The 144,179-nt window shown below is 41.1% G+C and overlaps 1 protein-coding gene across 2 annotated transcripts; it reads left to right on the forward strand.

The window, feature by feature from the left end:
- The first annotated feature begins 37,402 nt into the window (after positions 1-37,402).
- Positions 37,403-101,095, forward strand: socs5a (suppressor of cytokine signaling 5a). 2 transcript variants are annotated; one of them, XM_043695672.2, is made up of 3 exons: positions 37,403-37,734; positions 92,293-93,508; positions 95,426-101,095. In XM_043695672.2, exons 2-3 carry the CDS (start codon positions 92,308-92,310, stop codon positions 95,596-95,598), a joined length of 1,374 nt encoding a protein of 457 aa, XP_043551607.2. In that variant the 5' UTR covers positions 37,403-37,734; positions 92,293-92,307; the 3' UTR covers positions 95,599-101,095. The 2 variants fall into 2 exon arrangements, with proteins under 2 accessions (XP_043551607.2, XP_043551606.1); XM_043695671.2 differs by lacking the exon at positions 95,426-101,095 and having other exon boundaries at positions 92,293-94,224.
- Positions 101,096-144,179: the final 43,084 nt, after the last annotated feature.

A 144,179-nucleotide genomic window follows, 5' to 3' on the forward strand; every position in this document is an offset into this window, starting at 1 on the left:
GGCAAAAGCCCTTCATCAGGAATGAGGCTGGGAGCCTCAGGGGTGGAGAGATAAATGGGAGGGGGGGTCGGGCTGGGGGAAGGCAGCTGAGAGTGCAATAGGAGGATGGAGGTGGGGGTGAAGGTGATGGGTTGGAGGAGAGGGTGGAGTGGATAGGTGGGAAGGAAGATGGATAGATGGGGTGGGTCATGAGGACGGTGCTGAGCTGGAAAATTGGAACTGGGATAAGGTGTGGGGAGGAGAAATGAGGAAACAGGTGAAATCCACTTTGATGCCACGAGGTTGGAGGGTCCCGAGGTGTAAGATCAGCCACCCCAAGGCTCCCAGCCTCATTCCAGATGAAGTGCTTTTGCCCAAAACATTGATTTTCCTGGTCCTCGGATGCTGCCAGCACCACACTCGACTCTAATCTCCATCATCTACAGTACTCACTTTTGCCCAGCTCATGTCAGTGTCATGCTGGAATAGGTGAGGAAAGCCAAGTTACTCATGTATCATTCTCTCCTCACAACTGTAGTGAGATGTCTGAAATGAATGATAGTGTGGTGGACCTGCACCAATGGACATCACAACGTGCCAACAGAAAGGCTGCTTGTGATGACAGAACCGGAGGCTGTGAGGAGCAGGGCCGTGGGTGGGTCTTCTTTGAGTGAAGGGTAATGAAGAAACTTTTGCCCAACGTGCATTGTGGTTATAAAATAGCAGTGGAGTTGGTTATGCTGAGGTACTTGCTGAGAATCCCACTTTCTCAGCACCAACTCCTTGTCTCTCTGACAGTATCCACCTTGGAGTGACTGTGTATAGTTGTCACTGACCTGCTTAGCCGAGGCAAGTGGAAAGCAAGTTATTTGACACAGGGGTGTATGGAGAGTATATGCTCCTGCATCACAACTGTGGTCTCACCAGCATGGCAGATTGCCAAGAAAGGGACTGAGGCTACTGACGAGGCTAATAAGCCTTATTTCAACTTCATGTACCTTTAGACCTTTATTCCTCTCCCAAACATCGCTGTGAAGGTGATGCCAGTAGCCTCATGTCCCTCCTGGAGTGCAGCCGCTCACTATTTGCATGTACAAACTTATCAGCACCAGTGAGAGTGATTCTGTGCCACTGGTTCGGCAGCTAAATAACATTCTCTTTTCCTCAATATGTTAACCAGTGTGTCCATTGGCCCCTATGACCCAATGGCCCCCGGTATATTCATGACCCCAGCATTTCCCAGACATTATGTGTTCCTTGCAGTTCCTGACTGAAAATTTCATATGATCCTTTGAGGCCTGGAAATGAGCTCATCAATGAGCTCAACAACCAGTTAACCAAAAGCAAGTAGGTTCCTGGCATACCTTAACATGTACCCAGGTTGAATGAAGCAAAGGGTATACTGGTATAGGAGTGAACATAGCCAATAGTTTTCATGAATAGAATATCATACTTGAACCCAACTTGGACCAGTGTATAATGCAGCTGAGTTTCTAGAGAGAGGCAGTTACTTGCCTATGTCATTAGTTGCTGTGAAATCAACCTAACATCATGATATACACTGCACTGCCTTTGGCAGTGAAATTCACTGCAGCTCTAAACTTTCTAGTGACATTGGCTGTATAAATCAACTTGGATACAGCCACCTGGCAAGTTACCGATGTACTCAGTGTGAGATGTCAACAGTTCAGCATTTTGTTCCCCATGGAGGCTGACAAACAGGAAAAAAACACATGGGATTTCCCTGCATGCTTGGATTCAGTCAGGTGCAGGGAGCTATACAGTACACCCCTGGCCCAACACCCAGACAAGTACACATACACATAAGCACATATGTGCGCACACACACAAGCACACTTACTCAAAAGCTTCATTGCAACCGGAAAGACTTCAAATGACTCAACATGCAACTTGTTTGAGATTTCAGAAAGGGACTCATATAGGTTAACACCCTGTTTCTTGGCAGTAGTCATAATGATGCTAGTCCTCAAAACATGTTCTGTTCCCAAGCAGTGTGTGACTTCTGGCTGCTGGCTAGGGAACATGGACTACTTCTGAACAAAATTATGATTCCTGCCTACAACCAGAGCAGACACTTGAAGCACTGATATAATAAAAATTAGATTAGATTAGGTTACTTACAGTGTGGAAACAGGCCCTTCGGTCCAACAAGTCCACACCGCCCCGCCGAAGCGCAACCCACCCATGCCCCTACATTTACTCCTTACCTCACACTACGGGCAGTTTAGCATGGCCAATTCACCTGACCTGCACATCTTTGGACTGTGTGAGGAAACCGGAGCACCCGGAGGAAACCCACGCAGACACGGGGAGAACGTACAAACTCCACACAGTCAGTCGCCTGAGGCGGGAAATGAACCCGGGTCTCTGGCGCTGCGAGGCAGCAGTGCTAACCACTGTGCCACCGTGCCGCCCATAATTATGCAGAAATAAGGGTTCTAATGAAGAAAATAATTGGTTCCTTGAAATAATGATTCTGATGCTTTGAGAAGTCAAGAGAGCTCTTTACTTAAGGCCAGAGCAAGTTTCAGAATCATTATCATTGCTGCAAGTCCTCCATCTTGCCATAGAGCCATCCAACTGGGAAGTGGTGGAGCAAGGAAATGAAGAAAGAGTCAAATGATGCCAAATCAGAGCCAAGTCCAACCAGTGCAAGGAACTGCTAAAGTTGTAAAGGCAGCCCATTACTTGGAGATTGTCCAGAATAATCCCTCCTTTACCCCATACTGTACCAATGTGACATGCTTCAATTTAATTCAGTCCTAGCACCCAATATAGAAACATACAACATCATCAAACAAATATCCAAAGAACTGCAGATACTGGAAATCTGAAACAAAAACAGAAATTGCTGAAGAAACTCAGCAGGTCTGGTCCCATCTGTAGAGAGAAAGCAGAGTTAACATAAAGAAGGGTCTTCTGAAGGAGGGTCACTGCACTTGAAACGTTCACAATATTTTCTCTCCGCAGATGCTGCCAGACTTGCTGAGTTTCTCCAGCATTTTCTAGTTTTGTTACAAATTTGCAAATTAGGAGCATTAGAGGCCATTCAGCCTCTCAAGCCTGCTGTGACATTCAATAAGATGATGGCTGATCTGATTGTGGCCTTAACTCTACTTCCCTGATACTTGCTGATATTCTTTGACTCTTATGTTAATCAAAACTCTAACTACCTCTGCCTTAAAAATATTCTGCATCCATACCCATCACTGTCTGGAAAAGAGATTTCCAAAGACTCATAACTCTCTTAGAGTGGATAAATCTTCTTTTCTTCATCTTAATTGGGACATACTTTGTGCCCCCTAATTCCAGATTTTCCCACAAGGGGAAACTCCTTTGGTATGTATTCTGTCAGGTTAAATCAGAACTCTTTATGTTTCAGTGTAATGGCCTCTCGTTCTTTTAAACTCCAATATGTATAGATGCAGCTTATCCAATCTTTCTTGATAGAATAAACCTTTCATTCCAGAAATCAGTCAAGTGTACCTTCATTGAACCGTTTCCAACACAATTATGTTCTTTGTTAAATGAGGAAACCAAAGCTTTACACATATGCTGGATGTGACTTCACCAATACCCATCACAACTGTAACAAACAATTCCTACTTTTCAATGAATAACTACTTTCCATTTGCATTCCTAATAGTTGTTTTACCTACATACTAATTCACTGCATTAATGTCTTCAAACAAAACATCATAAGTGTTCCTTGTCACATTACTAAGATTATGAAAAGTAGAAGTTATCTCAAATAAAACTGTTTTACAACAGATTTCACATTTGATTACATATCTGTTGCATATCTACACATTGCCCCTATTGGAAGCCTTAGTGTTCTCATTGACCGAGCAGTTGATTTCATGGTTTAAGTGTTGCACCTCTACTGAAGGCACTTGAGTTGGCCATGCTGAGTACCTCAAGTGACTCTGGCCAGTGACACCTTGGTTGCAGGGAAGTGGAATTATTCAGATTGGCTGTCTGAGTACCATTGAGAGTATCGCCTGAGAGGCTGATGAGGAAGAAGATGCACTGCTTACCTGAGAGAATGTAGCAATTGCCTATATTGTGAGGGAATTGCCATCCCTAGCTCCGTGCCTCAGTATTCTCTGGAGCAGGACAAAGTGGTGTATGTGCTGGGAGGCCTATTCACAGTTTCCTTCAGGCTTTGTAATCCAAATGAGATAATGGAGCATGGATTACAACATTTTGAACGCTAATCAAAACTACTGGAGCAGTTTATCACTCCCTTTACAGTGTCTCTCTTATATATATGGTTTGTTTTATATTCCATATATCCAATTTACCTCAGTGCAATGATAAGATGACACAGTTTTAAATTAACAACATATTTATTTACACTCAGCAAATCTCAGCAATGACAGGATTTCCACACTTGTTTTGATAACTCAGGCATCTCAAGTCTTTGAAGTTTCTCTTTGCTTTTTCTATCAGATGCTCCATCCAGACTTAACCAGTTAAGTACGTCAAAATAGATCAGTGAACAAACCAACATAATCAACACAGATCAATTAAATCATTGAACATTGCAGTGCCCACACAGCATAAAACATACTCCATGTTTGACGGCCTAGTCTTGATTTAAGTAAGTATGTAGTGTATATAGGGAGAGAGAGAGAGAGTCATAGAGATGTACAGTATGGAAACAGACCCTTCGGTCCAACCTGTCCATGCCAACCAAATATCCCAACTCAATCTAGTCCCACCTGCCAGCACCCAGCACATATCCCTCCAAACCCTTCCTATTCATATACCCATCCAAATGCCTCTTAAATGTTGCAATTGTACTAGCATCCACCACTTCCTCTGGCAGCTCATTCCATACATGTATCACCCTCTGTGTGAAAACGTTGCCCCTTAGGTATCTTTTTATATCTTTCCCCTCTCATCCTAAACCTATGCCCTCTAGTTCTGGACACCCCCATCCCAGGGAAAAGACTTTGCCTATTTATCCTATCCATGCCCTTCATAATTTTGTAAATGTCTATAAGGTCACCCCTTAGCATCCGACGGTCCAGGGAAGACAGCCTCAGCCTGTTCAGCCTCTCCCCATAGCTCAAATCTTCCAACCCTGGCAACATCCTTGTAAATCTTTTCTGAACCCTTTCAGGTTTCACAACATCTTTCCAATAGGAAGGAGACCAGAATTGCATGCAATATTCCAACAGTGGCCTAACCAATGTCCTGTACAGCCGCAACATGACCTCCCAACTCCTGTACTCAATACTCTGCCCAATAAAAGAAAGCATACCAAACGCCTTCTTCACTATCCTATCTACCTGCAACTCCACTTTCAAGGAACTGTGAACCTGCACTCCAAGGTCTTTTTGTTCAGCAACACTCCCTAGGACCTTACCATTAAGTGGATAAGTCCTGCTAAGATTTGTTTTCCCAAAATGCAGCACCTCGCATTTATTTGAACATTCCATTTAGAAATATGTTTCATGAACAATTGCCAGTATGAACCATATCATCAAGAAATACAGGGTGTCTTTAAGTGGTATTAACAAGACACAAAACTGATATTCCCAAAGAGGCTAGCTACCAATAAACAGCAATCCTTGGCAATCTACCTATTTAGTTTAATTTAATGAGCACCAAGAAATTGTGGCCTTGTTTGTGCTGGGGATGAAATTGGAAATGTGGTAACAATTCTTTGATGGAAAATATGATTTCAGCAATTCATATCCAATATATTCCCATCTGAAATCTGTTAGCTCCACTGTAATGTGGAAAGGAAGCCTATTAGTAGTTAAACCTATTTTACTGATTGCTGTTCCATCATATTGATGGGTCTCATCTCAGCTTTGTTCAGAAGAAGGGTCACTGGACCTAAAACATTAACTCTGCTTCCTCTTCACAGATGCTGCCAGACCTGTTGAGCTTCTTCAGCAATTCCTCTTTTTGTTTCAGATTTCCAGCATCTGCACTTCTTTGTTATTTTTCTCACACCTCATCTCCAACTCCCCCCTGCAGTCTTTAAATAGATCTAAAAGAAAATAGTTTGTAAATTACTGTGAAGCATTTGAGTACAGAATGACAGAAAAAGGAATTTACGGTACTACTGCCACTAACATAGTCACAAATAGTATTCTCATGGGAATGTAGAATGGAAAATCCAGAGGGGTATTCAGCCCAAATAACTCTTCATTTTAGCAGATTATGATGGTAGATGACTTCCTTGCTATCTTCACTCAGAACACAAATGAAAGAACATTCACTACGGCCACTTCACTACTCTAGGAGTTCACAATGCACCATTTGGTATGAACAAATGTGGCTGTCAATCTTTCCTCAACAGGGTTCCAGAACATAACTAATGAGATAAATGATCAAAGTTTGTCTTCTTGTGGTGCTTGAGGGAAGAGACAAACTGGGATTACACCCTGGTCTTCTTCAAAAACTATCATTTTGTACATCTAAACAAATGGATTAGACCTTAGTTTATTGCAAAATCCCAAATCATGACACCACTAACAAGGTAATGCTCTCTCAGAACCAAACTGAAGTGTTTAGATTATGTGTTCACACCCCTTACGGAGTTCAAATATTTGAAATTCTGAAGCAAAGGTGAGATACTTCCAAATTTCTTCCAATGAGATGACAAGTTAGGCATTTTGGGGATCCCAAAGAATGGAAATACCTTAAAAAAATACTGCATACTAAATAAACCCAAATCTGTGATTGAAGAAGAAATTTGTTGCAACAAATCATGATGTGGTGTCAAGCAATCAGATCTCAGTGTTGGCAGCATGAGTGTAAATCTTATTCAGAAATTAAGCCAATGTTCTAAGCAGCTGATTCACCAGCTGTCAACTTTTAACACAATTTAACTTGTGCATTGAGGTCTCCTTGCTACTCTTTATAAAAAAAAACTCAATGTTCTTGTAAGTTGATAAATTTAAACTAGACAACAGTTGTCTATATATTTCTAGGAACTGTATAAAGTGTAATTTAAGATGACTCACTAGGGCATTCCTTGGCATTATGATAGTAGTTTGTGGTAGCTAAGAACAGCTTGATTTGTTACCTAGCCATAAACATGTAAAGCAGAGAAGAAAATATAATTCAACCCACCGAGTTTCCAGCAGATCATGAGTCTCTCTTGCTGAATAGACAGTCACAGATTAGCTTTCACATCCTTGTTCCTATAAGAGTGCATCTTTCCTGAGCAAAATAATCAGGAAAATATAAATAGAAGATACTCTTAATGAGTCCCACCCCCTTTTGAAGTAAACCCAGGATTTCAGGACTTGCCTGGGAGAACATACAGCTACCAATGCTTCTCGATTGCCCAGGAGCTTGTGATGGATGATCGATTTCCCAGTTGCCACTGTTGGTAACATGGGGAAAATGTAGGTCCACATTCCAATTTACATTTTCACTGCCCTTTTCTTTACATGCATTTTATGTAATTCACTCCACTCATGTGCCTCAGTCAATTGTTTACTTCGCCAATCAGAACAGAATTTCAGAGTAACCATAAGACATTGGGGCAGAAACAGGCCAACGGGCCCAATCTGTTTACTCTGCCATTTGATGAGATGATGGCTTTGTGATAATCTTCAATTCCACTTTCCTGTCTTATCTCCAAAACCCTTGCTTCCAAGCATCAAGGGTTATGGGACTAAGGCAGGAAGGTTTCGTTGAGGGTGATCAGATCAGACATGATCTCGTGAATGGTGGAGCAGGCTCAGTGGGTCAAATGCTGTGCTTCTACTCCGACATTTTATGGGCACTGTCAATTTCTATTCTGATTAGTTCGTAAAAAGACTGATTGAGACACATAATTGAGATAAAATACATAAGTGCATTGAAGGAGAAGGTTATGTTAATGTGATTAAATGAAGAGGAACCATATGGGCCATTTGGGCCAGATATCCTCTTTCAATGATGGATGTCCAATGTAATTCTATGAATAAATTCCTTTTTATTAGACTTCCCTAGCAACTGTTGACACCTACAGCAAAATATAGATATCAACTCATTAAGCAAATCTATTAATATTTGCAGACTGTTGACTTGTGATTGAAATTTGAGGAATAGATTTCACTAGAGATGGTAATCTAGGTCTACACTGAATCAGGCTAAGCAGTCTGATCCAAATGGGACAAAAGAGATGTCCTGTGTCAGCTGTTTTTGTACATTCAGCAATGGGATACCCTGGTAGAGGGGCAACCAGTTCATGGAATCATAGAATCCCCACAGTGTGCAAACAGGCCCTTCGGCCCAACAAGTCCACACTGACCCTTCGAAGAGTATCCCACCCAAACCTATTCCCCTACCTATTACTCTACATTTACATCTGACCAATGCACCTAACCAAAACATCCCTGAACACTATAGGCAATTTAGCATGGTCAATTCACCTGACCTGCACATTTTTTGATTGTGGGAGGAAACCAGAGCACTTGGAGGAAACCCACACAGATACCGGGAGAATATGCAAACTCTACACATACAGTCACCCCGAGGCTGGAAGTGAACTCGGTTCCCTGGCACTGTAAGGCAGCAATACTAACCGCTGAGCCACTGTATGGAGGTCAGTTGTAGGTTACAATGGGACATTGACAGGATCCAGATCTGGGCTGATAAGTGGCAGATAGAGTTCAGCCTGGAAAAGTGTGAAGTGATTCATTTTGGAAGGTCAAATTTGAATGCAGATTACAGGATAAAAGCCAGGACTCTTGGCAGTGTGGAGGAACAGAGGGACCCTGGGTTCATGCCCATAGATCCTTCAAAGTTAACAACCCTATCAACTTGGGTGGCAAGAAGGCATACGGTGTTCTGACCTTCACCAGCAGGAAAGATTGAGCTCAAGAGCCACGAGGCCATGCTGCAGCTCCACAGAGTCCCAGTTAGACTACACTTGGAACACTGCGTCCAGCCCTGGCCGCCCCACTACAGGTGGGATATGTAAGTCCCAGAGAGGGTGCACCAGGATGCTGCTCGGACTGGAAGGCATATCCCACGAAGAAAGGTTGAGGGAGCCAAGACCCTTCCCACTGGAGCGAAGAAGGGTGAGAGGCAACTCATTGGAGGTGTACAAGATGACGACAGGCATAGATAGAGAGAACAACCAGAGACCTCCTTTCAGGGCAGAAGTGGCTATCACGAGGGGGTATAATTTCAAGATAACTGGAGGAAGGTTTGGGGAGATGTCAGAGATAGGTTCCCCACCCGGAGTGGCGGATGCATGGAACGCTCTGACAGCAGTGGTAAATCTGGCTTTGGAGCTTGGCAGCAGGAGTCTCCCAAGATGGGAGGGTTTGAGGATGCACATGGACAAGTTGAAGACCAGGTCAAAGGTAGGTAGGATTTTAGAGTAAATATGCACATGAATCCTTGAATTTGGGGGGTCATTTTTCTGAGGGGCCATACATCCTGTAGCCAGTCATCCAAATTGATTGTGGCTTTAAAATACTCAGTATATTCCAAAGCACTATAACCAATTAATTATTTTTAAAATGTAGTCACTGTGGCAATGTAGAAATCCTAAAAGCAAATTTGTGCACAGAAAGGTTTCACAATCTGATAATGATTAGTGAAGGTTTTTTTTTGTGATATGAATTACAGGATAACTGTTAGCCAGGACATTGGGACTAAACTCTATACTTTTTTTCAAAATAGTGCAATGAATCTTTATGCACACCAGAGATATTACACTTCAATTTAACTTGCGCTCATTGATGATCCCTAATACTAATTTGTTTCCACCTACATTTGTACCATAGAGTGCCCCTTCGGGTGTGTCATTAATGCCTGCAGTTGGATGACTAGACAGTGGAAATGTTGCACAGTTATTAATTGGGGTTAAAGATTTAGTAGTGTGTCATGGGTAAACATCAAAGACATAGGAGTACAAATCTGGTTGCAAAAACAAATCAATCCAGCTGCTTTTAAGCTACTCGTGGACATTACAAATGATTTATTTAAGAAATATTTCCAGATCCAGGGCCCCATGTTGCGGTCGTCCAGATCTTGGACAAGATGCTGTGATGGACAGAGTATTGTTCAGTGTACAAAGGGAAATAGTGACAGGGAAGTCATCTGTTTATTTAACTTTTTTCTTTGAAGTGCTATAATTAAACAGAATTATTGTAACTAAAAGCAGTAAGAGAATTTTCAGTAAAGCTGGCTTTGCATCTGGACATGTGGAGAGCAGTGCCCTTCTGTCTCTATCTTGGCAACAAGGCATTTATAAACAGGAAAGGAATTGAGCAGGTTTACAGTTGGTGGCTCATAATAGCATATGGTTGTCATTTGTGTGCCTTATACAGGAACCTGAAACACAATAACTCTGGAGAACTCCATAAACATTGTTTTCCCAGGCTTTCAAAGAAAATCAATCAAGTACCTGACTTATGTAGTCAGATGGTCTCCTGTATGATATTGCAGGGAGCTCCTGGTGCAGCACTCTTGAAAAAAACTTACATCTTTCAAATTTAATGCATCCATCAACTTCATGGTAACAGGCAAATGATCTTGGCTCCAATCTGTATTTGGTTGTTGGCACATCTATTGATAAAGTACACGCAATGTATTCACTCAGGTCTTGGTAGTTTTTATGTGGCATGTTCCATCAAACTGGGCTGATATATTGCTGGACATTTTCTTTCAAATGGCTCATTCTTTTTTTTTCATTTTGGATTACTCTTCTTCCTTCTGTATTAAATCTACAGTCCAGCAAAGACTGCAGGACATCTTGTACCTGGTACTCCACATTTTTTCTTGTGGGTAAAGGCAAAAATAGACCTTAGAAGCTACAGCATGTCAGCTCCATCGAAATGCAATGCACAAAATCTATTAAAAGTTTTCTTTAGAACTCCTGCAACACCTTTTGGGAATACCTTTCTCTTCCAGTCCAAAAAATAAAGCATTGGTACCAGTAGTTCCAGAAGCATTTTTATTTTGGTTTCATTCTAATTCAGCCATGGCGAAATGGGAGTTCAAGTTATGAAGTTTAGGAAGTTCAACACAATTTCTTCTCAGTCCAATATGCATAGGATCACTAAGCACACACACAAGACCACAAACTATAGGGTGCATTTTATGTTCTAACATTGATTGTGACCATGCCACGCGTATAAAATCTGTCAGAATGACTTCAGGTCACTAATCTGTTTACAATGATATGTAAGAGGAGAAAGTGAGGTCTACAGATGCTGGAGATCAAAGTTGAAACTTTATTGCTGGAACAGCACAGCAGGTCAGGCAGCATCCAGGGAACAGGAGATTCGACGTTTCGGGCACAGGCCCTTCTTCAGGAATGAGCAGAGAGTGTTCAGCAGGAGAAGATAAAAGGTAGGGAGGAGGGACTTGGAGGAGGGGAGTTGGAAATGTGATAGGTGGAAAGAGGTCAAGGTGAGGGTGATAGGTCGGAGTAGGGTGGAGGCGGAGAGGTCAAGAAGAAGACTGCAGGTCAGGAAGGCGGTGCCGGGCTGGAAGGATCCGGCTGAGACAAGGTGGGGGGAGGGGGGATGAAGAAACTGGTGAAGTCCAAGTTCATCCCCTGCGGTTGGAGGGTTCCCAGTCGGAAGATAAGACGCTCCTCCTCCGACCGTCGGGTTGTTGTGGTTTGGCGGTGGATGAGTCCAATGACCTGCATATCCTCGGTGGAGTGGGAGGGGGAGTTGAAATGCTGTGCCACAGGTTGGTTGGGTTGGTTCGTCCGGGTGGCCCAGAGGTGCTCCCTGAATCGCTCCGCAAGTAGGCGGCCTGTCTCCCCTACAGGGAGACAGGCCGCCTACTTGCGGAGCGATTCAGGGAGCACCTCTGGGCCACCCGGACGAACCAACCCAACCAACCTGTGGCACAGCATTTCAACTCCCCCTCCCACTCCACCGAGGATATGCAGGTCATTGGACTCATCCACCGCCAAACCACAACAACCCGACGGTCGGAGGAGGAGCGTCTTATCTTCCGACTGGGAACCCTCCAACCGCAGGGGATGAACTTGGACTTCACCAGTTTCTTCATCCCCCCTCCCCCCACCTTGTCTCAGCCGGATCCTTCCAGCCCGGCACCGCCTTCCTGACCTGCAGTCTTCTTCTTGACCTCTCCGCCTCCACCCTACTCCGACCTATCACCCTCACCTTGACCTCTTTCCACCTATCACATTTCCAACTCCCCTCCTCCAAGTCCCTCCTCCCTACCTTTTATCTTCTCCTGCTGAACACTCTCTGCTCATTCCTGAAGAAGGGCCTGTGCCCGAAACGTCGAATCTCCTGTTCCCTGGATGCTGCCTGACCTGCTGTGCTGTTCCAGCAATAAAGTTTCAACAATGATATGTAAGTCAAGGGGGCACTGAAATGAATGGACTACCTGTTATTTTAAAAAAGTTGCTTCCAGTACATGGAATAACATTTCCCCACTCCATAATGCAGTGGAGTCATGGAAAATACATTCAGAGGAAGTCATATTTTTGATCCTGAAGTGTTGAATTGACTTCAAGTGGGACTTAGGTTGACTTTAAAGAATAGTCTGCTGGTGAAGCTGGGACACTCTGCTATTATTGGTAACTTTGTTTTTCTTTCCACTTCATCCTGCACGAGTGTCTTTCCATGTGAAAGTGGCAAAAAGAAATTTGGGCAATACATTGCAGTCCCTGAAGAAAATTGTCCATTATTTCATCTCCAGAGGCATCATCTCCAAAGAGCAGAAGAGAAGGGGAAATGCCGCTGGCCAGGGCTGGGGCACCACGAGGCATAGCAAGCGAGGTGGGAAACCTGTTATAAGCAAGGAGCTGTGAAGAGGAGACTGCAAAATGACATGGGTGAATATTAACCATGCTAATCTTCTAACCATGACTGCAGCATTCGGATTGCCAGTAATATTGGAACAGCATGCAGGAAGTGCCAATGGCTTATAGCAATAGCTGGATTTCCAAAGGTATCAAGGGGTAATTGATTGTACCCATGTTGTAATGAAGGCTCCACCTGGATAGATTGGGTATCTATAAACAGGAAAGATGATTCCACCAATGTCCAGATTGTGTCATTATAAAGAAAGAATAATGCAGATGTGGGTGTATGTTTTCTAAGTGTAGCATATATGGCAGACTACATTCTTGGACATTCCCAGGCGTTATTATATGATGTACTGCATGGGTGCAAATCTCTGGTAGTTTGTGGTTGGGCCATTGTGCTGCCACCAATCCTCCTTTCTATGCTAGTTTACTGGGCTGTTCAAGATTCTGTGGAGGAATGAACTAAGAATAAATCTCAACACAAGAAATATTTGTCATAGAAAACAAGATATGGTTTATTACATCTCATTAATTATGTACAAGCCACATATTACTATCAAGAAGCAGAGAAGACGTATGTGCCGCCATCCAGATATTGTACCCAAATGTCACTGCTCAATGCTTGAGAATACCCAATACTTCAAACAGTTAGTTATCAAACTGGGTGGAATTTCAGCTCATAGATTAACCCTTTCATTTCAATTATCATCCTCCCCCAAACATTTTACATTGTGAAAATTCCAATAGCAAAATGATTCCAGCTCGGCAACACCTACTTGGCTCTTGTCACCTTTCTCCATTGTTTCCCTGCCATGAACACCAGGGCCATATCTATCGGGCAATGTAGATTCAGCAAATAGTGTCACACAGAGAAGTCTACATGAACACAAAGCCCAGTTAAGACCATATCCAATTCAAATCCATCACATTACACACAGATAAGGCGTTATTGCAACCAGAATTTCATGTGAGAAGGTCAATTGTTGAATTGCCCAACATTATTAAACATTCTTCCTAAATTACAAATATGAGCACCTCCCAATGCAATTGTTGTGTATTTTTAATTCTCTTACAGGTGCTATGGCATGATGTCTCCCCCTTCACTACCAGCTGGAAACAGTCTGCTGATCCTTATGCCCCCTTACTTAGGATGATTTTGGTATGTGTCCTATGGACTCCTGATACAGTAAGGGCCCTGACATAATGGAATCACCTGCATTGTGGTGGAGGTTCATCTATTGCTGCAGTTCTTGGAGGTATCTGTGACATTGGCAGGGGGCTGTCTCCATCAGAGATGCCCTGTGAAATGTCTCCCAATGTTGTCAACAGATGCACACCCTCGACCATGAGGCTCAGTTGGCTCCTGTCTGATGCCCTGAGGGGATTCATATGCTGATGTGACTCTAAGATACTTGTCACACTCTCGGGCTGGCTCTAGGCACTGGACTGAATACATATCCCTTTGTTTTTCATGACAGCCATCAACTTGCAATGGAAGTGTGAAGACACTGGGTAAAACCCCCTGCTAATTTAAACCAGCAACACAGAAAAGACTTACCCCGGGCTGTAATCTGTGAACATTCAAGAGACAAAGAACCATCCCAAAAGTCACTATTTAAAATTAAAAATTAACAACTTTACTTTTTAAAGTCTAACAGAGAATAATAAACTAACAACTATTTACAACTCATTTATCTAACCTATCTTTTGCTTTCCCTTCTACAATACTGGTCCAATAAAAACCCTGATTAAGATTTACAAAAAGTTCAAGTTTCAAAACCAGCCAGCTGTCGAGCCTTCTCTTTCTATCTTCCTCTGTAGATTTTCTCTCCAGATCGCTGTCAATGTTTTTATCTTCACAAACTCCTTCTCCAGACAGGTACATCTCAGAGAATTCTTACTAGCAGACTCCATCTGTTGGTCTTTTGGCAGTTCGGTTTGCTGTTCTGGGTAACTGTTAAACTATTAGATTTTGTACCTCAAAACATCGGATCGTTTCATTGGTTTTAATATTGTTAAAATACTAAATTCAAACCTGATTGGAGTTTAGTATCTTGGGGCATAATTTAAACCAACTAGCTGAATTGGAATTTGGTTTTGTATCCAGGCAACACAGCTCTTAGATAGTTGTTTGACCAAATGTTACAATGTTAAGATGTTCAGAACACTTGGTGCTGTGTCGGGTAGTTCTGCTAGCTTTTCAACTCTCTTAAAGGTACAGTACATCTCTACACCTTCATAACAAAAGCAACTGTGTGTTCTGAAGAGTGAGTGATCAGCGCTCATGTGGTCTGGACAGACTCTTTCACTCTCTCTTCCAGTGCCTTCAACGCCTCTGGAATCTCTTCCTCATCTCCATGTACCTTGCATTGTACGTCAGCATCTCCTACCTGACTCAAGAGGCTCATCATCAGTGTGGGGCTCAAAACCTCAGTCATCTCCAATACTCTTCAAATTACCAGACAGCTGCTCCATCTTAGTCTCCTAGAGTTGTTTCTGACTGTCATCTGTTCTCACCATAGCATGAATCTCACAGAATTCTCTCACGCGTGCTCACTGCAGTTTGCAGATCTGTATTAGCGCATGGTGTGAAGTAAGGATGTGATGTTGCTCCCTCTGACACTCCATCCTTCTTGTTAGCTGTTATCAATGTTCCCTTGGGTCTGGTGGCTACAGCTGCTGATAGACCTGATGTTTATGGAGGAGATGAAAACAAGAAGATTGCTTTCGAAAAGATGCACTTCCACACACACACACACACACACACACAAAGACACACTCTGGCACCAATGCGAGAGATGGTAAGCAGGGTTTAAACCTCAGGCCCTTCAACATTGAGTAAACATTGCTTCCTGAATTCTTCAAGTCCCCAAAGTCCAAACCCATCATGGTTGCATTTCCATTACCTTGCCATTTTCCCAAGCTTCCAACATAATCCCCATCCCTATCCTCTTCAGCACTGTGTGTAGGAAAATAACTATGTGCTCTTAGAGTCTGACCTTCCTGGGACCTTTCTCAAACGTCTTGTCACCTAATGACTCAACTCTATTAATTGATTGCTATCTCCAAACTTCCTCCACAATAAGAGTGAGATTAACCAGGTTTGCAGATCTATTTGCAGTCTTGAGTGTGTTTTAGACACTATGTGCTCCCTTCTCCTTCAAATAAAAATGAACATTTGCTGTGCACCAATCATTCCCTCAGAGGTGCGACCAATGTGTATTTTGTTGATGGTCAACATTTCTCAGTGCTCCTTGCCAGCTAATAGGAGTTACTATTCAAAGGTTATATTCTAGACTATGCCCTGGTTGCCATGCAGATTAGCATGTCTGCATCATGCAGCCTTCTACACTTGGGCAAGGCTCTAGTAAGTTCCACATCACATCTACACACCCTTCCATACAGATCCATTTCTGTCTATGCACTTTCTATGGGCAGATAACGAGATGTCAGTGAGTTTTTATCGGCACAACAATCGGATCTTTGGACAATCCCATGGCTGCTGATCTCCTCTGCAACTTTCATCCAGGCTTCTTTGGTCTGGCTGGAGGTTTCCTTGTCCACCTCCTATCAATCACTTATAGCCTGGAGAACAATCCTTAGGGAGTCCTCATCAAAACACGGATATGTCTTTGGCCTGGGTTCCTCTGGAGCGGGCTGCTCTATTCTCTTCCTTGTTTGTGTGGAGTGAAAGAGGGATAAAGGGTTGAATTTGAGCCTTTTTCAAAACATTTATTATCCACAAGGGGAAGGGACCAGCTGCATTCAAATGTTCTTTCCTCTTCGCAAATGTCTGGAATGATTTACTCCTAGCACAATTATCATCAACATTTAAAACAATAATCTTTGTCATTGATGCTGCAATAGTGATTTTAACAGAGATGAAAAAAAAAGCAAATTCTCTGTGGTAACTGCCACAGTATATGTGTGTTTAGGAATAACTTCTGCTTCATAATTTGGTCACTTACTGCCTGGATGTTCCATCTTTTTTGCCCAATTGGATGCATTTCCCACCATTCTTCCCATTCAATGTTTAGCTTTCAGATAGTTAGCTACTAATTGAATATATTATCAGTGCTTTAAAAGGTGAGGTTGAAAAGCAGTGATCCATACACTTGAGGATAGGAGCCCCCCGCCCCTCCCCAAACCAAGCAGTGTAAATGTCAGCCAGATGTTACAAGCTACATCAGTGTCATCAGATGTCTGGCTGGGATAGCTCTGTCCCAGAATGCAACTGCTGAGTTCTTGGCGTATGGAATTGATGACACTGCTGGAAAATGGGATGATTGTCGATAGGTCAATGCAGACTTAATGGACCAAAAGCCCTCTTCTGTGCTGCACTACCTCATAGCTATAAGAGAAACTCACAAAAACAGCTAGCAAATTTGGGCACAGTTCTTTAAATTTATTCTTTCCTGTAGTTAACCATTGAGTAATCTGGAAAGCTTGTTTTATTCTAGTGTTCATCTAGTGAGGCAAAAGATAGGAACAGAGAAATAATCTGTAGAACACAAAATGATATTTTTAAAACATTTGTATATGGTGGACCCTAATCCAGCTGCTTCTACCAGACACTAATATCGTGCCAAGAGGAATATTTCTAAGCATGTGATTGCGAACAAGAATTTAATGTTAGGCCTTCCTAGCCCAGATACTTTTTGCAACTTGAATATCCTTCTCCACTGAGTGCTAGTGAAATGAGAATGGCAGACTGTTGTGAACGCAGCTTAGAGATTGATGGGAAACTCTACTACTCTAGAGATTTGAAATGTTGTTTACTCCCATCAGTTGTGCTGTCTTGAGAAAACAACAGGCATTTTGGCAAGGTTGCTAACAGGGATTACACAGAGACAACAAAAATAGCCAAAAGCAGTGACAAAAATATAGACATGCGAGAATGTTCTGTAAGCGACTATTTCTAAGTCCTCTGGATTTCAATTAAAGTCAGCTCTTTCACCAAGTCTGATCGTCTTTGTTCTCAATGCAATTATCTGCATAGTGACTCATTTCAAAAGGTTTAACTCATTTGCTGTTACTTTAACAGGAAAATATAACCTTCTGCAGATATTCTGCTTCTGTATTTCCTCATTCCGATTTCTCATTGTGCTACAGTACTGAAACAGGAATTATAAAAGTCAAATATGACAAACGTGACTGTTACAAAGGTAAACTCCTGCTTCTCAAACTGTCTGCATCTTTTGACACAGTTGACTGCTCCAGGCTCCTCCAATGTCACCCATTGGGATGGAGCAGCACTTTCTGGTTTTATTCTTAGTTATTTAATCATCACCAGAGAATCACTTGTAACCATGCTCCTGCATAATTTCCAGAATATATCCTGGGTCACCATTTATTTCTCCTTAACAAGCGCAACTAAGAACCCAACATTAGTTTTCAGATGAACATTTATGACACCCAACTCTACCTCACCACCATTTCTTCAACATTTAAATGCACCAGCCTTTGTATCAATCTTTCATGAGAAATAGGCAAAGCCAGTATTTGTTGTCCATCCCTAATTGCCTTTGAACTGTGACTTGATAGGTTATTTCATATATAACCACATTGCTGTGGAGTCTGGATTTATGTATAGGCCAATAGATGACAAATTTCTCTGTCAGATTTTCTTCTGTCAAGGGGAATTTAGTAAGTCACAGTTTTAAAACAATTAGTAGATAGTTTCATGACTAGCTTTATATTTGCTTGAACTTAATACCTCTGCAATAAAACTCAAACAGTTTGCATCATGGAATTTGAAACCTGGGCCTATGGATTACTAATCCAGTAACAGTACCAAGATGTCACTGCCTCCCCTAAGCACGAGATGTGTATGAAATTACTCCTTTCTACAAACTCCAACCCTAGCCACCAATATAATTGTTAACTGACTGAGGTTGAACTAGATTGCACACAACCCTAGTGTTTTACTTGGACCCAACATGAGCTTCTGACCACATATTAAGGCCATCATTAAGATTTCCTATTTCCACACTCTTAACTCATTGTCATGTTGAAATCCTTATCCATGCCTTTATTGCCCCTAAACTTGAATATTCTAAAGCATTTCTGGCCAAACTCTCACATTTTTTCCTCTTTAAACTAGGGAAAATCTGAGACCATGCTCTATGTTCTAAGTGCTCACCAACCATCATCGTTGTTCTCACTGCCTGACACTGGTTCACAAATAGGAAATGGTCATTTTCATTTTTGTTTCCAAATTACTGTGTAGACCCCCCTATCTTTCTGATTTCTTCCAGGCCTTCAGGGTGTTTGCATTCCTCTATTTCTAGTTTCATGAATATTGCCAATTCTAATTAGTCCATCATTGTTGGCTGTACCTTCAGCTACTCAGATCCTTAGCCCTGAACTCCCCTCAGAAAACTCACTGCTGCTCCAACCACTCTCTTACTTTAAAATATTCATTAAAACCTGTCTCTTTGACCAAGAACTTTTTGACATCTACATTGGTACCGCCTTAAATGGCTCAATGTCAAATTTTGTTTTATAATGCTCCTGTGGATTACATTTAAGTTATGAAGAGAGATTGGATAGACTGGAGTTGTTTTCCTTGAAAAGAAGAGACTAAGGGAGGACAGGATATGTATAAAATTATGTGGGACATAAACAGGGTCAATGGGAATAAGCCTTTCCTCTTGGTGGAGGGGTCAATGACCAGGACCCATAGATTTAAGGTAAGGTGCAGCAGGTTTAAGGGGCTGTGAGAAAATTTTATTTTACGCAGAGGGTGGTAGGAATCTGGGACCTACTGCCTTTAGGGGTAGTAGAGACAGAAAGCCTCCTAACATTTAAAAAGCACTTATGAAGCCAAAGCACACAAGTCCATGGACCAAATGTTGGAAAATGGAACTAGGATTGCTCCATTTGTCGAGAGGTGAGAGTGAGGATGAAAGGATTGCTGGATAGGTGAGTGAAACCATTTTAAAAAACTTACCAGAGGCCTCGGGGCCTCCATTTGTCAAGAAGTGAAAATGAGGAACAGAGAGCTGCTGGGAAAATGAGTGCAACTGTTTAAAAAACTTACCTCGGGTGTCGGAGCTTCCATTTGTCGAGAAGTGAGAACGGGGACCACAGGGCTGCTGAGACAGTGAGTGAAACCATTTGAAAAAACTTACCTCGAGTGTCGGGGCTTCCATTGTCAAGAGGTGAGAGTGAGAGTGAGAACCAGAGAGCTACTGGGAAGGTGAATTGAGTAGCGGCTGAATCCGAGACACTACACGCCCTCCTCCTCCTCTAACCAAAAGAAAAGGGACTCTGTGGTGAGATGATGAGGTAAGGTTTTCTATTTCCTTTTTTTATTGTTTTATCGAGTGATTTGGTAAAAACTTTCCTTTTTCGTTTACCTAAGCTAAGACTAAAGTTAAATTTAAGGTTAAAAATGGCAGGAGATCTCAGACCCGTGTTATGGTCATTTTGCTCAATGTGGGACTCAGGGACACAGCTGATATCCCTGGCTCCTTCACATGCAGGAAGCGTGTCCAGTTGCAGCTCTTGTTAGACTGCATGACGGCTCTGGAGCTGCGGATGAACTCACTTTGGAGCATAAGTGATGCTGAGAGGGTCGGGGATAGCACATTTATTGAAATGGTCACACCGCAGATTAGGATTGCTGAGGGAGAAAGGGAATGGGTGACCAAAAGGCAGAGAAAGAGCAGTAAGGCAGTGCAGGTGTCCCCTGCGGTCATCTCCCTCCAAAACAGGTATACAGTTTTGGATACTTTTGGGGGAGATGGCCTGTTAGGGGAAGGCACCAGTAGCCAAAGTCAGACCTGAGAGATAGTAATCTCAGAATTGCTACCAGTGCCACACGCTAGTCAGAGTAGGAATGATAGAATAAGCAGGATGAATTCATGGCTTGAGAGATGGTGCAGGAGGAAAGGGAACAGATGTTTGGGACATTGGGACTGGTTCTGGGGAATGTGAGACTATTACAAATTGGGCAGTCTCCACCTGGGCCAGACTGGAACCAATGTCCTTGGGGGTGCTTTGCTAATGCTGTTGGGGAGGGTTTAAACTAATGTGGCAGGGGGTTTGGAACCAAATGAGGTTAGAGGACAGTAAGGAAACAGTAACTAAAGCCTGTAACAAACTAGATAATGAAGTCAGTGTTACTAAGGGAAAGAGGAGGCAGAGAACAGATGATGAATGCAAAGGGACTGGTGGTCTGAGGTGCATTTGTTTTAATGCAAGAAGTATAGTAGGTAAGGCGGATGAACTTAGGGCTTGGATTAGTATCTGGGAGCCTGATGTTATTGCTGTTACTGAGACTTGGTTGAGGGAAGGGCATATCCCGAGATATCGATGCTTCAGATGGGATAGAGAAGGAGGTAAAGGGGGTGGAGGAGTTGCATTACTGGTCAAAGAAAAAAATCACAGCTGTGCTGAAGAAGGGTACTATGGAAGATTTGAGCAGTGAGGCAAGATGGGCAGAGCTCAGAAATAGGAAGGGTGCAGTAACAATGTTGGGACTGCACTACAGGTCTCCCAACAGCGAATGTGAGATAGAGGGCAAATATGTAAAAAGATCATGGAAAGATGTAGGAGCAACAGGATGATGATGATGGGAGATTTTAATTTTCCCAACATTGAATGGGATTCACTTCATGTTAGGTGGAGCAGAATTTGTAAGGAGCATCCAGGAGGGTTTTCTAGAGCAGTTTGTAAATAATCCAACTCGGTAAGGGGTCATACTGGACCTGGTGTTGGGAAATTAGCCCAACCAGGTGGTTGATGTTTCAGATAGAGATTATTTTGGGAATAGTGGTCACAATTCCATAAGTTTTAGAATACTCATGGACAAAGACAAGGGTGGTCCTAAAGGAAGAGTGCTAAATTGGGGAAGGCCAATTGGCACAGTGGTTAGCACTGCTGCCTCACAGCGCTAGAGACCCGGGTTCAATTCCCGCCTCAGGCGACTGACTGTGAGGAGTTTGCACGTTCTCCCCGTGTCTGCATGGGATTCCTTCGGGTGCTCCGGTTTCCTCCCACAGTCCACTGATGTGCAGGTCAGGTGAATTGGCCATGCTAAATTGCCCGTAGTGTTAGGTAAGGGGTAAATGTATGGGTATGGGTGGGTTGCGCTTCGGCGGGGCGGTGTGGACTTGTTGGGCCGAAGGGCCTGTTTCCACACTGTAGGTAATCTGTAAGTAATCTAATCTAATCTAAGTATATCAAAATTCAGCAGAGCTGGGGAATGTAGAGCAGCTTTTTGAAGGTGAATCCACATTTGATATATGGGATGCTTTTAAAGAGAGGTTGATTAGAGTCAGGAGAGGTATATTCTTGTGAAAATGAGGGATCGAAATGGCAAGGTTAGGGAACTATGGATGACAAGTGAAATAGTGAGACTAAGAGGAAAAAAATGCGTATTTAAGGTCTAGGCAACTGAAAACAGACAAAGCTTTGGAAGAATATCTGGAATGTTGAACAAATCTGAAACGAGGAATTACAAGAGCTAAAAGAGGCGATGAGATATCTTTAGCAATGGGGTTAAGGAAAATCCCAAAGCCTTTTTGTTCATATATAAGTAGCAAGAAGGTAACTAGAGAAAGGGTTGGCTCACTCAAGGACAAAAAAGGAAAGTTATGCGTGGAGTCAGAGCAAATGGATGAGATTCTAACGAGTGCTTTCACTGAGGAGAGGGACATAATGGATATTATGTTGAAATTAGGGATAGATCTTTGAGTACTCTAAGTCAAGTCAGCATGAGGAGGGAGGAGGTTTTGGGTATTCTAAAAAGCATTAAGGTAGACAAGTCCCCAGGTCCGGATGGGATTAACCCCAGGATACTGAGGGAAACAAGAGAGGAACTAGCTGGGGCTTTAACAAATATCTTTGCAGTATCCTTGAACATAGGTAAGGTCCCAAAGGATTAAAGAATTGCTAATATTGTCCCCTTGTTTAAGAAGGGTAGCAGGAATACTCCAGGTTATTATAGACTGGTGAGTCTGACATCAGTGGTAGGGAAGCTGCTAGAGAAGATACTGAGGGATAGGATCTATTCCCATTTGGAAGAAAATGGGCTTATCAGTAGTGGAGAGCATGATTTTGTAGAGGGAAGATCATGTCTTACAAACCCAATAGAGTTGGTGGGTGGCACGGTGGCACAGTGGTTAGCACTGCTGCCTCACAACGCCAGAGACCCGGGTTCAATTCCCGCCTCAGGCGACTGACTGTGTGGAGTTTGCACATTCTCCCCGTGTCTGCGTGGGTTTCCTCCGGGTGCTCCGGTTTCCTCCCACAGTCCAAAGATGTGCAGGTTAGGTGAATTGGCCATGCTAAATTGCCCGTAGTATTAGGTAAAGGGTAAATGTAGGGGTATGGGTGGGTTGCGCTTCGGTGGGGCGGTGTGGACTTGTTGGGCCGAAGGGCCTGTTTCCACACTGTAAGTAATCTAATCTAATCTAATCTAATTCTTTGAGGAGGTGGCAAAGTTAATCAATGGGGGAAGGGCTGTAAATGTCATTTACATGGATTTTAGTAAAGCATTTGATAAGGTTCCCCATGGTAGGTTGATGGAGAAGATGAACTTGCATGGGGTCTAGGTTGTTCTACCTATATGGATAAAGAACTGGCTAGACAACAGGAGACAGAGAATAGTAATAGAAGGGAGTTTCTCAAAATGGAGACCTGTGACCAGTGGTGTTCCACAGGGATCCGTGCGGGGACCACTGTTGTTTGTGATATATATAAATGATTTGGAGGAAGATATCGGTTGCCTCATTAGCAAGTTTGCAGATGACACTAAGATTGATGGAGTAGCAGATAGTGAAGGGGACTGTCAGAGAATACAGCAGAATGTAGATAGATTGGAGAGATGGGCAGAGAAATGGCAGATGGAGTTCAATCTGGGCAAATGGGAGGTGATACATTTTGGAAGTTCCAAATCAAGACCAAACTATACAGTAAATGGAAAAGTCCTGGGGAAAATTGACGTACAGAGAGATTTGGGTGTTCAGGTCCTTTGTTCCCTGAAGGTGGCAACGCAGGTCAGTAAAGTGGTCAAGAAGGCATAGGGCATGCTTTCCTTCATTGGACAGGGTATTGAGTACAAGAGTTGGCAGGTCATGTTACAGTTGTATGGACTTTGGTTCGACCGCATTTAGAATACGGTGTACAGTTCTGGACGCCACATTACCAAAAGGATGTGGATGCTTTAGAGAGGGTGCAGAGGAAGTCCACCACGATATTGCCTGGTATGGAGGGTGTTAGCTATGAAGAGAGGTTGAATGGATTAGGATTATTTTCATTAGAAAAACGGAGGTTGAAGGGGGACCTGATTGAAGTCTACAAAATCATGAGAGGCATAGACAGGGTGGATAGAGATAAGCTTTTTCCCAGCATGCAAAACTCAATTACTCGGGGTCACAAGTTCAAAGTGAGGGGGAAAGGTTTAGGGGACATATATGTGGAAAGTTCTTTACACAGAGGTTGGTGGGGGCCTGGACATGGTAGAGGCGAGAATGATAGCATCATTTAAGATACATCTAGACAGATATATGAATGGGCAGGGAGCAAAGGGATACAGATCCAATTTCTTGAAGGTCAGCAGCATCCCTGACACCATCTGACACTTTTGATCACCTGCAGAGACTTGTTATTTGGCCTGTTGACACTTCACTCACACCATCTGTACTATTTTTTGATCTCTCCGCCTATAAATTCTGTGCCTGTGTGTTTTTCTTCACTTCACCTGGTGAAGGAGCAGTGCTTGTGATTTCAAATAAACCTGTTGGACTATAACCTGGTGTTGTGTGACTTCTGACCTTGTCCATTCCAGTCTAACACTGGCACCTCCATATCACATTTCGAGACTTTGTTAGGGACATGCACAGATGCAGATGATGTGCACCACCCTTCAAGCAAACTAACAATCCAACCCTTAAAGTACTACCTGACCCATATATGGCAGGGTCTGCAGATCACACATTGGATTTATTGGCCAACTCAGAACCCATTGAATTAAACATGACTTCCTTAATTCCAAAAGACTGCCAAAGAAGAACAGCCTTTGCATCTCCAAGCTATCTGAATTCTAAAATCTAGGTGCTTAAATTCATTACCCAGTCTGTTGCATTCTGATTTTGATACTTTGATCTACCATCATTATCCCCAAAGTGTTTATCCTTATATTTTGCAGGCTATCTACACACACAAAAATCCCTGTAAATTCAAAGTCTATCTGACTTTCCTCAATTGGCTTAACATTTTATAAGTGCCACTTACTTTGACCCAGATATTGAATTCTATGTATTTCTTGGAATGGATTAAATCACTGTTCTGCACTATTTGGCTGAGATGAGAGAATTATCTTCATGACAGACTAAATATAATGGGAGTATATTCACTGGAGTATGGAAAAATAAGAGGTGAGCTCATTGAAAGGTAAAATATTTTTAGAGGGCTTGACAGGGCAGATGGTGAGAGGCTATTTCTCCAGAAAGCAGAGTCTAGTAATTGGAATCAGAGTCTGCAGGTTTAACTATTTCAGGGTCAGCTATTTAGGACAAAGATGAAGAGAAATTTCTTTGAGAATTATTTTGGGGTTGCGAAGCTTCAGAAATCTTGGTTCTTGCTTCAATGTTAGATCTATTCAGCTTTGCCATCACTAGATCTTTGAGCACTAGGATAACGAGAGACAAGTGGGAAAGTGGAATTGAGTTTGAAGGTATGATCTTATTGAATGGTTAGGCTTATGGGGTCATGTGGCCAAATTTTGTTTCTTTTTCTTTCTATCTTTTCTTTTGTATCGTTTACTACTTCACAAAACTCTGGCACTGTTACTGAACATCAATTCTTATTGTGTTGTTTACAAACAAAGTATTCTTTTATAACGCTTTCTTCTTTTTCTCTCTTTTAAGTATGACAGGAAATTCAGTCATTGTAGGGTCTCTATATAGTTCTAATCAAACTGCCCGCTGCTTTGTTTTTGATTGAAGATGTAGGCCCAGAATAATATGCCAAGATCTCTTACAGAACTCTGACTCACTTCAGTGACACTTTCAAGGCAGGTTTCAAGGAATGGGTCTTTTCAACAGTTTGAAGGCACAACTGAAGCAGCTCCTCAGCAGCTGAAGACATTAGAAGAGCTAGAAGATGATAACTGGCGCATTTTAACTAGTAGAACAAAATTGCACTAACCTGGGCCAAATGCAGTGTACCTCAAATATAAAATGGGCTGCACTTCTGCCTCTTTTGCTGAATCATTCATGAAGTTATAATACAACCATTCCTAACTGTAGCCTAGTAACATCACATCCCCTTACGAAGAATCCACCTCCACAAGGCTGTACATGAAATCTTGATTTAAAGTGCAGGCTTGGCATAGCCTATGTTTGCGGCTGTCCTGTCAGGCGTTTGTCAAATTTGTGGCAGGAATTTCTGAGAACAGTTGAGCAATGTTGAAGCCGCGATACATCAAAAAATATCTGTGTATAAATATTTCCTAAAGTAACTTGCGGAAATGATCATTAATTTGTCAATCCTCAGAAAGAGGGTATACTACTATCATGAGTATAAAAAAACACTTATTTGGTGGACTGCTTCCTCCTCTACTGGTCGTCTGTGACTTTTAATTTGTCATTTTATTTAATTCTTGTAAATCTTCCCATCTTCATCACATCTGAACTTTTCCCTCCTCTCTATGTTTTTTCAAATTTTGACTAGTACCTAGATAGGTAACTCCTCTCCTCTGCTTTATTTATTGTTGGGACATGTGTATCATTTGGTTTAGGTGAAGGCTAGCACACATGCAAGTTCCACAATCTAGATCCAATATCCCAGAAATCATAGACTTCTCTTTCCATATCATTATTACATGATGCTTTATTCTGCCTTTCTCTAACTGATCCAATATGTGGTCACAAGAGTAATCTCTAAATCAGCCTAGTTTTCTTTTCTAATACATCATCAATTACCCCATGTTCCTCTTTAGATAACCTTCACACCACTATTTCTGTACAAGGCATACCCTTTCTTCCCACCCCAACACTGTTCTCACTGCTGTGATACCACTTATGGTTATTTTGTTTATTTCACTGACCTCAACTGCATTTTAGATATCCAGCATGGTGTACTTGTTAAATGATTCTAAATACAAAGAGATTGCCTGACTGCTATTTTTCCTCTGCTTCATTCTATCTCTCTCCCTGTCATATGACCATCTTCTGGAATTTACATTCTAGAATATTGTCCTCTCCAGTTCATAGGTATAGCACATAGTATTTGAAGCTCTAAAACAAGCCATTCAGGTCCATGCTTTTATATCACTCATGTACTTTAGTTATAAGCTCAAACAAGTCTAAATGGAGACACATTTGCCCACTTGGTTGTTCTTAGTTTTCAGGAACTGTTAGAATTCCTCAGAATATTTGTCATGCTTTTCTTGACATTTTAATTAACAATTGTTTAAGTTAACAATTATCTGTTAACTGACATTGTGATGAAGTAATCCAATTCCGGCTTCATCAAAGCCCTTGCTTTGGGAGAATCCCATGTAGCACCTTGGTCCTGGAGGAACGCTGTCTCGTTTTACTGTATCAGTTGTATATGGTAGAAATGACAAATAAAGTTACTCTTGACTCTTACTGTCCCAACTTAAGTGATCTTGCTTTAGATTACTTAACTAAATATTTCAGCTGGTATTTACACAATGTCTAAATATACATGTCCTTCTTTTAACTTAGTCAGCAAACTTTGTGTGGCAAGCCATTGCTAAAACGAGGATCAGTGTTAAAGTAGATAATTACTTCAAAAAGAGAAATATGTAAGTGTAAGGGGGATGAGGGAGGAGAGTGGTATTAGTCCAAATGGTTCCTATGGAGTAAAACACCAGCATAGACTGTATGGGTCAAATAAACTGTTATGATTCTGCACAATTAACACTAAGGAGTCAAACCTGCAGTTGCAGTTTCAGCACTTACAGGTTTAATGCTGTTATTATTTATTGCTAATCCCTTTCTGTTTCTCAGCAACCTTAAGCACACTAACGTTCTCCAATGGTACTATTGGCCAATCTGAGGCATGAATTTGTTAACCTTGGGAACCATTCCAAATATATAGTTCTGGGAAGTGGATTGAAAAGCATATCAGGGAGGGGACATCAACTATGGAATTATTTATATAAATGATTTGGATGCGAGCATCAGATGTTTAGTTAGTTTGCAGATGACACCAAAATTGGAGATGTAGTGGACAGTGAAGAAGATTACCTCAGATTACTACAGGATCTTGATCAGATGGGCCAATGGGCTGAGAAGTGGCAGATGGAGTTTAATTTAGATAAATGCGAGGTGCTGCATTTTGGGAAAGCAAATCTTAGCAGGATTTATACACTTAATGGTAAGGTCCCAGGGAGTGTTGCTGAACAAAGAGACCTTGGAGCGCAGGTTCATAGATCCTTGAAAGTGGAGTCGCAGGAAGATAGGATAGTGAAGAAGGCATTTGGAGTGCTTTCCTTTATTGGTCAGAGTATTGAGTACAGGAGTTGGGAGGTCATGTTGCGCCTGTACAGGACATTGGTTAGGCCACTGTTGGAATATTGCGTGCAATTCTGGTCTCCTTCCTATCGGAAAGATGTTGTGAAACTTGAGAGGGTTCAGAAAAGATTTACAAGGATATTGCCAGGGTTGGAGGATTTGAGCTATAGGGAGAGGCTGAGCATGCTGAGGCTGTTTTCCTTGGAGCATCGGAGGCTGAGGGATGACCTTATAGAGGTTTACAAACTTATGAGGGGCATGGATAGAAAAAATAGGCAAAGTCTTTTCCCTGGGATGGGGGCGTCCAGAACTAGAGGGCATAGGTTTTGGGTGAGAGGGGAAAGATATAATAGAGAACTAAGGACCAACTTTTTTACACAGAGGGTGGTACGTGTATGGAATGAGCTGCCAGGGGAAGTAGTGGAGGCTGGTACAATTGCAACATTTAAGAGGCATTTGGATGGGTATATGAACAGGAAGGGTTTGGAGGGATATGGGCCAGGTGCTGGCAGGTGGGGCTAGATTGGGTTAGGATATCTGGTCGGGTTGGACCGAAGTGTCTATTTCCATGCTGTACATCTCTATGACTCTACAGTCGGTTCTGCAATAGCACATGTTTCTTGAACGCAAATTAGCTTTAACACGGTTAAGAATTTATACCGTTATCTGTATTGACTATAACGTGATGCTGACCCCATTTGATTAAATGGTGCACCCATTGTGCAGTTTCTTATAAAGTGAGACTGCACAAAAACAGTACTTTTGCATTATATCTGAACCGACTGTATTGGTAGGGAAGGTAACAGTTAATATTCTCCATCTTTTAATATTTATTTTTAAGTATTTCAAAGAGAGAATTAGTCGAGACATTAATTGACTCCTTGTTGTATATGGGGATGCTGACATAGAAAGAATTCCATAAGCCCTAATACTGGAACCACCAGTAATTCTCAGGAAGAGAACACCAGAATTGAGTTGGACAGAGCTGTCAATGGGTAATGAATGAAGTAAGGTATGTTGAGTTTGATGGAACAGTGTACAATAGTTTTGACCAAGTTTAAAACTAACTGCAGGAACTTAGTCTCCTCCAACACCCCTCTGTTCTGAACATTTGATTTTCCACCTTCACACCCTGGTCTTTTATTATATTTTCCAGTTTCTCTCAATAACATTTGGCTCTGATTTTTTATTTGGAGCTATTTGATTCAATTGCTGTCTTTCTCATACCTGTTCAAAGCTAGCAAAATTTGATGCATCATTCAAAACATAGCAGATTCTTCCAGCTTTTTAAAATAAACATGTTCACAACTAGCTTAACACAGAATCACTGTCACTTTGTGTTAATTTGACCACCTCAATGTTTTGATTAAGGTAACTTCCCCATATTTTGTTTTTAGTTCTGGTTAAGACTGTCTTTGAATATCTAACATTTGTTTTCTATTTTCAGATGTTGATGTTGTTTTTGTTTTATTTTCAGATTTTCAGGCCAGTATTTATTATCCAACCCTTATTGCCCAGAGGGTAGTTAAGTGTCAACCACATTGTTGTGGGTCTGGAGTCATGTGTAGGCCAGACCTGGTAAGGATGGCAACTTCCTTCCCTGAAGGGCATTAGTGAACCATACAGGTTTTGCTGATAATCGACAATGGTTTCATGGTCATGATAAGGTTCCTAATTCCAGACATTTACTGAATTCAAATTCAACCATCTGCTATGGCAGGATTCGACCCTAGGTCCCAAAACCTTAACCAGGATCTCTGGATTAATAATCTAGCAAAAATACCATTAAGCCATCACTACCTCTAATCACACCTCCGTTCAAATCTTCAGGTTCCTGGATTTTAAAAAATGTTTTCTGCATGAACATCAACTTTTTCTCAAAAGAAAATCATTTGTAAAAGACTTTAAAGCAACATTACCTAATTTATTTTAAGAATGGCATCAAATAATTGCCAGTAACCAAATTTATTTAAATTGTGCTGACAACTATAAATGCAATTACATACAGTAATTTCATGCAAACGCAGTAGGGAATGCATTACGAGAGTTGGCAGGTGAATTGCGTTTGAAAATGAATTGAATTGAATTTATTGTCACAGTGAAAATCTTTGTCTTGTGAGAAATACAGGCAGATCACAGAGTTAAGTAGCATTGATAAGTAAGTAATAAGTAAACAGCAGCAAAAACAAAAGCACAGTTACAGGCGAATGTTAAGAATTTGTGAGTCCATTCAGCGTTCTAACAACGGTAGGGTAGAAACTGTTTCGAAACTGGCTGGTGCGTGTGTTCCGGTGTCTGTACCTTCTCCCCGATGGTAGAGGTTGTAGGAAAACATTGCCCGGGTGGGATGGATCTTTGAGAATGCTGGCAGCCTTTCCTTGACAGCGGGCCTGGTAGATGGATTCTTTGGATGGGAGGTTGGCCTTTGTGATTGTCCGGGCCAAGTTCACCACTCTCTAACCATCTTTGATCTTGAATGGTACAGTTGCCACAGCAGGTAGTGATACATCCAGACAGAATGCTCTTGATGGCACACGTATAAAGTTGGCAAGGGTATTTGCCATCATGCCACATTTCCTCAGCTGTTTGAGGAAGAAGAGATGTTGTTGGTCCTTTGTAACCAGTGTGTCCACATGAAGAGTTCAAGTAAGCTTTTTATGATGACACTCCCAGGAGCTTGACATTCTCCACTTGTTCCTGCTCTGCTGTTAATGTGTAGGGGAGCATGAGTAACATCCCACTGAAAAATATTTAAAGTTAAAAATTTGTTTTAAAGTATTCTTTTGTTTTAACTACTGGTACAGAAAAAGACAAAGGAAGTAGGTTTTAGATTCATTCAGGATGGTCAGCAATTATTGCTCATTTTTGGCTGGTCAGCAATTATTGCTCATTCCTAATTGCCTTTGAAAAGGCGATGGCGAGCTGCCTTCTTGAACTGTTGTAATCCATTTGTTGTAGGTACACCCAAAATGCAGTTAGGGAACAGCTTCCAGGTTTTTGATCCAAGCATAGTAAAGGAATGCTGACATATTTCCAAGTCAGATTCAAGAGTGGAGAGGTTTTTCAAAATTATATACCAGAAAAAAATTAACAGTCACTCGGGCACATAATGAATAACAAAGGAAAATTCATGAAATTACATGGCAGCAGAGGCATTAGTGCTCATCACAGACCTGCTATCATTTACGTTGTTGGTGCTATAGTTAAAGTCCACCTGCACTCTACCTCAAAAACAGCAGGCCAGGAACCAGCACACATATTGTGGTGGTTGACCATTATGGCATAGAGGAAATAAAAGCTCACATTTAATTTTGCAGACAGGGACCTGGGCATGTTGATGTATGGGATAATGGAGAGGAAAATGGTTATTTTTCTGGTGGATTGTTGTAACAGAGTCAGCCAGCCTCAACTCAGATAGTGTCTGTGTACCAAGTCAGAAGGGACCCCCCCAGTAGTACAGGTAACATGTTAATGATCTTCTAAGCTTGGCAAGTGTGAACGTCACCATCTTATCTCTGTTCAGTCCCACACACAGGGCCACTACTGACACACTGTTTCCACATATACACATCTCACTGAAGACCAGGATTACAACCATCACTAATGCATGCATCATGTCAATTCAAGGGCTCTCGCCCATATCATACTCCCAAACAATGAAATATTTCTGCATTCTATGCCTCCTACTTTCTCACTGGGGACACTTCATCAGCCCTCCTGCATAAGGCTTGTCTGTCTGTCCAACAAACCTGCTCCACTATTCAATTAGATTACGGCTGACCTGTTAATCCTCAATTCTACTTTCCTACTTTTCACAACTTCATGATTCCATTACTGGTTAAAATCTGTCTATCTCAGTCTTGAATATCTTTAACAACAAAGTCACCACAGCACTCTGCAGTGAGGGATTGCACAGATTCACTACCCTCTGTGAGATTAGATTCCTCCTCATCTGTCATAAATTGTTGACCCTTACTCTCAGATTATGCCTTGTAGTCCTACATTCTCCCAAAAGGGAAAGCAATCTCACCACATCAACCCTCAAAAGGAAGTGGTGGCATAACTGCAATGAAAGTGAACTAGCAATCCAGAATCCATAGGGTAATGTATTGGAAACATAGGTTTGAATTACAGGTTGGCAAATGGTAAAATTTTAATTCAATAAAATTCTGGATTTGACGTTAGCTTGTGACCACTATCAATTACTATAAAAACACATCTGGTTCACTAATGTCCTTTAGGGGAAGGAAGCCTACCTTAGTAGATCCTTAACCAGTGTCACTTATTTACGCCTGCAGACTGGCAGCAAGATAGTTGATTCTTAACTGTCCTCTGGGTAATTAGGGATGACAAGTAAATGCTGGCTTATACAGTGATTGCCACAAATAAAATAAAATAACCCTGTCAAACTGCCTAAAAATCTTATACATCTCAATAAAGTCACCTCTCATTCTTCTAAACTGTAATGAATACAAGGTAGTTCAACCTCTCAATATAAGATGATCCCAACATACTGGCAACAACCTTGAGAGTCTTTTCTGGACTGCCCTAAAGCAACATATCTTTCCTTACATAAGGGGACCAAACTTTTTCACAATATGCTAAGTATGGTCTGACTAGTGTCTTGTATAGTTTAAACATGACCTCTCTATTTAGTACTTTGCTCCCTTTGAAATAAAGGCCAACATTCCATTGCCTTCCCTATTACCTGCTGAACTTGTATGTTAGATTTTTATGGTATATGCACAAGGATCACCAAATCCTTCTGTGCTGCAGATTTCTGCAGTCTTTATCTATTTAAATAATTTACATTTACTTTACTCTTCCCACTAAAGTGCATAATATTACATAACATAATATTCCATCTACCAAGTCTTTGCCCATTTAGTTAACCTGTCTATTTTGCTCTGTAAACTCATGTCAGGTATAGACAGGATAGATTGAGTGAATCCTTAGAAGAGTAGAAAGAAAGTAGGAGTATACTTAAGAGGGAAATCAGGAGGGCAAAGCGGGGACAGAAGATAGCTTTGGCAAATAGAATTAAGGAGAATCCAAAGGGTTTTTACAAATACATTAAGGACAAAAGGGTAACTACGGAGAGAATAGCGCTCCTCAAAGATCACCAAGGCAGCCTTTGTGTGGCGCCACACAAAATGGGGGAGATACTAAATGAATATTTTGCATCAGTATTTACTGTGGAAAAGGACATGGAAGATATAGACTGTAGGGAAATAGATGGTGACATCTTGCAAGATGTCCAGATTACAGAGGAGGAAGTGCTGGATGTCTTGAAACAGTTAAAAGTGGATAAATCCCCAGGACCTGATCAGGTGTACCCGAGAAGTCTGTGGGAAGCTAGAGAAGTGATTGCTGGGCCTCTTGCTGAGATATTTGTATCATCGATAGTCACAGGTGAGGTGCCAGAAGACTGGTGGTGCCACTGTTTAAGAAGGGCAGTAAAGACAAGCCAGGGAACTATAGACCGGTGAGCAAGTTATTGGGAGGGAATCCTGAGGGACAGGATGTACATGTATTTGGAAAGGCAAGGACTGATTCAGGATAGTCAACATGGCTTTGTGCGTGGGAAATCATGTCTCACAAACTTGATTGAGTTTTTTGAAGAAGTAACAAAGAAGATTGATGAGGGCAGAGCAGTAGATGTGATCTATATGGACTTCAGTAAGGCGTTTGACAAGGTTCCCCATGGAAGACTGATTAGCAAGGTTAGATCTCATGGAATACAGGGAGAACTAGCCATTTGGATACAGAACTGGCTCAAAGGTAAAAGACAGAGGGTGGTGGTGGAGGGTTGTCTTTCAGACTGAAGGCCTGTGACCAGTGGAATGCCAGAAGGATCGGTGCTGGGCCCTCTACGTTTTGTCATTTCAATAAATGATTTGGATGCAAGCATAAGAGGTACAGTTAGTAAGTTTGCAGATGACACCAAAATTGGAGGTGTAGTAGACAGTGAAGAGGGTTACCTCAGATTACAACAAGATCTTGACCAGATGGGCCAATGGGCTGAGAAGTGGCAGATGGAGTTTAAATCAGATAAAAAAGAGGTGCTGCATTTTGGGAAAGCAAATCTTAGCAGGACTTATACACTTAATGGTAAGGTCCTAGGGAGTGTTGCTGAACAAAGAGACCTTGGAGTGCAGGTTCATTGTCCCTTGAAAGTGGAGTCACAGATAGATAGGATAGTGAAGAAGGCATTTGATATGCTTTCCTTTATTGGTCAGAGTATTGAGTACAGGAGTTGGGAGGTCATGTTGCAGCTGTACAGGACATTGGTTAGGCCACTGTTGGAATATTGCGTGCAATTCTGGTCTCCTTCCTATCGGAATGATGTTGTGAAACTTGAAAGGGTTCAGAAAAGATTTACAAGAATGTTCCCAGGGTTGGAGGATCTGAGCTACAGGGAGAGGCTGAACAGGCTGGGGCTGTTTTCCCTGGAGGGGTGACCTTATGGAGGTTTACAAAATTGAGGGGCATGGATAGGATAAGTAGACAAAGTCTTTTACCTGGGGTCAGAGAGTCCAGAACTAGAGGGCATAAGTTTAGGGTGAGAGGGGAAAGATATAAAAGAGACCTAGGGGTAACTTTTTCATGCAGAGGGTGGTACGTGTGTGGAATGAGCTGCCAGAGGATGTGGTGGAGGCTGGTACAATTGCAACATTTAAGAGGCATTTGGATGGGTATATGAATAGGAACGGTTTGGAGGGACATGGGCCAGGTGCTGGCAGGTGGGACTAGTTTGGGTTGGGATATCTGGTCAGCATGGATGGGTCGGACCAAAGGGTCTGTTTCCATGCTGTACAGCCCTATGACTCTATGACTCTTTATGAAATCCTCAGCCCTTGCCTTCCCACCTATTTTTGTGTCGTCTGCTAACTTGGTGATAGTACATTCACTTCCCTCATCCAAGTCATCAATATATAATGGAAATAATTGAGGCATCAGCCTTAAATCCTGTGGCATTCCACTACTTACATCCTGAAAATGCCCTCTCTATCCCAACTCTCTGCCTTTCATTAGTTAGCCTATCGTCTATTCATACCAATGTACTATTCCCAATACCAAGTCATTAATTAGCTTTATATGTAGTACTTTATGGAATGCTTTTTCAAAATCCAAATTTATTATTTCTACTGGTTCTCCTTTTCTTATCCTGCCTAAGCTCCATTAGTTTCCCTAGCACTTTTTTCTCAAGTGATAATTTTTTGGCATTTATTTCTCCCTCAATTTTCATCCCTTGTGGGTGGTATTTTTGGAATGCTAATTATGTTCTCTTCCATAAAGACTTAGATTTAGATTACTTACAGTGTTGAAACAGGCCCTTCGGTCCAACAAGTCCACACCGACCCGCCAAAGCGCAACCCCCCCAGACCCATTCCCCTACATTTTCCCCTTCACCTAACACTACGGGAAATTTAGCATAGCCAATTCACCTAACCTGCACATTTTTGGACTGTGGGAGGAAACCGGAGCACCCGGAAGAAACCCACGCAGACACGGGGAGAATGTGCAAACTCCACACAGTCAGTCACCTGAGGCGGAAACTGAACCCGGGTCTCTGGCGTTGTGAGGCAGCAATGCTAACCACTTTGCCACCATACCGCCCATATTATGCAAAGTATTTATGCAACTCCTCTGTGGGTTACTGGAGCCCTCATTATTCTCCAGCCTCATTCTCTAAAATCACTGTTAACAGTTTTTCCAGGCACTTCAGTCAGATTCAGTCCTTCCCTTCATCTCATTGCCAAACAAAATTGGCTCACAAGATGGGGTTATGCCCAAAATGTCGATTCTCCTGCTCCTTGGTTGCTGCCTGACCTACTGCGCTTTTCCAACAACACATTTTCAGCTCTGATCTCCAGCATCTGCAGTCCTCACTTTCTCCCAAAATTGGCTCACAACCAGATAGACCAGTTCAAGGCAGATGTGAGGTGTTTGTGCTGGCTGTGGTGGTGAGGTATGATGGACATCAGGTTCCTTACTGCCTACAAGGTGGAAATCCTCACATTAGCTGGAGTAGAGTATCTCAGCACTAACAAGGATAAGCAACCTCAGTGGCCAACCAACTGAATGGCCTCCATTGTACTGTGCTTCTCTCCCAGTGATACCAGTAGCACTCATTCTTATTCTACAAGAACTCTTATCCCTCAGACAACTAATGCCCACTCCTGTTATGCAGACAATAGCAGCACCCACCTTCATCTCTACTTCTGGTAAGGCCACTGCACCTTTCATTTGCACCCGCCAGTAGCTCAAAGACTTTCACTTCGATGGACAGCCTCTAAGATTAGACACAAGAAGACAATCTCTGCAGCTGGTTGAGGAAGAAACTCTTTATGTGTTAGAGTAGTAATGGGATCCAAATGGATAGAAATAAAGCAATCATTGCTCAGGATGGTGTAGATAGAATCAAATAAGGAGGGGAAATATGCAGGTCTACGTCAGGTAATGGGCCTAAATCAATCCCTCTTGCAAAAGGTTAGCTTGGATTCCGTGGACTGAGAAAACTCCGTGCTCCTGATTCTATGAAGCCTCTTTTTTTCTGAGGTGGAAACATTGCTGTCAGAAAATGCTGGATATGCAACTCTGTCGCAGGCTTCCATAAGCGAAAATTTCATGACTGCTATTGCCCTGTCTCGTACCGGATTCATTGACTGTCAGATTTACTTCGCGTGATGCACACTGCTATGAGAAATACTTTCAGATGTATGTCGGTAACGTTATTGAGCTGTAATTTTTTTTCAAAAAAAAAGCACACCACCACCGGTACTTCCAGATTTTTGCAGGCGCTGCACAATGTGCGTGACCCTCCTGCAATCCCACCTTGGAGGTAGATGAGGTTGCAGACGGTACAGACTGGAAATGTGCACGAAGCTGGGGAGCAGCTAACTGGGATGACTCACCAGCTGCTGCTCATCCAGCCACGCCCACACCCCCACCTTGTCCGGCTCCCATTGGCACTCCAGTTGTCGAGCGCGAGGGCGCCTCGCCATTGGTCGGGAGCCGCTATCAATCACTCAGTCGCCATGGAGTTCCAGGCGGCAGTGTCGGATGTCCCTCCTCCCCCACCCACAACCCTCGCCTCTCTTCCCCGCCCCAGTCCTCCCTCTCTCTCTCCCCCCCCCCCCCCCCCTTCATCACCGTCTCCGTCCACCAAGTGCTGCGCGATCACCATTAACTGTCCGGCCAACGGCGCGGGGGCTGCTGTCTTTCCCGTTAGAGGACGGTGTCGGGCTCCGTGTGGCCGGAGGCGGCCGTTTGTCGGGTGTTGCCCTCCCTCCCTCGCTGCTCGGTCGGTGACAGTTGGACCTGAGCTTCTGGCTGGTGCCGTTTCTCTCCCTCCCCTCCCCTCCCCCGTCCTTTTATCTGTATTTCTTTCTCTCTGTCTGTCTCTGTCTTTCTATGGTGCGTTGCGGGTTGAGATGTTTCTGAAGGCGAGGTGTTTGCGGTGGAGTTAAGGTAAGTGCGACAAATTCTCACCCGCCCCCCCGAGTCTTTATTCATAATCTCCAACAAAGGGGAGCTTTTTAATGCAATAACGTTGCGCATAAAATCTGTGCATGATTTTAAAATGTGTTGGAAACTCTGGATTTACGATTTCCAGGATATCAGTTCCCTTTCGACCTCCCCGATATTTTAGGGGAGTGAAAGGGAAGATCTTTGATCTTACTTGAGGTCCCTTTCATCTCCCTCCGCTCTCCTTGTGTCAGCTGGAAACGTATGCTTTTTGTTCTACAAAGGGTCAAACATTATTCTTGAAGATTTGTTTAATGTATTTCTGTTTTTTCATTTTCTAAGTAGCTTTCGTTCTCCTCCCCTCCCCCCGTTTAAACTATCCCTTTTGTTCCTGACTCGCCATCACTCAACAGCGGTGTCACTCTGTTCTCTCTGACTGTAGGAGCTTTCTGTGTGCAAATTGATAGCTGTAAATCCTGCATTACAACAGCCTTTGGATTTCAAAAGTGCATTTGGATCTCCTGATGTTATCAGTGGCGCTGTATGAATTTAAGTCTGTCGGTGGTTGTGTGCAAAATGCTGCCCAATGCTGTAATTCTAAGTATACTTTTTATATGTCAGTCCTACCTTCCAGTTGTGTGCCAGGTGGTATCTGAACCTGAGGGCTCTTGTGTAGTGTTAATGTCCCTAGCTCCAGAGCTAAGAGACCCTGGTTCACATCCCATCTGTTCCCAGAGATATGTAACAACTTCTCTTTAACAAGTTGATTTAAAACAAAATTGTATAGTCACGGTGTTACTAGCCTTTCCTTTTTCTGATATCTATTTGTGGTGAAGTAGATGACTAAAACTGTCTCATTATCAATGTTTTGGTTGTATGATGAATTTCTTTAGATGGAATGAACCTGAACAGATTTCAAAGTCATTGGATTTCACTGTTGTCATTTTTCCCAAGCTGAAGAAAGAGACTTGAGAATAATCTTAATTTTAACTAGGATCCAGTTTATTTCTTTGACACAGTTGGGTCATTAAAAATATTTTTTTGTATCTGACTAGCCTGGAGTGGTGTCTGTTTCTCTGAGAAAGGGAATGCTATGTTTTAAATGCTTTATCAATTTCCTGTCAACCTTCGAATGTGTTCATGATTTTGGAGGTGTTGGTGTTGGACTGGGGTGTACAAAGTTTAACAATCTCATATAACCAGGTTTTAGTCCAACAGGTTTATTTGGAAGCACTAGCTTTTGGAACGCTGCTCCTTTGAGGTAAGCCTGTTGGACCATAACCTAGTGTTGTGATTTTTATCTTAAAATGTGTTGGCTGCAATACACCTAGCGCACTTCATTTGCTGATTATTCATGTTTTGCCATTTTAATTTAATGTCCTTTAGTCTGTTGAGACTGAGCATTTAAGAATGAGGGCAGAGCAGTAGATATTGTTACTTTTGAGGGGTAGGGTTTGCTCGCTGAGCTGTAGATTTGATATCCAGACGTTTCATTACCTGGCTAGGTAACATCAGTGGTGACCTCCAAGTGAAGCGAAGCTGTTGTCTCCTGCTTTCTATTTATATCTTTCTCCTGGATGTTTACTTTGACTTTAGTAAAGCCTTTGATAAGGTTCTGCATGGTATGCTAATTAGTAAAGTTAGATCACATGGGATTCAGGGTGAGCTTGCTAATGGGATTCAAAATTGGCTTTACGGTAGCTGGCAGAGGATGGTGGTGGAGGGCTGATTTTTGGACGAGAGGTCTGTGATGAGCGGTGTTCTAAGGGATCAGTACTGGGTGCTACGTGAGTAGGAAAGGGTTGAAGGGATGTGGGCCAACTGCAAGCAGGTGGGGCTAGTTTAGTTTGAGAACATAGTTGTCATGGTCTGCTTGGACTGAAGGGTCTGTCCATGCTGTCTGATTCTGTGACTCTATAGTTTAGGTAAGATTGCTACTGAGAAATCTGTGGTTTGAAATTTGGCTTTATGCACTAATGACTAAATTCTAACTAAGCATTCATATTTGAAATTATCATTAAACTAAAATTGAAATTAGTGTCTTTGTAACTGAGTTAACTGTAGCAAAGCATATGTTCAACTTGTTCAAGTTTTTGTAAAAAAAAGGTTATACAACGTACTGTCATGAAATGCATCAGGAAGTTAAGCAGAACTTTGAAAAACTTGTCTTTGGCTTTTTCTCTCAGATATAGTAAATCAGTTGCTGAATTTATTGTGAATGAATGTCATCATACAATTGAGATTTACTTGATTATTCAGTATATTTTGAATATAACTTCCAGTATTGGAGTCTGGAAAATATTGTCAATATGTCTAAATATTTGCTCAGTGAATAAAATATTTAAATTTTAGCTGGTATGGAATAATATTTCTTCAGGAAGCTGCTAGTTTTCTCCTGTATTGTAGTAAAAAAGAGAGGAAACAGCACCTTTCATAACCTTGTGTCAACAGATGTGCTTTAGTTTTAAGGAGAATTGAGGAAACGTGACAGCTAATTGTATGTGGCTAGCAGCAATGAAATAAAACACCAAATCTTCTGTCCATAATGTTGGATAAGAAATGTGTTCACCAGGGTACCAGTAGCACTTTCTAGTTTGAATAGGGTGTTGAGATCTTTTCCATCGACTAAGGGGAGAGTGAAAGCAGGGTGTCTGTTTAACATCTCATTCAGGAAATGTCTCCTCTGACCCTGTATTGCTTTTTCAGTATTACACTAAAGCATCACTCATAAACATGGGGGCTTATGCCCATAGCACACTAATGCCACTAGTCAAGATTGACACTGAAGCAGGATCTGATTTCTCTGAAATAGTTGGGGTGATTGGCCTCATTCCTGCATTCACTTCTTTGTGGCAATTAGTCATTTGAATTTGTTTTAACTACACCATATAATGTAATAAACAATCAAATTACAGTTTACAGACCATGTAGTTTTACTACTAGATCTGCTGGTTTTCTGATAGGAGCAGGAGAAGAAACCGGTGTTTAGCTTAAGACAGTGTTTTGGACCTCTTCTCTCCTATTTGAAAAATGGTCCCTGTTAAAATTGAACCCTGCCTTAATTTAATATTTTTCAAATTCTGTGAAAGTCTGATAGTCTACGTGGCCTGGTACTCAACAGTAATCCTAATCTGACATTTGTGGAATATCGGAAGCAAAAGTGATATGATTTTTGATGACCCTTGAAATGCCATAGCATACAAGGCTATAGACCAAGTGCTTGAAAATGAGATTAGCATAGTTAGATATTTAACTGACATGGACACAATTGGTCGAAGGACCTCTTTCCATGCTGTAAAAAGTCTCTGACTCTGGTTGTAAGTTTACTCACTGAGCTGGAAGGTTTGTTTTCAAGCGTTTCATCACCATACTAGGTAACGTCGTCATCAGTGAACCTCCAGTGAAGCACTGGTGTTATGTCCTGCAGTCTATTTGTGTGAAACAAAGCTGCATTAGAACATTATTTCAACTGGCTACCACACGCTGCAGCACAGAGAAACTACAAAGAGCAGAAGAAAATCTATACAGCGTATTTGAAAAGAACGGGTACCAAATGAACACAGTCCATCCAATTTTTTTTTTTTTATTTTTTTTTTTTTTTTGTTTTTCTCATCAATAAAACCGAACCGTCAAAATGCACCCCGAAACCCTGGCCACTCTTATCTACATCCAAGACATCTTAGAAATGACTGCCAGACTACTCTGACCTCTTAGCATCATGGTAGCTCACAAACCCACCAACACACTACAACATCAGCTAATGAACTTGAAGGACCCTACACGGACAACAAGCAAAACAAATATAATTTACAAAATACTTTGTAACAAACACTGCATTGGACAAATGGGCAGAAAGCTAGCCACCAGAATATATGAACATCAACTAGCCACAAAAAGATATGACCCACTCTCTCACTAGTATCCTTGCATAAGGATGAGAAAGGGCACCACATCCATCCTAGGACAAGCCAAACAAACACACACGTGAATTCCTAGAAGCATGGCATTCCAACTGGAACTCTTACCAACAAACACACTGATTTGACCCCATCTACTACTTTGAGAACAAGAACAGGAAATGACATCACCAACTCACGGAAACCTAAACACCTAAATAGAAAGCAGGACATAACACCAGCACTTCATTGGAGGCTCACTGATGTTACTTAATATGGTGATGAAACATCTGAAAACAAACTTCCACCTCAGAAAGCAAGCTAACATCCAGGACCTCAACATGAGCTATAAAGTCTCTGACTCTCTCTATGACTTACTGACACAATCTTAATTTGTTCTATGTTTGTGCAAAATTGTGCTGATTAATTGCTTCTCTAGATGTAGTTTTGCTCGCTGAGCTGGAAGGTTCGTTTTCATACGTTTTGTCACCATACTAGCTAACATCAATGAAGATTAGAATGGTGCTGGAAAAGCGCAGCAGGTCAGGCAGCATCTGAGGAACAGGAAAATCGACATTTCGGGCAAAAGCTCTTCATCTTCAGTGAGCCTCTGGATGAAGCACTGATGGTGTAGCCCACTTTCTGTTTATATGTTTGGGCTTCTTTGGGTGGTTGATGTCATTTCCTGTTCATTCTCAGTTTCCTGTTCATTCTCAGGGGCTGGTAAATGGGATTCAAGTCACTGTTGTTTAGATTTCCGGTTGGAACGCCATGCTTCTAGGAATTTTTGTCTCTGTTTGTTTGGCTCATCCTAGGATGGATGTGTTGTCCCAGTCGATGTTGTGTCCTTCCTCATCTGTATGTAAGGATACTAGTGAGAGTGGACCATGTCTCTTTTTGGATAGTTGATGTTCCTGTATCCTGATGGCTAGTTTTCTGCCTGTTTGTCCAATGTGGTGTTCGTTACAGTTCTTGTAAGGTATTTTGTAAATTACATTAGTTTGGCTTGTTGTCTGTATAGGGTCTTTCAAATTCATTTGCTGCTGTTTTAGTGTGGTGTGTTTGTGGTCAACCATGATGTCAAGAGGTCTGTGGAATGGTGCCATTTACCAACCCGGAGTACGTGTTCCCATTTACCACCCCCTGAAAAAGAACGGGAAATGATATCAACTACCCAAGGGAACCCAAACGCATAAATAGAAAGTGGGCTACACCACCAGTGCTTCATCTGGAGGCTCACTGAAGATGTTACCTAGTATGGTAATGAAACGTCTGAAAATGAATCTTCCAGCTTAGCGAACAAACCTACATCCAGAACCTCAATCTGAGCTACATATCTTCTCAAAACTCACTAATTGCTTAATGTTAATTGCAGAAAGTTGCAATTCATGCCCTGTCTATTAATCCTGAATAATTTCATGGTGTTTATGATACATGAATTCTCAGAAAAACATCTCAATAAAACTATTGAGCCTTTTGGGCAACAGCCGAATGCACATCAAAAATTCTGTTTAAAATAATTAGTCATAGAGATGTGCAGCTCGGAAGCAGACACTTAAGTCCAACACGTTAAAGCCGACCAGATATCCTAACCTAATGTAGTCCCATTTGTCAGCACTCGCCCCATATCCCTCTTAAACCCTTCCTATGCATATAACCATCCAGATGCCTTTTTAAATGCTGCAATTGTACCAGCCTCCACTACTACTTCTGGCAGCTCATTCCGTACACGCACCACTCTCTGCATGAAAACGTTGCCCCTTAGGTCCCTTCTATATCTTTCCCCTCTCATCCTAAACCTGTGCCCGCTAGTTCTGGACTTTCCCACCCAAGGGAAAGGACCTTGTCTGTTTATCCTATTCATGCCCCTCATGATTTTATAAACCTCTAAAGTCACCGCTCAGCCTCCGATGCTGCAGGGAAAACAGTCTGTTCAGCCTCTCCTTATAGCTCAAATCCTCCAACCCTGGCAACATCCTTAAATCTTTTCTGAACCCTTCAAGTTTCACAACATCCTTCCAATAGGAAGGAGCCCAGAATTGCATGCCATTTTCCAACACTGGCCTAACCAATATCCTGTACTGCCGCAACATTACTTCCCAACTCCTATACTCAATGCTCTGACCAATAAAGGAAAGCATACCAAATGCCACCTTCATCCCCCTCCGTCCACGCATCAATGAATTTAATACACGCCGTGACGTCGAACAATTCTTTCGTCTCCTCCGCCTCAGAGCTTACTTTCACAATCAGGATTCCTGCCCACCTTCCGAGGACCCCTTCGCCCACCTCCAACACACTGCGTCCACCTGGACACCCCACCTATTACCTGCCCTCGACCTCTTCATTTCCAACTGCCGCCGGGAGATTAACCGCCTCAACCTGTCTACCCCCCTCCCCCACTCCAACTTCTCACTCTCACAACGCACAGCTCTCCAATCCCTCTGCTCCAATCCCAACCTCACCATCAAGCCAGCGGATAAAGGGGGCACAGTGGTAGTCTGGCGCACTGACCTCTACACTGCTGAAGCCAAACGCCAACTCGAGGATACCTCTTACTACTGCCCCCTTGACCATGAGCCCCCATCACCAAACCATCATCTCCCAGACCATACAGAACCTCATCACCTCAGGAGATCTCCCACCCACAGCTTCCAACCTCATAGTCCGGGAACCCCGCACTGCCCGGTTCTACCTGCTTCCCAAGATCCACAAGCCTGACCATCCTGGCCGACCCATTGTCTCAGTATGCTCCTGTCCCACTGAACTCATCTCTAACTACCTCGATACTGTCCTATTCTCCCCCCCCCCCCCCCCCCCCCACCCCCAGTCCAGGAACTCCCCACATACGTTCGAGACACCACCCACGCCCTCCACCACCTCCAAGACTTCCATTTCCCCGCCTCATCTTCACCATGGAAACCCAATCCCTCTACACCTCCATCCGCCATGACCAGGGCCTCCAAGCCCTCTATTTTTTCCTCTCCAGACGTCCCCAACAGTACCCTTCCACTGACACTCTCATTCGTTTGGCCGAACTGGTCCTCACCCTTAACAATTTCTCCTTTGAATCCTCCCACTTCCTCCAGACCAAAGGGGTAGCCATGGGCTCACGTATGGGCCCCAGCTATGCCTGTCTCTTTTTTGGCTATGTAGAGCAGTTGATCTTCCGTAATTACACTGGCACCACTCCCCACCTCTTCCTCCGCTACATTGATGACTGCATTGGCGCCACCTTGTGCTCCCTCGAGGAGTTTGAGCAATTCATCAACTTCACCAACACATTCCACCCTGACCTTAAATTTACCTGGACCATCTCCTGGACTTCTCCATCTCCATTAATGACGACCGACTTGACACTGACATTTTTTACAAACCCACTGACTCCCACAGCTACCTGGATTACACCTCTTCCCACCCTATCTCTTGCAAAAATGCCATCCCGTATTCCCAATTCCTCCGCCTCCGCCGTATCTGCTCCCAGGAGGACCAGTTCCTCCACAGAACACTACAGTCTCTTTAGAGACTGCAATTTCCCTTCCCACGTCGTTAAAGATGCCCTCCAACGCATCTCGTCCACATCCCGCACCTCTGCCCTCAGACCCCACCCCTCCAACCTTAACAAGGACAGAACGCCCCTGGTGCTCACCTTCTACCCTATCAACCTTCGCATAAACCAAATCATCCGCCGACATTCCCGCCACCTCCAAACAGACCCCACCACCAGGGATATATTTCCCTCCCCACCCCTTTCCACCTTCCGCAAAGACCGTTCCCTCCGTGACTACCTGGTCAGGTCCACGCCCTCCCTACCAGTCACCCTCCCATCCTGGCACTTTCCCCTGCCACCGCAGGAGCTGTAAAACCTGCGCCCACACCTCTTCCCTCACCTTTATCCAAGGCCCTAAAGGAGCCTTCCACATCCATCAAAGTTTTACTTGCACATCCACTAATATCATTTATTGTATCCGTTGCTCCCGATGCGGTCTCCTCTACATTGGGGAGACTGGGCACCTCCTAGCAGAGCGCTTTAGGGAACATCTCCGGGACACCCGCACCAATCAACCACACCGCCACGTGGCCCAACATTTCAACTCTCCCTCCCACTCTGCCGAGGATATGGAGGTCCTGAGCCTCCTTCACCGCCGCTCCCTCACCACCAGACGCCTGGAGGAAGAACGCCTCATCTTCCGCCTCTGAACACTTCAACCGCAGGGCATCAATGTGGACTTCAACAGTTTCCTCCTTTCCCCTTCCCCCACCTCACCCTAGTTCCAAACTTCCAGCTCAGCACTGTCCCCATGACTTGTCCGGACTTGTCCTACCTGCCTATCTCCTTTTCCACCGATCCACTCCACCCCCTCCTCCCTGACCTATCACCTTCATCCCCTCCCCGCTCACCCATTGTCCTCTCTGCTCCTTTCTCCCCTCCCCACCCTCCTCTTGCTTATCTCTCCATGCTTCAGGCTCACTGCCTTTATTCCTGATGAAGGACTTTTGCCCGAAACGTCGATTTCGAAGCTCCTTGGATGCTACCTGAACTGCTGTGCTCTTCCAGCACCACTAATCCAGAACCTTCACTATCCTATCTAGCTGCGACTCTACTTTCAAGGAACTATGATCCTGCACGCCAAGGTCTCTTTGTTCAGCAACACCCCCCAGGACGTTACCCTTGAATGTATAAGTCCTGCTCTGATTTGCTTTTCCAAAATGCAGCACATCGCATTTATCTAAGTTAAAGTCCATCTGCCACTCCTCAGCCCATTGTAATCTGAGGTAATCTTCGTTGCTGTCCGCTACTACTCCAATTTTCATGTCATCTATAAACTTACTAACTATACCTCTTATGTTCACATCCAAATCATTTATGTAAATGACGAAAAGTAGTGGAGCCAGCACCAATCCTTGTGGCATTCCACCGGTCACAGGCCTCCGATCTGAAAAGCAACCCTCCACCACCACCCTCTGTGTTCTACCTTTTTGAGTCAGTTCTGTATCCAAATGGCTAGTTCTCCCAGTATTCCATGAGATCTAACCTTTGAATTCATTGAAACTGTTCATTTCTGTGTTGGAACAGGTATCAAATAAAACCTGAACTTGACCTTTCTGCATCTACTTTGAGAGCAACCTGGCTACTTTCAGAAACTGTGTTCTGTCATTGCATAGAATTGGTAATTCCAGTAGTTAGTGTTGATGCTCCCACAATGATGTTGAACATTGATCCAGTGATTAGAGAGAAGTGATATTTTATGTTCAAAGCCATATGGTGAGAGATTTGGGGGAAATCTTGTAAGTGATCGTCTGCAAACATTTGTTATTATCTGCCTCTGTTATGGAGGCGGTGGTTCAGGTGTAATGCTGAAATAGGTTGCCACATTTTAGCTTGTATGCATTGATGTCATGTCTTACTATTGTATACAGATTGAATATTGAGGTCAGTGGGGATGAAAATGGTGACCAAGCTGCAGTGTCTTGGATGATTTTTAGGTGATGCAATGTCATCAGATTGTATGGCATATATTTAGTTGCTAGATGCTGTTTTGAAGGTTGGGGAGGTTTGTTTGAATTCTTAGATCCAACCTGGCCTTGGTCTAGTGCTGGAGTATTTCATTATTGAAGTTGTCAACAAAAGAGTTAGGACAATGCTTCCCAAGCCTTTGCCTACTGTGACCCTCATTTGAGGCTTAAGTTGTCATGGCCCCTCACTGAGCAGTGGTGATAGGAGGAAATCTAAAGACTTAGTGGCTTGGGATGGTGCCAACCATTGATGTCCTGGAGCATGTTACCCCAACACTTCAGTTCATGACCTTCTTGGAGTCCTACCCTCAATGTTGATCACCCCTGCTGTAGATCTTTGAGAGAAAAGTCCTCGACAAACTTTTTATGGAGGGAAGGGCGTTAATGAAATAGCTAAAAATGACTGCTGGCCAATCATACTGAAATGAAAGACTTTTCTAGTGATGTCATGGGCTGCAATGATTGCCCTGAAGTTATTGGTTAATTTCTGAATTCAAGCTAGAAGGTTCACCAGTTTACTTTTGATGCTCACCCTGGAAATCTTTCAATTGTTCATAAACCTAGTCTTACTAAGTTTATTTAATAGACAAAGTCTTTTCCCTGGGGTCGGGGAGTCCAGAACTAGAGGGCATAGGTTTAGGGTAAAAGGGGAAAGATATAAAAGAGACCTAAGGGGAAACGTTTTCACGCAGAGAGTGATATGTGTATGGAATGAGCTGCCAGAGGAAGTGGTGGAAGCTGATACAATTGGACCATTTAAAATGGATGGGTATATGAATAGGAATGGTTTGGAGGGATATGGGCCGGGTGTTGGTAGGTGGGACTAGATTGGGTTGGGATATCTGGTCGGCATGGATGGGTTGGACCGAAGGGCCTGTTTCCATGCTGTACATCTATGACTGTACTTATCATTATCAACATGAAGGTCAGAATGGCCTATTCCTGTAGCTGTTATGAGATAAATCAGTCATTTGGGAAGCTTTGCGTTCTCAGTTATAACAATTTAAGTTTATAATTCCCTTTCCTTAAATGTAATTTACTGTGTTTTAATCTTTTGCAGCAATGCTGAGCATCTAAATATCTAGGCAGAGGTAACTTCAGTTTCTAAGTCCCTTTTTAATATCTGTACAGCATGGTCATTTCAGTGTTGTGATGAATCCACATATGGGTAATATTGATATGGGATGCCTAAACTTAAGGGTGAGTTGTTTGACTCTTAAAACTCATCAGAAAACTATATAGATTAAGTAGTTTCAGATTGCCAGATCATGATTAAAATCATAATTCAGCGATACTACTCAAAACTTGAGTGAACCTTCTAAACAATAATACATAATTTTTATCAGAGTTTAAATGACCAGATGGTTAGATTTTGTTTAGCTGTATGTCAGGAGGTAATTTAGTGATTGTGTTCAGTTATTCATTGATAAAACTTCTGCTTGGGATTACTTTTATTACTATAATTATTAGATTAAACGTTTTGCGTTTTCATTAGTGGGAAAGACTTCCTCAGGAGCCTGAGCAAAATATATGACCAAATAAATATTTGGGAGGCTATTCTGTTCCCAGTGACAACTCAACCAGCCAAGAAACTTCAGCTCGGCAATATTTTAAACAGAATAGCTGTATTTTAAACATTTTGTTGTATATTTAGATTAGATTAGATTACTTTACAGTGTGGAAACAGGCCCTTCGGCCCAACAAGTCCACACCGACCCGCCGAAGAGTAACCCACCCAGACCCATTCCCCTACATTTACCTCTGCACCTAACACTACGGGGCAATTTAGCTTGGCCAATTCACCTGACCTGCACATTTTTGGACTGTGGGAGGAAACCGGAGCACCCGGAGGAAACCCACGCAGACACAGACAGTCAGTCGCCTGAGGCGGGAATGGAACCCGGGTCTCTGGCGCTGTGAGGCAGCAGTGCTAACCACTGTGCCACCGTGCCGCCCACATGCCACCGTGCCGCCCACATATTTGTTCCTCCATAACTCTTGAAAACTAAAACTTGGGCAATATTTAGATCATTCCAAATTCAAAGAATACTAAACGTAATGAGAATAGAGACAATCATTTATTGTCAAAACTGGATTTGTAGAATAATTCTGTTTCTTGTTTTAGAACTCTTAATATCCAAAGTATCTGGATTATATTTCTAAAAATGGATCTATAAATCAATAATAGAATTGGCCATACTGGAATAACAGTATATAAATCTTTCTTATCTGTTTGTTGCTTTGCTGGTGGAACTCGCACTTAATGGCTCAACACAGCACATTATGGAAGTGAACTTTGTATATCTTGCTATAAGGAGTGCTGGAGGTGCTAACCTGGAACTCCAGCTGTGTAAACTTGGAAGTAAAACATCCCGAGCATTTTTCACAAATTACTAACAGCTCTCAACTTCTTACAGAGGAAAGGTTTTTAAACTTTGTCGCTCTGGCATCCTTGCATTTCTGAAAGATCGTAGCGATGCAGACAAACAATTTATTTCACATGATATGCTTTCATATGCTATATCTCTGCTGATGGTTAAAAGGCCAATCCTTGAGTGATGGGTTCTACCTCAAGTGTTACACACTAATCTAGGGATCTGTTGCCAAAATGCTGTAGCCACTGATCATTGCAGTGGTGCATGTCAGCCTCTAACAGATATCCTCATATCGCCTCTTGGCCAATGACTCCCAGATGTAATAACTGATGTCTTAGGTCTTTGTGTTTCACTTGTAAGCATCCATAGTCATACAGATTCTTCCTCCCAGGATGTTTAGAAAATGTAGAAAAATTTGTCAGGGAAGGAGGTCTCGGTCAGTGTCTGCACTTTGTGAAATGAACCATTCTGTCTAATCCCCATTTTTCCAGCACTTGGAAGTTTTCTCAAATTTGGAGGAATTCCTTTACACATCCAGACTTTTGATTTAAAGGTTTTTATCTCTTCCAAGCTTTTTTCTTTCTAGCTGTGATCAAGACACCACCTGCACTCTGCATGGAATAAAACCTTTCCTCATATACCCTCTAATATTTGGACACATCATTTGCAACCGATACCTCTAGTCCTGACCTTTCTGCTAAGGGAAATAAGTCCTTCCCATTCACTCCATTCAAGCTTCTCACAACCTTGTATACCTTCATCACAGCTTCCTAAAGAAATGTCCAATGTATCCCTCCAGTGTGATTACGTACTTTCTGTAATGGGGTGACCAGGGTTGCACACTATTTTCCAGTTATGGTCCAGCTTATGTTTTATGTCACTTCTGCTTAACCTCCCTGCTGTTCTAATCCATGTGTCAACCAAAAAGGCAATGATTCTATACACCTTAACCACTTAGCAGCCTGATGCACCTTTTTCAGGGATCTTTGCATATGCATTTCTGACATTCTTCATAGGCTCTTACTCCCGCTCTGTTCTGGAAGTGTCTATTTGGCCCATCTGCGTGTGTGCTGGTCAACAAAGGTCTGACTACACTAATCCTGTTTTCCAAATTTTGGACTGTAATCCAGGAGGTTATGGCAAAACAAGCAAATAACTAAATACAGCTTAAGTGTTGAGAGTTTATGACTTCGGCACCCTTTCTCAGTTAGTGAATTTCAGACACCCCCCCCACCAACTGATTGAAAAGAAGCTTTCCTTTAGTTTCCTTTTGCCGTTCTAGCTCTTACCTTAAATCTGTACCCTGTGGTTATTGACTTCCTCAGCACCTCCGAATCCATCTGTTTGTTCTGAATTTCTTCTCCTAGTTTGTTCTCCCCAACACTTTAACCTTGTATTTCTCTTGGTTGAATTCCATTTGTCTCTTCTCTGACTGACTGGTCTGTCAATTATATTTCTTTGGTCTACAGCCATCTTTCTCAATCATAATCACACTGCCAGTTTCTCTGGCAGTAAGCTTCTTGGTCATGCCTCCTACATTTGCATCCAATAGTTAAAGACTACACTGAGACTGTCACTGAGCCCTGCAGAACCTGAATGGAAACTGCTTCCTGTCTTAAAAATGTTCATAAACCACCACCCTTTGCTTCCTGCCATTGAACTAATTTTGTAACCAGCTTTTTACATTCCCCAGTATCCCCTGGGTTCATTCTTAACCAGTTGGGTCCATGTCATAAGCCTTGCTAAAATCCATGTTAACTGCACCAACTGCACCCCACCTCAAAAAAAAAGTTCAATGCGAATCAGGCATGATTTTTCCCTTGATTAAATCCATGCTGACTGTTCTTGTTTATCTTGTACCTTTTTCTAAGTACTTTATCATGTTTCCTGCAATTGATTCTCTTTTTTTTATTCAAATTCCACCACCAGGAAAATAGGAAAACACCCGGGTGGCCAGTGACAAGCACTGCCCTTCACATCAAAGGGCAGTGCTATGTGATCAAAACAGTGAAGGGGAGGGTCTAATAATTTTCTTGCTACTGAGGTTAGACTGACCTGTTTTTTTTCCAATCTTTCACAAGGACCCTTTTTATTAAAAACAAGGACACAACATTAGAAGTCTTACAATTTGCCCCACCACACGTATACCCAATGAAGATCAGGAGATGGTCAGAGCATCCACTATTTCCTCGTGTATATTTTAACAGCTATGATAGATTTTCTGACCGTGGTGAATTATCCATACTCAAGGATGCCAATACTGTGAATAGCTCGTCTCTATCGATGTTTATAGCATGCACTATTTCTTTCAACTCCTCCAGTAACAAGGGAAAGAAGATACTCGTGACAGTAGACTATAGTGCATCTCTTCTTTTCCCCCACCCAACCTTCGTTATAACAGCAGATGCGCTGTGGAAGAGAGAAGGTCTGTTTATATGGGGGAAAAAAAAGTATATTAATCATGATTGACTTTAATCTTTGTGTTGATTAGGGACAGTCAAATGGTTGAAAGTCAAACAAGGAAGAATTCATAGTGTATTTGGGACTGATTCATAGATGCTAGGAAGGAGATAAGGCAATCATAATTAATGAGTCAAGTCACCAGATACAAGGTTATAGTCCAACAGGTTTATTTGAAATCACAAGCTTTCAGAGTGTTCCTTTGTCAGGTGAAGTGGAGGGAAGTGCACAAGCACTTAAGTTATAGATGGAGAGATTATTGCTAGATAATTTCAGGTAATTGAGTGTCAAAAGATTCTCACCATTTGTCACCTGACAAAGGGGCTCCCAAAGCTTGTGACTTCATATAAATCTGTTGGACTAAACCTGGTATCGTGTGCCTTCTGACTTTGTTCACCCCAGTCCAACACCGGCACCTACACACTGTAATTAAATTGTTATCATCAAATTGTATGTTTAACTTTCAAAGTGGCAAAAAATTGTGGTAAGCTGATAGATTTGAAGTCTTTTTCAAAAAGCCAACAATAAATAAACTGAAAACAAAGTTTGAAAATAAATTTGTAAGATCAAGAAGGACAGAAAATGGCAGAGGAGTTGAATAGATGTCATCTTTGCAGTAGAAGACACAAATTGCATTACAAAATTACTAAATTTATAGGGCAAAAAGGTGAGAGGAAATAAATACAACGACTATCACTAGTGGGGAAAAAATGCTATGGAAACTAATGGGGTTACAGATGCAGAGGTCCCCTGGATTTGATAGGATGCACACCAAAATGTTAAAGGAAGCAACTACAGAGAGGGTGGATGCACTGTTGACAATCTTTCAAGAATAGTCAGATTCTGGAAAAGTTCTAGAACATTAGCAGTTTTCCAGTGTAACACCCTTATTCGAAAAGAAGATATGTTTTTTAAAAAAAAAATCTATATAGGCCAGTTTGCTTAACATCTATTATCAGGCAAGTATCAGAGTGTATAATACCGGATGTAATAGCAGGACATGTAGCAATACATAAGCCATTTGGATACTGCTTGATTGTTTTATGAAGGGAAAATGATTCCAGACAAGTCAGACGACTTCAAGGCAGTAACAAACAGGAAAGATAGAGAACTGGGAAACGTCAGAATTGTTATGGTGTTGAAGGAGGCCATTTGGCCTGTTGACACTAGGTACAATGCTCCTGCCTTTTTTCCATATCCTTGTGTACCATTTCTATCCAAATAATCATGCAAAGTCCTCTTGAATGTCACAATTGAACCACATTTCCTGGCAAAGCATTCCATACAATGTATTTAGATTTCCAGAAGATGATAGATAAGGTACAGATCATTATAACGTGCGTTTCATCAACACCAGTTCACTAAGGTGATTGACAAATTGGGGATGCTGTTTCTATAGCGTGAACTTTTAAATGTGTGCTGACTGTAACGTGTTTACAGTCCCAACATTTGGTGCTGTTTCTAAAATTTGATTTTTTTTCTATAACATGGGATTGCACGCAACTATCACATTACAGAAGAACTGACTATATTATACACATCAGTGTGATAAGGGCCTGTGATGTTAGTATGTGAGCATTGATGAGAGAATTGCCAACGAATATGGAACAGTTGGCATAAAGGGGGCATTTTCAGGATGAAAACCTGTCACTACTAGAGTGTCAGAGGGATCAGTGCTTGGGCAGTAATTATCTATTTATATCCAGATAATCTCCAGGTTGCAAAGGAGTCTGTTCTGGAGTCTATGCACAAGTGGGTTTGTATGCTAGTTAGAACATGATGTAGGACAACATAAAATAATTTGAGTACAGGGAGGATTTGTATGTTGGATCTTTAAAACTACACCCTCCTATAGGATCACATTCATAAATACCAGCATTTGTAAATCAGGGGCCTCTCTATGACTTGGATGAATGAAATGAAAGTACTGTTGTCCTATTTGTGGATTGCACAAACATAGCTGGGAAGGCAAAAGGTGAGAGTGACTGCCTGTTGAGGAATCTAGACAGTTTAATTGTGAGGGCAAAAGCTTGGCAGATGGAATAGGTTGTGGGAAAATGTGAGATTATGTACTGGAAGAATAGAGGAGCTGAGCATGGAGGAAGACTGTAGAAATCTACAGCACAAAAGGTTTGGGAGTCCTTGTGCTTAAATTGCAAAAAGCTAGCATTCAAGTTCAGCCACTAATAGAGAAGGCCAATTTAATTATGATCCCTTTATTTCAAGGGGAATGGCAGTTTAGAAATAGAGAAGTCAGACAACAGCTGGAAAACTGAACTGTTTTGGGCCCTTTTTAACTATGGAAAGTTGTACTGGCATTGGTGTCAATCCTGAATGTTCATAAGGTTGATCCTCAGTATTGAGGGATTGATAAGAGGAGAGGTTGAGTAGGCTGGGCCTGTACTCGTTCGAGTTTTAGAAGAATGAAAGATTACCTTATTGAAACAACAGAGTAAGGAACCTGACCAGGAAGAAGTGGTGAGGCTGTTCCACTTGTGGCAGGATCTAGGAACAGAGAGCAAAAGCTCTTTTTTTTTTTTTTGTCCTCATTCATAGGATGAGCCCATCACGAGCTAGGTCAGCATTTGTTGCTCATCACTAATTGGCCAGAGGGCAGTTAGGAGTCAACCACATTGTAGGTCGAGAGTCATATGTAGGCCAGACCAGGTAAGATGGCAGTTTCCTTTCCTAAAGGACATTAGTTTTTGTAGCAATTGACAATGATTCATGGTCATCATTAGTCTCTTAATTCCAGAACTTTTTTTATCACCATTTGTCATGGCGAAATTCAAACTGGATCCTTTGAACAATACCTGGGTCTCTGGAGTAATAGCCCAGCAATTAATACCACCAAGCCATTGTCTCCCCTGATGTAAGGGGGTCAACCCAGTTAGAGTGCAGTCCTTTGTAGTGATGAAGCATTAACTTCATGTTGAAGAAGCCATCCTTCGTGTTGTGTGGCTCTACCACTGAGCTAAATGTGATGGATTACAAACAGATCTCTAAATTCAAAACTGGGCATCTGTGAGGCACTATGTGCCATCAATAGAATTGTATTCAACTTCATGGTCCACCCTAGCATTATCATCAAACCTGGGAGTTAACCCTGACTCAATGAAGAGTACAAGATAGCATACCAGAAGCAGCGGCAGGCATACCTAAAAATGTATCAGCTTGGTGAAGTGACAAAACAGGATAATTTGTATGTCAAACATCGTAAACAAGAAGCGATTGGGAGAGCTAAATGACAACCAACAGGACAGATCTAACCACTGTTGTGCTATCACATCTATTTATGAACTGTGATGGACAGGAGGCTCCACAACCATCCCTGCTTTCAATAATGGGGAAGCCCAGCATATCTGTGCAAAAGATAAGATTGAAGCATTCACAACAACCTTCATCCAGAAGCGCCAAGTGGATGATCCTTATTGTTCCTCACTAGGTCCCTAGTGTCACAGATGCCAGTCTTCAGCTCATTCAGTTCATTCAATGTGATACCAAGAAATGGTTAAAGATACTGAATACTGCAGACTATGGATCCTGACAACATTCCTGCAGTCGTACTTGAACACTTGTGCTTCAAACTTGCCTGTGACCCTCAACAATCTGTTCAGTACAGTTAGAACACTGGCATTGACAAGATATACCTGGTCAAACAGAAGAAAATTATATAGGTGATAGTGTTGGATGTCTTGATGCATGAAGATGGATAAATCCCTGGGACCTGATCAGGTGTATACCCTAGAACTGAAAATGTGTTGCTGAAAAAGCGCAGCAGGTCAGGCAGCATCCAGGGAACAGGAGAATCGACGTTTCGGGCATAAGCCCTTCTTTAGGAACTCCAGGAAACAGGAGAATCCCTAGAACCATGTGGGAACATAGAACGTAACAGTGCAATATAGGCCCTTCGGCCCTCTGTTGAGCTGACCTGTGCCCATCTGACCTACACTATTCCAATATCATCCATATACTTATCCAATGACCATTTTAAATGCCCATAAAGTTGGTGAGTTTACTACTATTGCGGGCAGGGCATTCCATGCCCTTCATACTGAGTAATGAATCTACCTCTGACAGCTTTAAATTGAGGGTGATAGATGTAAGAGAGATGGGCTCTTGTGTAGCCATCACCATCCAAGGAAAAAGGCTCTCGCTGTCCACCCCATGTAATCCTCTGATCATCTTGATGTATATCTGTCACCTCTCAACCTACTGGCTAATGAAAACAGCCTCTAGTCCCTCAGTCTTTCCTCATAAGACCTCTCCACCCAACCCCCACATACCAGGCAACATCCTGGTAAATCTCCTCTGTACCCTTTCCAACGTTTCCACATCCCACCTGTAATGTGGTGACCAGAAGCGTACACAGTGCTCCAAATACAGCCATACCAGAGTTTTGTACAGCTGCAACATGACCTCTTGGCTCTGAAACTCAATCCCTCTACCACTAAAATCTAACATACCGTGTCTTCTTAACAACCCTATCAACCTGGGTGGCAACTTTCAGGGATCTGTGTATTGGACATAGATATCTCTGCTCATCCACACTACCAAGAATCTTACCATTAACCCAGTACTACTAATTCCTGTTCGTCTTTTCAAAGTGAATCACCTCACACTTTTGCACATTAAACTCCATGTGCCACCTGTCAGCTAGCTCTGCAGCTTATTTGTGTCCCTCTGTAACCTGCAACGTCCTTCGGTACTGTCCACAACTTTCCCGACCTTGTTCTATGCCCTCATCCATGTTATTTATAAAAATGACAAATAGCAGTGGCCCCAAAAGAGATCCTTGCAGTACACCATTAGTAACTGAACTCCAGGATGAACATTATGGTCAACCACCAACCTCTGTCATCTTTCAGCTAGCCAATTCCTGATCCAAACAGCTAAATCACCTTCAATCCCACGCCTCTGTTTTCTGCAATAGCCTACCGTGGGGAACCTTATCAAACACTTTACTGAAATCCATATATATCACACCAACTGCTTTACCCTCATCCACTTCTGGTTACCTTCTCAAAGAACTCAATAAGGGTTGTGAGGCATGACCTACCCTTCACAAAACCATGTTGACTATCCCTAATCAACTTATTCCTTTCTAGATGATTATAAATCCTATCTCTTATAACCTTTTCCAACACTTTACCCACAACCAAAGTAAGGCGCACTGGTCTATAATTACCAGGGTTGTCCATGTACCCCTTCTTGAACAAGGGGACAACATTTGCTATCCTCCAGTCATCTGGCACTATTCCTGTAGACAATGTTGACATTAAAAATCAAAACCAAAGGTTCTGCAGTCTCCTCCCTTGCTTCCCAGAGAATCCTAGCATAAATCCCATCCAGCCCTCTGGACTTATCTATTTTCACGCTTTCCAGAATTGCTAACACCACCACCTTATGAACCTCAATCCCATCTAGTCGAATAGCCTGTATCTCCGTATTCTCCTCAACATTATCTTTCTCCAGTGATGAAAGATACTGATATTCATTTAGCGCCTCTATCTCTTTGGACTCCACGTGAAACTTCCCACTACTGTCCTTGACTGTCCCTACTCTTACTCTTGTCATTCTTTCTTTTATTCCTGACATACCTGTAGAAAGTTTTAGGGTTTTCCTCAATCTTACCTGCCAATGACTTCTCATGTCCCCCTCTTAGCTCTTTCCTTAGGTACTTCCTGGCTAACTTGTAACGCTCAAGCGCCCGAACTGAGCTTTCATGTCTCATCTTTGCATAAGCCTCCTCCTTCCTCTTGACAAGGGATTCAACTTCTTTAGTAAACCACAGCTTCCTCGCTCAGACTTCTTCTCTGTCTGACAGGTACGTAGTTATCAAGGACATGCAATAGCTGTTGCTTGAACAAACTCCACATTTCAATTGTGCCCATCCCCTGCAGTTTCCTTCCCCATCCTATGCATTCTTAATCTTGCCTAACTGTACCATTAATGCCTTTCCTTCAGCTATAACTCTTGCCCTGCGGTATATACCTATCTCTTTCCATCGCTAATGTAAATATAACTGAATTGTGGTCACTATCACCAAAGTGCTCACCTACCTCAAATCTAACACCTGGCCTGACTTGTTACTCAGTACCAAATCCAATGTGGCGCGTCCTGTTGTTTGCCTATCTACATACTCTGTTGGGAAACCATCCTGCACACATTGGACAAAAACTGACCCATTTAAAGTACTTGAACTATAGTATTTCCAGTCAACATTTCCCCCATAACAATCAGAGCTGAAAATGTGTTGCTGGAAAAGCTCAGCAGGTCAGGCAGCATCCAGGGAACAGGAGAATCGACGTTTCGGGCATAAGCCCTTCTTCAGGAAGGGTCATTCCTGAAGAAGGGCTTATGCCCGAAACATCGATTCTCCTGTTCCCTGGATGCTGCCTGACCTGCTGCGCTTTTCCAGCAACACATTTTCAGCTCTGATCTCCAGCATCTGCTGACCTCACTTTCTCCCCATAACAATTACCCTATTACTTTTGTTCTTATCCAGAGTCATCTTTGCAATCATTTCTTCCTACATCTTTGGGAGCTTTCTATAGGCCTCTACAACAGGGTGACCTTTTCCCCCTCCTCTCCTGTTTCTCACCTCAGCCCATACTACCTCAGTAGATGGTTCCTCAACAAATGTCCTTTCTGTCACTATAATATTGCCCTTGACTAACAATGCCACACCTTTCCCTCTTTTACCACCTTCCGGTCTGACTGAAACATCTAAACCCTGGAACCTGGAACCACCATTCCTGTCCCTGCTGTAGCCATGTCTCCAAAATGCCCATAACATCGAAGTCCCAGGTACCAACTCATACTGCAAGTTCACCCACCTAATTCCGGATACTCCTGGCATTGAAGTAGACACTCTTCAAACCACTTTTCTGCCTGCCGGTACACTCTTGAGACCTTCTTTATGGCCTCACTACACTCAACCTCCTGTATAATGTAACAGCAATTCAGGTTCCCATCCCCCTGCTGAATTAGTTTAAACCCTCCTGAAGAACATTAACAAATTCCCCCCCCCCCAACTCCCCAGGATGTTGGTACTCCTCTGGTTCATGTGTGGACCATCCTGTTTATAGAGATCCCACCTACCCCAGAATGAGCCCCAATTATCCAGGTATCTGAATCCCTCCCTCCTGCACCATCCCTGTAGCCATGTGTTCAACTCCTCCCTCTCCCTATTCCATACCTCGTTAACCAGAGATTATGACTGTTTGTTCTAGCTCTAATCTTCCACCCTAGTTCCCTGAAGTTCTGCCTTGCATCCCCATCCCTTTTTCTACCTATGTTGTTGGTGCCGATGTGGACCACGATTTAGGGCTGCTCCCTCTCTTTTCTCTTTTTTTTCCCCCTCCCCCAAAGATCCTGAAAACAGTATCCGAGACATCACAAACCCTGGCACTTGGGAGGCAACACACCAACCATGAGTCTCCCTCGTTCCCACAGAGTTTCCTATCTGTCCCCCTAACTATGGATCCTCAATGACTAATGCTCTCCTCCTCTTGCCCCTTCCCTTCTGGGGAACAGGGACAGACTCTATGCCAGACACCTGTACCCCTTGGCTTACCCTGGTAAGTCTTCCCCTCCAACAGTATCTAAAACCGTATACTGTTATTAAGAGGAATAGTGACAGGGAATCTTAGCACTGTTTGGCCTGTTCCCTTCCCGTCCCCTGACTGTAACGCATCTGCCTTTTCCTGTACCTGAGGTGTGAACTACCTCCCTATAGCTTCTCTCAATTACCCCCTCAGCCCTCCAAATGATCCGAAGTACATCCAGCTCCAGTTCCGTAACGTGGTTTCCAAGGAGCTGGAATTTGATTTCCTGCAGATGACTTCCATGGGGACTCGAGTAGTGAAGCTAGGGAAGTGATTGCAGGGCCCCTTGCTAAGACATGTGCATCGTTGATAGCCACAGGTGAGGTGCTGGAAGACTGGAGTTTGGCTAACATGGTGCCACTATTTAAGAAAGTGGTAAAGAAAAGTCAAGGAATTATAGACTGAGTCTAAGTTTGATATCAACGGTGGACGCCTTGTTAAGGGAATCTTGAGGGACGGGATTTACGTGTATTTGGAAAAGCAAGGACTGAATAGGGATAGTCAACATGGCTTTGTCCGTGGGAAATCATGTCTGTCAAACTTGAGTTTTTTTTAAAGAAGTACTAAAGAGGAACAATATGGGCAGAGTAGTGGATGTGATCTATATGGACTTCAGCAGTAAGACTTTCTACAAGGTTCCTCATGGTAGACTAGTTAGCAAGGTTACATTACATGGGACAGAGGGAGAACCAGCTATTTACAGAACTGGCTTGAAGGGTGGTGGTGGAGGGTTGCTTTTCAGACTGGAACCCTGTGACGAGTGACGTGCAACAAGAATTGTTGCTGGATCCACTGTTTTTTGTCACTTATATAAATGATTTGGATGTGAACATAAAAGGTATAGTAAGTTTGACACCAAAATTGGAGATGCAGTCGACAGCAAAGAAGGTTACCTCAGCAAAATGGGACATTGATCAGGTGGGCTAATGGGCTGAGGAGTGGCAGATGGAGTTTAATTTAGATAAATGTCAGGTGCAACATTTTGGAAGTTCCTGGGGAGTGTTGCTGAACAAAGCAACCTGGGAGTGCAGTTTATAGTTCCTTGAAAGTGGATTCGCAGATAGATAGGATAGTGAAGGTGTTTGGTATGCTTGTCTTTACTGGTCAGTGCAGTACATTTTGAGTATAGGACTTGGGAGATCATGTTGTGGCTGTACAGAACATTGGTTAGGCCACTATTGGAATACTGTGTGCAATTCTGGTCTCTGTTATAGGATGGATAAAATGAAGTTTGAAAGGGTTCAGAAAAGATTTGCAAGGATGTTGCCAGAGTTGGAGGGTTTGAGCTTTGGGAGAGGCTGAATAGATTAGGACTATTTTCCCTGGAGTGTCAGAGACTGAGAGGTGACCTTGTAGAGGTTTATAAAATCATGAGGAGCATGGATAGGGTAAATAGACAAGTCTTTTCCACATTTTATAGGAGTCCAAAACTAGAGGGCATGGGTTTAAGGCGAGAGGGAAATGATTTAAAAGGGACCTAAGGGGCACCTTTTTCACAGAGTGGTGCATGTACAGAATGAGCTGCCAGAGGAAGTAGTGGAGGCTGGAACAATTACAACATTTGAAAGACATCTAGATGGTTATATGACTAGCAAGGGTTTAGAGGATTATGGGCCAGGTGCTGGCAAATGAACGAGATTTATTTAAGGTATTTGGTCAGCATGGATGTGTTGGACCAAAAGGGTCTATTCTATCCTGTACATCGGAGTCTAAATTCAACCCAAACAATTACTGCCCTATAATAATACTCTTACTGGTTAAGGTGATGGAAGGAGTCATGAATGATATTGGCAGCATTTAAAAGGGTCCCTCATCTTCTGATCTCATTATGTACAACGTTTGGTCCAAGCATCGACAAAAGAATTGAATTCCATGGATGAATTGAGTGATTGTATGTGACATCAAGGTGCCGAGCAAAGCAGAGTCAGTGGGAATAAGGAGGAAAACTCTGCTGGCTGGAGTCATGCCTTGCACAAAAGAAAATGGTTGTGGTGGTTCAAGGATGGTCATATTTCAACTTCAGGGCAAGTCTGCAGGTTGTCTTCAGGATAGTGTCTGTGGCCCAAGTGTCTTCAGTTATTTCATTAATGATCTTTTCTCCTTGACATCAGAAATATGAATATTTATTTGTTTATTGGTACAGAACATTGTTGACTCTTCAGATACTGAAACCAGTCCAGTATCCAAATGCAGCAAGACCTGGACAATATCCAGCCTTGGGCTGACAAATTTGATCTCTGGCAAGAGAATTGAACCATTTGCCCTATTTGATATTCAAGGCATTACTACGACTGAATTCCCACTATCAATATCGAGGAATTGCTATTTGACCTGATACTGAACTGGACTAGCCATACATGTATTGTGACTAAAATAGCAGGTCAAAGGCTAGGAATGCTGCAGCGACTAATTCAACTCATCACCTGACTCTCCAAATCCTGTCCACAATCTGCTTGTCACAGGTCAGGTCAGAAATGTGATGGAATACCCTCTCCACTTCCTTGGATGAACACAGCATCAACAAATCTCCAAAAAGCAACATTATGCACAAACATTCTCTCCTTTCCACCCGGGAGAAAGTGAGGTCTGCAGATGCTGAAGATCGGAGCTGAAAATGTGTTGCTGGAAAAGCGCAGCAGGTCAGGCAGCATCCTGAAGAAGGGCTCATGCCCGAAATGTCGATTCTCCTGCTCCTTGGATGCTGCCTGACCTGCTGCACTTTTCCAGCAACACATTTTCATCTCCTTTCCACCCATCAACACTCCATAGCAGCAGTGTGTACTGTCAATATGATGTACTGCAGAAATTTGCCAAGACTCCTTGCGACACAGCCACGTTTCAAACTCTCCATCACTAACACCTAGAAGAACAAGTCCAGCAGGTATTTGGGAACACTACTTGCAAATTCCTCTGCAAGCTGTGCATCTTCCTGACTTGGAAATCTGTTGCCATTTTTAGTATCGCTGAGCCAAAAGCTGAATTCCCTGTCTAAAGGCATTGGGAGTCGGCCAGTAATGAATAAACAGCAGTGGTACAAAAAAGCAGCCCCCCAATCACATTAAGCCAATTAAGGATTGGCACTAGGTAGCAAAATTGAACACCGTGAGTGAATTTGGAAATAAAATCCCAAATTAAGTTTATAAATTTCATATTTTAAAATGGTTCATCAAAGTGAAGAAATAAAAGGACTGAATTTGTAGTCAGCTACTCTTAAGTGCACTGTCCAGATATCTTGCTCAAATATTTCAAGCAAACTGAATTGCAGAGAAATTCAGCAGGTCTTGCAACATCTATGCAGAGAAAACTGACCTGCTGAGTTTATCCAACTTCTTCAGTTTTTGTTTTCAGATCTCCAGCATCTGCAGTTATTGTCTTATTTTGGTCAAATACTTATGTTTCATTTAACATCTTCAAAGAGTTTCTGCCAGAACCTTGGGGAAAGCTCTATAAGGTTCTTGACACAAGTTAACATGGGTAGCTGTGTAAAATTGTTTTTCTCCAAGTACAAAATAGGTCCCCCATTCAGCAAGAGTAAAACCAACTAGGTATATGGAGACAGAATACACTCATCAGGGAATGTTTGAATCCTTGGAACTTCATGTCTGGTTAGCTGATGGGCGAAAGTCTTTTGCGAAGTTGCTACTTTAATTTTCTTTCATAGGTAGCATTTGTGGATAACAGGAAAAATTGCATAGCCAAGATGGTAGAACTAGGATAGTTCTGATATTTCACAAGGTGGAGAATCTGAGTATTCACAAGACTTGCAAAACTGCTTTGGGTGGCACAGTGGCTCAGTGGTTAGCACTGTTGCTTCACAGCACCAGGGACCTGGGTTTGATTTCAGCCTCTGGTGGCTGTGCAAACTCCACACAGATATTCTCCCCGTATCTGCATAGGTTTTGTCTGGGTGCTCTGGTTTCCTCCCACATTCCAAAGATTTTCAGTTTAGGTGAATTGGCCATGCTAAACTGCCCATATTGTTCAGTGATGTGTAGGTTAGGTGCACTAGTGAGGGGTCAATATAGGATAATATGGTCGAAGAATGGATCTGAGTGGGTTACTCTTCAGAGGGCCAGTGTGGACTTGTTGGATCAAAGGGCCTGTGTAGGAATTCTATGCTTTATTTTTGATTAGGTGCACATCACTCTTGAGTGCACCAACAGCAGTAGAATATCTAATCTGCCAAGGAATTAGTTCTCCTGAAGGTTTGTTTTCCACCAAAAGTATCACTTGAGAAGCAGTTTTCATAGTGTGAATGCAGTTGCTTACCAAAAGCTGTATACTGATATTTGTGTGCTCCATGATGGAGAGCATCTCAACTTGTGTTGTAAGGTTGTGCATTGGATTCTGCAGTCTTGGATTGGATATGGGGTTAAAACTCATGTTTCAATATTGTGTTAAATTTTAAAGCTTTTTAACTGGCATAATGAGGCAGCAGAGGTTCACTTGTGGTCCCATCTTGAATTTTTTTGATGTTACTAGCAAACTGACCTTGGTAGGTTGCTGTCTTTTTTTATTTCATTGCCCTCGACATTAAAAGATAATTGGTTTATATAGAAAAATGTTAAACTTTAAGCATGCAAGTCTGCAATAGTCTGAAGGTGGGGTTTCATTTGATCATTTTAATCCTGAAATTAAATGTGGGCAACTACTGAGTGGAAAGTTACTTAATCAGAAGTGGCAGACATTTTTAAGCAAATGTTTCACAATGCTGAGCAAAAAAAATTGCAATCAGAAAGAATGTGAGGATGAACCCCCTGTGGTTAACAGGTAATCCAGGGAGCATCTGGTCAAAACGTAAGGAATCTAAAGTGGTGCCAATTAAAGATTTTTCTGACAACTAGTGACTTGTTTGTGTGTTGGGAAGTTATTTAGTAATCAGCAGATGCCAAAAAGGCTATTGCGCTCGATAAGAGTTCCCAGGATATTGGTGTAATGTATAAACGAGAATTAAGGAGTGCTTAACACAAGACCAAATCAAGATTGGTTGGAAGGCCTTACTGGAATGTCACAAGAATCAATCCTGGAGTCTCTATTATTTGCTATCCAATGTTAATGACTTGGAGGGGGCAAAATGTAGTATATGCAACTTTTGATAAGACAAAAATAGATGGGAGGGTATATTGTGATGACACAAGAACCACAAGGGAATATAGATGGGTTGATGAATGGGCAAAAAATTGGCAGATGTCATTTTAATGCAAGAAAGTGTGAGATCATGCATTTCACTTGGATGAGTCAAAGCTAGACTATCATTTTAAATGGAGAGAGGCACCAGAAAAATGCAGTGCAGCAGATCTGGGTGTTCTGCCTGAATTGTAAGGGCAGAATACTAGTGCAGCAAGTAACCAATGAAGCAAATGGGATTTTTACCTTTTGCTGGTTGAAATTTAAGAATAGGGAATAATTGTTACAACCATACAGGGTTTTGGGGCTGCACCTGAAGTATGGTATACAGTTTCCATCCCATATTTAAGAATGAATATACTGACTTTAGAGCTTTTTCAAAAAGATGATCCACTAGGCTAAATGGGTTAGGGTTCTTATTGTTTGAAGAAAGGTGATCTTATTGAAACGTAGATTCTGTGGGGGCTTGATAGGCTGGATACTGAGAAGGTGTTTCCATGAGAGTGGGAATCTTGAACTAGGGGGTACAGGTATAGAATAAGGGGATGCCTCATTTTATTCTGCAATGCAAAAGAATTTCTTCTCCCGTACATTGGTTAATGTCATGAATTCTCCATTCCAGAAAGTTGTGGAGATTAGATTAAAGCATCTAAAGAGGTTGAAAAGAGGAGTTGACACCTGGGGCAAATCAGCCATGATCTTGTTGAATAGCGGGCCAGACTTGAGGTGTCAAATAGCTGACTCCTTCTTTTACTTTGTGGTCTTATGGCATTGCACTTCATATAGCCATGTTGACCTTTTTCTATCCATTAATCATCAAACTTTTGAAGTGGGCAATCTACACAAAAGCATTTGATCTTAAATTTAGGTCAGGCTCGTCAGATTTCATGTTGTTGGCTTTGTTTTTATCATTAGTATATGAAATCCATTTGACCAAAATGCTGAAATGTGACATTGTGCAGAACAAACAAGTTGCTAGGTGGCAGCATTCAATTCTGCACTGTGATTGAAGCAGGCTTTTATCAAAGGCTTCAGCAGGACAAGTGTTGGTCACCATTTGAAAAAGACAAACAGGCAAACTCCATTTTAGGACTGCTGATCTATAGCTGTCACAGAGAAGTAATCAAGCAGTTTGCTTCTGTTTCTGTCAGAACAAACTCAAAAATAAGTTGTAGAAATTAGTAAGCAGCCAAGGGATGGAAGTAGTCCTGGAGAGCTGTTAAAGTGAATAGGCTATTATGTTGGAAACCGTGAGGGGCTTGGAAGATCTCTGCAAACGTTCATACTTTAGAGCAGCTGTCAGAGTAGGAGTTGGAAACCTATGAGCTTGATAGAACTGAGCAAGATTTAGAGATAATGGAAATCCCAGACGCACCTGGTCTGAAAAGCTGTGAATGAGTACTAGAGTGCAGTGTTGAGTCTAAGGGAGTGTGATGGACTAGAACAGGAGCAGTCATTTCAGACAGTCCATAACACAGCTGCTCTTGATCATAGCGTAAAGTTGGCAATTTGGTCCGGGATCTGAGAAGTTTTTTTATTTAAGTTTTTTATATTTGTGGGAAGTTTGGCAGAAGTAGGTAAATTTTTTATAGAAGGTGAGGCAAGGAAAACTGAGATAATATAAGCTATGGGCTGCAGATGTTTATCTTTAAAACCAAATGTCTATCTGCTGACACCAATGATCTGATTAAATTCTGACTGTGCATGGTCACTCCCATTTTCATGTAGTGTGTGCAAGTGCTCCGTAATGAAGCAGATTTGAATTTTTTAAAAAAATTCAAGTTTTTTTCAACCATATAATTTTATTTTTAGTTGTTAAGGTGATAACTGTTATTTTACTTCTGATTTTTGCAGCTACTGCACATGCACCTGCATGTTAATAAATGTGGCCTTTATTTCAAAGAAGCTAGGGGACAGGTTAACAAAAGTACCAAAACATGTTTGCAATCCTGGACTTTGTAAATTGAGGCATACTAGTGCAGATGTTGGAAACAGTGCAAAACCGGTATGAAACTTTTGTCTTTTTCCTCCAAGTAGGAGTTTTGTTTGATTTTGACCTCTGCATGTTGGGAAGGACGTGAAGGCAAGACAAGAGGGTACTGAAAAAAAATTAATAAAGATTCCAGGTAGGATATTCCACTTGAAATGAGCAGACCAGTGGAGCTGTAATTCTTTTCCTAGGAGCTGTCGGACTTTGGCTCAATCTACCAACTTACGTTGTTCTATGTGTGAGCCAAGTCCTGTATGTTCTTTAAATGAAGCAATAGGAGAAGATATTCGGTCTCACACTTTTAGTTTATTTTAGCAGTAAGTGGATAAAGCATACAGAGCTCTGGGTCTAGACCTTTCTGTCCATGACACACTATGGTGTGTCAGTTCAGAAAGTACCACACCTTTCTGTCCCTGACCCAGTCTTTTTATATAATAAAAAACGTCATGCAATCACTGAGGTGGGATTGTCTTCTGATTGGCTGTTGATCTGACTCTATTCTCCGCCTCCTTGCGTTCCTGGATGTCCGACCCCACGTGACCCTGTTTTGCCCGCGAAACGGAGTACCACGTGACCTCCTTCTGCGCGCGCGCGCATAACGGAGCATCCCCAAAGGCTTCCGAATGCCGAGTATATTTACACTCGCAGCCAGCCATATATTTATAAGTAAGCCATATATTTACAGAGCAGAGAAGGCTAAGGAGACTTGATTGAGGTGTTCACTCACGAATGGGTTTAAAGGAGGGAAACCAAATTTGTTTCTGGTGGGTGAAGAATTAATAGCTAGAGGGCACTGTTCTTTAAGGTGATTTGGTCAAAGAATCGGGAGACATGAGGAAAATCTAATGTGTGTGCTTGGAATTTCATAGATCATACAATCACTATGGTGTGGAAACAGGCCCTTCACTCCAAGACCACACCGATCCTCTGGAGAGTAACCCACCCAGACCCATTCCCCTACTCTATTATCCTATATTTACCCCTGACTAATGCACCTAACCTACACATCCCAGAACACAGTGGGCAATTTCGCATGGCCAGTTCACCTAACATACACATCTTTAGATTGTGGGAGGAAACTGGAGCACCCAGAGACAGCCCACACAGACACTGGAAGAATGTGCAAACTCCACACACAGTCACCTGAGTTTGGAATTGAACCTGGGTAACTGGAACTGAGGTAGCAGTGCTAACCACTGAGCCACGGAGGTGTCCAAATTTGGAATTCACTAACTGAAATGACACTGGAAACTTCCTGTAATGACTTTTGAAATGGAGCGGGATTAATATTTTGAAGGGTTTGGGGATGGGGGAAGGTGGGTGGGTGATGGTTGGTAGTGGGAAATTGCAGCCCTTCTGGTAGAAGGCGAAGGAGTTGGACCTAATCGTTTTGTTCTCTCAAATAGCGGATGCAAGCTTGATGGGCTGAGTGACTTCCTTCTATGTTGTGCTATGTTATGCTGTTCTGTTCATTTACAGTACTCCTTTAAACAAGCTTGACTGTCCACTCAGTGAAGAAAAATCTATTACCGCAGTCTGTGGTTGTCAAAGGTCATCTGTTCTGCAGTCTTTCTAAGCTGAGCTAAATGTAGCACTTGATGCAGAGAAAGCGAGTTTATATCTGCAGGTGTAATTGACTCTGGACACTTGGTAAATAACATGAGCTTCTAAAGAGTTTTTCATTTATGGAGGTAATTTCTATTGTTTAGACATAAAAGTATTGCATTTTGCAGAAGAATTTAATATTCCATGTGATGGAACAAAAATCCCAGTTTCTTGCAAGGAAGATTTTTTAATCAAGGGTGATATCAACAACAGAATTGCAGTAAAAAATAATTTGCCTTTAATCCAATAAAGCGTTCATCGTATAATCCATCTTGCTTTAAGAAATGTTTTATGGGCCTTTCAGCTCCATAAGTGCTACCTTTTGCTATATTGTGGGAATGTTAAATGGAAATGAGCATGTTCAAAGATATATTTTGCCTTTTTGAAGAAAAGGCATGCACTTGAAGAATCCCTAAATTCATTCTCAAGTATCCAGTAATAATGTTGGTTTGACTTCTAATTTGTTCCGTGTAAACACATCATTTCAGAAACTGTTAGTACCTGGTCTGCTTACAGTTTGTTAGAATGTTGCCATTTTTTTCTCAAGGGGAAGGACTTTGAAGTGTGTGTTGTCTGTTATTTGATTAACAATAATTTAATCTGTTTGGAGACGTTCCGACATGTACCTCCCATGGCGGTAGAACTTGAGCCCAGACTTTCTGGCTAAGGGGAATTTACTACAAGACCGCCCCTGTACACAGAGACCTTTTTGTGACCTATGCTATGACCCTGTGACTGCCTGTGCGGTTGCTATAACTTGTTTGTCTTCCAATCACATTTCTCAATTGCCATGTTTAACTTAATTCCTATTTCTCTAGCAGCATTGTACCTCCTTTGTAGAATTGCTGTTAGCATCAAACATATGTATTTAAAAAAAAAAATCACCAATTTCATTTCTTCTCTCATCTTTTCCTTTGTATGATCTTGGAATATGGAATTTCTCAGCTGTGCATTACTCTGAACAGTTTCATGATGATTCACTTGACTTTAGCTATGTTGACAGCAGTCTCTGTTACAGTAACCTTTTTAATCCTTTTCTTCTTTTCCTTGACCTTTGTAGCAATTGCAATGGTTTGCCCTTTAAGTCTCCTGCCATGCGATTCTGTGGAATTCTGTTTCACTTGTTACCTGTTCCACTGCAGCATAATGGAACAACTTTTCATTTTTCCTGACTTTTTTTAACAGAAGCTTCCATTGTCGGCCAAAAAATGTGCTTGGTCCCTTTTTTGGCTTTCACATCAGCATGTTTTCCCCCTGAAAAGTGGGGCCAGCATTGCATTTGATCTTAACTTTTTAACAATTAATTCATGAACTGTGGGTGCTGCTCACTAGGTTAGCATTTATTGCCCATCCCTAATTGCCCAGAAAGTTAAGAGTCAACCATATTGCTGTGGATCCATAATGACATGTTAGATCAGAAGTCAGATGGCAGATTTCCTTCCCCAAACACTTTGTTCCAGAATTTGTATTGAATTTGAGGTTTACTATTTGTTGTGGGATTGAAATCATATCCCCAGCACATTAGCTTGAGGTTCTAGGTTAATCGTCCAGTGACATTGTCACTGTCACTGAACCACGACCGAGAGGTAGAAAGTCCAAATGTGCTAATAGTTTGACAGTTGAAATGTGTTAGTATTATCACTTCAAGGGGCAAGTCAGATTTATACTTCCTTGCAAGCAGCTTTGGCAGATGCAACTTGAAAATTAAAATGAAATTGTGTAGATATTTGGAGAGGGTAGGATGAGGGGATTAAAATAGATTGCTTCAATTGAGCTAGTGCTGACCTAGGTATAATTAACTAACTGATTCCTCAAATATCTGATTATGCTTGTGTCCAGAAAATGGACCTAATCAGTTCAACCATGAACTTGAAGGGCCTCTGCAGGGATATGACATATCTTGTATTAATTTTAGAGAAACAAGGAAATTTGTATAGAACTGGGAAATGGCTCTCTTCAGGTATCATTCATGCACTGTTTCTTCTGTACAAATGGAGACATGTTGATGGGTCCAGAAAGCATGCAACAGACCAGCATATTTTCTGACCAAAGGATTAAATGTTCTCAGAAGCTTAAGGGAGTTCTGCTTACCAATGCCACTCAAATTGCACTCTCATGGTTCAGAAATTCACCTGTTGTGTAATGTCAGGAATTGATCACTGGAAACCAATAATGAAAGAACTTTATATTGAGAGAACTTTTCAAAAGTGCAAGTGCTCCTTAAGAATGAGGGTTAAGTGCGTATTATGGAGTCAGTCCTGGAGCTCTACAGCAGAAGGAAAAGGTCCTTTGAAACAATTATGTCTCAGTCAAAACCAACCGCTGAATTATTCTAAACCATTTTCCAAGACTTAGTCAATAGCTTTTAGACGCCTTTGGCATCACAAGTTCACATCTAAATGTTACTTAAATATCCTAAGGGTTTCTGCTTCTACCAGCCTTGCAGGCAGGCAGAGAGTTTCAGATTCCCAATACTATGGGTGCAACTTTGTTTTCTTTCCCTTCTCATCTCCTCTAAACCTTCTGTTATCTACTTGTGCCTTTAAATCTCTGCCTGTAGGTCTTTGATGCCTCCATCAAGAGGATGGATTTCTTCCTGCCTCCCCTATCTGTGCCCTCATAATTTTAGACATCTTCATCATGTTCCCCTTTAATCTCCTCTGCTCTGAAGAAAATAATTCCAGCCTATCTAATCTCTCTTCACAACTGAAACACTCCAGCCCTGGCAACATCCTGGTAAATCTTATCCGCACCCTCTCCTGTGCAGTCACGTCCCTCTGTGCACATTTCTGGAGTCCACAAATCTGTGGCTGCTCACTGAAGGAATGGACTGAAATATTCTTAAAACGTTGGATTGCTGTATTTCTAGAATGACACTCCAGGTTTTTTTTAACAAACATTTGATTCCATTCCTTCAGTGACAAATTATATAGCAGTTAGTTGTTTCCAGAAACAACACTGATACTGTTCTACAAAATCATAACATAGAAATTTCCGTAAAGGAGACTTAATCTATTGTGCCTGATCTGGCTCCACACTGGAGCTATCTATTCTAAGCACATTTCCCGGCTTTGCTGACTGTTTCATCAATTTCAGTAACAATTCAGAATTGAAAAACATAATTCTGTCCCACCCACATTGTACTGTGTGTGCTGATAAAAACATAAGGTCTTTGATTTTTGGCAACACACAAGCTTTGTAGAATGAGCTGGTTCAGTGTTTTGAAATTACTGTTTAATATGCTCAGTATCATTTCAGTATAGCAAAATTTGGAATAGATCTTTTGTTGAGTGAGAAATTATTATCAAAGTGAATTTGCATAGATTTGAAAGAAACCAATGCTATTTTTTTTTAAGTAATGCTCATGGAGTGTGGGTATTTCTGGCTGAGCCAGCATTTATTGCCCATTCCTCGATTCTCATTTGAGCAGGTGATAGTGGGCTGTATTCTTAAACTGCTGCAGTCCATAGATCTACAATGCCACCTGGGAAGGAAGTCCCAGGATTTTGAACCATAGGTATTGCAGGAACAGTGATTTCTTTGCCAGTCAGGATGATTGTGATATTCCCATGTATCTGTTGCCTTTGTCCTTCTAATGGAAGCAGTCATGAGTCTGGAAGGAAATGAGTTAACAATAAAGATTGTCAGGAAGTAAATAGGTCTGCACTTGTGCAGCAGGTATCATCACTTTTCTTTCCTTGCTAGTTTAAAAGTAGGATGTAAAGCTATTAACTTGAATGTATGGGAAAATTCTTCTGTTTTTTGTTATTTTAAAACAGAAGACTTTTTTTGTACAAGAACATTGAAACATTTGATTTTGTTCTAAAATAAATTGGTTCTTGATGCTGTTTCTAAACTTTTTTTCTTTTTGACCATGTGTTTTTAAGACGACTGCAAAAAATAGCATTTTTGGGAAATGGAACGCCAAGTATCCGCAATCCTTTCCCCTCATCTCTATCACCTCTCCAAGAATGGATAACTGCATTGTTAATTTTATTCTTCTCCTCTTACTTCATTTTCTTTAAGCTTGTCTAAATGGCCTTTCCAGGCAGCAAAATTGACAGCGATCTTTATTATAGGTGGAGAGGTTGCGGTGGTCAGATGTAAACCAGGTCCTAGAAGTTGAAGGCCTGTGTCAAACACTGCACTGTCCCTGTTTTTTGTGTTCCCAAGAAACTGCTTGGGCTTGACTTTTTATATAAATTGTGTACTACAGATCATAAGATGACGTGAAATCTCAATTTTAGTACAATTGAGTACATTACAAAATCTTAATATTTAAAAACTTAATTTTTAAAAAATATGAATATGATATCCTATTTTTACTTAATCATTCATGGGACATGGGTATCACTAGCTAGGCCAGCACCTTTCGTGCATCCCGAGATGTCCTTGAGAAGGTGGTGAGCTGCCACGTTGTAACGTTGTGGGTTTATTTAAATGAAGTGGTTTACAATGTGTTTATGGGAGTTGTTCCAGGATGTTGACCCAGCTACGCCAAAGGAACAGCAGTACATCTTCAAATCAAGCTGATGAGTTGCTTAGAGGGTGCTTGCAAGTGGTGCTGTTCCCATATATCTGCGGCTGTCCTTTTAGCTGGTGGGTGTGGAAAGGGCAGCCGAAGGAGCCTTGGTGAATTTCTGCTCTGCATCTTGTAGATGGTACACCTAGCTGCTTCTGAGCATCAGTTGGTGGAGGGAATGGATGGCAATGCATCCTCAAGCAGTCAAATTGGCTGCTTTGTCCTGAATGGTGTTAAGCTGCTTGAATGTTGTTGGAACTACATTTATTGCGAGCAATGGGGAGTATTCCATCACGCTCGTGACATGCGTTTTGTACCATAGATTGGCTTTGGGGAGTCAGGAGGTGAATTCTATGCTATGGGTTTCTTAGCCCCTGACCTGTTTAGTAACGGCAATATTTATTTGGCTAGTTCAGTTTCTGGTTGATATCTCCAGGATATTGATGGTAGAGGATTTGGTGATGGCTGGATTTATTTTTGATCATTGCGCTTCTCTTTCTCTTCCACCCCTCCTCTACCCTCCCAACTTATGTGATATAAATGTTTCTTGTCTGCTGAGCCAGTGCTGCTAGATAGCATTGTTTATGACAACTTCCATCACCTCCAGTGATCAAGAGTAGACTGAGTAGATAGGGCAGTAATTGGTTAGATTAGATTACACCCCACTCACCACCCCTCCCAACGCAACAAGGACAGAACCCCACAGTCCTCACCTTCCACCCCACTAACCTCTGCATACACCGTATCATCCTCCACCACTTCCGCCACCTCCCAAACAGACACCACCATCAGAGATATCTTTCCCTCCCCATCCCTATCGGTGTTCCGAAAAGACCTTTCTCTCCGTGACTCCCTCGTCAGGTTCAAATCCCCCCACCAGCCCACACCCACTCCTGGCACCTTTCCCTGCCACCGCAGGAAGTGTAAAGCCTGCACCCACACCACTCCCTTCACCTTCGTCCAAGGGATCCTTCTACATCTGTCAGAAATTCACCTGTAATTCTACCAACGTCATCTACTGCATCCATTGCACCTAGTGTGGTCTCCTCTACATTGGGGAGACAAGATGCCGCCTTCTGGATTATTTCAGAGAACATCTCTGGGACACCCATCAACTCCACCACCCCATGGCTGAACACTTCAACTCGCTGTTCCAATCTGGCAAGGACATGCAGGTCCTGGGCCGCCTCCACCGCCAAACTGCTACTACCTGGAGGAGGAAAGCCTCCTATTCTGCCTTGGGACCCTGCAACCACACAGGATAAGTGTGGATTTCAACAGCTTCATCATCTCCCTCCCCAGTATCCCAGTCCCAAGACTCCAACTCAGCACCACCCTCTGGAACTGTCCATCACTCCCCCTTCTGATCTATCACCTTCCCTCCACTTCATCCACCTATCTACCCAGCTATTCCCTAGCTACCCCCCCCCATTTAACTCTCACCCACAAGCCTCATTCCTGATGAAGGGCTTATTCCCAAAACATCAATTCTCCTGCTTCTCAGATGCTGCCTGACCTGTGCTTTACCAGCACCACACATTTACAGTCATCACTTTCTCAGAGATTAAATTTGTCCTGCCTTTCTGTTAACAGAACATGCCTGGACATGTTTCTACTTTGTCAGGTAGATGTCAGTGTGTGTAGTTGTACTGGAACAGCTTGGCTAGAGGCATGCCAAGTTCTGAAGGTTTTTAGTGTGAATGCCAGAATGTTGTCAGGGCCCATAGCCTTTGCAGTATTCAGTGCCGCTAGCCATTTCTTGATATCACATATATGATGCTGGGGACCTCCTGGAAGAGCTTAATCAGTAATTTCATATATTTTGAAGTATTTAAAATTTTGAATTGGCTAGATCAAATATCTTCTACAGCTATTGTTGAAAATAGATTTTTCTTAATCAAACTTTTTGTCTTTATTCATCAGGATGGAAACAAGATTAGCAAATTTCAAATAGTAACCATTTTAACTGCATAAGGAAGGTGTTAATCAGTTGGCAAGTGGACTCTTCCAAGGGAATTTATAATGGCAAACACAAAGAATAGCTATCTCAAGTTCTGTTAAATTGAAAAGGTTGCGTTGCCTGGACCAGTTTCTTTCAGTTATTTACAAATTACAACAATGAGTTAGATGAAGGGACTGAATATATTTGGTTAACTTTTTTAATTGAGTTGGGCCAAATGTGGCAGTTGGATAAAATGTGGGGAAAGTATGAACTGATCCACTTGGCAGGAAGAAGAGAAATTATTAAATATTATTTAAATACGAGATTAGATTAATTGTGGTTTGTCTTTCTTGTGGAGGGAGAGGGGAAAATGGTTGTGATGGATAAAGTTTGAGGGGCATAGATAAGATGGCCAGGAAGGAATGTTTCCCCTCAGTGGAAGTAGATTTAAAATAAAGCCAGGCGGTTTAGAGGAGAGTGAGAAAGCATTTATTCCCACTACTGTTTGCGTGAAAAAATCTGGAATATGCTGCCTGTAAGATTAGATTAGATTACTTAACTTAGTGTGGAAACAGGCCCTTCGGCCCAACAAGTCCACACCGACTCGCCAAAGCGCAACCCACCCAGACCCATTCCCCTACATTTACCCCTGCACCTAACACTACGGGCAATTTAGCATGGCCAGTTCACCTGACCTGCGCATTTTTGGGCTGTGGTAGGAAACCGGAGCACCAGGAGGAAACCCACGCAGACACTGGGAGAATGTGCAAACTCCACACAGTCAGTCGCCTGAGGTGGGAATTGAACCCGGGTCTCTAGCGCTGTGAGGCAACAGTGCTAACCACTGTGCCACGGTTGGTATAGTTAGAAACTCTCAATCACTTAAGTATTTAAATGTACACTTGCAAATACCAAGGCACACAAGGCAATGAGACAAATGCTGAAAAATGGGATGAGAATAGTTAAGTCTCTGTCAAAAGCAAGAATCTAATGGACTTTTCTGTGCTGCAGGCCTCTGAATCTAACTGAGGTATGGGGGGACCAGAGTGTTGCTTATTAAGAGAGGAATAGAATATTAATGTAGAGAAGGTATTCTGCTACAGTGGTATAGAGTATTGATGCTATATTTGGAGTACTGTTTACAATTTGTTTACAATAAAGGTTGTAGATACAGTAGAAACAATTCAGAAGATTAACACATACGATACCTGGATTTTGCAGGGGAGGTTTATCTTGTGAGGAAAGGTTGGGCAGGCTGGGCCTGTATCTGTTGTTTAGAAATATGAAATGATCTTATCGAACATAAGATCCTGAGGGACATGACAAGTTGGTGCTTACTGTCGGATAGAACCAGGGATATTGTTTACATGTAAGGATTCACCTATTCAAGACTGAAATGAAGTGAATACTGAGATTCACCAGCTGTTGGAATGCTCCCCCTAGAGTTTTTTGTGGAGGCTGCATTGTTAACCCCTTCGATGTATAGGTAGATTCTTGACTAACCAGGGGATCATAGAATCCCTACGTGCAGAAAGAGGCCATTCAGCACATCAAATCTGCACCAATTCTTTTGAAAAGCATCCCACCCAGTCTCCAACCCCAACCACCCTATCTCCATAACCGCCCAATCACCATGGCTAATCCACCTAGTCTGCGTTCTTCTGAGCACCACGACAATTTAGCTTGGCTAATCAACCTGCGGAGAAAGCGAGAACTGCAGACGCTGGAGATCAAAGTCGAAAAGTGTGGTGCTGGAAAAGCACAGCCAGTCAGGCAGCATCTGAGGAGCAGGAGAGTCGACGTTTTGAGCATGAGCTTGAAACCCAGTGGCACGCCACTTCAAATTCTGCTAGCCTGGCTTGAAGTAGCTGCACAAGTCAGTTTGGTATCCACAGCCTGGGAAATATACTCCAATGCTGCAAGAAGGATCACAATTTCAAGTGCTCCCGTCTTCTCTCTGCTACCTCGCACCTCACCTTAACTTCCTAATGAAGAGCTCATGCTCAAAATGTCGACTCTCTTGCTCCTCGGATGCTGCCTCACCGGCTCTGCTTTTCCAGCACAATACTTTTCAACTCTAATCAACCTAACCTGCACATCTTTGGATGGTGGAAGGAAACCAAAGACCTAGACGGAACCTACACTGTCACCATAGCCTGGAATTGAACCCGGGTCCTGGCGCTGTGAGCTTCAACCAAATGACAATGTTTTCAGACTCCAAAGGGGGCGGTCCTCTGTCAGATCAAGGAGGACTATAATGACAGGCTAGTCCCCCAACTGACCACTGAGGGAACATAATGATTAAGTACGAAGTGGAGAGGGCATAAATTGGTAGCAGTTTGGAGGGATGGCGTACATGAGAGCCATTGAGGGAAGATGCTGCATGCAATATTGTGGATAATAGACCATGAGCCTTGGTGGGACATAGGTGCAATGGCAGAGTTACGGTGAGGTGTGAGGTAGCAGAGAGAAGACTGTAGTACTTGAAATCACTGATCCTTCTTGCGGCATTGGAGTATATTCCCCAGGCTGTGGATACCAAACTGACCTGTTCAGCTGCTCCAAATCAGGTTGGCAGAATTTGAAGTGGTGTGAAATTGGGTTTCTATCAGGTGCCGATGGCTTGAACATTGTAATGCCTCAGTAACAGTGAGCAATTCTAGCACTGCTGAACACAAGATTGTGGCCATGGTGCACACTAAATGAAGTGAATATATTGCATGACAAAAGTTGCCAGGGCTCTTGGAGGAAAGCTTCCATGAGAGTCCTCAAAATTGACACTGTCTGAGTTCAGGTTTTCCTAAATTTAACCATTATAGGTCAGATTCTTAATGTCTGGCATTGGGAAAATGCTGGAATCCATTGGTAAAGGGGTAATAAAGGACCTTTAGAATATCAGTACAGTTAAGCAGGATCAAAATACAATTACAACCTTCTGTTGCAGAAATCTAGTTCCTTATTCTTTGGACTGATCAAGTACCCTTGACCCCAGATATGTTCTTGTCACTAGTACATTCGATAGATTTTACTTGAAAATGATGACTGATTCTGAATTTAGAATATTTGGTGGCAGGTTTTTTTCAAGGTAAGAACTAACTCCTGAAACATTACTGTTTGTACAAATACTGATTTGTAGGTGCACTTCCAGAGTGTAATTTGAATACACAAAGCATCGCTGAGTTGAATTATCAGCTGTTGATTAGATTTAAATAAATTGTTCGATAGTGTATAACTTGAGTATTGCTGACAGGTGGTAAAAACAATGACTGCAGATGCTGGAAACCAGATTCTGGATCAGTGGTGCTGGAAGAGCACAGCAATTCAGGCAGCATCCAACGAGCAGCAAAATTGACGTTTCGGGCAAAAGCCCTTCATTTAGTAATAAAGGCAGCGAGCCTGAAGCGTGGAGAGATAAGCTAGAGGAGGGTGGGGGTGGGGAGAAAGTAGCATAGAGTACAATCGGTGAGTGGGGGAGGGGATGAAGGTAATAGGTCAGGGAGGAGAGGGTGGAGTGGATAGGTGGAAAAGAAGGTAGGACAAGTCATGGGGACAGTGCTGAGCTGGAAGTTTGGAACTAGGATGAGGTGGGGGAAGGGGAAATGAGGTAGCTGTTGAAGTCCACATTGATGCCCTGGGCTTGAAGTGTTCCGAGGCGGAAGATGAGGCGTTCTTCCTCCAGGCATCTGGTGGTGAGGGAGCGGCGGTGAAGGAGGCCCAGGACCTCCATGTCCTCGGCAGAGTGGGAGGGAGAGTTGAAATGTTGGGCCACGGGGCGGTTTGGTTGATTGGTGCGGGTGTCTCGGAGATGTTCCCTAAAGCGCTCTGCTAGGAGGCGCCCAGCCTCCCCAATGTCGAGGAGACCGCATCGGGAGCAACGGATAAAATAAATTATATTAGTGGATGTGCAGGTAAAACATTGGATGTGGAAGGCTCCTTTTAGGGCCTTGGATAGAGGTGAGGGAGGAGGTGTGGGCACAGGTTTTACAGTTCCTGCAGTGGCAGGGGAAAGTTCCATGATGGGTGGGTGGGTCATAGGGGGGCGTGGACCTGACCAGGTAGTCACGGTGGGAACGGTCTTTGCGGAAGGCGGAAAGGGGTGGGGAGGGAAATATATCCCTGGTGGTGGGGTCTTTTTGGAGGTGGCGGAAATGTCGGTGGATGATTTGGTTTATGCGGAGGTTTGTAGGGTGGAAGGTGAGCACCAGGGGCGTTCTGTCCTTGTTACGGTTGGAGGGGTGGGGTCTGAGGGCTGAGGTGCGGGATGTGGACGAGATGCGTTGGAGGGCATCTTTAACCACGTGGGAAGGGAAATTGCGGTCTCTAAAGAAGGAGGCCACCTGGTGTTCTGTGGTGGAACTGGTCCTCCTGGGAGCAGATACGGCGGAGACAGAGGAATTGGGAATACGGGATGGCATTTTTGCAAGAGATAGGGTGGGAAGAGGTGTAATCCAGGTAGCTGTGGGAGTCGGTGGGTTTGTAAAAATGTCAGTGTCAAGTCGGTCGTCACTAATGGAGATGGGGAGCTCCAGGAAGGGGAGGAAGGTGTCAGAGATGGTCCAGGTAAATTTAAGGTCAGGGTGGAATGTGTTGAAGTTGATGAATTGCTCAACCTCCTCGCGGGAGCATGAGGTGGCGCCAATGCAGTCATCAATGTAGCGGAGGAAGAGGTGGGGAGTGGTGCTGGTGTAATTACGGAAGATCAACTGTTCTACATAGCCAACAAAGAGACAGGCATAGCTGGGGCCCATACGTGTGCCCATGGCTACCCCTTTGGTCTGGAGGAAGTGGGAGGATTCAAAGGAGAAATTGTTAAGGGTGAGGACCAGTTCGGTCAAACGAATGAGAATGTCGGTGGAAGGGTACTGTTGGGGACGTCTAGAGAGAATAAAACGGAGGGCTTGGAGGCCCTGGTCATGGCGGATGGAGGTGTAGAGGGATTGGATATCCATGGTGAAGATGAGGCGTTGGGGGCCGGGGAAACGGAAGTCTTGGAGGAGGTGGTGGGCGTGGGTGGTGTCTCGAACGTATGTGGGGAGTTCCTGGACTAGGGGGGATAGGACAGTGTCGAGGTAGGTAAAGATGAGTTCAGTGGGGCTGGAGCATGCAGAGACAATGGGTCGGCCAGGGTGGTCAGGCTTGTGGATCTTGGGAAGGAGGTAGAACCGGGCAGTGCGGGGTTCCCTGAGGTTGGAAGCTATGGGTGGGAGATCTCCTGAGGTGATGAGGTTCTGTATGGTCTGGGAGATGATGGTTTGGTGATGGGGGGTGGGGTCATGGTCGAGGGGGCAGTAGGAAGAGGTGTCCTCGAGTTGGCGTTTGGCTTCAGCAGTGTAGAGGTCAGTGCGCCAGACTACCACTGCGTCCCCTTTATCCGCTGGCTTAATGGTGAGGTTGGGATTAGAGCTGAGGGATTGGAGGGCTGCGCGTTGAGGGTGAGAGGTTGGAGTGGGGGAGTGGGGGAGGGGGGTCGACAGGTTGAGGCGGTTAATGTCCCGGTGGCAGTTGGAAATGAAGAGGTCGAGGGCAGGTAATAGGCCAGCGTGGGGTGTCCAGGTGGATGCAGTGTGTTGGAGGTGGGCGGGAGTCCTGATTGTGAAAGTAAGCTCGGAGGCGGAGGCGACGGAAGTAGTGTTCGATGTCACGGCGTGTATTAAATTCATTGATGCGTGGACGGAGGGGGATGAAGGTGAGTCCTTTGCTGAGGACTGACCGTTCGTCCTCAGTGAGTGGGAGGTCTGGAGGGATGGTGAAAACTCAGCAGGGCTGGGAGCTGGGATCTGGTGTGGGTGTGGAGCTGGGAGTGGGGTCGGAGTCAGTACCAGGAGTGGATGTGATTGTGGGGGGGAATGGGGGTGGAGGCATGAGCAGGGGTAGTGTTCCCCTCGGGGCAGAATGCAAGTGAGTGGCGCTGGTGGGGTCGGAAGTGGTGGCAGACACAGCAGTAGGGGTGGCAGAAGTCACTGAGCGTGTGGCATCGGCGATGATGTGAGGGCCGGAAGTGGCTGTGGGAGTGGCCATGATGGGGGCAGAAGTGACATCATCAATCAGCGTGGGGGTGGTAGCTGCATCAGCCGCATGGCTAATGGCGTTTCCGAGGCCAGGGGAATCTTCTGGAATGTTTGAGGAGCGCTGGTTATGGAGGTGGGTGGATAAAAGTTTGTTGTACTTACAGTTTTTGATGTTTGAGATGGAATTGAAATACTGTTTGTTGAGAGTATGGATTCTCCTGAGGATGTAGTACAGAGTGGGTCCTTTGCAATACTGAGAGAGTGTGGCCCTCAGCTGCGGCAGGGCAGACTGTAGAGAGGTTAGGTGCCGGCGCATTGCTGCAAGCGTGGAGCGGACAGATGTCCTGCTGTGGAAGCTTTTTGCCTTGCACACTCAAAACAGTTTGGTTTTCCCCTTAAAATTAGTATTCTTGCCATGTTTATCTGTATGAGGAGAGAGCGGGTTGGTTAGCAGGTGGACACCAGTGGAGGTATTGCCATGGAGAATGCATCAAGTAGTACTACTTGATGGTTAAGTGCCAGACTTTGTTTAAATTTTAAAGCAAACTGGCTGACTTCCCCAGGTTATATTTTCTAATCAACCTGTTCAAAGACATTATTACACCCCTGTGGAGTAGGTAGGTCCCTGACTGGTCAGGTAGGTCCTGCACCTCCTGGTTCTGGGTAGGGACACTATCACTGCCCCATAAGAGGCTGTTTGTGAATAGCTGCAGCCTGGTTTACTGAGTTGAAACAGGTGCCAGGTGTTCTTGTTCAGCACGTATATGAGCTCAGATCAAACAGCATATCCCTTTGGTTGTTTTTGAAGCAAGCAAGGTATTGATTATTCCCATTCAGTCCATGCTTACAAAACTAGTAACACTGTCCTATTGTAGATGGGATTGTCCAGCAAATGCTGGCAGTCCTGAATGTCAGCATTTTTCCTTGCACATTCAATTTAGGATTGTTGGTATGGCTTGCAGTGCAGTGTACAAGATCCTGTTCTCTGCCAAAATAGTGTGCACTTACCTGCTTCAATGAAACAAAATAGGTGACAGCCATTGGCTGGCTTATTTCTCAGCAGAATGCCCTGGTTTAAAAGTTAAACAAAGTCTGGAGGTTAATTATTAATCAGCAATAATGGCTGCATTCTCCATGGCAATACCTCTATAGGTCAGGTATCCACTTGGCAACCAATCATAGCTGTTTTCTCATACAAGTGTTAATTATGCCCTTGAATTCGTATTCTTTTGAATTGCCCTGATGAGTTCAATGGGAGAAACTTCAATATTTCTTTTCCCAGCAATGCACTTTTTAAATGGTGTTGAGTCAGTTAATAATACTAACCAGTGCTGTTCACAATTGATTCCATTTTGTATTAAAATATACTTTTGGCCTATTTTAATTGATGGTTGAGTTACTTCCACTGATGCTGTTGCAAATAAATTTAATTGTGATCAGTTTCAATGATCTGCTTTCAGTCACTTGATTGCATTTTGATCCGAAGTTTAACTTTGTGTTTGCTTGCTTTTAATATCATGAAAATTTAGTAAAGATAAAATTGTAACACAGAAAACTAAATTGGTTGTTTTGTAAGTCTTGGCTATTTCATTGTCTATATTACAGCCTCTGTCTTAAGATGCAGGTTTGATCCGTGATGGTCAATTCTTAAACATCTTGTGTGTGTGTGAGGAGTTCCACTCTGGCCTGGCAGTCTCTAACTTGCTGCAGAGGAAGAGGACAGTTAAGAATGTGCACTATTCGCTAGACCCTCCATTAGAGGCCATATGAGCTTTTCATTTTTGTGCTCCTCTTCCAACGTCCAGTCAACAGAGGTTACAGCCATTAGCAGCTGTCACCTATTTGTCAGTGATCATATCTGTCATCTTCAGATCTCACTTGCAGACATCCTTGTGAAACTGTGAACATTTCATGGAGAGGTGATGGCTTAGTGGTATTGTCACTGGACTGTTATTGCAGAGACCCAGGTAATGTTCAGGGGACCCAAGTTTTTAAATTTCGCCATAGCAGTTGGTGGAATATGAATTTAGTAAATTTCTGGCATTGAGTCTGATGATGATCATGAAGCTTTTGTTGATTGTCGGAAAAACTCAACTGGTTCACTAGTTTCCATTAAGGAAGGACTGGCCTGGCCTACATGTGACTACAACCCCAAAGGCAGTATGGTTGACTCTTAACTGCCCTCTAGAGATGCTAGCCTAGCCAGCGATGCCCTCAATCTGTGAATGAATTGTTTCTTTTAAAATTCATTCTTTGGGATGTTTGTATAGCCATTGTGCTTCTGCTTAATGTGGTTAAGTTGGCCTGCATGTTGGAAATTGAAATGGCAAATCTTCCTATTTTGTTTTGGAGCATGGAAACAAAGGTCTATACATTCCTGATTTTTTTTTTCATTGTAGGAACAGATTTATCTATTATGCCATAATATACTTCTGGATAAGTAAACTGTACTACTGTTCCATTTACACAATTTGTCTAATTCCTTACTTCATACTAATTATTCTATCTATCCACTGTGAAATACCTATCCTCCTCATTTACCTGTCTTCTATTTCTGGTTTAATCTATAAACTTGGATTTACAGTACCCCTAAACCTACTTATAATTAATCTTGCATGGTTAAGAATGGGATGCAAATCTTTATTCTCTGCAGTGTTTTTGCTTCAGGCAATGATTTGTTGGTTATGTACAACTGACCTGCTGGTTGACAACTCCAGTAGATCTACTTTATTTACACTGCCAGGTCTGTGCACACTGTCTCTGATTTCAAAGATGAAATGAGAAAGTGAGCTCTGCAGATGCTGGAGATCAGAGTTGAAAATGTGTTGCTGGTAAAGCACAGCAGGTCGGGCAGCATCCAAGGAACAGGAGAATCGAGGTTTCGGGCATAAGCCCTCCATCAGGAAGCCATTCCTGATGAAGGGCTTATGCCTGAAATGTCGATTCTCCTGTTCCTTGGATGCTGCCTGACCTGCTGTGCTTTACCAGCAACACATTTTCAGCTTTCAAAGATGAAAGCCAATCCTATTGACCGTATCAAATCCCTTTCTGCAATTGTGTGGTTAATCATTTGATGGTGTTGGTGGATGCTCGCTGAAAATGGAGACCTGACTTGGTGACAAGCTCACTTTTCTGCAAGGAACACTGGACAGGAGTGCTACTAGACTGAACAAATGAACCGAGAACTGGAGTATGCAAAACCACATTAACAGGCAGTTTAGAGGACTTTACCTCGCCAAGTAGATAATCTATTTGATAATTATTTAGTTGAAGCAAGGTTCTCGACAGTGATCTCCTCTGTTCCTCTTTGTGTAATTTTTTTTCTAGCCTGAGAATGTTCATGTGGAATGTCTTTTGGTTACTTAGCTAATTTATTTATTTGAATGCCATTCTTATGCATCCTGTTCAGTGAATTCATGAACTTCACCATTGGCAATGTAGAACCTTTTGCGTAAGGTTTTCTGAAATTTAAGTATTTAGTCAGCTGTGTTGGCTGCTATGTTGCTAATAGTTTCAAAAAACCTGCAACAGATTTATATGTTCATTCTTTAAGTCTCGTTTAAGATTTTCAAAATCAGAGCCTAAATATCATGATATTTAAGGTATGCATCTTGACTTTTTTTAAAAAGCTGACTCCCCTATTGACTTTAATGCTAAACAGGTTTTTTCTTGTATCCCATGTTGGGAAGATGAATTGTGTGCATGTTTAAATAGAACATAGCAACTTCGAGGTGAAAGAAACAAATTGTCCTGAGCAGACATGAGTTAAAGCAGCATGAAATAGATTTATTCAACTAGAATACTTCCATATTAGTTATTCCACAAGATTCCCCATTTCTTCCTCCCTCCCTCCCACTCTTACATTAGTGTGCAGGGTCTAATCTTGTGCACTGTTATTCACTGCCACTTACACCCAGGTTATATTACAATTTAACCATTTAATTAATGTTGCCTTGTCCCTGTAATAGGAATCTAAGAATATCTTTTCCCTGCATGTGTTCCTGTATGTATTTCCTAAGTCCTCCAGTAGGTGGAATGAATGAACACTTTGGGACTATGTCAATTTAAAATTAAGAACTTGATTCAGTTTGCAGAAAGCAGGTGATCAGTTTAGTAATTCCATATTTTATTTTTGAACCTAATTTCTTCTGTAACATAGTCAGATGAATGTCAGTGATCTCAAATAGCAACTTTAGTTTTTTTTTGGTTTTATTTTTAATTCTTTCTGGTTAGTGTCTGCTATGAAACTGTTTAAAGAATTTGTCATTTGAGTACTTTTGAAAAAGATATCCCCACAAGTGGCTCTTTATTTAGGACAGGAGGACCACAATCTATCCTTAATCCCTCTTACATAAGAATGGGAGAAATGTGGGCAGGGGTTTTGGGGCTCCCAAAACCTATTACACCATTGAATATGATTTCAAACTGGTCTTGACCTTCACCACAACTCTTCTATCTGTTCCTTTCAACCCTTGGATTTTCAAATTGTCTGCTTTGGCCTCAGCTATTCAGTGATGTGCCTTCTAAAGCTCCCTTGTGTAAAGAATCCATAAATCTATGGTCCTTGGACGAAATTGCACTTCATCTGAGTCTTAAAGGCACAACCACTTCTTTTGAAATTACACAATATTTCTAGATTTCCCCCACATGAGGAAACTTCTTTTTATCATCTGCCCTGTCAAGTCTTTTCAGAATCTTGTGTTTCAATACACTTGTTTGACAGCTCCATCATCCCAGAAATCAATGGTAGTTACGTTCCTGTGCAACACAGTGTTATAAAAAATTATGCAATATAAATAATGGGGTCTATGGGAAAAACAGGGTTAGGGCCGAACCGCCAAAAATATCAGTAAAAATCAAAACAAAAATAGTTAGCCTAACACAAACGATAGCACAGTCTAAGTGAATCTTAAAATCATAAATTTACTGTATTATTTCATTAAAATAAAACACTTTAACACTCAAATCATTTGACTTCCGCCTTGTACCTTTTACGAAGCTCTCCACCAGAAAGTGCATGAGCCGACTAACCACGTTATGCCGATGCAGAAGTCCTGTCCTCCACGCGATTCTCACCTGGCTTGAAGCAAAGTTCCTTTTAAATGTAGACTACAATGTCCAGTTTCAAGGCTTGCACAGCTGATTGCATTCCTGTTTTAGCTGAACACACTGAATTTGTATTTTGCAGACAGGATTGTGAGGCTGCGTTTTGCTGTTCAGGTCAGTGCCAGGGATGGAATTGTGTAATAGCAAACGAGATTTTGCTTTGTTAAAAAGAGTCCGCAATTCACTGATAGTGTTATAGCTAAATCGCATTTAATAAACATACATTATAGGAGAACTACCTGTACATTGAGGGGGGGAGATTAAGACAATTTCAATAATAAATTCTTGTTCAGTACAGCCTTTCAAAGCAACCCAGGATGTCCACCATTTTAAAAGCAATTTCCTGCATGTAGCAAGTTCATACTTCAGTGGCTTATCTCATTATTTCCACTGTCACAAATCAGGTGCTTAATTTTCAATATTATTAGTGTTAAAATATCAATTTTTATTTTTTAAATATATCCTCAAAGCCATGCATTAGACTCATTATGGCAATGACAGATATTAAGTTGTGCATTAAAATAATTGAATGAAACAGTAGGGGGAGTGGATATTGTTTCAAAAGTATCGGAGCTCTTGCACTTCAGAATTGCGTTTTTATATGAAGTCAGTTTCAATGTGTTGGGTTAACAAATAAGATCAATAGTTTTGATAGGTCTGAGCTGCTTTCCAAAGCAAATATATTCCTCATGGAATATATGAAAAGGAGTCAGCCCCTCAAGCTTACTCCATAACTCAATAAAATTATGATTTGGTTACACCACAATCCTGCCCATACTCCAATAACTTTTCACCCTTAGATTCTGGAGAATCTATCAATAAAATATTGAAAGACTTTGAAACTCTCTCTCTCAAATTTGTGCAAAAGAAAATTTGCCTTCTCTGCCTGGGCAACCTTTTTTTTATTGTGAAACAGTGACCACTAGTTCTAGATTTTCTTGCAGGAGGAAGCATCCTTTCTGCATCCACCCTGCCAAGACCCCTCCAACCTTGTATTTTCATCAAGTTGCCTCTTGCTCTCAAAGCCAGTCAAGCCTATACAAGCCTAACCTGTCCAACTTTCATTGCAAGACCAACTGCCATTCCAATTATCCTTCAATAAACGTTCTCTGAATTGCTTCCAGTGTATTTGCATTCTTCCTTAAATAGGAAGCCTTGTACAGTACTCTGACGCGGTCTTTCTAACCTTTTACAATTTGATTCGGTCACCTAGATCCTTTTTGCATCTTGGAATCTCTTGCAGTTTAGAATGTGTTTTTATTCTTTCTGCCAAGTTGGACAATAGCACTTTTTCCCAAATTGTTCTCCCATTTGCCCATCTAATTATTTCCTTTATTGTAGTCTTTTGTTGTCTTCACAACTTAATTTCTGATTGATCTGTCATCAGCAAATTTAGTAAATGCACTTTCAGTTGCTTTTACATATAGACACGTAAAAATAGAATAGGTTGAGGCCCCAGCACTGGTCCTTGCAACAAACTATTCATTATGTTTTGTCAAGCAGAAAAAGACCCATTTGTGCCTTCTATTTCAACCATACCAATCTATTACCTTTAACCATTAGCTTTTGCTGTTAGTGCACGTTACTACTTTGGAGAACTTCAATAAATTGGTTAGACATGATTTTCCTTCCACATCATTTTGACATGCCTGAATTGTCTTGAACTTAGTTAAGTGTCCAGAAATATCATCCAACATTTGCTCTTTAATAGATTGTTAAACCAGCTGGCATATGGTTTCCTGCTTTTTGTCATTTTTGTTTTAAACAAACTTGTTACATCTGCTGTTTTCCAATCAGATTGAATCTTTCCTGAATGTAGGGAATTTTTGAAAATTAAAAGCAGTGCAGCAAGAATTGTACTAACTATTTTTAAGAGCCTACAATGAAGTCCAATAGAATCTAGAGCTCCAACAGTTTACTCCTATCATCTCCCTAGTGATCAAGGAAGACCAAAATTGTACATTGCTTTAGATGTGGCCTCTTGTAGAGTTGCATCAAAACCCTTAATTGTACACCTAATTCTCTTGCAATAAAAATAAAGATTCCATTTACCTTTGTGCTATTTGCCATTTACTGTAGTGCAGCATTTTGTAATCACTTTCCATTTAAATATTTTGCTCCTTTAATTTTCGTATTAAATTGGATAACCTTGGATCTTCCACTATTATTTTTATTCCCACCTGTCAGCTATTTTTATTCATTCTCCTAAGCATACCTTTTACAGATATTATTTTTGTCCCCTTTCAGAATTTGTTTTCCGTTTCCAACTCTTCTTTTGTATTGATAGAAAATATGGCTACAGTACACTTCAGTCCCTTCATCCAAGTCAACAATATAGCTCTTAAATAATTGAAGACTCAGCTCTGATCCTTTTGGCATGCTAGTTGTAGCTTGCCAAACTAAAATTGGCCCATTTGGCCTGACTATTCATCTATTTTCTGAGAGCCCTTGCCTAGGGATTGGTCAGAAGAAGTGCTTACCAAGTGTCTTGCCCCACACTGTCACCTATCCACCAAAACCTTGAAGGCTTCTTAGTAAATTGTACTTTGGTAATCTTCTGTAAGTTGCAACTTGCGTTTTGATTTTTGGATGCATTTAAAGTATTAGTTTAATATTGCACTTGCCTTTTCACACAATAGGCACTGAACATTTTGAAGCTCTGCTGCTTAGAATATATTTTATTCGTCCACCAGTTTTCATGAGAAAGTATTAATGTAGTGTTTTATATCCCAGATGTGCCCCAAAGATACATGTACTTTATTTAGTTGGCCCACATCTAGGAGCATTTTGAGCATGTACAGCTTACAGAAATCTTAAATTGTCTAATGGTGTTCCTTTTGTAGATTGGGGAAAAGAAACAAATGATCACAAAGGCAAAGTTGTGTTTTTTTTAGAATCTGAACATTTCGACTGAGAATATTGTTTGTGTGCTTGTACTGAACTGCAAAGTTTTGAAGAATATTCCACTGTTTCAAAAGTATTTTGGAAAAAGATTGTATATTTTTGGAATAGGTATATGCTTCAATCAAATGTTTTTGCCACTTGTTTATGATGGAAATGTGCAGTTAACTCCATATGTATCTCGTCCATTGTTGGAACTGTTGACTGAAGTTTTCGTCAACAATTCCATAGATTAATTTCAGATATCTTATCGATATGGACAAGTTGGACCAAAGGGTCTGTTTCCGTGCTGTACATCTCTATGATTCTGTTTGTCTGGGTGAATTTTACTTGGCTTTGTGCAGTTAATCTGGAGCTTTGTAGAAGTAACAATGTAACCAGCTTGTTGGAACAGAAACTCCAGTCTACATACATTGATGGCTGAACAATCAACAGTGCTGCTCTAAAGAACCAAGTATCGTTATAATGCATACAAAGTGTAATTATTGTGTATCCACATCTCCTGGCACTTCAGCTCGATCAACTTACTGCACTTGCATAAGACAGTTAACAAAAGCCTATGGTCACTTTATAATTCATTGATTTTATTTGTCTGTCTGGAATGTTTTTCAAGGATTGCCAGTCACTCAGATTGCCTTTTTTTTTAATGTTGAGGAAAAGCTCTACATTTTTGCTGGGAGTTTCAAATAAGGCTCCTTTTGAAATGTGGAGCTGTACTTCAAATTTGATACATTCATCATAGTTCAGGACGGTTGACGGTAAACAATACTCCCTTGTTCACAGTCAGTTGCTATGTTCTATGCTTTAAATGCCTAGTATGTCATCTAGCCACTTCAGTAGTGCATATGAAAGAGAGAGGTAAGGCAAGTCTGAGATTTGTGCTGTGCAGTTTAGAAGGATGGGGAGGGATAGTGGAATATTGGACTCCTTGGGGAGAGGGGGGTGTCAGTTTTAGATAGATGGGGTTTTCAGGTCCTGGAGCAGAGGTCAGGTTCTGGGTGAGTGGGTGGTGGTTGGGTGTGATGGGTTGGGGTTTAGTTTATTAGTTTTTCAGGTTAGACTTCTAATAGTTTGCCTTTTTACTGGGTAACTATTTGCTGAATTGCAGCAGAACCATCCCAATTCTCAATTTAAATGGATATTTTCAGAGGATTCCAGGCCTGGAGAATTGCCCAACAGATTCTTCAATTTCCAAGGCAATTCCCACCAAGTCTGGTACATTGGAGATTCTGCAGGGTTCTGATGCACAACTCCCATCTACACTACAGCAAGTATTATCTGACTATTGAAAAATCTGAACGTAGGTTTTCTACATAAAAGTATCTCAAACCTGTCAACTCCAAATTACAATACAAAAATAAAGCTCAAAAAGTGCTCTTAAAATAAAGATGGACACTCTTGAGCAAAGTGCATTTAAGATTAGCTTTCAGCCGTTCTTTAGATGTTTTTCAACTATTATACGTTTATTATGAATGAATGACTGAAATAGACATCCAACAGTTTATGTGGCTCTGTTTAGATGCAGTATGTTCCAAAGAGGATACTAAACTTCTTTTTTGAGCCAATTGCAATGAATAAATGTTACAGCATAAACCTGTTAGGAGCAACTTTCTTTATCTCATGTAAAATCTGTTATGGACACATAATAAACTACAGTAGGTTCATATTTTTGGGGATATCTAGTCATAACTAAATTGCCCAGTTAGCTGTAACTGACATGTTAGAACATGTCTTTGAGAATAAGTTCCTTATTCCTTGTAAGGATCATGTCATTATGTTCAATGGGTTGGATCAGTAGCAAGTCTGTCGCAGCTGAATAAAATTTAAACTACAGCATCTTGAAACATACCGTACCTTCAAAAGGTTTAGCAGAAGGAACACTTTTTTTTGGAAAAATAACGTTCTGTGGTTAAAGTTAAGATACTTCTTTCATTTTGAAGGATTCATCCAAAAGTTAAACTGTGTACTCATTTTATGATCTTAAAATATCAATTTTAACACCAGTTGGGCGATAATTTAGTGGTGTCACTTAGATTTGTGACCATTGAGTTAGAGGATTTGAGCTGTAGGGAGAGGCTGAATATGCTGGGGCTATTTTTCCTGGAGTGTCAGAAGCTGAGGGGTGACCTTTATAGAAGTTTATAAAATCCATGAGGGGCATGGGTAGGATGAATAGCCAAGGTATTCTTCCCCAGAGCAGGGGAGTTCAAGGTAAGTGGGGAAATATATAAAAGAAACCTAAGGGACAACTTTTTCACGCAGAGGGTGATGACTGTATGGAATGAGCTGTCAAAGGAAGTTGATACAACTGTAAGATTTAAAAGGCATTTGGATGGGTGTATGAAGAGGAAGGCTCTACAGGGATATAGGCCAAATGTTGGCAAATGGGACTAGGTTAATTTAGAATATCCAGTTGGCATGGATGAGTTGGACCGACTGGTCTGTTTCCATGCTGTACAACTGTGCCTGTATCTGCTTTGTGAAGGCATTTGGACTAACATTCTGTGGAGCTTTGCAGGCCAGTTACCTTACCAGTAAATTAGTTTTACAAAATGTGACAAAAATGTCTGAGTACTTAAGTACATCAAACTACTTTTATCTGTTGTTTCAGTAGTTCAGTTGGATGTAAAGCATCTCTGTTTACTGGTTGGAAGGGGGCAGCCAACTTTCCTGGTGTCTTGGCCAATTTTTCTATCTAATCAACATAAATGGAAACAGGTTAGATTAGATTACTAACAGTGTGGAAACAGGCCCTTCGGCCCAACAAGTCCACACTGACCCTCCGAAGAGCAACCCACCCAGATCCATGCCTCTACATTTACCTTCACCTAACACTACGGGCAATTTAGCATGGCCAATTCATCTAACCTGCATATTTTTGGACTGTGGGAGGAAACCGGAGCATCCGGAGGAATCCCACGCAGACACGGGGAGAATGTGCAATCTCCACACAGACAGTTGCCTGAGGCGGGAACTGAACCCGGGTCTTTGGCACTGTGAGGCAACAGTGCTAACCACTGTGCCACCGTGCTGCCCACATTCATCAAATTTTGCTGTTTGCAAGTTGGTGGCTATGTGTGTCCATAAGTGGCTGCATTTCAAAAGTAATAGATTGCATCTGGAGTATTTTGCTATTTTGATTTGCGGTAGTACCAAATTAATGCAAATTTTGTTACTGCTGACTTTATTTTGGTTTTTACAGCCAATGGCGAAGTTTTCAGACATTACTGGGACTTGGCACAGTTTATCTAGACTAAATCTGTCTGTTCTCTAAACCTTTTCACTGATAAAAAAGAATGGAATTCAGATATGCAAATGAATGCATGAAAAATTCTGTTTGCACAAGAATTTTATTCCATTCCAGAATTGCATTTATTTTGATATGCGTTCAAACAGTCTGTATTAATTTTCTGATTTATGTAACTTTGGTACAGGATTGGATATAGTCTTATTTTTGAATTGTTATTCAGTTTTTTAAAAAATTTTTCTCTTGTATCCTTAGATACGTGTTTAACCTATGGATAAAGTTGGAAAGATGTGGAGCAATTTAAAATACAGATGTCAGAACCTTTTTGTTAATGAAGTTGGAAGCAGAAATGAAAATGACTTAAACTGTCAGAAATGTTCGGTTAGTAAAAATGTAAGTGTACAAGCTAGTGATTTGCCTCAGCATGGTTTAAGTCCATTAAACAGAAACAGAACTATACCACTGGTTGCAGACACGTGTCTAAAAACAGATAAATGGAATAGAAATTGTGTTTCTGACATCCCAGAGATTGTTGAAACTGACTTAGATAAAGAGAATGAAAACTTGGCCACACCACCAGATTCTCATCTTGTTCGAAGAGACTCTTACTCCCGACATGCTCCATGGGGTGGAAAAAAGAAGCATTCTTGCTCTACAAAAATGCAAATGTCCTTTGATGTCGATAAACGCTTTAGTCGGACAAGGTATGGATTACAGAGACGTGAAAGACGCTATGGTGTAAGTTCTATACATGACATGGATAATTTGTCTAATCGGAGTATGACACGGCAATCTATACGCCAGCGATTGCAAGAAACTGTAGGACTGTGTTTTCCACTACGAGCCCGCAATAAACAATCTAAGAGCTTACTTTCCAGCCGGAGAAAAATATTGCTCTCTGAACTCATGCTTGAAAGATGTCCTTTTCCAGCTGGATCAGACCTAGCACAAAAATGGCATCTTATTAAGCAGCACACTGCTCCTGTAAGCTCACAGTCAGCCTGTTGGCTTGAGACTTTTGATCCAACTTTTGCTTCTGCAGAAGATGAAGAAGATAGACTTCGTGAAAGACGAAGACTCAGCATCGAAGAAGGAGTTGATCCTCCTCCCAATGCTCTTATACATACCTTTGAATCAACTGCACAAATTAATCAAACATACAAGCTGGGACCAAAGTTAGCACCTGGGATGAGTGAACTTTCTGGTGACAGTCGTGCAATAACAAATGGAGATTGGGACTCTGAAGAAGACACCACAACTCTCTGTCTCCAGGCACGCAAACAGAAATCACGGCAAGTGGCAGCAGAAAACATTAGTCATTCTACCAAACCTGGGCCCTGGAAAGTACACACACAAATTGATTACATTCATTGTCTGGTACCAGACCTACTACAGATTACAAGTAACTCTTGTTACTGGGGAGTGATGGACCGTTATGAAGCGGAGGCTCTCCTTGATGGCAAGCCTGAAGGTACTTTTTTACTCAGGGACTCCGCACAAGAGGACTACCTTTTTTCTGTGAGCTTCCGCCGTTATAATCGCTCTTTGCATGCAAGGATTGAGCAATGGAATCACAATTTTAGTTTTGATGCCCATGATCCCTGTGTTTTTCACTCTTCTACAGTAACTGGCCTTCTGGAACACTATAAAGATCCCAGTTCATGCATGTTTTTTGAACCTTTGCTTACTGTTCCACTGACCAGGACTCTTCCTTTTAGTCTGCAGTACATCTGCCGTGCAGCTATCTGCAACTGTACAACATATGATGGGATAGATGTACTTCCACTTCCTCCACCTCTGCAAGAGTATCTGAAAGAGTACCATTACAAGCAAAAAGTAAGGGTGCGATGGTTAGAATGAGAACCATTAAAGGTCATATGAGAAGTGCACCCAATGATTCTTGGCTCTTTTTGAGTTGCCAAAAAATCTTACTCATTGGGTATGTAGTTGAACGTTATTTGTAAGAATTCTTTCTGAATTATTTGGGCTTGAATTGACTTAGTTTGTGGTTACTCTTTCAGGTACTTGAGCACTTTGTGGTATCTGAGATTTTTAGTGGATACTGCTGTTCTACCTACAAATTTAATGTGCATGTATTTATTATGTTGGCTTCTAGGAATTTACTAGCTTTTATAGTCATCTCTGTGCAGGATATGGTCAAATCAAAATCATTTGATTAGGGCAACTGTGGAGCTCTGTAAAATTGATGCTAAAACATGTAATATGCACATTTATTATAGGTTCTTGGAAATCATGATGGAATTCAAATCAATTTAATGAGGTCATCCTTTGAGATCAAACACCTCTAGTGTTGAATTGACATTCTGGTAATTAATCTGGATGATTTTAATCAAATTGGAAAGATCTAATTTTTGTTTGTCTACAAAGATTTTTCTTTCCTTTTAATACACTCTTTTTGGAGTGGTTTCAGGATATTAGTTGTGTACTTAATGATGCAGCTCGAGTGCTTAACTGGGTGTTTATAGTACTGCACTGTCATTGAGAGTGGATGTTAAATTGAGGAACCGTCTGCTCCTGCCTGTGGATGAAAAAGATCCCTTAACACTATTTTGTAAAGTCTTATCCCAGTCTCATAGCTAATATTTATCTGTTACATAGTGCCAGTTTTAAAACCTGTTGCTGTTTGCGGGAGCTTGTTGCACACAAATTGGCTGCCACATTTCTTGCAGAATCACAGTGACCACCATTGAAAAGAACTTCATTTGCTGTAAAGCACTTTTGGGATGACCTGAGGTTGTGAAAACCACTATTTTAGGATCATCCTGACCTTTTTGAGATTGTCATCTTGAAATAGTTTCCATGCATTTTCTTTTTGAGAATGGGCATCTTTTATTTGTACTTTAGTAGCAGTTGTCCTAATGGACATCAGAAAAACTGGCCCTTGCAATTTTTTGTACCAAATCCCAAATTAAAATTAGCTGACATGAGTGACCGTAGGACCGATGCCCTAATGTAAGATCTGCCTGAACAGTTTAGGAGAACCTTTTAATAACTGAAACGGCAGGGAAGAAAGGTCTCTAAATTGACTTTAGAAATTCAAAAATCAAGCCATTCATGTATTTAAATCTAATGGTGTGCAAGCGAGAATCCAGGCTGTAAATTGTGCAGTTGAAGTATAACAGTTTACTTTGGCAGTTAAAGGTGGGCATTGGACCAGAATGTAAATTTAAAGTGTGAAGAACATTTTAAAACTGATTAGAGGAAAAAAACCTGCAATCTCCACAAGTTCTATTTGAAATAATTGGCAGATAACAGCATGCACGTATGAACACCTAGGGACTTGTAAAACTACAGCAGGGTCTTATGTTAAGGTAGAGGAGGATGAGCTCTGAGCAGATTTCACTTTCTGTTTTTGTTTATAATTTAGGAGATTGGACATCCTTGCAGTTTGATCTGCAGTTACTACTACCCTATTCTGGAAGTACTTTTTGCTATGAAATAGACATCAGCAATTTCTTCCACTACTATACAACTAAAACATCACAGAACACCAGGACAATGAACCACCTGCCCCTTTCTGCAAATGATTTTCCTTGTTAGTATTGTTGGTTTGAATATGGTGCCACTTCCAAATATGATGGGAAGGAGTAAGGTCACTCTGTCTTACAGTTAATGAACGTTTCTGTTGACTTTTTGTTTAGGATGTTTGCATTTTGAAAGTGATCATTTAAAATATTTGTGACCCAAGACCAAATATGAATTTAAAACATGAACTTAATATTTTAGTAAACATCCAGAAAAGATTTTTATTTACCTTGATGTTTTCCATAAAAGGTGAAAACAGTAATCTTTGTTATCCTTTTCAATTAGCCTACTTTGTCATAACTATTGATCATTTTCACTTATTTTTATTTCGAGACCCACAACAATGTGGTTGCCTCCTAACTGCCCTATGGGCAATAAGCAGTGGGCAATAAATGCTGGCTTAGCCAGTGACGCCCTGATCACGTGAACGAATGATAAAAGAAAAGAATGCACTCCAAGGGGTGTTTTACTTTCACATTTTCTTTCTATCAAAACTTTAAGTATCCAAAATGTTTAAGTATCCACTACTTGGATGTAAGGAAAATGTTTATTATGTATTGGCTCCAAAATAACTCTGACACCTTTTTTTTAAAAAAATCCAGTCATGTTCTTGAGATGCAAATGAAATTTCTGCAATACTGACCAGAAGCTTGATAGTTGCTCAATAAAATGCTGTGATCCTTAACTTCTTTTGTCTAAAGAGCCATGTTAGACTGCCTTTGCAGTTTTGGCTACATGTAGCCCATTTCTATCCAAAATCAGCTTATTTGGTCTTGTGTTCTGCAGCTTGTGTATTGCATGCTGTGTATTTTCCTTCTGTGACTAAGGAAAAAGCAGCATTTAGCAGAATTGCTTTACATTTTTAGGAAAAAACGGGCACAAACTTATTTTATTGAACCAGATTGCTTTGTGTCCTTGTACTGATTCAAAATCTGATGTTCAGCCGGGATTTTAGTTTGACTGCTTGTGATTACTGGAAAGTGAATTTATTAAATTGGCAATCAGTTTCCGGGTGAAATAGGAAGTTATAATGTAAAATCTGCTTTTAAAAACAATTCTTCAATTCCCTATTTTGTTTTAAGATATACTTTTTTTTGAAAGACTTGCTTTAATAGCACGATTGTATATTTGATGCGCTGAATAAGTACAAGTCTGAAAACTCCTTGGCCATCCTATGTCTTTTTATTTTAAGAGTTATATGCTTGATTTGGAATATTGCCCACACGTTGTGAAGCTGAACTTCAGTTTTATCACATCAGAATTCTTTCAAATTTGGTTTATTTGAACTTCTAAGCTATTCAGTAAACTTTGTAAACACTTGTTTTATATTTGAGGTTTACTTCTTGCCATACATTTGATCATGTAGTTTGTCTTGCTGGATGTATAGAGCGTACACATTTAAGTTGTAACTATTTGTCACCAGCATAGTTAACCTCCCACAATTTTGTGTATATCCCAACTGCATCTCTTTTTAATCTTCATTTCTGTACCTGCACAAAGTTATTCAATTAATCTAAGCTCGTTAGCAAAATCGCCATCTTTATGTTGAGCCCTGTGATGCATGCTCCTAAATTATAGAATTGTGGAAATTCAATTGTGTAAATTTGTTCTCATCAGTACCTGAAATTGTTAATGTGGAACTCTGATCAACATTACCTGATTTACTGACTTGAGGTGCTTTTTGGAAGCAATAATTTGTTAAAAGAACATGATATACTGTGCTTTTCTTTTCCAACTAAAAGGATCTTGTTGGACAGATTCTCAATTTCTGACATCATTTTACTCAGATTGTTGAGAGGGGCCTGGCATTGAGAATGGGGTCCAAAATCCTTTATCTGGAAATAACATTAACATTTTCTCCAAACTTTTAAAATCTTGGCTGTTCAGAAAAAAGAGATCTGAAGGGACATTTTGTTTCTCTGAAGATTTCACATCAAGTGAGAGTGCAACTGAAATAAAACATTATTTTTGTTAATTAATCTTTAATGTACAAATAGGATATTGCTCATCTAAAAGCAAAATAGACATATGATATTGTTCCTTTTGAGAATCTTTCTGTAGTTGGAGCATAATCTCCAATAAGGTACATACTTCAGGTAAATCAAACAAAGATGTGCACCTGTTCTGGTGAATTCTACCGCATTATTCAAAGAATTGGGAGCTCTCTTCTTTTGAGCTTACTATGCCTCTTCATTCAGTATCATCCAAACCAGATTAACTGGTCACTTATCTGTTGAGTGTATGCAAAATGGTGCTAATGTGGATAAGTTGCTGTGTTTGCCTGTCTGTCCCTTTCATTGAAAAGTAATTTTTGTATAAGTGCTTGACATTTCAACATGAAAGACATTGTAAACGCAGATATTTTCTTTTGCTTTTCGTCTGGGTGTGTTCTTATACCATTTTCCATAAATGCTAGTGTTAGACCAATGAGTAATGGTCTGTTGAGGCCTGCACCAGCCAATTGCACTGGTTTCTTATTGGTGCGAGTTTCAGATTTTATTCAAAAGTTCAATAATTGAGTATGGATCTTTTCTAATGAAATATCTTTAATGTCTTTTGTGCCTTCATTATTGCACAGGTTTTCAGATTTTTAAGCTCCCATATTTATGTGGAGGTTTTACAAACAAACAAATAAAGATCAATTTTAAGTAATTACTATCTCTCTATAAGTAGCTTTCACAAACTGAACTCCTTCCCAGCCTACTCCTAATTTCTGAGCTGTTTTCATTCTTATATTCAGTACTTGTGTTACTTTTAAACCTCAACTGTTTTACCGAGAGCAACTTGTAGATATGATAGTTAGGTAGAGATCATCTACCTACCAAATCACCAAATGTTTAATATGGTACGGTCCCAATTGATTCTCAGTGGGATAATACTGTCCTGTATGTGCGTGCAAGCTGGATAACATTTGAACACTTCCCATCAGGATTCCAGACTAAGGTTTTTTACAGTAATATTTCAATAAATTAAAGTTGAGCTTTTGGTGACAATTGTATCTTGTATCAATTTAATAGCTCTTTATGGCCTGAAGGCAAACAATTCATGTGAAGTACAAACCAAATAGTTTTTTGCATGTAATTTTCAAGCCACTTTAGAGGTTGTATCCTAATTTGTTTGCTGATCTAGATTACACAGATATGTTTAATGGATTTTAATCAGAACTATTCAAAACTGATACAGTTAAATGTATTCACAAGTAAATGTTGGCTAAACTCTGAAAATTTACCTTTTTGTTAGGGGGGGTTGGAAATGAAGTTTTCAATAGCTCCAAATTCACAAGGATTTTTGTTTTTCAAAAGGTGGTGAGAATTGGTACAACTTTGTTAATATTGTCTTGGGTGGGGCCAGGTAAGATGATACAGACCTGTACAATAAAATAAAGCACAGGAAGAGATCCTTAGGCCCATTTAAGTTTGTGCCGATTCCTCGTTCTTATTTAGACCTGCTATTTATTGCCCATGTGTGGTATCTGTCCCTCTGTTTGCCTCACATTCGTGTGCTATCAGGATAAACCTTAAATGTCGCTAATGTGCCTGCTTCTACCACCACTACTGGCATTCCAGGCATACATCACTGTCCATATGAAACATTTTTCATGCGCTTCTCCTTGAACCTGTGCCATCTTGCAGTTGGCATTTCCGTCCTGGGAATAAGCCTCTGACTATCCATTCTGTCTATGCCTCTCATAAATTTGTAGATCCCTCAGGTTGCCCTCAGCCTCTGTATTTCCAGTGAAAACAAACTGAGTTAATCCAACCTCTCCTCATAACTAAAACCCTCCAGATCAGACAAGCTCCTGGTGAACCTCCCCTGCACCTTCTCCAAAGCATGTACATCCTTCCAGTAGTGTGGTGATCAGAACTGCACGCAGTATTCCAAATGTGACCTAAGTAAAGTTTGATATTGAACTACCACATTAACAACTTGATTAAAGATATTAAAAGTTAATGATTGGATGAAAATAAACCACCTTGTTTCAATGGCCATTTTGAACTCTGAATTAGGGCAGTCTCAATTCTGGGTCCACAGTACAAAGCTGCCTTTGAAATGGCACCTAGTGGCCATAAGGATAGCGAATGTGGAAATTGAATTTCTATGTATGAATTTAAATCTTGGCAAAATATTGCACTGATGTTTTTCTTTTTTTTTGTAATTTACATGAGACACTTTGACTCATTTGGTCCTCAAAATGGTAGAACTTAATTAAGTTTGCCGTTTCTCCTGAGTGTTTTCAGTCTACCTTATAAGGTATTAAACCAGTAAACTAAATTGGGATTGTCTTTGTATTTGTTTGCACAGTGGCATGCAGAGAATGTCATTTTGCTTTCATTCCTCTTTGTGCTAGTTTGCTTGGTGAATTCTGAAGCACTTTCCAAGATATCTAAAGCTCAATAAAATATTGGGTTCTTTGTTTACTCCTTGGTTTATTTTTTCATCTGAACAGCCTGATGGATGAACTGCAGGGATTCTGAAGACATTAGCTAGAACTACAATTTAGTCTGTGTTTGAGGAAGAACCAAATCTTAGTGATATATGTTCCAATTTCGATTTTCTTCCATCAAAGTTGCCTAAAATAACGAAGTTCCACCACCTGTTTGAGCAGCAAGAACTTATCTCAGTGTTTTAAGCTCGTAGAAAACTTTATTTAGATTTTAGTTTTAAGAAATTAAAAGCTGGATCATCTTTTTAATGATTTAATTTCAGTAGACTTTTATGAGCAAGATGGTGACAAGGTCCATTTGATACAGCAGCTGCCGTGTTATGTTTTGAATCCATCCATTAGGATTTGTTAGCAAATTTTCTGAGCAAGGAAAAAAAAACTTCTATTTCAAAGAAAATGTGCAGTTTTTTTTTGTGGGTTCTACAATGTAAGCATGGGACCCCCTATTGTATGGTAGTATACCTGGTCATTTATTTCTAATTGTGCTTTATCTTGCATTGAAGTTGTATGAATGTGCTGTTAAACAGTATTTTTGCAGCTTAGCTGAAAGTAATTATTTGCATATATGTTGATCCCCTCAAACAAATACATTTGTGCACTTTGAGATTTTCATAAATCTCTTTTTCTGTGAGGGAATTGTGTGCCAATTGACGTATCAGATGCTTTGACGTAAGCTAATTGCTATTGGTATGTAAAGTAAGTAATGTTTTGTTTATAACTAAATGTTAGTTCTTCTGAATTTTTAAAAACCTGGCTACATTTGCTTTTGAAGATCCAGCTTTTCGCACATGGCCAATAAATGCATTTATTGTACAATGTATTCTGTTATATTAACATGAAAATGCCTGTCCAGGGTATTGTTTACCTTGCATATAAAAATAATCTGATTCTGTTAGCTGTAGATTAATGCTCATTCTGTGTTGTATAAAACAGATCATTTGTATTATCAGCTCTGTTCACTTGCTGTAATATTGCAACCATTTTTTTTATCTTTACATCCTGAAGGCTTCCTCTGTGTTCACTCTGGCTTCATTGTCTTAATATGAAATAAAGACTACAGACACAAAATGCCTTTGTATTGTGCATTTTTGTTCTCTCTGATTATCAAGTATCAAAATTAGAGTGCTGCTGCTTCTTGCAAATGACTGGACTACTTTTTAAGGCTGGTGCGTGTTGTAAGCCACATTTAATAAAATTGATTTGCTTAACATAAGCAGAAAATCTTTGAATTCTGCATTCTAATCACTTTGTATGTCAATCTTGGTCAGTAGCATTGATGTTACAAGTAGATAGAATTCTGTCAGTTAATTTTGCAATTCTTTACACCTTCTGTAAGAACATAGTAGCAGCTGTATGCCAATGCAGCCCCTTGAGTCTGTCCCACCATTTCATAACAGCATAGCTAAAACTCTCTTTTTCTCGACTTTACTTTCCTGCTCAGACCCTATTTCCCTTTATTTACTTAGCGTTCCCAAAATAATTGCCTCAATCTTGATTATTCCCAAAAACTGACCCTATCCCTTGGGGCTCTGGATAGAATTCCAAAGATACAGTTTCTGAGAGAAAAGTCTCCAATCCTGGGGAAGCAGTGGCATAGCAATAATATCACTCAAGTAGAATCCAGTGATTCAGATATATTGTGGATGTACTCATTCAAATCCCTCCACAGCATCTGGTGAAATTTAATTGTTAAATCTGGAATATGAGGCTTATTAGTCTGTTACCGATGTGGTTCACCATTGCCCTTTAGGGAATTAAATCTACTGTTATGGGGGATCCAAGATGGTGGCGACCCAGCAAGTCTGAGTCTATAGTGCTCCTCCCAAGATTTGGGCAAAGTGGGCTATCAGCCTCCTCCACACTCTCCAAATCATTTAAAATAGTTTTTACTTAATGTAATTAGTTGCTCAGTACTGAATTTAAACAATCTAATCTCCTATAAAAATGACTAAAGGGAAGCGAACCCACAGTTCTCAGCAGGCAGGTACCCCTCCCCAGCTGCAGCAGAGGCGTCCGCAGCCGCACCGGGGGACTTACCTATGGTGGCGAGCCTCGTGGAAATAATCTCTAAACTTGACGCGAAGATCGACGCCTTCATCAAAGAGTCCTGGAGCCGATAGGATTCACTCTCAGCTGCACTACAAAAGCACGACCGAGACATCAAGGAAATCGAGCACTGAATCGGAGGGGCGGAGCTAAAGGCCACGACCTCCGAGACTATAGCAGAATCGGCCATGGATCGGGTCGTCGAAAAAATATTTGTTTGCTGGGCCTTCCCAAACGGGAAGAGGAAGGCCAGCTTAGTGTTTCTCGAACAGTGGCTTCCACAGATTTTAAATCTGGAGGCTGGATCAGGCCAGGTAAGGGTAGAATGGGCCTACCGGGTTGCAATATGCGGGCCCGGCTCGAACCAGCGCCCTCGCCCGGTCCTGTTCCGGCTGCAGAGCTATAAGGACAGGCAGATGCTTTTAGAAGCTTCCAGAAATCTTGGGAAAGATCCCCAAGTCATGATTTATAAAGGATCCAAGATTGTTATTCCAGGACTTTTCCCCAGCTCTGGTCCGAAAGAGGAAGGTGTTTGACGAAGCGAAGAAGTGTTTAAGTGACTTAAATATTCAGTACTCCTTGTGCTACCCAGCAACGCTACGCTTTAACCATGAAGGGTCCGAGTATAACTTCGGATTGCCGGAAAAGGCCAAGGAATTTTTGGACTCTTAGATAAATTGTAAGAGTTAATTGATGTTTTGCTCTCTCTTTTCTCCCCCCCCCCCCCCCCCCCCCCGCCAAATGTAAAATAGAGGTGGCTCAGGTCCAAAAGCAATGTACAAATCATAAGATCCGTAGATATTGGACTAAAGTAGCAAGTGTTCTGACAGAAATCTTAGGAACGGAAATTACAGTGAATCCTATATCTTTCCTTTTGGGCTTTTCGAGCCTACCCTTCCTGGATATGCATGAGAAGAGATTATTTTCTATTCTCTCTTTCTGTGCAAGGAAAAATATTTTGGTAAACTGGGTGGCTGAGGGCCCTCCTGGACTCTCGAATTGGCACAGAATAATCATGGAATGTATTTCCCTTGACTGCCTTACAAACATGGTGCACCAAAAGACCGCATTATTCCATAAAATATGGCAGCCCTTCTTGAATTACATAAATACAGATATTTCGGCCATCCTAACAAGGGCTTTTATTAAATTGAGACAGCGAACCTGGCTGGTCCAGGGCCTATTGGGAGAGGAATCCCACACGAATACGGGTTTTGTTATGATCTGATGATAACACATTGAGCATGTATCTCACTACTCAATTTCTGTGTTATCAGTCGTTTTTTTTCTGAGAATGTAAGAGACTTAATTATACACTCTGGTTAGTTGTAGGTTAGATTAGTAGCTAGTTGAGTTTTGTTTTTTTTTTCTTGGTATCTTTTTTCCGTTTCATAAATTTTGGATATTATTTATTTAAGATTTAATTGTATTTCAATGTTTATACTTGGGTTTTATTATTTGTAAACTTGTAAAAATGTTAAATTTTCAATAAAAATATCTATTTTTAAAAAATCTACCATTATGGGGAAGGCAGTGGCCTAGTGGAATTATTACTGGACTATTAATCCAGAGACCCAGTTAATGTTCTGGAGACCCAGGTTCGAATCCTGCCACAGCAGATGGTGGAATTTGAATTCACTTAATGTCTGGATATAAGAATCTGATGATGAACGTCTGGGAAAAACCCATCTGATTCACTAACTTCCTTTCAGGAAAGGAAACTGCTGTCCTTACCTGGTCTGATCTACGTGACTCCAGACCCACAGCAATAGGTTGACTCCTAACTGCTCTCTGGGCAATTAATCCTGACCTAGCCAGCGACTCCTTCAGCCTATGAATGAATTTTTAAAAATCCGGCTACTGTGATTCCAGTTGACACTTGTCTGTCCCCTGAGATGGCCTAGTACACCACAAGGGCAATTGGAGATTGGCAAGGGCAGCTCGTGGTCCCAATGTCATCCATGTCCCACGGTAAAAAAAACAAACATGTCTCTATCCTAAATTGACAATCCTTTTGTCCTGCTACAGTACGGTTCATTACTTCCTTGTATTGGTTGCTACACATAGAGGAAACAGACTCTTAGCATCAACTGTGACCAACTAATTTTTTTTTTCTTTCAGAAATGTATTGGAAAAATCCAGCAGGTCTGGAGAGAAACAGTTATCATTTCCAGTCTGATGACCTGAATTGAATTTCCTCAGCACTTTGCCTTCCTACTTGTTCTGTACCTCTGTTATCTTTGTGTGAAATTACTCTGAAATGCCCCTGAATATCAATATTTCAATAGTTGCTCAACTTGTTTAAAAAGTTTTCCATTGCTCCCACTGTGACTTAACTCACACTTCATGTATTGCATTTAATCTGCCACATTCGGACAAAAGCCCTTTGCCCGAAACGTCAATTTTACTGCTCCTCGGATGCTGCCTGAACTGCTGTGCTCTTCCAGCACCACTAATCCAGAATCTGGTTTCCAGCGTCTGCAGTCATTGTTTTTACCTATGTCTAAATCCTATTTCTAGGCTTGAAGTTCCTCTCAGGCATGCATCTTTACCTAGCTTTCTGTCATTAGCAAACTTTGGACGTATTACACTTGTTCTTCATATAAGCCATTAATATAGATTATAACTGAGATGAAAGGACCGATACATTCTGTTCTTCACTAGTAACTGCCTGCCAACCTGAAAATGATCAGGTTATTTCTGGTTTTTCCTATGCTTCAAATCCTCTGTCCTCACCAATATATCAATTATGAGCCCATCTTGTACAAGAGGTAAAGCTCCTGCTCCTCCATATTGGATGCAGCATTAGAGTACAGAATGAGATGGTCTTTGCCAGTTGGCAGGCGAGTTATCAAGAATTTATGCTGTTAAGTTTTTTTTAGTTTTCCAATAACCTGTATTAGGCATGGTAGTCTACAAAGTGCTTTGCCCTGAGGGAGATATTGCTATTGTCTCTTTGTTATGGACCAGACCAGATTCCCTCAAAGTATACCCAGAAGACAGCATGGACTTACACTTTTAAAATAAGAAAAAAAGTTAAAGGTGGTGTGTTCCAAGCAATGAATTATGTTCCAGATGCAATTCAGTTGGTCAACTACTTGACTTAAGCAAAACATTTTTTGAATTTTAATCAGTGTAAAAGATAGACAAAATAAAAGAATTGTCTTAACTAATGAAATGCTTAACAAAATAATGTATATTAACTGTTCCAATGTAGTAACATACCATAAACAAACCCTAGGCAAAGTCAGTTAAATAGATTCTCACATGCAAGTTTAGCAGCAGGAAGAGAATCCAAGCCTTTAGCTGTAAGAGAGAAATAAGAGCTTCCACATCCAGCTTCAAGACCCCAGCAGCTGCTGAAAGGTAAAATTAAAAATCTTGGTTCTGTGGGAGCTTGACCAGAACAAGGTACTACAATGGCTTTAAGAAGTGTATCACACCTCTTTCCCCTCCCAAAACCACCCAAAACTGCCTTAAAGTGTGTCAATATGCAAAGATGGCTTTTGAAAAAAGAATTCTTTAGCCTTACACTATGACACTACAGTGCATGTTTAGAAATGTAATGTAAATACGCAAACATTCACTACTACAGTCCTTTTTAGTCAGTTTTTCCCCACCACTGAATGCCTCAGTCTTCAATATTTGCAGCAATGCATTGGCAATTATATTCCGTCATCCTGCCAAATGTATAATTTCAAATTGGCTATAATAATAAGCTCCATCTAAACTGGTATTTTAATCTTTATCTCAAACTTATAAGGGGTTGCGATCAGTATATACAATTGTCTCAGATACATTACTGGCAATAGCAAATATTTATGTTGATGAATATTCAATTTTCTGGTAAAACACCCAATAGGTCGGTCTGTCTGTCTTGTCATCCTCTCGGAAGAGTACAGCACTGACAACCATATCACTTGCATCAGTAACCATCTTGAATGGCTTTGTGTAATTAACTGTGGGTAACACTTGGGCAGTGGTTAACACAACTTTCAGGCTGTCAAATGTATTCTGACATTCCATCCACTAAGTTTCTGCACTTCAAGAAGTCAGTAGAGCAACCACACTGCTAAAATTTGATGCAAACTTGATTTAAAATCCCTCATCCCAGAAATCGTACTTCCTTGTTCATCAATGGTTTGGGAAACTCCCCAATAACCTTTTTGTTTCATATCCTGTGGAGCCATTTGTCCATTGCCAATGACATGGTCCAGGAATATGACTTGGGCTTTTGCGAACTGACACTTAACCAGATTTATCACCAGGCCAACCTCCCAAAGTCGGTCAAACAATTCTGACAGATACTCCAAATGTTCCTTCCATGTGTAACTGAAAATCTTTGAAATATGGCTGGTACATATTTCATACAAAACAGCATGACTTCAAGCTGATACAGTCCATTTTGTGTCACGAAAGCCAAAATTTCATTTGCCAGAATCCTCCAAGTAAGTTCAACTTAGAAACATAAGTTGTTTGTCCCACCTTCTTAATAGAGTCTTCCAAACAAAATAGGGTATGAATTAGATGTAAGTGCATTGAGTTTGCATTAGTCAAAACATAATCATTGGGTACCATTTGGATTTGGCACCATTTATCACGGGTGAGCTCCAATTGTTGCAACTCACTTTGATTATGTAGGCTTTGAGCATGCTTTCAATCTCTTATTGAACCTGTGCCAATTTCAGGGGGTTTAGTCTACAACAATGTTTGATTGAAACAGCATTTCCTGTATCTAAGTGCATAATCAGACTAGTATTTCCCAGTTTAATAACAAATATCTCTCATGTGATTGTAATAACTCCGGTCACTTTGATTTTGCTCTGGAAGGTAACTCACTTTATCACATTATTTTGAAAACTTCTTCATTGTCAACTTTAATTAGAGAATGTCCAATTCAGAGTCATCTGAACGTAGGTCTCTGCTTTGTACTGTAACTAGTATACATTCTCCCTTCCTTCCCTTTCAAAATATCTTTTGAACAGATTCACATGACACATTGTGAAATTGCTTTCCATCTGGTGTTCTCATCAGATAATTCACCTCACTCTTTTTGTCTTCATAAGGTCCACTAAGCCTTGTCTTTAAAGGTACACCTAACACTTAACAGTTAAATTTGCAATTTTGCTAGTGGAAATTTTGATTTCTTAGCTGTTTTCTATTTTATAAAAAAGTGTAACTCTTCTACAATCGTTTTAGCTGTGATACTGCATAATGCAATGGCCTCTGGAAACCTCACAGATACATCTATTATGATCAACAGATGGGTGTCCTAATCAATCAATTAAGAGTCTTGAGAAAGGGTTCCCAAATGAGAGAATGGGAATTAAGGGTGCTAGTTTTATCATAGCCTGATGCAAAAGTCAACCACTTCTTTATACAGTCCATGCCAATAAAAATATTATTGTATCTTAGTTTGAGTTTTCCTCACTCCCAAATGACCACCTCCTGGTAATTCGTATACTACCCGCAACACCACATTTCTATGATGCACCGGTAATGCAACTTTCTGAACTTCTAACCATTTTTCGGCCATCTGAATATATGATGGTCTCCATTTCCTCATCAAGACTTCATTTTTAAGGTAGCAACATTCTGGGATATGTGATTATTCTTCTGTGTATGCTTTTGGATACAACTGCATTAGTTTTTTCTCTTTCTGTTGTAATTCCGCTAGCTTCTCTGAACTAAAAATATCCACTTTGTCCTCCACTTGTTCTTTTTCTCAAACATTTGATTAAACATAGTTTTGGACAATTGAACTTCAATTTTCTAACTTTTTTTCCTTGATTTCTCCTCCTCCTACCTTTGGGTTTGTGACCTTGTTATTACACAGTTGGGAAAAATCCCCGTGTATGCTACTAATACCACCACAGTTGCCTGATTTGTTTTGCTGGCTTTCAACCAAAGTAGGCATCACTCCCCACCTGTATTTCCAGAACCAAAAATTTCTATTATTCTTACCATTACTTCACCAGACTTCCTAACCTCATTTTACATCATGGAACACTGTTCTTCTCACCATGAATTCTACATATTGCCACCTTTTCTCACAATACTCCTGAATTGCTTATCTCTTCATATTTCACCATCAAAGATTAATTTGCTCCTATATCTCTTAGAGTCATAGAGATGTACAGTATGGAACCAGATCCTATGGTCTAACATGTCCATGTCAACCAGATATCCCAACCAATCTAGTCCCACCTGCCACGACCCAGCCCATATCCCTCCAAATGCTTCTTATTCACATATCCATCCAGATGCCTTTTAAATGTTGCAATTGTATGAGCCTCCACCACTTCCCCTGGCAGCTCATTCCATACATGTACCACCCTTTGCGTGAAAAGGTTGCCACTTTAGGTCTCTTTAATATCTTTCCCCTCTCATCCTAAACCTATGCCCTCTAGTTCTGGACTCCCCCACCCTTGGGAAAAGACTTTGTCTATTTATCCTATCCATGTACTTCATGATTTTATAAACCTCTATAAGGTCATCCCTCATCCTCTGGCGCTCCAGGGAAAACAGCCCCAGCCTATTCAACATCCCCATAGCTCAAATCCTCCAACCCTGGCAACATCCTTGTAAATCTTTTCTGAATCCTTTCAAGTTTCACGACATCTTTCCGATAGGAAGGAAACCAGAACTGCACACAATATTCCAACAGTGGCCTAACCAATGTCCTGTACAGCCGCAACATGACCTCCCAACTCCTGTACTTGTTACTCTGACCAATAAAGGAAAGATACCAAACGCCTTCACTATCCTATCTACCTGAGACTCCACTTTCAAGGAGCTATGAACCTGCACTCCAAGGTCTCTTTGTTCAGCAACACTCCCCAGGACCATACCATTAAGTGTATAAGTCCTGCTAAGATTTGCTTTCCCAAAATGTAGCACCTCTCATTTATCTAAATTAAAATCCATCTACCAAGTCTCAGCCCATTGACCCAGCTCATCAAGATCCTGTTGTAATCTGAGGTAAGCTGCTTCGTTGTCCACTACACCTCCAGTTTTGGTGTCATTTGCAAACTTACTAACTATACCCTTTATGCTCACATCCAAATCATTTATATAAATGATGAAAAGTAGTGAACCCAACAGTGATTCTTGTGGCACTCCACTGGTCACAGGCCTCCAGTCTGAAAAACAACCCTCCAGCACCATCCTCTGTCTTCTACCTTTGAGCCAGTTCTGTATCCAAATGGCTAGTTCTTCCTTTATTCCATGAGATCTAACCTTGCTAATCAATCTCCCATGGGGAACTTTGTCGAATGCCTTACTGAAGTCCATATAGATCACGTCTACCACTCTGCCCTTATCAATCCTCTTTGTTACTTCTTAAAAAACTCAGTCAAGTTTGTGAGACATGATTTCCCACGCACAAAGCCATGTTGACTATACCTAATCAGTCTTTGCCTTTCCAAATACATGTGCATCCTGTCCCTCCGGATTCCCTCCATCAACTTGCCCATCACCCACTTCAGACTCACTAATCTATAGTTCCCAGGCTTGTCATTACCTCCTTTCTTAAACAGTGGCACCATGTTAGCCAAGCTCCAGTCTTCTGGCACCTCACCTGTGACTATCGATGATACAAATTATCTCAGCAAGAGGCCCAGCAATCACTTCCCTAGCTTCCCACTGAGTTCTAGGGTACACCTGATCAGGTCCTGGGGATTTATCCACTTTTATGCGTTTTACGATATCCAGCACTTCCTTCGCTGCAATATGGACATTTTTCAAGATGTCACCATCAATTTCCAGACATTCTATATCTTCCATGTCCTTTCTAAATACTGATGCAAAATATTCATTTAGTATTTCCCTCCTCTCCTGCTGATCTCTGAGTGGCCCTATTCTCTCCCTAATTACCGTTTGTCCTTAATGTATTTGTAAAAACCGTTTAGACTCTCATTAACTTTATTTGCCAAAGCTATCTCATATCCCCTTTTTTCCCCTCCTCATTTCTCTCTCAAGTATACTCCTACTGCCTTTTTACTCTTCAAATAATTCACTCGAACTATCCTGTTTAAACCTGACATATGCTTCCCTTTCTTAACCAATTCTTAATTTCTTTAGTCATCCAGAATTCCCTATACCTACCAGACTTTCCTTTCACCCTAACAGGAATATACTGTCTCTGGAATCTCATTATCTCATTTCTGAAGGCTTCCCATTTTCCAGCCATCCCTTTACCTGTGAACATCTGCCCCCAATCAGCTTTTGAAAGTTCTTGCCTAATACCATCAAAATTGGCCTTTCTCCAATTTAGAACTTCAACTTTTAGATCTGGTATATCCTTTTCCATCACTACTTTAAAACTAATGGAATTATGGTCGCTGGCCTCAAAGTACTCCCCCACTGACACCCCAGTCATCTGCCCTGCCTTATTTCCAAACATTAGGTCAAGTTTTGCAGCTTCTTTAGTAGGTACATCCACACACTGAATTAGAAAATGTTCTTGTACACACTTAACAAATTCCTCTTCATCCAAACCTTTAACACTATGGCAATTCTGGTCTATGTTTGGCAAGTTAAAATACCCTACCATAACCACCGTATCATTCTTACAGATAGCTGAGATCTCCTTGCAAATTTGTTTCTCAATTTCCGTCTGACCAGAAGGGGGTCTATAATGCTATCCCAATAAGGTGATCATCCCTTTCTTAATTCTCAGTTCCACTCAAATAACTCCCCTGAATATATTTCTGGGAGTATCCTCCCTCAGTACAGCTGTAATGCTATCTCTTATCAAAAACACCTCTCCCTTCCTTTCTCGCCTCCCTTTCTATCCTTCCTGTAGCATTTGTATCCTGGAACATTAAGCTGCCAGTCCTGCCCATCCCTGAGCCATGTTTCTGTAATTGCTATGATATCCCAGTCCCATGTTCCTAACCATGCCCTGAGTTCATCTGCCTTCCCTGTTAGGCCCCTTGCATTTAAATAAGTTCAGTTCAATTTATTAGTCCTATCTTGTCCCTGTCCCAGTTTCAGATTGATCTCTTTTCTCACTATCTCCTTGGATCCCACCCCACCTTACTAGTTTGTATCCTCCTGAGCAGCCTAGCAAATTTCCCTGCCAGTATATTAGTCCCCTTCCAATTTAGGTGCAATCCATCCTTCTTGTACAGATCACTTCTATCCCAAAAGAGATTCCAATAATCCAAAAATGTGAATCCTTCTCCCATACACCAGATCCTCCGCCATGCATTCATTTGCTCTCTCCTCCTATTCCTGCCCTCACTAGCTCGTAGCACCGGGAGTAACCCAGATATTACTACTCTCAAGCACCTCTTTAAAATTCTTGCCTAACTCTGTAATCTCCCTTAAGAATCTCAACCTTTTCCCTTCCTATGTCTTTGGTTCCAATGTGTATAATGATCTCCTGCTGGCCCCTCACCCCCTTGAGAGCATTCTGCAGCCTCTCTGAGACATTCTTGATCCTGGCACCAGGGAAGCAACACACCAATCTGATTTTTTGCTGCAGGCCACTGAAATGTTTGTTCCTCAAACTAGAGAGTCCCCTAACACAATCGATCTCTTGGAACCCGACGTACCCCTCATTGCATTAAAGCCAGTCTCAGTACAGAAACATGGTTGTTCGTGGTATGTTCCATCACCTTTTTCAAAACTGCATACTTGTTTGAAATAGGGAAAGCCACAGAAGATTCCTGCACTACCTGCCTACCTGTCTTACTTTCTTGGAGTTAACCCATCTATGTGTCTGTATCTGCAACTTTTCCCTCTTCCTATAACTGCCATCCATCACATCCCCTTGCTCTTGTAAATCCCTCATTGCCACTAACTGTCTCTCCAACTGATCCATTTGATCTGATAGGATTTGCAACCAACAGCATTTATTGCAGATATAATCCACAGTAACATGTAAACTCTCCCTAAGCTCCCACATCCAACAAGAAGAGCATATCACACTACTAAAGGACACTTTGCTTTTTTCAATCTACAGAGCCAGAAAATAGCACTGTCTACAAAACACTACTGCAGGTTAAGTTAATACTTATGGCTTATATTTTAAAGTTTAATCAAGAGACATATCTCAGTGTAACATATAATCAAGAAATAACCCACTCTACTCACTACTGCAGACTTAATGTAGGCCACACTTATAATATTCACTTATGTTTCTGTGCTGTGACCTCTCCCAAACAGGTTCCTCCAAGATTAGTTGTGAATTTCACTGTTTGTTAATTCTTCCAGACACGCACTGATGTCCAGCGATACGTGAATTCAAACAGCAAAGGCAGTACCTGTGCAGGTTCTCTGCTGTGTCAGTTAGCAATGTGGGTTTCTCGCTTTCTCTCCTGCACTTCCTTTGTCTGTACGTCTCCCTTTTAAAAGTGCTGTTGTTTTGACTTTTTTTTCTCCAAAGTTCTAAAACAATGCAACAACATATAAAACAATAATTGCTGCTCCTTGAATTCGAGGAAATCACCTCCAACACCTATAATACCTCAAAAAAAAGGAGCAGCCTGTTCCAGCAAGAAATTTTTCCCATCCTACATCTTAGATTACTCAGAATCTCTTAAAATTTTAATTTCTTTACCTACTCCTCCTGGCGTACATGAGTAATCCTTACCCATGCAAGTAAATCCTCTAAAGAGACCTGGCACCTTTTCCTCAATCAGTACCTGATCAGGTTATACATTCTTTTGCAGCTTAATAGCTTCTACTGTGCTTTCCTTTACCACTTCAAAACTCACTGGCTTATCCTGTTTGCCCACATCCATCTTCCCACTGCTTTTGTCTTTCTAAACCACCAACACTACATCTTCATGTGGCATACTTCACTACAGTGAAAACACCTGTGCTTTTTTACTTCCCTTTTACTCCTTGTGTTTCCTTTTTACCCGGTGGTAAACTACCTTTACTATCATCAATGAGATTGCATTTTCATTTATCACCTGGTGATTTCTCTTTTCCCCAACTTCTATATCTCACAGATTAAAATTGGTGTCAGAAGCCAAACTTTCATTTCTGAAACAACTCATAATCATCAGCCATTTCAGCTGCGAATCTTGCTGTTTTAATTCTCTGCACTTCCACATGAGTTCTTACTACTTCAGGAGGTGAATTTTATGAACCCCTCCAAATTAATCATCTCCCTAGGAGCATCATATGTTTGATTTATTTTCAGTTACTGTTTACATAGAATTTCTTCACTTCCAAAGTTCAAATTCTCTCTTTCTCACATTCTTTTCTTTCTCTCTCTCTCCTGCCCCCTGCTTTTCATCATAATTCAAACTATTTCGTTTCATTTTCACATTCAAGCTGCTTGCTTCATTTGCAACTGAATTTTCATCATTTCCAATTCTTCCAGTGGCATTTCCGACAATTATAAATGTAGAGCTGTTGCTGCAATTATCTCCCATGGCCAAAAGCAATTCCAACTCCAGTTTGTCTGCTCATTCCAAATGCTTTGCCTTGCTCACTTTCTGTAAAACTGCCAAAGTGACTCCTTCCACCTCCCACCCCCAGGAAACTTGTAGTGACTGAAAAGCCATTATTAGACAAGGTGTACCATATTTAAACCAGGTGAATGCAAGACCCAAAGAAAACTGGTGAACCTGACATTGGTGGTGGGTCAGTTGTTGGAGATACAGGATTTACGTGTATTTGGAAAAGCAAGGATTGATCAGGGCTAATCAACATGATTTTGTGTGTGGGAAATCATGTCTCACTAACTTGAGTTTTCTGAAGAAGTACGAAGAGGATTGATGAGGTAGAATGGTGGATGTGATCTATGTGGACAACAGTAAGGTGTTTGATAAGGTTCCTTGTGGTAGATTGGTTAGCAAGGTTAGATCACATGGAATACAGTGAGAACTAGCCATTTGGATACAAAACTGGCTCAAAGGTAATTACGATTAGAAGAAGGTGATGGTGGAAGATTATTTTTCAGACTGGAGGCCTGTGACCAGTGGTGTGCCACAAGGATCAGTGCTGGATCCGCTGCTTTTTGTCATTTATATAAATGATTTGGATGTGAACATAGGAGGAATAGTTAGTATGTTTGCAGAAGACACCAAAATTGGAGGTGTAGTGGACAGCGAAAAAGGTTACCTCAAAGTACAATGGGACCTTGATCAAACAGGCCAGTGGCAGATAGAGTTTAATTTAGATAAATGTGAGGTGCTGCATTTTGGAATGGCAAATCAGGGCATGACTTTCACTTAATGGTAAGGTCCTGGGGAGTGTTGCTGAACAAAGAGACTTTGGAGTACCTGTTCATAGTTCCTTGACAGTGGAGTCTCAAGTAGATAGGATAGTGAAGGAGGCGTTTGGTATGTTTCCTTTATTTGTCAGAGCATTGCATATAGGAGTTGGGAGGTCATGTTGCAGCTCTGCAGGACATTGGTTCAGCCACTTCTGCAATATTGTATGCAATTTTGGTCACATTCCTATAGGGAGAGTTTTGTGAAATTTAAAAGGGTTCAGAAAAGATTTACAAGGTTGATGCCAGGGTTGGGGGGGGCGGGTGGGTGGTGGAGAGCTGTTTTTCCGGGAGTGTTGGAGGCTGTGGGGTGACCTTTATAGAAGTTTATAAAATCATGAGGGACATGGATAGGGTAAATAGACAAGTCTTTTCCCTGAGGTGGAGTCTTCAGAACTAGAGGGCATAGGTTTAGGGTGAGAGGGAAAAGATTTCAGAGGGACCTAAGGGGCAACGTTTTCATGCAAAGGGTGGTGTGTGTATTGAATGAGTTGCCAGAGGAAGTGGTAGAGGCTGGTACAATTACAACATTTAAAAGGCATTTGGATGGGTACATAAATAGAAAGGGTTTAGAGGGATATGGGCCATGTGTTGGCAAATGGGACTAAATTAATTTAGAATATCTGGTTGGCATGGACAAGTTGGACCAAAAGGTCTATTTCCATGCTGTATGTCTCTATGACTCTATGACTAGACCAAACCCCCTCAAAATATATTAAGAAGATAGTCTAGATCTGAACTTTTTCTTATTTTAAAGGTACGTGTAAGGCATTATGTTCTAGATGCAATTTGATTGGTCAAACAACTTGACTTTAAGCAAAACACTTTGTTTTTTTAGCTGCACTGTAAAAATAGACAAAATGAAAAGGAAATAATTGGCTCAACTGTAATTATCCATGTTTAAAAAATATTAACTATTTAACTGTTCCAATCTAGTAATATTCATTAAACACACTTTTAGCAAATGCAAGTCAGTAAAACAGATTTCCTGCTGCTAGAATTGCATGTGAGACTGAGAACCCCAGCTTTTAACTGTAACAGAGAGGAATAGAAACTTCCACATCCAGCTTTAAGACCCCAGCAACTGCTGAAAGCTAAAACTGAAAATCCTCCTTCAGTGGGAGCTTGACCCCACCCATTCAGATTGCTTCTGTTACTCCAACTTTTTTTTAAAAAGCCCCCCAAGGCCTCTCAAGCTTTTCATTGGCTTTGAGCAGACTACTCGTCACCTCTGTTTCAATCTTTGTTTCATTAAAACAAAATGACAAATACACCTCCTAAAGCCTTTGTATCATTACATTTTATCATTGTTCAACTTGAGATTCTGCTCCAGGAAATTTGTAGTTCACAAATTGGTTACCAAACAGAATGAAATTCTACACCACCTGTAATCTAGTGCCATTCCTTGCCTTCTTTCTACAGCCTTAAATACTCTTTCTTTTCAGGTAATGATCCAATTTTGTGTTTTGCTTTGTTTGATCTTGTTGCCACATGCTCAGGCATTACATACCAAATCTTAACCTGTGTGAAAATGTTTTGCCTCATGTCACCTTTGCTGCTTATGTCAATCTTGATTCTAGATCCTAACAATGCGAACAGTTTCTTCGCTCTCCTACCATATCCAGACACCACATGATTTTTGAATATGTCTATCAAATGTCCTCTCAAGCTTTCTTCAAGGAACTTAGTTTCACTTCTTTCATGTTAGAACTATCACTGTATTATAACAGATGAAAGGCTTAACAGACAATCAATTTTTCAATGCATAATTTCAATTACATCACACTGCAAATTTTTGCTATAAATTCTGTGTTACGATCGAGCCCTCCACTATCACCTGATGAAGGGGCGTCGCTCCGAAAGCTAGTGTGCTTCCAATTAAACCTGTTGGACCATAACCTGGTGTTGTGTGCTTTTTAACTTTGTACACCCCAGTCCAACACCGGCATCTCCAAATCAGAACAAAACCAGGGGTGAGATCTTTGTAGGGTGTTTTACTAGTGCTGTTGGGAAGAATGTAGACTAACTCATTGGGGGTATAGGAACCAGAAGAGAATATTAGAGAGGAATACCAGGGTGCACAAAATGCTAGGAGAGGCAAATAGCCAAATTTAGAAAAGTATGTTAATATGTAGAGTCAGAAAGGGAGAACGTAATGAAGTCTAAATCAAGGTTACATTGCATGGAGTATAGTTAGAGTTGAAGTGCTACAGGCATAGATTCCTTGTGTGATTCTAATGTAGCTATAATGGAGACCTGGCATAAGGTAAGTAAATCTGACTGTTAAATATTCCTGGTTATAAGATGCTAAGAAAAAAGGAAAGGGGGAATAAAAGTTTCTTTTTGGTGAAAGAGAACATTGCAGTACTGAAGAAGAATGATGTTCCAAAAGGTTTAAGAGCAGCTTGAACTTGGCTAGAATTAAGAAATGTGTGTACAATTTTATTTCAATTCCTGATGAAGGGCTTTTGTCCGAAACATTGATTTTCCTGCTCCTCAGATGCTGCCTGACCTGCTGTGCTTTTCCAGCACCACTCTGATCTAAACTCTGGTTTCCAGCATCTGCAGTCCTCACTTTTGCCTAATTTTATTTCTGTCTAACTTATAAGCCTCCAATCACTGGGAAGGATGCAGAAGACAAATTTGCAAGGAAAATAAAGGAATAATCATTATAGAGTAGTTATAATGGGGATTTTAATTACTCTTTTATACTCTGGGATCGTAATAGTGTAAGGGGCAGCAAGGACAAGCATTCCTGGATTGTGTTCAGGAGAATTTCCTACAGCAATATATATCTAGACCAGCAAGAAAGGGGACATTGCTAGACCTGATTCTTAGGAATGAGGAGGCCAAGTAGACCAGGTGATCATGGGGAGAACAGAGACAGTGATCTTGTCGTAAGCTTTAGGGTGATGGTGGAAAATTACATTAATCAATACAGAATAAGAAGAATCAACTGGTGGAGAGCTGACGTCAGTGGAGGAACTGAACTGGCCAGATAGACTGGAACAGACTGTTTGAGAGAAAACAATAGTTGAATAATGGGTTACCTTCCAAGGGGAGATTATTCAGGCAGTTTTCTTCAAAAGGGAAAGGTAGCACAAACAAGTTCAGATGCTTTGCATAATGAGGTTAAGAGAAGATTAAAGTGCAATTACAACAAGTGTCTGGTAAAAATTTTAATTGAGAGACAAGCTGAGTATTAAATGTTCAGAAAGGAAATGTTAAAACAATGTGAGAAGCAAAGATGGGTTATGGAAAAAGTCCAATACCTACTATAAAAGGAAGCATCCAAAGTCTGTAAGTAGACCAATGGTGAAAGGAGGAATCCGAAAGAACTGTGAATGCTGTAAATCAAAAATGAAAACCGAAGCTGCTGGAAAAACTCAGCAGTTCTGGCAGCATCTGTGAAAAGAAATCAAAGTTAACATTTTACGTCTAATAACCCTTTTTTAGGTTTAATGTCACTTGGCCTGAAATATTAACTTTGATTTCTCTTCACAGATGATAGGTCAAAAAGTGTGTTGCTGGAAAAGCACAGTTGCTCAGGCAGCTTCTGAGGAGCAGGAATGATGAAGAGCTTAGTCTCGAGACATCAACTCTCCTGATTGGATGCTGCCTGATTGGCTGTGTTTTTTCAGCACCACACTTTTTGACTCTAATCTCCAGCATCTGCAATCCTCACTTTCTTCACAAATGCTGCCAGATCTGCTAAACTTTGCCAGCAACGTCTGTTTTTGTTGGCAAAAGGAGGAATATGGCTGATTAGAGACCAAAATTGGATTTGCAGAGAGGTCTGGCTGAAGTATTAAGTGAATATGTTGCACATGCTATTAGCTGAGGCATTTGTTACCCAGGCTGGGTGATAAAGGAAAAAAAACTCAGAAAGGTGTAAAATTGATCAGTAATTAGTATTGATAAGGCACCAGGACTGGTCAAGATGCATTCAACGAAATGGAAGGAAGTGAGAGTGGAAATTAGAGGACTGGCAATTTTATCTTTCAATCTTTCTTGGATTTAGGGATGATGCCAGAGGGCCAGAGAACTGTAAATGTTACACCTTTGTTGGGTTATTAATGGGACAAGTAGTGCTGTTAATAAAACAGGTGGTACTTGTTAGTTTTATTAATGGGGACTAGAGTACAAGAATGGGGAGGCTACGATTAACTTACATAAATCATTGGTTAGACCCCATCAGGAATGTTGTTTATAATACTGGGAGCTACACGATAGAAAGAATGTGAGTGAGTGCATTGGTAAGGCTGCAGAAGAGAATGCTCCCGGGTATGATGAAGAAAAAGTGGAGATGTTGGTACTGTTTTCCTTTGGAGAAGGTAGGGGTATAGAAGAGATTTGATAGACATTTTCAAATTATGAGGGATCTGTACAGAGTAAATAAGGAGAAACTTGTAGTTTGTAAGAGCAAGTTTTGAGAAAAAGAACAGGAAATTACATCACCAACCCAAGTAAACCTAAACACACAAATAGAAAGCGGGTCATAACACCAGTGCTTCACCGGAGGCTCACCGATGATGTTACCTCGTATGGTGATGAAATGTATGAAAGTGAACCTTCCAGCTCAGTAAGCAAACTTACATCCACAGTTTGTAAGAGGATTGAGGTCCAGAGAGCACAGTTTTAAAAGTATTTTGCAAAAACACAAATGTGAGATGAGTGGGGGGAGAAAAAAAAGAGTTTGCATAATAAGTAGCTAACATTTGAAATGCACTGGATAGAAGTGTGGTGGAGGCAGATTCATTTGAGCATTCAATGATTATTTAAATAAAACTAATGTGCAGGGTTATGGAGGAAAGGTGGGAAATTGACATTTAAGTTAAAATGCTCAGCAAGCCAGTGTGAACCCAATGGGCTAAATGGCCTATTGCACTGTCATTTTTCTGTGATTCTGTACACTTGCAGATCTTCTCCTATTACACTATAGATAGTTAGTACCAAAGGCCTTAATATGCTATGGTCATATAGAAAGTGCTGAAAATGTGTTGCTGGAAAAGCGCAGCAGGTCAGGCAGCATCCAGGGAACAGGAGAATCGACGTTTCGGGCATAAGCCCTTCTTCAGGAATATAGAAAGTGCTGCCTTGTAGCAACATTTTATTTGGACCAGCTAGAACCCCTTGCCATTTTTCAAAGGAACTGCATCTGTCGAAGTCCATGAACACGCGGAATTATTTCTAAGATGAAGGTATCTCCCTGGAAGCATGTGTTTTTTCTGCAAAAAGTGGATTGATGCAAAATGAGTACATTCCAGATGAGGAAACTGATGTTTAATAAATTAAATCAAATTATTTTTGGCAATTTTAACCAGTTTCAATAAGTCAAAGTATTCTGAAGTAAAAGCATACTGGAGAAACTGAGCATCCGTGGAGATAGAAATAGAGTTAGCATTTTGTGTCTCATATGACACTGTAGGGGTGGCAAAGTGGCATTGCTGCCTCACAGTGCCAGGGATCCAGGTTCGACTCCCACCTCAGGCGACTGTCTATGTGGAGTTTTCACCTTTCCCCGTGTCTGCGTGGGTTTCCTCTGGGTGCTCTGGTTTTCTCTCTCTCAGTCCAAATGTGTGCAGGTTATCTGGATCGGCTGTGGGAAATTGCCCTATGGTGTGCAGGTTAGGTGGATTAACTATGGTAAATGCGGGGTTACAGAGATAGGAAGGGGGTGCGCTGTATAGAATGCTTTTTGGAAGGTCATGCAGATGTGATGGGCTGAATGGCCTCTCTTTGCACAGTAGGGATTCTATGATTCTATACTTCAAAAAGACATTGATGTCTCAATACCTTTAATCTGTTCTTCAAAATAAATTTGGTTTAAAAACCTGAGTTTTCCTTTTTAGAAGAGCAAATTAAATGCAATTAATCTATAATATTGTCTAATGTAACTTTTGCAAACCTAAACTAACATAATAATTATGACTTTTCATGTAAGATCATTATAGTGGCTGGCTCACGTGGTAGCGTGTGGCTCACAGGCAAAGATTTTGGCTCAAACCCTACTTTAGACTTATTTACATAATCTAAACTGTATAATGCTAAGGAAATGTTCCATTCTTCAAGGAGCCAACTTTTTATTGAGTCTGCCTAGTCAAGTGAATAGAAAAAATCTTTAAGCACTATTTGAAGAGCAGTTTCCTCCTTGGGCAGTGAGACAGAACCAGAAAACTTAATTTGATTCTATTATAGGGGCAGGTTGTCTGAAGGAGTGATGAGAGACATGTATGATTGTCTTGAAAGAGATGGGGCAAGTGGGAAATTGTAACATGGCTGCCCACATGGTGCTGACTCTCCAATTTGGTTTCCTATAAAGAGCTGACCAAGTTGATAGACGGTGAAAGCCCGGTAATTATGCAAAGTTGGTGGAAAAACTGCTGCACCAAAACCTAAATAAGGTAATTGCTTTTGGGATTGGCAAACTAATCTTAGATTTTGAGCTGAAAATGTGTTGCTGGAAAAGCGCAGCAGGTCAGGCAGCATCCAAGGAGCAGGAGAATCGACGTTTCGGGCATGAGCCCTTCTTCAAGAATGAGGAAAGTGTGTCCAGCAGGCTAAGATAAAAGGTAGGGAGGAGGGACTTGGGGGAGGGGCATTGGAAATGCGATAGGTGGAAGGAGGTCAAGGTGAGGGTGATAGGCCAGAGTGGGGGTGGGGGCAGAGAGGTCAGGAAGAAGATTGCAGGTTAGGAAGGTGGTGCTGAGTTCGAGGGATTTGACTGAGACAAGGTGGGGGGAGGGGAAATAAGGAAACTGGAGAAATCTGAGTTCATCCCTTGTGGTTGGAGGGTTCCTAGGCGGAAGATGAGGCGCTCTTCCTCCAACCGTTGTGTTGCTATGGTCTGGCGATGGAGGAGTCCAAGGACCTGCGTGTCCTTGGTCGAGTGGGAGGGGGAGTTGAAGTGTTGAGCTACAGGGTGGTTGGGTTGGTTGGTCCAGGTGTCCCAGAGGTGTTTTCTGAAACGTTCGGCAAGTAGGCGGCCTGTCTCCCCAATATAGAGGAGGCCACATCGGGTGCAGCGGATGCAATAAATGATGTGTGTGGAGGTGCAGGTGAATTTGTGGCGGATATGGAAGTATCCCTTGGGGCCTTGGAGGGAATTAAGGGGGGAGGTGTGGGCGCAAGTTTTGCATTTCTTGCAGTTGCAGGGGAATGTGCCAGGAGTGGAGGTTGGGTTGGTGGGGGGTGTGGACCTGACAAGGGAGTCACGGAGGGAGTGGTCTTTTTGGAACGCTGATATGGGAGGGGAGGGAAATATATCCCTGGTGGTGGGGTCTGTTTGGAGGTGGCGGAAATGACGATGGATGATCTTAGATTTAGACAACAATAAACTGGCTGCCTTCGCTTAGTTTGCTAAATTAATAATCATGGCTCTCTTGGGGATTAATCAGTAACTAGTGGAGTTCCACAGAAATCAGTGTTTAGGATGTTACTCTTAATTTGAATAAAGGCATGGAACAAATTATACATGGCACCCGTAAAACTCTTATAGGTCTGATTTGGGATCACAGGGGCAAAAATACTTTAATATTCACCCAAGATATCTGGATCTAATACCTGATGGCTGTGCTTTAATATAGGTAAGTGTGGTGTGATATTTTCAGGTGAGCTGAAAATGTGTTGCTGGAAAAGCGCAGCAGGTCAGGCAGCATCCAAGGAACAGGAGAATCGACATTTCGGGCATAAGCCCTTCTTCAGGAATGAGGAAAGTGTGTCCAGTATTTTCAGGTGAGGACTATTCCAAGCATGTACATGTGCAAGGTCATGACTGTGAAGTGGCAAAGGGCTGAGGAATTTTAGTTCTTGAATCATTGTTATGAAAATGAAAGGGTTTGCAGATTTATTTAGGTTATCACATTTCAAGTTAGAAGACAACTTATGCTCAGCTGATCTGGTTGAATGCAGCATATCAACTTATTTTGAGGTGAAAAGTCAATAATGCTTGGCATATCCTCTAGGAAAGCTGTCCACAAGGATTTAGCCATCTGTATGGCACAAGGTACCCCTTCCCCAACAGCGGTTTGCATGTGATATCAGGTCAGAACGCTCTATCGTATCAATAATGCAATCAAGTAGATGATCTGCCCTTGAAGTATTCTCACAGATAGCAACTAGGAACTAAACTGGACTGAACTTTTTCACTGTCAATTAATATAAATGGCATGTTATGACAAGATGAGGGAGGGTGAATCAACTTCTATCTTCTTTGCCACCTTCCGTAAGCTACAACAAAGATTTTTAAATTCTTTTGAGTTTGTAGCTATATCGTACTTCATCTAAAGCAGTTTGTTCATTCACAAAAATGAAAGAATCAAGGGCAAGGTTTCTTTGAGTGAAAGTAGAGTTTTCACCAAGAAAAATACACAATATCAAACACAAATGATTAGCAGAAAGTTTTTAAAAAGTGATGAACATCTAGTGCAAAAACAATGAGCAAGAACATAAAGTTGAAAAATTTAGAGTTCTTGAGGTTATTGGTTTTAACCTGAGATCATGATTGTTTAATTGATTATTGGATTTTTCTCTGATCAGCTTTTCTCCAGACATTGTCTTTGAAATGTGAGAGCAAAACAGGGTGAGAGAGAGTAAGCCTTCCAACCATTTTCTTACTGATATATCATTCCTTGCCTAAAACAATTGTCTAAAATACAATTTCTTTGTATATTCCCAAGCCTGCTTCCATTGTGTTTTTTCCCAAGCTGGAACACTTGTAGTCAGCTTCTACTTCAATATGTGTAATTTTCAAAAACTTGTCAATCAAACATGAAATACAGATCTGAATAATTGATTTCAGATATTTTGAATACTTGCTAATTTGAGTTCAGACTGGGCCTTATTTATTGATGGTTGGTGCTTATTGGTCATCTTAACATGTCGTTTTTCCTTTATAAAACCAACTCCATGATAGGTCTTAAGAATTAAAAAATAAAATGATGGAAGTCAAAATTTGATTTTTTTTTACCATTATCAAAACAGATTAAAGCTGGAAGCTGAAATATTTATTAGACATTGTAAAATAAAATCATGAAATTTCAAATTCCACAAATATAAAATTAGTTTTCAGATATGAGGTTGTTCTTCAGTGCTAAACACGTTTCAAACCCCAATCCACCTCATAAGTTGTAACTTTTTCAAAAGTATTTACAACAACACACACAATGTAAAGGAAAATTTTTTGGCAGTTCGCTAATTGTAGTCGAGGAGGATTTCAACAGTGCATCTGTGAAAGAACATGAAGTCATATTCAGCAGTTTCTTGCTTTCCCATTTTACTATGCATGATTAGCTCCGAGAAGTTATGATCAGTTTGATAGAAGAAGTCATAACCATTCTGCCTGCTGAATGTCTCCTGTCCAGACACAAGCTCCCTCTCCATAAGTTTTCCAAAAGTTTTGTGATGACAGGCAGGGTGGAGGTGAAGAGACTGGACACCTCTGGAGCATCCAGAGAAAAAAGCCACTAGGGACTCCAGTGTGTAGTTTCTCCTCCCTATGATTGCCTGCTGACAGTATCCTGTTTCCATGAGTGGAAGAGGCATGTGGCGTGAGGTCAAGGCACCTTCTCCTTTTCACATTGGCGCTTGGCATCAAATTCAGCAGAAATCCAGCAGACACTGTGCTGGTCTGGGTTGCCAAGGCAGTCATTAACTAGACCTTGGGTATAGTCAATGCTCACACGCCGGAGTCAATACGGTACAGGTAAAATTGATGGACTCCTCCATCCTTCAATTCAGCTAACTGACTGCCTTTGATAAACCTTCCTGCCAATCCTGTACCTGTCTGCACATTTTGACAAAATTGTTAAAGGCCGAGATCTCGGGAGCATCTTCTGTCTGGGCTGAGTGGCTAGCAAAAGTTCAATGCCATGTCACTTAGGTATTAAGAAAACAAAGGCTAAAATACTAATACATTTTTATTGGCCCATATTATATAAAAATATGGTTACATTATGCCAGATATTCATGCACATCAAGAAGTGGGAAAGCCCTAATATCAATTAAAAGTACACCTTTGTTTTCAATACAGGCTGTTCTGTTATAATGCGCATTTCATCAACACCACTTTACTGTAATGTGATTGACAAATTGGGACGCTGTTTCTAAAGAGTGAACTTTTAAGACGTGTGTTGTGTATAATATGATTACAGCACCAATACTGTAAGCACTGTTTCTAAAGCATGATTTTTCTATAACACAAGGTTGCACAAGAACACGACCATCGCGTTACAGAAGAATTGGCTGTAACAGCTTTTGAAGAACCATTTAGCAGTGTCTTAACAGATCTTATAGCACCCCTACCAGGAGTGGGAATCAGTATCAGGACTGTCTGTGTGGAGTTTGCACCTTCTCCCCATGTCTGTGTGGATTTCCTCTGGGTGCTCTGGTTTCCTCCCACAGTGCAAAGATGTGAACTTTTCCCTATACTCCTTGGTCCCTGTCCTTGAAAGCATGTGACAATAAAACATAACTCTAGTTATTCTAATTCCCCAACCCAATCATATTACAGGTACTCAAAAGTTGAGTGAAACTACTTTCCTATCAAATCTGCAGGTTTGACTTAACAGCTTCATTTCAGTTCTGATCCTGTAAACTGTGAGACCTTTTCACTTGACCTCTCATCACTGAGAGCTTAGACTTTAATCATTTAATAATCTCAGAGTTCTGACCAAACACTCCTGTTCTGGTAGTTTCACAAACTACACTCTTTCACTGAAGTAGCTTATTTCCTTAACTGCTCTAAACAATCTCCTCCTCTGGTAGAGACTAAAGTGATTCTGACCCCAGTCAGATCTCCCTTCAACTATCTGAAAGCTTTTGAATTATTATTTCTTTAAAAAGCTTACTCATCATAAGTTCTACTCAGCTAATGGCTTGATGTTTTCTCTTTCTAGTTTTAAATATAAATTACCTTCCATTAACAATCCAGTATTGTTAATATCCATTAACTCATTTGAAATCATGGTTCCAGAAAGACTTTCCTAGTTAATATTTAAAGTCCTTCAAAAAAAAAATCAACACTGATATGCCACTAGTTTAAAATCTGAAACCTAAGAAACAGGGATCACACAACTTTCATCACAAGTCTTACTTTTTCGTAGTTTATGATAAGTTCATCTTTGATCTTATTCTTATATTTTGTGGATTAAACATATTTTCTGTTGTTAAATGTACATTGGCAGCCACTTATGAAAATGTTCAGTGACTGACTGAGTTTAAGTAGAATGCCTCCAGGATAGTCCTGAAACAGCAAGATATTAAAGACAAATCCTCTTGTGTAAGCAGCCTAGGCACAAATTGTATTGATTTGGTTTTTGGTGTATGAATGTTGCACCGTGTTGAGATGAGTCACCTAATCTTTTCTCTACCTTTTCTTTTAACGATCGTCATCAAATTAGGTCAGCTATCTTGTTTATTGGACAGTGCTTTGTGCCACACTTTTCTACAGCAGCAGTGAAACTTCAGTAAATCTTTAATTTACCATTAACATGGAGTTTTGTGAAACAAATATATTATTACAATTATTTTTAAAACAAAACATTGGAATGAGGATGCTTCATATCCTAACTCAATATTCTTTCCCTCAGTAACTAAGCAAAGAAATTTGCTGGCTTGATTGATGAAATAACTCCGCAGAGGCTAGTATCCCATCACCATGCCACCCTTTATTTACATGATGAGAATCCTTGACACTGATCCTGCTAGCTCAGAGCCAGCTCTCAGAATGAACAGAACCCCTTACACTCCTGTTCATATCTGTCAGCCAGGGCTCCCTGATTGGACCAGATTAACAGGTCCAATCAGGGAACTCATATTCCATGATGGCCACCTGGCTGACCTCATTCCAATTACTGACATCCCTCTCTCACTGGGTCTTTTTTTGTAGCTCCTTCTGGAGTGTTTTAGCACTGGATCAGGTTCTTCCAACTCTGTCTCTGATACTGGCAACATGTAATACTCAGTAGCTCACCTCCTGTGCCTGGAGTGCCACAGAAGAAATTAATTCTCCTTTTCAGTTGATAAAGGCATCGAGGCAGTGACATCAATTGTGACCATCTCAGATTCCAAGGAATCTTCAATGCTTGACAGAAAGGGAGAACCCATGGATTCTGAAACAATCAGAAAGGCAGTCAAGGAGTGGGAACATTTTGCTCCTGCACTGTTTGAGAGTTTGCAGCTTTCATATGCTTGTTCAGGATCATGGCACCTACTCGAACCTCATACGTCACTGGACCCGACCTCACATCGACCATACCTCTTAACCATGCAGGGCCAATTCTGTGGTTCCTACAGGAAATTTCATCCCCTGAAGTAAACTGTCTCTCTTGTTTAGTCAAGTCTCATGTGTGGCATTGGTGTTCCTGATGCCATCTTACCCTCCTCCCTAGGTCAGATTTAACTTGGTGTGGAGTCTTCTCCCCAACTTTGTTAGAGCTATTTCTGTGGTTGTATGAGGGGTGGTCCTATAATCAAATAAGAATTGGGACAGTTTGGTATCTCGTGACGCTGAGGGCTAATTCTTTAAGCCTGCCTTCAAAGTTTGGACTGCTCTTTCTGCCAACCCATTGGATGATGGATAATATGGAGCTGTCCTTATATGACGAATACTATTTGACTTTAGGAAATACTCAAATTCTGAGCTGGTAAATGATGGTATAATCTGTGACCAACACTTCCAGGAGTCTACATATTGCAAAGGATGTGTGCTGTTTCTCTATTATCATTTCTTTTAGATGATTAAACTCTATACATGTCCAGACACTTTGAATGGACTAAGAACATTGAGCCCATGAAAGAACCTGTATAGTCAAAGTGTAACCAGATCCAGGGATTAGCCGGCCATTCTCACGAATGTGAGAGAACTGCCCAAACAATCCAGCAATGTCTAAATCCAATCCTAGCCAGCAGACATAACATCTCACCAACATCTTCATTTTGGAAACCCCTGGATGACCCTGGTGGAGTTCAGCCAGTATCTGGCAGTGACCTTTGCTCAGGACAATCACGCTTGCTCCTCTGTAATCTGGTCTCTCCATGTCCAAAAAGGTTTCAATTCTGGTGGTGACGGCCCTTTGGTTTCCTCCATCACTACTGGCTGTTTCAGTTTTCCCAGGACCGGACCTTTCTGCCTCCAAAGTGTGATATTGCCGGCTGTGACTGGAAGTGTGTCCAGAAGATTTAAAACCATTACGGACTTTTCCAGTGACGATACCACTGATTGGGTATCTGCATATGAGAGGCAGCTCAATGTATCCGCATTTGCTACTTGGTCTCCCGGACAGTGTTCCAACTTGGAATTATATGCACTTAGTATTAGAGCCCACCGCCTGAATATATGGGCAGCACTGCCTTGTCTTCTTTAAGTAGACCTTGCAGGAGCTTGCGGTATGTTGTTATTATTACAAATTTATGTCCAAAAATTATTGATAGAACCTCCTAACTCCAAATCTGACTACCAAATCTCCCTATGATCTAATACTACCCTGATGCTGTATTGGGAGGCATCGCCTGTCAATACCCAATCTCACTTGGGATCATAGTGTGCCAACACCTGAAAGCACGATAGCTGTTTCTTTACTTCCCTGAAAGGGATGGCTTGGCTACGTGACTGTTTCCAAGGCTGACCCTTTTTAAACAGTGATGCAATGGTGCCAGGATGGAGACCAGGTTATGTATGGAAATTCCGTAATAAGTCATCAGCCCAAGGAAAGACTTAAGCTCCAGTATGGATGGGGGAGCTGGGCACCTTTGACCACCTTCACTTTATCTTCCAATGGCTGTAGCTCAGTCTTGTCGACTCTGTAGTCCAAGTAGGTCACTTGAGATGCCTGTAACACACATTTTTCCCTTCTAAGGCATATGCCTGCCTGGGTGTAAGTCTAAGGACTATGTCCAAGTTTTCTAAGTGCTTCTATTGGTCTTCACTGTTCTTGGCACGTCATCTAGATAAAGGGTGACCTGGGGTAGACTTTGTAAAATGTTCTCATTGTCCACTGAAAAATTGCACAGGCTGATGGGTACCAGAAATGGCAGTCTTATATGTTAGTACAAAACCTTATGGGTATTATTTGTAGAATATTTGTCGGAATCCTTATCTAACCAGAATTGCAAATATGCATGTCCAGCTTTGTGAAGGACAGTCCCCTTCCATATTTGTGTATATATCAGCTATGCAAGGAATTGGGTATTTATCCAGCTGTGAAAAGTGGTTTTCTGTCTATTTAAAATCCCCACAAAGGTGCACTGACCCATCCCACTTCAAGGCCAGTGCTGCCCTTTCCACACATTGGACTGGTTTCATGATTCCTTTGCTTTCCAGCCTTCAGATTTTTGCCTCTACTTTTGTCCGCAAGATAATCTAGCTTAATCCTCCTCAACCACGTTTGTCCCATCAAGCTTGGGCCCAAGCCTTTTACTACAATCAGTGGGAAACAGCTTCTCATAAGTGCCCGGAACTGAAGTTATACCCTTAAGTTCTAAAGGATCGCTGGTATAGGTTCTCAGTCTAGCTGAGGTCTTGTGCAAACTGGAGGGTTGGAGTCCAGAGAATATTTTGTTAAAGACTGGTTCTGTGGTCACTGAAATGGTCATGCTGGTATTGACCGCCACTAGAACCAGGTGACCATTAAACCAGATTTTTATTTTGATTTATTTTAATTTGGATGTTGCTAGGAACTTTAACTGTTCCAAAGCAGAGGTAGGTGAACTTTCTAGGCCGTGCACGCTCCTAGATACTATGAGTTCTCCTACTCCATTTCGGTCTAGTGCGATTCATTTACTATCTCAAGTCTGCACATTGGTAGCAACTATAATGTCTTGACAGCCAGGATCTGAAGAAAATTTCAAGCATTTAGCTGAAGCTTGGCTTTGGTTTGGGGCTTTGCTGGCGGCTGAGCTAGCATCCCTCTGTTCAAGTTATGGCCTGAGTGAGGCTATACAATTGCCTTCACTCAAGTGGTGTTCCCAATCTCCGTCAGATTGGCAAGGGTGTCCACTTCCACAGAATACACTGCAAATCACATGCTCCATTTGTCACATTTTCCAATGATATGGCCAGTTGTAGTACCTGTTTGAAGTCCAGTTGAGCTTCAGTTAGTAGCTACTTTTACATGGTTAAATCATTAATCCCACATATCAAACGGTCTCTCAGCATCTCATTAAGGGTTAAAACAAAGTCACATGCCTCTGCAAGTCATCTTAACCTAGTCAAAAATCCCAAGATAGATTTCCTTGGATCTTGAATTGCTGAGTAAAACCAATAGCATCTCAGAATTACAGGAGGCTTGGGGTCATAATATTCCTTCACTAAATTCATCAACTCTTGAAAGGTTTGAGTATCTGGTGCCTCAGGGAAAGTTAGGTTCTTAATAACCAAAAAAGCATCAGGTCCGCAAGCTGTCAGGAAAATTACTTGTTGCTTTACAGCTGCCCCAATGTCATTTGCCTGGAAAAAAATACGCATGCTTTCTACATACTGGGCCCAGTCTTTGACGGCAGGATTGAATGGGTCAAGCTTCCCAAATAAAGGCAGGAAGCCAGAAATGCTTATGCTACCTCAAAGATGACTGTTATGAGTGAATTTCTCTTGTTGCCACTGAAAAAGCTCCACAGAGGCTGGTGTCCCATCACCAAGTCACCCTTTATTGACACGTGGAGAGTCCTAGGCACTGATTCAGCTCCCTCAACGCCAGCTCTCAGAGTGAGCAGAACCTCTGACACTCCTGTTTATTTTAACATTTTTTCTCTTTCTTTTTTTTATATTTTCCCTGACAATACTGCCTAACCTGCACAGACACAACATGGGTGCAAGGGAAAAATAAGCGCTACTGCTGTCAGGTGGTGAAGGTATATTCATATGAAAAATGTTACATTAATCTTTTTAAATCTGAAAAGGCAAACCCACAACCGCTGATAGGCAGTAGTGTGGGAGAAAAGAAAAGGAGTTTTTAAAAAATAAATAAATAAATAAACAGGAGTGTCCTCACTGTGTTCACCTGCACACAAACAACATGGGTGCTGGGGAAAAATAAGCACTACTGCCTAACAGCAGTAACACTCCTGTTTATTTATTTATTTTATTTTTTTAAAAAAAAACTCCTTTTCTCCCACACTACCGCCTGACAGCGGTTATGGTTTTGCCTTTTCAGATTTAAAAAGATTAATGTAACATTTTTCACATGAATGTCAATATTTGAGCATGTACCACCAATGTTATACCTTCACTGCCTTACAGCGGTAGTGCTTATTTTTCCCTAGCACCCGGGTTGTGTGTGTGCAGGTTCAGACAGACACATGAGGACACTCCTGTTTATATCTGTCAGCCATCAGATTAACAGTCCCAATTAGGGAACTCATATTCTATGAGGTCCAGCTGACAGACCTCATTACAATCACTACAGTTGGCTTTGTGGAAAACCACCTCTCTCCTATTGTATTTGAAAAACCTTATTGTCCTTTTGTTTGAACAACAAGATGGAGAAGAATGGCACAAAATGCATATTCTGTCTTTGGAACGCAGGGAAACGACACAGATGGTTGGGTTTCAAAAGATGGAACCTGACAGAAGGTGAGATTTACCACTGATTAATTTGTAACAGTGCTGCAAACATACAAATATTTTTAAAACACATCACAGTTTGTATGCTAAAATATTCATATAATAATAGGGAGTTATGTGGTTCTCCGATGTTCACTTGGATTTTCTATTGGGTAGAAAAAATATTTGATGTGATTTTTAAAAGATTATCCACAAGATTGTCATTGATCTGTTAACATTGCCTTCCATCCTTCATCTGTTCATCATCCATCCATTATCCTTTTAGCCAGTGGCTATTATTGCAAGGAAGTTGAGGGAGTTTGATTAAAATGTCCCTCTCTTCCTAAATGAAAATTATGTGTGATAGCGAGCCCCACCAATCACTGGCGTAAGGATGAAGCTTTGATGTTCTACAAAAAACACGTGATTTGACTCATGGTTCAGCTTCTGGTCTGGCATGGGATTGATTTGAGTCCTTGTAATAGCTGAAGAACTCATAGACTGGGTAAGAGGAGTTCCACATTGAATTGAAAGGGTTGAGGACTAAAGTGAATGGTGGCAGTTGGAGGAGAGTGTGTACCGGTGTAAGTATGGGAAGTTGAATGGGGTAACGTGTCTGAAGTAAGCAGGAGGTTGGATTTGGCAAGGGCTGCTGTGATTTGATGTGCTGGTTGGTATGTTGTAAATCTAAATGTTGTGGTTTTGCCTTTTCAGATTTAAAAAAAATTCATGTAACATTTTTCACATGAATGTCAATATTTGAGCACATACCACCAAGGTTATACCTTCACAGTTTGGATTTCCAGTTCCCAAACTTTGTTCTCTTTTCCTGCCATGCAAGTGAACAGATAACAAACATACCAACAGCTTGAGTTACAAAATCTATGAGATTATTTGTTCTCACATGGTAGAGGTTTATAATCAGCGTTGTTCTCAACTTGTTATTATTTTAGGGGCAGTGTCAACTTTTACGAGATTCCTGGATTGACATGTATACCTTTTGAGTTTGCCAAGTTCATAATCGAGAGAAGCCGGGCAGGGGGGCAGGTTCCTCAGCACCACAGCTGTGTGGCCTAGTCATCTGATGATGCTTTAATCATTTGAACTTGATTCATTTTGTGGCAGGAAGTTTTTCTCCCTGGCTGGTTGGAATTGCTCTTTGCACTATTCCCATGTACATAAAGCACCAGAAAAATAAATCACTTAAAAATGATTAATTTAAATATCAAGAATGTCAAGAACATGTCCCTAGATTGGACCTAGATATACAGTACATCTTCACCCAGTGGCATCACATAGTTGTTCTTCGATCAAAACCTGTGAAATGCAAGAAGAAAGTCCAAGAGTAGCAAGTTCAGAGGAGAAATGATGAAAAATAATGCCACAATGCATTACAGGAAACAGGTTTAACACAATTCTTTAATTTAATGTATTTTAATATAACTCAAAAACTCCCCCCTAATGACATGCACATCATGTGGCCGAAATGCCACAATGTAAATTTTAGCTGTCCTTGCTAACTGTGTAATTTAGCTGCCTGCATGAGTTACAGGGAAAAAAAGGGACAGTTTATTCCAAGAAGTTTTGCTATTATGGAGGTTTGACTGATGCTGTTGTAACACCCCACACCTCTACCAGACTTACATAATGTTGCTGTATATAGCCTCCTGCTCATTTGTCTCTCATCTATTTTTCTTCACATATATGTGAAATATGATGAATTTCAGGCACAGGTTCCACATTCTGTAAAATAGGAGTCATAGGAAACATGTACAGAATTAGTGTTCAAATTTGAGAAATGTTCTGAAGGTATATGGACTTTAAACATGAGAAAATGATGGTGAAATCCATGCATAGACAATCTACTTAGGTTCACTTGACCATTGCTCATAATTGTCCCAGGGCTAGACATTGGGTTCAAGCTTATGTGACTAATATTTGTCAGGCTTTGAAAGCAATCACTCATGAAGTTGTTGCACACAGGAAGTTGAATAACAATCCAACATATTGTAGTGAACCACTTGTTATGGTTAAGAATTTTGGATTCTTAGCCACAATGTCAGAAAGAATATTGGCAGGATGCCCTTAAGTGAATTATATGCAGTAAAACCAACTAATTTTTAAAAGTATGAAGGAAACCTGACTTCTGATGAGCTTGATTGTGGAGCCCATGTACCTTTTTTGTTTGATTTTAGCATTCTAATTACAGAATGTCATGCACTGGGAGCACCTGTCAGTGACCTGTACACTGTCAGCAACTTTCCACCCATAAAGTGGAATAGAAGAAACTTGGAAAATGTCTGCACAGAACGACCATCTGGAGTTAGCATGCATCATTTGCTTTAAGAAAATAACCGTCATTTTCTCCACCTTGTTTTGTATGAGTCATCCACTCTCAGTTCCCGATAATATTTCAAAATCTTAAGTCACATCTCAAATTAGCTTTTGAATATCTCAGGATATTAATTTGTATAATCCATCCTCTTGCTAAAGCATCAAGGGTTAAATTATCGTTCTGTTACACCTATGCAGCACTGCTTCAAAGGCCAATATGTTCTTTCTAACATGTATCATCCAGACTTGAATACCGTGTTTCAGGTCTAACAAGAGCTATGTATATAACTGCTATTTACGTAATGGTTCTCTAGATATTAAGTTGTATGACAACTGAATGAGGAAATTAGCAAAACAGCAATGTATAGTGTCTTGTGCCTTCTGTATCACCTTACAGCCTCTCACTCAAACTATGCTGGGAATTCTGACAATTTGTGCGGAAAAGAAAGATTGTTTAAAAAAACGTTTTAAAAACAAAATACATGAAGTAGCTCTGTAATTTGTGGAACAAAAGGCATTTGGGATGATTTATGTAATTTTATGATTAAAAAAAGTATTATTTTTCATATGATCTCAATCCGTCTTTTTTTACCCTGCACTGAGATATTTAAATTAGGAACATTTTATAGTGTGTAGGATCCCTGAATCCGTCAGTGAGATTGATGGCCAGAAAAATAGCTAAGAAAATAATTATGATGGAGTTGAAATGTCCTGGATAATATAAGATATATAGTTGAGCATGAGGTGTCAAAGAGACTTAAGAAGCCTGGCTGGTTGATATTAGATTACACAATCAGGTGGTGTGGTCTCCTGCAGTAAGCATTTCACTTTCAACTGCAGAGTGTTAGCTGTGACTCAGCTTGAGTCACAATGCTGTGGGTTCAGATCCCACTCCCAAGACCTGAGAAAATAAATAACCTGAGGTAACACTTCAGTCAATGGTTGAACTGTCGGGATGTGATGATGCTGCCACTTTAAAAAGGTTATTTTGTCCTGGCTTTTTTTGAAGTGAGGTTATAAAGGCAGAGGTTGTAAATGGCTACAAGAGACTGCATAAATCAGCCATCAGACCAGCCCTTTAGGTTCTGTTGTGGACCAAGCCAGACTCCTTCAAAATATTTTAAGAAGGTAGCCAAGACCCTAACTTTTATTTTATTTTAAAGGCAGATGTTCCAAGGTGTAATGCAACTGGTCAAATCACTCAGCTTTAAGCAAAACACAATTTACTTAAACACTACAGTTGAAACACGAACAAAAGAAAACGGAATTTAGAGTAACTTAATTATTGGAAAACTTAACCAACTTGATGCAGCAATTTAACTAATTAACTGTTCCAAAATAGTAACATCACATAAACACACCACTGGGCAAAAAGATATATTCAAACCCAGATTCTTACAGAGAACAACATCCAGAGAGATTTGGAAGAAGTCAGTTAGGAATCTTTCACTGAAGCTTGCAAACCTTCTGGTACTCATAAGCTTGTGATTGCTACAGCGAAAAGAAACTAGAAAAACCTGAAAGGGGTGAACTGGCTACTCTTTTCCATTGCACAACTTTAAAAAAAATTCCTAAAGGGCCCTTCTGTTTGTTGACTTATGCAGTCCCTTGCAGCCATTTCAGCACCTCTGCTTTTACAACCTCTCATTTTTTAAAAAAACCAAGACAAAATAACCTTTTTAAAGTGACAGCATTGTGTTATGGATATGACACCTTTCAGATGAGAACATTAAACAGATACATTGTTTGCCCTCTGGGGTGGATGTCCAAACTCTCTCAGTAAATTTGGAAGATGAACAAGGGAGTTCTCTCTGTTAGCTTGACTAATATTTATCTCTCGAGAAAACAGGTCCCGGCAATACATCAAAGGATCCACAAGAGGATGACTCAGACTAAATTACTCCTGGGATCGCAAGCAACCATAAAGTGAGTTAATCCTGACAAACCCAAAGGTGAAAATTAGCCGTGGGATTAAAAACTTCAAATTAAAAATTTATATTGAAATCAGTTACTATCTAATGCATTCCTTTACTATTTAAAGAGGTGTCTATCTCAGCCTGAATATACTTAATGACCCAGCCTCAACAACCCTTTGTGGTAAAGAATTCTGTAGATTCACAACCCTGTGAGAAAATAAATTCCTCCTCATCTTTTCAATGTCTTAACATGATTGACCCATTATTGCCAGATTATGCCCTCTGGTCCTATGCTCTCCCACAAGGGGAAATGATCTTTCTGCATCTACCCTGTTATGTTCTTTAAGAATCTTATATGTTTCAATGAGATTGCATCTCATTTTTCTATATTTCAATGAGAACAGGCCCAATCTACCCAACTACCCAATTCCTCATTAGACAGTCCTTCCATACCTGGTGTCAACCTAGTGGACATTCTCTGGACTGCCTCCAACACTAATATGTCTTTCCTAATTTAAGATATTTCAATGTCTAATCATGTGTAATTGAGTTACCATACTGACAGATTATTGCATCATGACTAATATTCAATACATATCCCTTGAATATTTTAATAGTTTTAAGCTTTTTTGTATCGAAGGTTCTGAGCAGCCAGCTTGTCCTGTAACCAGTATCATTTTTAATCTTAATTGATTAAATATTTTGATAGATTCCATTTTTTCTGTGGACTCCACATAAACATTCAGGTGTATGCACATTTAATTTAACCCTGGCAATTTGCATTAGCAATTTTGAAGTGTAAATACATATGCTCAGTAATGAAGCAGAGCAGTATGGAATAACATGGCAAGGGGCATTGCTTGTGCTAATTTTTAATCAGGGTTATAGTGAGGTTACAGTAAGGATGCAGCTTAATCTGTTCTAAATATACTTCACTGTGTAGACATGTCATAAGCTTTTTGATTAAAATAGTATCAAAGTTCTCACTTAGGATCCTACTATATAAAATTAGCAGTTGGCTGCCCTTTAGATAAACTTAGAAGAGGAGGGAAGGGCTAATCATTTTTTGATTTTATTTATTTAATATTAAAACAAATCTTGAAATGTTACATCTGTTAAACATATTCCAGTTCATCCCCAATGTTTTGTTAATATTTCATTTGCAGTGATTGGTGCTGACAAGATTTAATGGCAAGGGTTTTGATTATTCCTACGCCTGTTATCACTAGTCTCCTTGAGCAGCTGCACATCTTGGAATACGAAGTGAGTGAACAGAACAGCGAATAAATATAGACATATTATTTGAAATGTCTCAAATGATGCAAGTGTTTAAAGAATGAACCACGGTTCTACTTTATTGTGTATGGTTGAACGCTGATTAGAAGGTTCAAGACTCAAGATTACTTGTCAGTTGAACTTACTTGCATAGGTTGAGCAGCTTTTGGAAGGTCTCAGCTGACTCATCACATGATTCAAAGCCTTTCATCTCCGTGATTTGTGTAGTGCAGTTTTGAGCTTTATTTTTCCTAATTCAACTTTAATCATGCATCCTGATTTTTTTTCTGGAATGACAAACTGATCTTTGAAAATGATTCTCTGTGATATAGATCAAAATCTCTTGACCTCACAGAGTAACCCTTCTCACCAACATACACCATGGTCTCTCCAGCTACTCTGCTGAGCCTTCTCTTATGTTATGCACATTACCTTTTTCTCTTCCCTCTATTTCAAAATACTTGGTGTCCACCACATCCTAGGCCATAACATAAGCTTCTTGAGAATTCCTCCAACTCTTTGCAGAAATATATCCTTTTGAGTATCTCCTTCAGAAAGAGGCTCTCTTTCAAGTAGATCCAAGGGGTAAAAATCTTAAAAATTGAAAAAAGCAAACCTTAAAACGTGAAGCTAATTAACTGGCTGCGTCAGGTTACGGGAAACAAAATTTCTTCAGATAGTGAAAAGGCACCTCAAACAATTAGCAGATTTTTTCAAACCCAAAGAAGCAGCAGTGAAGAAATGCAAACATAAAGCAAAGGGAATCCTCGATACAAGCATGTAGTTCAGGGCAAGTAATGGAATAGCTCTGTCACCTTTGTCCCTGTTTGGGTAATCGTGGCCGGTTGTCCTATGTGTGTCTCTGTTATACCATCCATACCGCCCCCCCACCCACTGCCGAAAGAGTCCATACCACCATTCCACAAGTCCACGTATCAGACCAACAAGCAAGGAGGAATTGCCAAAACCACTCGAGCCTAGCCATCACATTAGGAAGATGAAGAAAAGAAAAAGAAAAAATATGAAAAGGAGAGAGAGAAAAAGAATGGGAGCAGCTTGGAGTGGACGGGCTCATCCAAGTATTACATGATAGCTGCAAGAGTCTGTGCAGCAGTGACATGGCTCTGCATCTAGCTCCTTTCTGACCAACATGCAGAAAGGAACGTTTCTCATATTTGATGTCAGACTACTCACTAAAATTTAGAAATGATTGGTATCACTTTGTTAGTTCACACAATGTGGTTACATTAGTTTTAGACCACATTGATTTGTTTTCTTTTATACATTGTATCTAAGTGCAGGATATATTGTGATTGGGATGTTTATGAAGAAGCTCTGACCGTAACACTTAATAAGACATTAAGAGTTTGCTGCTTTGGCTTTCTGTGGATAAAAAGCTTTCATGAACATTGCATTTATCAAAGTGAGGTAATTTCCATTGTAAAAGGAATGGTTCTGAAAGAGTTAATGTTAAAGTTGCATTAAGCCGAATGTGATGATATCTCACGTTCCGGATAAAGATGAAGCTGTCTTGTATGAGATCCCAATGGAGACAGATGTGTCATCCCTGATTCCTGATAATCTTTGTAATTAAGATTAAGTAACTGGTTTATTGCATGACAGCAATGTATGACTCAATAGCCTCGATTGTGGTTTATCTTCTATCGCTGCTAATTAGATAGACTCTTAGACTCCACATAGAAGTAGGATTGATGGCTGCTTTCTACTTCAATCACAAGCTGTAATCGTTGGTCCTGCAACAATTCACATGGTGGTCAGCATCGAGAATCATTGCATAAATACGTTAAAGCAATAATGGTGAAAAATTCCCTTCAATTCAGGAGAAAAGATTTGCAGAAGAAAAGTGTGTTTACCACATTAATAACATTCCTGTGTTAAGAAGATTCTTCAAGCTAACAGTCATCAGGTAAGCAATTATCAGCACTCAAAAAGCAGCATTATGGCAAAAGCTGCACTCACAAATATAATTTCAACCTCAGAGCAGGTGAAAAGCACTGGACAAACAATATGGGCAGAAAGGGATGGACTTTGGCTCAATCTACCAACTTACTTTCTTCTATGTGTGAGCCAAGTCCTGCGTGTTCTTTTAAATGAAGCAATAGGAGAAGATATTCGGTCTCACACTCTTAATTTATTTTAAACAGTAAGTGGATAAAGCATTCAGAGCTTTGGGTCTAAACCTTTTTGTCCCTGACAAACTACAAAGTGTGCCAGTTCAAAAAGTAAGACCCCGTTCTGTCCCTGACCCAGTCTTTTATACAATAAAAAACGTCATACAAACACTGAGGTAGAATTATCTTCTGATTGGCTGTTGATCTGACTCCATTCTCCGCCTCCTCGCCTTCCCGGATGTCCGACCCCACGTGACCTTCTTTTGCCCGCGAAACGGAGCATCACGTGACCTCCTCGGCCCGCGAAACGGAACATCACGTTACCTCCTCGGCTCTTCCGGGGTGCGAAACGAAACGTCATGTGACCGCCCCGCACTCTTCCGGGGCGCGAAACGGAACGTCACGTGACCGCCCCGCACTCTGCCGGGGCGCGAAACAGAACGTCACATGACCACCTTCTGCATGCATTACACAACGTCACCACAGGCTTCCGAATGCTGAATACATTTACACTCGCAGCCAGCCTTCTGTTTTACAAGTAAGCCATATATTTACAAAAGCAAAAAGGTAATTATGCTGAGAGTCCTTACAGAAGACACATTTCTGGCAGCAGTTTGAAGAGCAATATGTAGTTAGAAATCCCTATGAAATGTCTAAAGTTTTAAAACACTAGCGCAAAAGACCTGTCTGAAGGATAGAAGGAAAAAGGAGTACTTACCCTTCATAAGTGAACATTGTTTTCATCGCAAGCAGGATTCATGAGGCACGGCCACTGTTGAGGGACAAAGAGGCAGAATGTAAGTTCATATCGAGGTTGTAGTATTGGAAAAGTCATAGAGCATAACTAAAGTGTTAAAAGGCAATTTAAAATATTTTAAAGGCAGAATTTCATGGAAAAAGATGTCAGTTGGAAGAATTTTAAGGTTGTGGTAAGATCCGGATGTTCACAATTTAAATTGTAATTTCTGTGGGAACATTTATAAGTGACTCATGCGTTGTGTTTTGGGCCGTGAAAGGTGAGAAAGCAACCGAGGAAGAACGAAATCTCAGCCATTTAAGGTGGGAAAACCTTCATGTTGCCCACAAAAGATGAGAACCATTTTGATCCCCAAAAGAAAGTGGGAAACCCTGACTAGCAGTACAGAGATACACCACTTCCAAAGAAGAGTAATTGGACTTGAAAGACTAGCTCTATTTCTCTCTTCATAGATGCTGCCAGACCATAACATTTCTCCAGGGCTTTCTGTTTTTATTTCAGATTTCCAGCAGCTGTGGTATTTTGCTTCTCTTTTAGTGCAGTGATATGGTGTAGCTATTTACCAGAACTTGAACTATTAAAGAAAATAAAATGCTAATTTACCACAATACAGAGTTTAAAGCTTTATTGAAATAACATATAATATCATGATAAAACAGAGCTGAAGGACGTGCAGACAAATAAAATACTGCAATGTTACTATCACACATGATTTAAATGTTTGAAGAGACCGTAAAACAAGAGAATTAAAACCACATTAATAAAGTGCAAGATTATAAGCTTAAAAGCTATCAGCATTTACCTAATGCAGAATCATTAAACCTTTGAGAAAAATAGAACAAATAGTACTGAACTATTTCACATTCAATGTTACACCAGTGCCTATTCATTTGTAAAGTGAATGTGACGACCACTATAGTTCAGAAATAGGGCGTGCCACCCCCTTTCTTACAAATGACAGTCTCTGCCATTCAACTCATCTGATAATAAGAAGTGGGGTGGAGAAAATTCCACAAAGCGAAAAATCACAAGTAATTGGAATGTTTTGTTTTTCTTCCCTAAACAACAGCAAATATTGCTGAGGAGACTTGATGACAAGAACAGCAGTAAGATAACATATTCCATCCACTTTATCCACAAGCGGGGACACACACCCTGCCCAGATTTTAAGGCAGCATCACTGATTCTGTGTTGATTCTGACTCTCCCCAGCCTGGACTTGCAGGCTGAGCTGCAGCTCCAGGTTGACTGCCAGGCACCTGAAGGAGCGGAAGCATCGGTGAAAGAGACGGTGGAGGACCCCGACAACTAATGATCAGTGGCAGCATCTGGACGAGCGTGGGATGGGGAAGAGGAGAGGTGAAACCCATGCATCCCTAGGCCCATGGCTACAGCTCAAATGCAACAGTCCTGATTGTAGCAGCCTTGGACGCCAAAAGCCCAGAGCCTGTTACAGAGACCCAGGAGTCCGTTTCACAGACTCCAGCTGATGTCAAGCAGTGATTGGAGGAACAGTGAAGGAGGAACAAGAAGGAGGGAGGAAAAAAACAGTAAAATCTTGTTTTATATCCAGTGTTTCAAGTTGGGCCAATGGGTTAGGGAGAGGGATAAAGTGTTCTAACGGTTGACAAATACACAGTGAACTCTGCTAAAAAGTGCATACTGAAGGACACAGATTATAAACAGGATCCGACTCATTTGTTATACTCATAACAGACAATTGAACATCTTGGCGGCTGTATAGATACAACTATAGAAAACGGTCAAATTGGTAAAATATCTGTTAGTTGTGACTGCCCATGAAACTATTGATTAGCAAGAGTTAGCAGCTACAGGGGACAAATGAATAAAGCAAAAGCAACAATTATCAGACAAAAGCAAAACATAAAAACACTTCGCAGCAACATCTGATCATTTTCTTAAATGAAATGTTTTAAGTTGTGTGGATTGCCACAGTGCATATCTTAGTCTAAACAATAATGATGTCACTGAATTAAAAACAGTTTGACAGGAACCAAAGAAATCATACAGTGCTTTTTCAAACCATTTAAAATTCAAAGGATTCTGATTGTGCATGTTAGTGCGAGTTTCAGATCAGGTTGATTTTTCATTGATTTTTACACTGATCTCAGTTCTGGTATAAACTGGTTGAAGAGTGTATTAGGGCATTTTCCAATAGACAAAATCAATTTATTAGTAATTTTTATTATTCATTCATGGGATGAGGGTGTCGCTGGCCAGTCCAGCATTTATTACCCATTTCTAATTGCTCAGAGGTCAGTCAAGCATCAAACACTTTGATGTGGGTCTGGAGTCTAGGTAAGGATGGCATTTTCCTTCCCTGAAGGACATTAGTGAATCAAATTAGCTTTTCCCCTAACAATGGATTCATGGTCATCATTCGACTCTGAATTCCAGATATTTACTGAATCTGCCATTGCGGGATTCAAACCCAGGTCCCCAGAACATTATCTGGGTCTCTGGATTAACAGTCCAGCAATAATACCACTAGGTCACTGCCTCCCCATCTATAACTTAACTTAAATACTCATAAGGTTCATTTTAGATCTACTGATGATCTGTGATTTTGGCCTCCCCACAATTTGAGAGCGGTCAGGGAGGAGTGCAATGTAAAACAGCAGAAGTCCTGGCACATCTCACTTCCAGCCTCTCAAAAGGGACTGTGGAATTACTACACTTTCACTTTTGGACTCTCGGAGCATTATATTCTATCAACATCTGAAAGAGGCTAAGTCCCTTTCCAACAATGGGGAAAAGAGCCAGGAGTGTTCTAGCCATTGTATCACCCTCCTCCCTGCAACAAAGTACCCCCACACACAATGTTGAAAAACAACATATAGGGGTTAATACACACTGTACCATTTTAGTGTTTCAGCATACCCTATCTCAGCGTATGACATTTTTATCCCTTCTTTTATCCATTTCTTAAATTCTCAGTTATTTCAGTTTTATCTAACAAAAATACTAGAAGTCAGTTTCTACATTGCTTTAGTTTCCAACATTAATCCAATGAATTCACAATTAGAAATGTAATAACTACTGAAAACAGCAATTATCTAGTTGTAATGTAAGTAACACCAAAAAGCCTGGCCTGTTATCCTGTTTGAATCTTGGCTGTGTGCTCCTCATGCTAATATCAGCTGCCTAATTGCAGCATGACATGGTTAAATGGTTGATTTATTTTCAATATATTTGTTGACCTACATTTTGTCTGGCTGGCTTATTTTACAGGGTAAAAAAGTGGAGAAAAATGCATGCAGGGCATTTTATTCTCCTATGAGATATCCTGACAAGAGTTTATTGTCAAAAACAACATTTATGTCTGCTTTTCTTAGAGGGCATACACATGGAATCAGAAATGAGCAATATCTTGAAGCATTTCTATGTGGAGTTTTAACTGAACTAATTCCGAAGTGGACCAATTTAGATATATTTGAATGATGAAAAATCTAACATTTCAAGAATGTAAGGTTTCAATTTGAGGTCATCCTATCTTGGGGCATGGTTATATAGATATTGAAGTGTTACTCTGCATCTGCAAATTTAGGAGAAAGTGAGGACTGCAGATGCTGGAGATCAGAGTCGAGAGTGTGTTGCTGGAAAAGCACAGCAGTCAGACAGCATCCGAGGAGCAGGAGAATCACGTTTCGGGCATAAGCCCTTCATCAGAAATTTGTAAATCTGTAAATTTAGGCAAAGGTTTGTTGATTTCTAACAGAAACCCAATCTTGTCTTACTCCAACACCCGTAATTTCCCTAGGATTTGCTGGATAGTGATCAAAGGTGCTAATTCTGGTCCTTTTCCCTCCTACTACTATCACTGAGCCCAGTGTGCTTTCCCATTCAAATTGACTAACTCAGTATACTTGCCAATGGAACCAAATATATTTTCCATTCTATCTGTTTAGAGACGTTATTACACACTTTTGGAGCAAGTGGGACTTGAACCCGGCCAACTAGCTCTGACGTAGGGACACGAGAATTGTGCCTCAAGAGCCCCGAGTCTATAGTATATATGTGATTGAACTTTTACCTGTTCACCTAGCAACTGAATAATCACAGAAGACTATCTCTTTATGATACTTAAAGGCACTTACATTTGTACTGTTTCCTTTCAATCTGCTCTGTGTAAGTGTGCCATGATTACGATGTCCTACTTACTATTCAATGAATTATATTTAAAAGTGAAAAATAAAACAAAAACAAATATGGTTGAAGTACTTTTTTTTTCTCTGTGGCAAATAACTGCCACAGTGTTGGATTCACTAAGAGGTACCTTCAGAAACTAGTTTGAAGACTGTGCAAGCAATGGGCTTCATTCATACTTTTTCATGAAAATACCAGTAATTCTGTCATTTCATGCAAAATTGAAATGTACCTAAATTTGATGGGAAGTCTTTTGGTTCCTTTTGTGTGATTATCCTGTGTTTAAAACTACATTTTGTAGAAGTCTTACAGCTTAACTAAATCTCTTTATAAACTAACTAGAACTGTATGTAAAATGGTTTGTCCATTTGAATTAACTTACCCTCATACCTAATTTATAATAATTTTATTTCATTTATAATGTATGTGTTAACTTCCTATGCGTACTCAAAACATGAATGTATTACGTTGATATCTTTTCACATCTTGTAGGTATTTTTACTGCCAAATGATATCAGCCACTCTTATCCATAGTTCATAATGTGGTATTTACCCAGATGACACTTATGATACTTTGTAGTATTTGCCACCTTTATTAGCTTGTGGTACTGGATAAAGGTTTTTTGCCGCAGATCCTCCTTTGGCTTTGAGATAGTAAGGACTGGAAGTCAAATCGGTAAAATGTGGAGTTGGAAAACACAGCACGTCAGACAGCATCAGAGGAGCAGGAAAGTAAACATTTCGGGTCATACCT

Source organism: Chiloscyllium plagiosum, unplaced genomic scaffold, assembly GCF_037043375.1.
Source record: "Chiloscyllium plagiosum isolate Xiang-an unplaced genomic scaffold, Cpla_swu_hap1 HiC_scaffold_10, whole genome shotgun sequence".
In the NCBI taxonomy this organism is placed as follows: domain Eukaryota; kingdom Metazoa; phylum Chordata; class Chondrichthyes; order Orectolobiformes; family Hemiscylliidae; genus Chiloscyllium; species Chiloscyllium plagiosum.

Excerpts from the sequence above, each read along its gene's own strand:
- socs5a (XM_043695671.2), top strand. The coding sequence starts at position 92,308 with ATGGATAAAGTTGGAAAGATGTGGAGCAATTTAAAATACAGATGTCAG.